Here is a 111092-nt window from a genome sequence, read left to right as displayed (position 1 = left end):
AGGATGTCAGAGCAGAACATTGGAATTTGAGGGAAAATGTAATTTATCATCTTGATAGCGCGCTATACATTATTATCCATCCTGTAAGAAAAAGAAACATTGCTTACCAATGTATGGAAACGACAGAAAGGATGTTAATGTTCCAGGACCCACACACATGTATCCACTGCTTGGCTTTTTCCCCAAACTGTGGGATTTCCCTGGACCGTAGCCCGGTCGAGGTCTGGTCCAGCGATTAGACCAGACCAGAGAACAGATCTGCGTAAATCATGTCCCCTGCCTTGCCTCTAGACACCTGGCCGACATCTTAACCCTGACTGGCTGCAACTACCGAGCTGTAAGTACAGTACACCATGTACAATGCCTATAAAAAGTATTCACCCCCTTGGATGTTTCACCTTTTGTTGCTTTTATACATGAAATCATAGTAAATATAATTTGGCTTTTTGACAAGATTTTGGAAAAAAACTCCTTAATATCAAAGTGAAAACAGATTTCGACAAAATAATGTCAATTAATAAAAAAAAATAAAAGGTAAAGTAGATGATTGTATAAATATTCACCCCCTTCAGGTTAGTATTTAGTAGATGCACCTTTGGCTGCAATCACAGCACTGAGTCTGTGTGGATATGTCTCAATCAGGCTGGCACATCTTGACACTGCAATTTTTCTCCATTCTTCCTTGCAAAACAGCTCAAGCTCTGTCAGGTTGCTCGGGGATCGGGAGTGAACAGCTCTTTTCAAGTCCAGCCACAAATTCTCGATTGTACTGAGATCTGGGCTTTGACTTGGCCACTCCAGAACATTCACCTTGTTGTCTTTGAACCATTTCTGTGTAGCTTTTGCTGTATGCTTGGGGTCGTTGTCTTGCTGGAAAATAACTATTTTCCCAAGTCGTAGTTCTCTTGCAGACTTAGTCAGATTATCCTCCAGGATTTGGTGATATTGTTTTGTATTCATGTTCCCCTCTACCTTTACAAGCCTTCCAGGGCCTGCTGCTGAGAAGCATCCCCAGAGCATGATTTCTTAATTATGGATTTAACTGAACTCTGTGGGATGTCCATTGAGTTGGAAATCTTTTTATAGCCATCTCCTGACTTATACTTTTCAATTATGTTTTCTCTGAGTTGCTTTGAGTGTTGCAATTGTAGTAGGAATACTGATGAACCAGAGACTGGACCTCCCAGATTCAGGTGTTTTTCTACTACAATCACTTGACACACATCAACTGCACTCAGGTGATCTCCATTTCACTAATTGTGACACTGCTGGCATCAACTAGCTGGACCTCTGTTGAATTAGGTCAGGCACTTTAAAGGGGATGAATATTTATGCAAACACTTATTTGACACTATATATTTGTAATTAATTGACATTAGTTTGTAAAAAATCTGTTTTCACTTTGACATGAAAGAAGCTTTTTTTGGGTCAAAAAAGCCAAATTATATGGACCATGATTTCATGTATAAAAGCAACAAAAGAGGAAAACATCCATGGGGGTGAGTACTTTTTATAGGCATTGTATGTATGTCTGGAGCTGACTCCTCCCCTGTGAACGAGGAGGTCAGACCCCTCCCTCCCTCATGTCTTAGAGTTATGTAAGTGTCTCTTGTGCTGTGGAGACCATGGCTGAAGGTCACCATCCATTTGGAGTATCTAACTTGTACTGTGTATCCTATTGACTACATAAACACTTTGCGTACAGAATATCCAGAACAGTTGCTCGTACAGTGCTTGTACATTACATACATTACAATCACACAGTTGAGTTGGTTGTCTACACCTCCAGCCAACAGTGTTATGTGATTCTTTTTTGCCTTATTTTAAGAGTGGGTGTGATAAGCTTCATGGCAGTCCATTTCTTAATTGTTTCTGTGCCATTCACTTGGTGGAAGACCATATATTGCCTGTTTGATGAGGCTTGTCACTGCTGTAATCAGTGCAGTAGAGGGAAGATTCATCTGTTGGACAATGGTGTTGACAGTCTGTGATCCTCTCGCAGCAACAACCTGACACATCAAATTGCAAGCCAAAGAACCATGTCTAATGGGATTTGAGTTATCAGAGAATAGTGATTTTCCGGCCTGCTTTTGTACACCCGCTGTTGTGTCTTTTATAAATACACACCTTTAAGGGAAGTGATAAGCATACCCCTCCTCCTCCACTCACACATAACTTGCAGCCAAGATATAAGAACAGATCAAAAACATATTTATGTTTCGGATGCTAGACGTTTGGAAGATTTCTAACTAATTTCAATGAAGATTCTGGCACCAGCAAAAGTTTTCATTTTCAACCTGCTCCTGTGGATTGTCAACCTTAACATTCCCTCCAATGGTTTAGATGTTGCATTTTAACCTGGTAGGGGATAAAAGTGGTATATCCAGAGGCAAGCACATTTATTTCTTGATTATCCCAGTCTTAAGTGCCGAGAACGTCCTCATCTTAGACACTTCAAATTGCAATGAGTTTGAACAAAGAGGGACAATTACTGTGATAGACATGAGTTCTGCTCTTCATATTGCACTACCTGCCAACCTGATGTGATTCCCTCAGTGTCAGACACTCATGGAGATCAGTGCTCCCTCAATCTCTCAATGTGTTTTTTACGATCGACTCATTCCTATCCTCAACCAGACCATGCCTTTGTCACCTGATTTGGCATTCTTCACACCTCCTGATACCCATATGAAGTTGTAGTGTTTCTGCTCTCCCATGACACTCCTCTCCTGCTCTCTTTTCTTTCATTAGACTCATAGATTATCAGTCCATCATTATAACACACTAAGTCCATTCTTCCTCGTTTTTGAGTGGGTGGATCAAGAAATCCAAACTTTGGGGAGAGACTTGATGTGGGCATGAGGGAAGGCAGGAGGCAGTGGCCGTCTATGGAGATACTGAGCCTCACTGGGGATCACAATGAAATTTGGTCATTCCCTGGAGCCAGTTCAATAAACAATTGTAAAGAAACGCTACAGTCTGGGCCTCTTTCCCTACTGCCACTGCTGTGCCCTCACGCCTCTAATGAAAATTCTCAAGAGGGATCCTGCTGAGACTGTTCAAAAGACAATGGATCCCATGCATACCTCGTCCAATTACTCTCCATTTCACATTGTGAGGGTCTCACCAGTTCTCTTCTGATCTCTGCCAAGTTTTTTTTTTTCTGAAGGGGGCTTTGGCGGTGGGTGTTGGGGCTGAGCAAATTACAAATTAGTCTTTGTTATCATACATTGTATTACAATTGGCTCAGTTTCAGGATTTCCTTTTTTGGTGTGATTTAAGCAACAAACTCATTATCGTAACATTCCTCTAGAAATGAACAAACCTACTCTGCAGTTGTCATGGTAACGGTGTCTCTCAGTTCATCCAGTCCTTCAACTCATCTCAGTCCTTTCATGTAATTCTCGTGAAGAGATGAAGAAGTGCCTACATATCCACTATCAGTCTCTCCTACCAGATCCTGTTACCAGTGTGGACTAATGAGTCATGAGAAGCCCTTGTTTGTGCTCTGATGGTGAATGAAAGGCTGTCTCAGTTCATTTAGCATTGGCCTCACTAATTGAACATTCAACTGACATATAGTGGTGGATTCTCCACCTAGACATCTGGTTTATGAATCTATCTGCTGACTTGGCTGACAACACTAAGTAGCCAGGCTTTTCATGCACTTTACCTCACCAACATTAGCAGCCAATACAGCATTTCAGTAGATATTGAATAACATGTTTAAAACTGTATCTCTAATACTGTTTGATCAAAATTTTACAAACTGCTAGCATAGCATATTTGGAATGTAATGTATTTCGCAATATTCCTGTGACACGAAGAATAATGCATGCATCAATCTACAAATTGTACAGTCTTTAAGTATACAAGATTGTTACCTATTTTTAACCATGTTATTTAAAGATGGAAATTAATAATGAACCAAGTTAATTTCCACAGTCTACTATTAGTGAATCATTAATGGAAATATAGAATAACATTCAACAGCTGTACAAAGAAAACTGGAAACTTTGACTTGTGTAAAAGGGTATATTAACATATCCTTTCACACAGATGTGGGACCATTCTGAAGCTAATCGGGTTATGTTAATCCATCCCTTCAACAGTATATCTGAATGCTAAATGAAGGTTTAATTCAGATATGTGGCTTTGAAACTCTCCAATCTTCAGGATTAGAGGACTTTCAAGAATCCTTGACAAAAAGACGTTTTGAGCACATACTGTACCCAAAAATGGATTTTTAGTTTAGTTGTTCAAAGGAATTTTATGGAAAAAGCACTGAAACCAGAGATAAATCACATTCAAACCCCTGAGAGGGATATACGGTTGGTTGACTTTTCAGGCACATGAATGCATTTAAAGTAGTGAAGCAGCATGGTTATGTTTTGCTGTTGGACAAAGGTGACCAATGCTGGAGCTGAAAGGAGATACTATCTATTTGAAAGAGACTGATGTGAAGTTTACCTCTCCTGGAGAGTCTGAGAGTAAGAACTCGGACTGCTATCCCCCAGGACACTCTATAGACGTGTGTATAGCATTCAGCTCAGAACAGGCAGCCTATTGATCTTAGCTATCATGACTCATTCCATAATGTTGCGGCTACACAGGGGCACATGCTTGCTCACCAAGACAGCTAGATTACAGACTGGGAAGGAGAAAAATCTGGAGAGCTAAAAATACATTTAAGTGGAATGACATTCAACGTCTGCTCAAAACCCTCAATAAAGAAGCATTTCTCTCTGTTTGCTACCACAAAAAATATTCAAATCAGTAGACACACAATCAGTTCAGATGCATTCAGTGTTCAGGCAGGCATTTTCATTTAAATAGAGTGATACACAGTACAGTATAGTACATTTCACTTTTGTCTACTGTACATGATGGTAGATGCAATTTAGTAGAGGTACAATCAAGCAACAAAATATAATAATTTCTGCTGTTGATAATATTTGGACTAGCTCTGTTGAACAGTTTCAACAGAGCTAGTTTTATGTTTCTCATGCCACGTTTACACATAGCCGGGTATTTACAGAAACACAATGCACAAATGTATTTCGTGATTCACAAATGTAACGCGATTCACAAATAAATGACCCCATTACATTACTACAAACATAGGACGCTCACATGACGTGATGCCTTTTTAGTCACATACTGTGACGTTTGAGAACCTAAAACTCAGTTTAACCTAGTGCACACGCCAACACAAAAACGTAGTTTTCAGAAATCTCCACTTTGGCCGGAGTTTTTAGAAATGATCGTTTTCCGTGATAAAACCTCAGTTTTCGTGTAAATGAAAGGCCAAACCACATGAAAATATATGCGTTTTTCCTCCGTGTAAACGGGGCCTCAGACCCTGTTAAGTATCCCTGGCAAAAACCTCAGAAAATATAACACTGTTAAGAGACAGAACATGTGTCTCTCACTTCCTATTCTTTATCACAGTTCAAATAGGTTGAAAAAGGAACACATAAGAATAGATAGTCACACATAAATAGAGTGCCAGGTGAGACTCAAGCCAATAAATGTCTCCTGGGAACTGGGGCCTCAGGATTACTGGGTTTGAAATCACACTGCATGAATGGAAACAACAGTATATTTACAACGCCTCCAAACAACCACAAGGCAACTTACTTCATCCATTCCATGGAGCATTGCACCGGATGAAGTTGGAAGAAAAAGATACTGCAAACGGTGGATCAGCAACATTTAGAATGCATACATTAGTAAGAGTAAGCAGGGCTGGACGGAGGCTGGGAGGAAGGCAAGAAGGCAGGCAGTCAGGCAGGGGAGCCTGGGGGATATTTCTCCCATAGCTCTGCTGGCTTCAAACAGCCTTTGGGTTTGAACGGAGAGTTCTGTTTTGCCTGCTCCTGTGGAGGAAACTTGAGGATGAAGGCTCCCCCAGGGCCACCACACTTCCTCCTGGAGTTTACCTCGAGTTTGATGGGTGAACTCTTGTTTGCTCTCTCTAGCAGGTGGGCAGCTAATGAGGAAACCATCTGAAAACAGAGGTGGAGAGAGAAACACACAGAAAAAGTTAGACGTCTGTGTGTGTGTTGCAGATGGAGAGGGGAAAGGCTGTGTATGTGCAAGAGAAAATAGGTGTGCATGAAATATAGAGAAGAGATTGTGACAAGAAAGAGGTCTGGTCAATAGGCACATCCTGAATTATAAGTCAGTTGAAGAAGGATAATGTTTTTGATATTCCTTGGGTCCTCCTTTTCTTACCATGTGGCCATTTGCATACATTTTTCAGTAGCATAAGATCAGACATCCATGAGAGAAAACATCAAAAGTATTGTTCCAAGCATCTGATATGTTTATAATCATACTTCAGAAGCAGACGCTGCCAGTGACTTCATTGGAAAAGATGGTTCCTTTAAAATCACAGAGGCACCATTGAATATAAAACACACTTACTGTATGTGGATGATGTCACTGCACTCATTGGAATTCATTTATAATCTGGAAGGTGGCCAACACACCGTTTGTATAGTCTGGCTTGACAGGAAATTGACCACTTCATCACCTAACCTTAAAAACACAACTCATTAATCAAAAGCATTCCTACTGCCTACAGTGCCTACCACAGTGGGAGATGGGTAGCATAACAGTAAGGTAATTACACTGAGTGCTAAAACAGATTAAATGAGGAATTTGACACCATTATCTTATTTTCTACAAGTTGACTTCCCGTATGGGTTCAGTAAGAGCCAAAGCACCTGTGTTTGAATTACATGCAGTAATTGTTTCAAGACAGGTCATGCAGAACAGCCCACCTCTGTATTTGATAGACTCCAGAACTTCCTTGTAATCTGTTTACAAGAGGATCATGCATAGTAGAAACTAAAGTGAAGATGGATTGTAGCATGGGTGGTGGTGCTTTGCTGAAGACCTCTGGTTTCTGTGACCGAGGTCATAGCATGTGGCCATCCTATACATGGATCAACACATCTGAGAACTAAAATATTACAGAGCTGTTGACATGCTCAAATTTTTTCTGACTCCGGCTATCCTGGAGGTTTTAGAGCAATGCATTACCTGTTGAAGGATGTAACAAAACTTTTGGCCAGATGAATTACCGTATTTTTCGGAAATAAAACCACATACCATTTTTCTTGTGGTGGTGCGGTTTATATTTCGAAGCGGCCTATAGAAAGTTTTTTATAACAAAACAACAGTAGAAACACTTTTTTCGTGAATGCTATTCAACCAGACCCCCACCCCTCGGCTTGAGGCAACGGCCCCGGTGGATGTAGGTGGTATTGCATTTCCGATTAGGTACCCGGCTCGTTCGGTCGTTTTTATTCTATTAACTCCAGTCAACATTTCCAAAACTATCTCCCCCAATAATTTTAGTTCGATTCTGAAACCTGAATCGAACAAAATCGCGGTCCATTTCAGGCTTTCTGTGTCTACTGTATATAAGTCTATGTATTTAACCCATAGACTTATATACAGTAGACACAGCCAGTAGACACACACTCAAATCTGATCAAGAAACATGTGAACTTTACGAAAAATGCTATTAGTACTGTATTGTATTTCTTTCACTTGTTTTTTTTTAGAAATATAGGCCTATTCTAGATGGAACATATGTTCCACATACGACTCAGACTCACCACATATACGTTGTTTAGAACTCACGCGTCTAAAGGTAAATATTAGTTAATTCCCGGGCAATAGAAAACATACATTACGCACTTAGCCTACTTACTTTCGTTTTCTAAGTGTGTTACACAGAGGCATGCTGTACTGCCTATACTTGAGCATTGCTTGGTATCATTGTTCCCATATCAAGTGCGGCATATATTCCAGTGCGGTTTATACTCAGATTTACAAACACAAAGCTCCCATTCTGATGGGGTGTGGTTTATAGAAAATGCGGCTTATTTTCCGAAAAATACGGTAGTCATTATAACATTTGATTTAGTTGTCTCTCCATTGTACAAATGAGAGAGGAATCAAAAAATGATTTAGGGGTCAGTGAGCATTTCTTGTAATTGGAATGATTGAGAGCAGTCATGAATTATGCAAAACACTGCAAATACACATTGGTTGTCAAACTGGTGAGGTATGAGAGAGGTGGACAAAAAGGAAAATGTGCGAACGCACAATATTCAATCATAAATGGGCTTGTTTCATGCCTCACTGCTCTTTCTCTATCTTCCACACAGCACTGAGAAGTGAAAATATATCTATATCTTTGTCGCTTTGAGACACATAATTAAATTACTCGTTTCATTTCATTGCCTGTATATAGAAAAGCAAAGTGCTCAATATCTATGAATGAAAATGAAATTCCTGGTGGCAATAAAGCCACCAAGGCAATGTCTATCACAGTCACAAATGCCAATAATGTTATTTGAACTCTTATTATTTGAGCAAATTCAATCAATTCTGAACTCCTATTGGCTACAGATAAACACATTTAACCCAATCCAAGGCTCCTCATTCATTTGAATGAGTTTTAGAAATGACACTGCAAGCATCTGTCACTTCTTATTTCTCCTCTCCCTCCTGCTGCCCTGTCCAACAATGAGCAATGTGCTGCATGGTACAATTTTCTACTCCAGGCAATTGGATCTGATATGGAAGCCAATTGCTATAGCAATCACATGCAATGCAGGATTGTGCCGTAGCATAGTAGTTTCAACAGTTCCCATACATAAGTGAGTTTTCACAAGGGGGTGCTTCTTTCCTGCACACGCCACACCTCCAGGGCTTGTGTTGGCCCTGGCAACCAAATATTTAATCTAGTGATGGATATAATAGTTTGAGCTTCCCATTGGATGGATGCTTTATGAGTTTAGGATGGCCACATTCGAACAAAGACTGAAATCTTGGCTGGGGGAGGTGGGTGGACGCAGAGAGAACAGGAACCCCTGGCGGTAATACAAGCTGGCCCTCTTCAGATAAACCCCCCCTCCCTCTGGATTTCACTGATAGTGCTTTATTAGAATATGGGTGGGTGGAGGACTTTTGATGAAAATACTGAATAGCATAAACAGACAGGATTGTGGAGCAGATTAAAGTTATTTGAAAACAAGCTAATATAAATATAATGTATTTGCTACCAATACGTGAAAAGGACAACATCGACATAAAATGTATTATATTGCAACATTGTCATTATCAAATGGCAGGGTCACTCTGTCTCATGGTGGATTATTGTTTTGGTACTTTGTGTATTTCCTTTACAAATAGCTTGCTCTGGAGGAGATTTATTTTTCATGGATTTCCAAAAGGTCTACGCAAGAAGCACAACTGTTTACATAGATAGTAATGCTTCAATATGTATGAAGCAACAGGGTGTCAAAAAAACCTAACCCTATATAAATAAACTCAATTGAAGTTTTCAAGGTCAACTTGAAGTTGTCAGGTTGTTCACATCCCTGATATTAAGACACTGGCTGAAATATTAAACTCTTTTTTATGGAGGAATAATGGTGTGTCAAAAATATGTGAATAAACCAAATATTTAGGCCACAATGTGTTTAGGGGTAAAAGTCATGGCCAAAACTATTGGCAGTAACATAAATGTTGTGTTTCGCAAAGTTTGCTGCTTCAAGTGTTCGGGGAGTCTGGTGGCTGAGCGGTTAGGGAAGCGGGCTAGTAATCAGAAGGTTGCCAGTTCGATTCCCGGCCGTGTCAAATGACGTTGTGTCCTTGGGCAAGGCACTTCACCCTGCTTGCCTCGGGGGGAATGTCCCTGTACTTACTGTAAGTCGCTCTGGATAACAGCGTCTGCTAAATGACTAAATGTAAAATGTAAATGTAAATGTAAGTGTTGTGGTGTTGATTCACATTGTTTCAAGATTAATGTGCAGAGTGATCAGATGCATTTTAAATACAAGCTTTATTGACAAAAAATCCCCACTTTATCACAAAACCCCACATTTCACTGTTCACTAACATAATTTCACTAATCATATCATCAGCACATGTAAATGTGTGAACTAATATTAGACAGGTGAAATCATAATCATTCTGATTGGATTATAAGAGCATACTGATTATAATAAAAGGAGGGACTCTTTACATATATTGAAAGTTTCTGCCAATAAAATCCTAAAATATATGAAATGCCATTGTCTTCCAGTGTACCATAGAAACCTGTGAAAAAAATATCTACAAATACTGAAGCAGCCAATTTTGCAAAACACAAATTGTTGTCACTGCCTATACTTTTGGCGAAGACTGTATGTGTAAGAAAGGGTTTTATTCCCCATGAAAGTTCGCACAGACAAGGAATTTACTTTGGCAGGAAGGTGCATACATTCAACATATAGGAATCTTAAATAAGTGGTGTATAAGTCTAACTATACTAAAGGTACAAAGTCTAACTAAGGGGCAAAAGTATGTACAAATTTAGAATAAAATATAAAATAGCTATAATATACAATATAAAAATACAAATAGGGCAAATATGGCAAGGTGTCATTGTGCAGATAAAGTGTTAAAGTCAGTGTGAGCCCTTGGCCTTGTTGAAGAGGCCAGCAGCGGATGGGAAGAAACTTTTTGTGGCGTGAGGTTTTGGTCCTGATGGACCGCAGCCTGCTGCCGGAGGGGAGTGGCTGAAACTGATAACTGGATTCTGAATGGTAGGACACCCCATGTTGATGATCATAATAATTAAAATGGATAATATGGATTAATCCCTGGATTAATCCATATATCCCATCTTGGGATCAATGATGACTAATGGCATTATATAGACCACAATTTCCCCATCTACTCTTTCCAAGACAGACATCAAACTTTGTAATGAATATACTGAAACAGCAAACTAAAAAAAATATGTCATTGTCAATACTTTTGGCCATGACTAGTTTTAAGGAGATATTGAATGTGTGGGTGTCTTTAATGGGGGCCATGTCTTTCACACATCATAAACTCAGACAAACATTTCAGGACACAACATTATTTAACCAGCACATAAACACACTGTTGAGAAAGTTATCTCTCTCACTTACTTTCACCCTCTAGATATTTAATGTGCATAGTGGGTCATTTGTTTCAACAAATGACCATCTGCTGTGCCAGATTGTGATATTACACTCATTGACATAGAGTACCTGTGCAGTGACTGCTGTGACAGTCTGTGCCTAGATATTTCCCCTAGTGGGGACGAACTCCCACATATTGCACAAGTTGACGCTGGTGGGTGATTCATTAATTAGTCTACCATGAACAGAGCAGAAGTTTGCATGACGTTTTAAATTATGATAGAGATTAAATGAATTAATTGAACCTGTATGGACCCACAGCTCTCTCTGTCTCTGTCTCTCTCTGTCTCTCTCTCCCTGCTGTGTGGTAGTGTAACAGAGAGTATGAGCGCCTGTGGAACATGACCGTGTCTTTTGGTCAAGTGCTGAACCGCTGGTGTGTGGTTGAACTTTTTAATGTGACACACGATAGACGCTATCCTCTTGCCACCACGCCCATAGATTGCCCAGGGTTTGTAGACAACCAGATTTGGATTTCAAAGGCTACAGACACATAAAAGAGTTCAGTCGTTTGTCAAATATGGCTACTTCAGATCAGAAAAGCTTCACAGCCAAAGCAGGTTATGAGTCATGAAATGGGATGAGGTGGGTTGGGTGGGTGGGGGAATGTGTATGTCTTTGAAGGTAAAGCACTGTTTAAAAAAAATATCGTCATCAACATGGGGTGTCCTACCATTCAGAATAAATGTAAAGGTTCCTATTCTGGAATAAGGGAATTATCGTACCATAGTGGTAATATGGAGTTTAATTCCATCACGTTGCAAAATCTTAACATGCTTACACAATATACTAAATACTGCAGTATACGAGAAATCCCAACAGTATCCCAACACAGTTCCCCAACACATTTTACAGTAAAGACTGAAGGACATCTGTCATTCAGCTGAAAAAGAATGTAGAATGTAGGTCAGTCTGTTTCTCCAGCAGTGGCCTCCACCAGCAAGCTCTGATTAAAGCTCCTGCCTATTCATTACACTGTTTAGAGACAGTTATAATCGACAGATTATTCTCTTCTTCCTTGATTATGTAGGATGGTGCCTCCAAGGTGATGTGGGCCATGTAATTTAATAGCAAACACCGACAGGAAGTGTGGCCTATGCTACAGCACACAGTAGGAACAGCAGAGATTGGATGACCCAACTGCCAGTCAATCAAGTGGGTGTTGATGTGAGCCCACCATGAAACATCCAGACAGATGGCCATAGCTTTGAGAATGCACCCCCACCCCACCCACCACCCGGACATGCTCCCTGGGTAAGAGACTATAAGCTTCTTAGATTATTTCATGCCACTCACTAATTTGGTTCTCCTCATCAAAGCAATATTCCTCTTTTTTTCCATGTACAACGATATTGTCTAAGAAAATACTTTCAGAGACTTCTGATCTGACATGTCTGAGGTAATGTTTCTTAAAAAAAAGGATACAACCTTTGATCATCATGTCTTTTATAAAAAATGCTTAAATGCCTGCTAATGAGTTTCCCTATAAATCCGAGTGTGTGCTTAAGACAATAGCATGTCAGGGGGATAAGTGATGGGTCTATTTTGGATCAGGGCTCCGACCCCCGAGACCAAGGGAGGCAGTCAGGCAGTGAAGGAGAGGAGGAGACTGAGTCTGAGCAGGTGTCTCTGGTGACATCTGTCTCAGTTCACTGGGGAACCACAGTCACCCTGCAGCCACTCTCTGACTGCCACTGAAGTGCTCTGTCTCCATATAGACTAAGGTACACTTTCTAATTTCTTCTTTGCTACATTGAACTGAATTGAACACACATCCCAAAGTGTGTTTTGTGATTTTCTGTATTACATGTAAAAAAATGTGTGTTGGTGTTTAGGAAATGCCAGGAAATTGTGTGATCTAAACAAACTATAAAAAAACATTTTATGGGGGTAGATTCCCCATTACATTTTATACATGTAAATTTATTTATTCATAAGCAACTACATCCAAGAATATCAAGAGAGTTTAGCCCAGTTATCCCCCCCAAATTTTGGGGGATTCAGACACATGTAATATTGATGTGTTCATATTCGTTCATCAACCCAATTTCCTCTAGAATATAATCAGACTGACAGGACAAAACCACAAGGCTGTTTGTTCAGACATACTATTGATTCAAGTCTGTGTTCGACTGACCCATGCGCATTTATAAAGGGTTTGTATGGAAATAATTTAAGATTCACATAGAATCTATGTAGCCATGGTTTCCGTTCTCATGGCTTATCAGATTAGACAATCTCTTGTTAGTTACCGTTTGCGCTCAGCGCATCGGCTTTGGTTGGAGATACAACACTTATTTTGTGTATTTTCTGTAATCAGTCATTGATCTGAAGTGGCTTGCAGCGTGCTTATCAAACAATGGATCAAAATATGAGCTAATATGACAGAGTGGTGATAGGGATGGATAGGGGGGATGACAACTTGAATGAGATTTATAGTGAATTGAGGGGTAGGGGGTTTACAGGAGTTCCTCATAGAAATTCAGAGCATGCCCTCGAGTGATATTGAATCCCAGTCCGTGCATGTCCTGTAAATCTAGGGCAACAAAAAGACTAGTGGCCTTATCAGTTTAATCTGGGTGGTTTCAGAGGCCCGGTCACAGAGGCGAGGCTCATGGTAAGTCACTTTAGTATTCCATGTCAAGAGACTGTCTAGGGCCGCCATTTGGTTTTTATTGAAAATGCTTTTCTGAAAGGTCACTCAGACCATAGTTCTTCCAGATGTACTTTAAGTGCCGGTGAGTTTTAATGAGTGCAGTGCACACTATAGACATATTAATGACTTATTGCCAGGCTGATTTGTGCTCTCTCTCATACATGGTTTGCTCTTTTTTTGTTTGGGTTTGGCGAAATGTTATTCTGCTCACAATGTTGGTCTTTTTAACTGACAAACAGCCATTGCTTATCTTTCAGCGATGGACAGGAGACTTTAAAACTTAAATGTCAGGACGTGAAATTGATCCTAGGCCATGGTCGTTTAGTATGTTTTGTGTGTTTTGGCAGCTTTAGGTGTCTCTCGGGTTGTGAGTTACCGTTTTGTGTCTGGGGCAGGAGGCAGGCTGGAGAGCATGTGGCCCCTCTGTTCTGAGGGAGGGTCCAAAGCTTATTTTGGGCCAGGAGCAGGACTCTAGGGTGTAGCTGATCTGGCCTTAGCCTGTCTGGGGAGGGGATTAGAGGGCGAGGGTTGAGGTGAGGGTTTTGTAGACAGGCAAACAAGGGCTTTATTGACACTACTAATTTCCTTAACATTTACCAACATGTCTAACCAATTTATGGAGCTCTGCCACACATTCTACACAGTTCTTGAGAGTGGAGAAGCTCTCTGTGTTAGACCAGTGGACAACCTGGTTACAGTAGGAAACTACATGAGAAAACATGAACAGATGAGATAGCCAGATAGCAAAAAAGGGCTGGGATTGCATGTGACAACCTTCTTCTGATCTTCTTATCTTGGTTTTAGCTCAAAATGTTACTGTTGGACAGTAAGTGCTTCTTTGGGATTATACACATTCTGTAACACACATTTATCATGGCTTCAGGAAAAGGAGGAACTAATCCTCAATCCAACCCTCATAGTCATCCTATTGTTTCCAATAAATGCATGGTATTGACAGAAATGTTTCTGTACATATTACATTTCCATTCCATTGCAACAGTACAGCAGATTTTATTGGTATTATTTCCTAATCAGAGTTCAGAGAGCAAATCACTATATTTACATAAAGATGCTAAACATGGGGAAATATGAAATGTAAAGCTATAATGGGGGGTGAATAAAGCAGTGAGGGGAGATTAAGAAATGTGCAAGGTTGGAGGATGGTGTACTCTCTCTCTCTGTCTTTCTCTCCGTCACACACACACACACATAAACCAAAGCATGTTTTTAGCTTTTCAGTGGAACACTGACTGAAGACAATAGTAATCAATCAATCAAATTTTATTTAAAGAGTCTATTTCATACCAGGAGGCAACACAATGCACTTTAAAGTGATGGCATTGCTTAATGAAGTTGACCATGTTGGCATACTGTATCATGGCATTTTACTTACCATCTATATGCAAGTATGCCATTGAAAAACAAATGTTATACCTCCTGAGTTGTTCTTAAATCTTCTCTTCTCCATATATTTATACAATTATTTTCAGAGCTCAATGATCAGAATTGTGTGAAGGGAAAGAAAGATTAACTGCATTTCTGCTCATGAAATTTGTTCTTGCATCAGTAAGACATTTGAAAGTTACCATGGAAATCCATGAATGAGGCATGTAGAAGTAACTTGCAGTGAACCCAAGAGCTAAGAGATTAACTGTACAAAATGTACGTCTCTCTAATGGGCAGTCATTACGTTGTTGAGGGTTAATGAATAGTGGCTCTTGTTCTTTTTACAGGCGTCACATTTTGAAAGTTTAATGGCGTAGTGTAGAAGGTCATATTTTCAGTGTCTTTGTTTCACTCTTCACTTAAAGTCAACATATCGGTTGGTCCAAGGTCCATTATAGTAAGTATTCTTAATCATACTCCATTCAGTCTCAAAAGCATTTATAAGATGTTAGAAGCTTTGCTGGTACTGACTGTGTGAGGTTGTCCAGACTTTAAAATAATTTTGCATTGGAAGAAACCTTCTCACCCCTGAATGTGTCAAAAGTCTCATTGGGATCCTTGATTGACAGTCCGATGAGCCTGTCTGATGTTATGGCTCCTATGGCTTCTCCTAAGTTTGGCCCTTGCTAGACTGCTGCAGGCTATTTTCTGAAAGTTGATCCTAATATAATAGCTCTAACTGGGAGAGAGAATAATCACACCGACACACAGGAAAGTGGTGTTCATTGTGAGTATGAATGGAACATATCAGGTTAAAATATCTTGACAACAAATGGGGAACTGTGGGTAGCTATTCCACAACTTTATCATCATGGCTAGATCATGTAGTCCTTACTCAAACACATCTGAAGATTGACAAATTGATACATTGTATTTTTTCTCAAAACATGCCCTTATACTTTTGTTGACTCGTTGGGTGAGCATTCATGAACAACCGCAATGTTCCCCTGACTAGAATATCATTATATTTTACCTTTCCTCATATGGCAATCATGTTAAAGTCTCAGATACTGGTTTAAGTGCTAAGTGCAGTCGTGAGGCTTTCTTAATTTCTCCTGGTCCACTTGAATAGTCTGGAGATGAGCGATGAGAAAACCATCTCTCAAACCTCCTTTCATCACTGATGTAAGACTAGTGAAAACAATCATTTTGTCCTCATGTCTTTAGTCCATCAATGGAGGAAACAGAAGCTGAAGGAAAGAGAGAGAGAGAAAGTGAAGGAGAGGAGAAGGAAGAGAGCGAGAAAGTAAGGGAGGGAGAAATAGAGAGAGAGAGGATGAAGGTAAAAGAGTTTGGTCAGACCAGCCTCTCATGACACATGGTGGCTATCTAATCATGCCAAATTCAAATGACCTGGCTTCTTGGCACAGACTTCTGGCACGGAGTCCACTCATTTGGCACTCCCCCCTCTTCCTCTGGGCTCCTCTAAAGACCCACCAAGAGGGGGCTTCAGCTTGCGACAGTCAAGTGCTGTTGGCAACCAATTAATGAGGGGGTGTGGGATCAAAACACCTTGCACAGTGCTTTTCAATGTCTCCAGTTTCCATAGGCTCAAGCGAGGGGTTTGTGTCAAAGGGGAACAGGTATGGCCCCTTAGAGCTCAATTAAGTCTTTGTGTTGTTTTTTTTAATCAGCTGGTAGCTTTGTGACCCACCGACCACCTAAATGTGTTGTTTTTCCTTCTCGTCTCGCCCGCCAGTTGGGTTTCTGAACCTGAGCCTATTGGACAGACCTATTTTGCCCTGGGAGAGGGCGGCACTCTGCCACTGAATCGTCTGCCAGTAGAGTTTCCCCCTTGCCAGCTCCTTTTCATCCCTCAGAACAAACGCCTGCATTATTCAGTCTGCCATCTCGCTCTAAAGCGGGTGTCCTATCATCACGCCAGCCTGCCGGGCTACAGTCTACCAATATGTTTACCAGAAGGCAGCATATTAAGCAATTTATACATACCCTTTTGTTAAACAGTATGGAAATTTGAACCATCGGCATGGCCAAAGTTCCTATACAAGTTACATTATGTCCAAACAGCAGCTAATAGTAAGTAACTTCTTGATGGGACAGTTGATGATTCTTATTCAGTAATTCTAGTCCCGCTACTGAGGAGTTGAAGTATGCTTACAAGCTAGCGAATAGCCACCATGGTGCAGCCAAGCCTCAGTTGATAAAAGCCAGTCCGCACCGGAAGATTGAATGTGTTTATATGGAAGCACAGTACACTCGCTTTAAGTGGCTGCTGCCTCGTTATTCTCTCTTCCCTTGTTTAATGGACAAGGGATGGTGTTGGGAGGTCAGACAGTCTGCCCTGCCAGGACCCAGCAGGCTTGCAAAGTATGTTTGCTTAGTGCCATTACTGCAACCATGGTTGAATCCCATCAGCCACTGTGGTAATGGCTGGTAAGTGTCCTTGTTTGAGGTACAATCAGAGAACTGCACATCGGCCCTGCTCTGGAGGCCAAATAAGATTTAGTCTGAGTTGTGCTGAACTAACGACTCACTCATCCGGTCTGCTTCCACTCTCCTGGCAAACTCAGCTGATGATGTCATTACCTTTTCTGAAAATATCCTAAAATCACTTTAAGTGCTAATTGATGCGTCAGCTTTTAACCTTAGCTGTGAAACGAGTTACAGGTTTAGAATGTAGTCTTTCACACAGACTTCTGTCAATTTACGATTGTTTTCAACCACAGGCACATCTACTCAAATGTAATCTTATCATCCCCTGAGAACAAAACCTGGAGTTAATGACCTGAACAACAGAACATACCCTAGCTGGCTGCATGCATATGGTACGGTTTTACTGCTGCCATCATTCATCCGCACGGTCCATGACCTTGTTGAACTAATCGGGAGACCTCAAAAGCTACCCTGCTGCTATGCGTGGTGAAATATTCTTAGGTTCCAGTCTGATCTATGTCTGGAAGGAGGAAGGCCACAGGTTATTGACCCTGGACTTCTATTGGGTCCCTCTGTTCTTCCTTGACAAATCTGTCACACTGTTAATGGAGGCGTGATAGTAAATCGATGGGACCCCGCATAGCTCCTGTAGTCCATCAGGTTACTGTAGTATAAACTGTAAACCGTAATTGACTGCACAGGGTCCTCTAAGTGTATTTTTTGGCAGTGAGTGTCCTGTTTAAAGATTTGCCTAAAGGAAGATAGTATGTCTCCACTGTGTGCTAAGTATCAATTTCAAAGACAGCCTGCCCGTTGCACTGCACCGTTAATTTAGAGGTATCATCTGACACCCCCCCCCCACACACACACTTCATTGTTAACACTGAAGATGACAGAGAGAGGTAGAAGAAAACATTTTCCTTCTGATAAACCAACACCAGATTGTAAAAGGTATCAGGGTATTGAAGAAGAACTAGGAAGAGGACTTTCCATTTGTAAGGAGTTTTACATGCCAGATTAATGTTTTTTGTTATACCTGTGCTGGTTTAGCATCCATTTCCAACCCCATTCAGTGTACGGTTAACTCTAACTGCGATCACTGCCATACCTGGGGGTGAACACTGCATTGACACAATGGTTCACAAATCTGCACGATAGTCTACAAATACATCATTTACCATTCCAGGTTCTAAGAGAAAACATGTGTACTAATTGAGGAGATCATGGGAGTCCTTGAGGAGTCACGCATCTCTCACTGAACAGGGGAACATGAACCGAGAGAGGAGAAGAACAGTTAAAAAAAATTAACAAAAAAGGAAAATAGGTTAGTACACATACAAATACAGTGTATTTTCTTAATTTATGTTACTTTTTATACTCTGGCGGTCCATTAAAACACACATGGACATTTACACTGAGAAGTTTACTTGATCTCATGCACACGGACTGTCCAACACCCACACTCAACCGTGCTCAAAGTGTTTATTGGATTTTGTCAAATAAATGGCTACTGCAGTGCTGATACCATAATGGCTTTGGAGAGCCAATAACTTGATGTGTCCACAGACGCTCAGACAGGCAGTATATTAGAGGCAGGCGACGGTCTAGGGGGGGATCTCCCAGTATAAATGTGTCTGAGCCCTGGGATGTAGGAGAGATAGGCTGGTTCTCCATCACCGTTTGAGTCCCTCTGAAGGCAAGGAAGGGGAAGAGATAGTGGAGAGGTGTGTGTATGTATGTGTCGGTCTATGTGTGTGTGAGAGGGCTGGTGAAGGGGAGCGAAAAAGGATCATATTTCAGGGTTTTGCAGGTTGGTTTTGTGCAAACTTTTTTTTTGCTAACTACATTTATTGACACAAAGATATTGAGGCAATGTGGACATTTAAGCCATTTTGTATTGCATTTCTTATTCCATTTCACCCTATATAAAGACTTGTATTCTACACATTCTACAGCAGACGCTCTTAACCAGAGCGACTTACAGTATGTACAGGGACATTCCCCCCGAGGCAAGTAGGGTGAAGTGCCTTGCCCAAGGACAAAACGTCATTTGACACAGCCGGGAATCGAACTGGCAACCTTCAGATTACTAGCCCGATTCCCTAACCGCTCAGCCACCTGACTCCTGAAATGTAACACATTTCAAGTCGTTTGGTATTATGGTTCATGAGGAGAATGGTTTTGAAGGTTGTACCAAATTTGGACAGTACAGCAAAATCCATCATGGCGGACCTTATGGGTCGAGGCTTTTTTGTTCCCCATGAGAAATAAGGCATGTATACAAATTTTCAGGCATTTTGGAGAAATGGGGAGCAGGAGAAATCACGTAGACTTTGGGCGTGGCTTATAGCGCCACCTATGGGTGTACGTGGGCCACTAGCTGTCTGGGAGTAGTGAGTGACCTGTTGTATCATTGGGCCAAATTTGAAAAAAATCAGGTTGAGGACTTTTTGAGCTATTGAGCCATGTCATGGAGAAGAGGAAAAATAAGAATACTAACAAAAACAATCGGTTTCCTCCTACCGGAGGAACCGTAATTATTTGTCTTTATTTCAGTGCCAAAAAGGATTCGGTCGGTTCTGAGTGCACGTCCACGGTGTGTAACATTAGCGAAGTAAGGGCTGAGAATGTTGCTAAAATAATTGTGTGACGGGAAACGGTAAGGTTAACTTAGATATTCATCAGGGAATTAAAGCACATTGAATCGCAGTCTTTAAATCCCCTCCCGGCGTATAACTAAGCAAATTAAATTTTGTTTGAGATTGGTCGGCTGGACCAGGAAAGGACAATCCCATGTCTGCCAACTGTATCAGGCTCAGAAAGTGGGAGGGGATAGCTAGAAATGCAGAGTTTGTCATGGAAAACCTGCTAGCGAGCAGGTTAAGTTCACAGAGTAAGTTACCATGGACACTGACCAAAAGTTACCTCTCTTTCTGGAACGGAAAACCCGGAGTATGCCTCTTTTCAGGGTTAACCAACTCAAAGTTTTCACTAAACCCGCTACCTAGAATACCCCCAGGTCTGTTCCTCTTTTTTGGACCTAGAGTGAGACACTAAGTTCTTTGTGTCATAACCCGCTGGGTAGCTCACATTTGAAGTAAAGAACGGAAATCAAAACAAGTAACCCACCATCCCCACTCATTCAGCCCTGATACTCTCCCAGCATGTCAATGTATAGCCCTTTTCTAATGGACTTTACAGGCGTCCCCAGCCAGCGAGGCAATGAGGTTACAGAGCTGCAGTGCTTGTCAATCACACAACAAGAACTGCAGTGATCTCAATACCTCCTGGGCTTTTTGAAGCTGAAGAAAGGAGTGCCCTTTTCCTCATCCCTACCTTGAAAAGCTTTTTATTTCTTTAAAAATGAAGAAAATATAAATGGACTTAAATGAGTCCAGCATTTTTTACATAACGGGATGAATATGTTTTTGTTTTTTGCATGGCCTAAGTTTTGATGCATGGTGAAATAATTCCAGCCTTCCAGATTCTTTGAATGATAAATGACTGGGCTGTTTATCACGTATCATTAGGGTTAATGTTTTGATTCAGGAAAGTTATAGTGTATCTCAATGGGGCTTATACTTTGTTCACTAGAAGTATCATTTTTCAACCTGGACTGTTATCTCTACAGGGTGAGGTCACTCTGTTCAATCCCAATGTCCATCACAGGCCAAACAAAACCTGTTTGATTTTGATATCGCCCCCTCTGTGCTCCAAACCTACTGAATTTTGCTGTCTGGCTTTAAAGTCCTGATTCAATTTGCAGGTCTGCAGAAAACGGTGTGTGTGTATATTGTGTGTGTGCTTTTAAGGAAGACAAAGAGATGGTAACTGAGAAAGAGAAAAAGAGAAAGAGAGATTCTTGGTTTCATTCCCATCTGAATCTCTCTCGTAAATCCCCCATGCTACTGCTGAGCATGCACCCCTCCAGCCCACAAGTCTTCACTTCCTTCACAATCCTTGTTTTAGTGACTTTCTGGTAAGAGTCACCCAGTCTTGTTAGGCCAGTGTATGACAGTACAGTTTATTGTTGTTGGATGCTCCGGTTGGGAGCACAAGTGATATATTTAACTTCATTTACAGCATTTTGTGCCTGGCTTGTAAAATTGCTTTGGGTCAGAGTGGAAGTTCTGAGGTCCCAGTCTCGATGCTCTAAAGTGGCTTATAACACATGCTGAGACAATATCTTGTTTGTTTAAATAAAAATAAACATCCTTTGATCTTTGCTTCAGTCCAAGTTCAGCTGTTATCTGTATAAACTCTCTACGTAAAGACAACATTCGGAGTTGGTGTTTGAAAAACACAGCTTTTGTATGTCAAGTAAAGGAGAGGGCGTTGTGTATAAACCATACCTCTCCGATTTTTACCTTCTCAAGCTTGACTTGACTCAATACTCTTTGATATTATTGTTCAAGCCTAGGAAATGTACCTACATAAAGCATGCAGACTCCATGCCCATTGATAACATAATAACATTATCAACCTTCAGACTTACAGTAGTGGATTCATTTGACAGGTTGTGTGGTCTTGATAAAAATTGTTATGTATCTCATTATGTTCTCATTTTTAAATCATAACAAGATTCTGTAAAAGTCTCTATTGAATATCTGTAGACAGTACTGTATGCTGACAATCATTCAGCTCCACTCAAACAAATGTTTCAACTCAGTGGCGCAAGTGAGGATAGCATTTGAAAGACTGGGTGAACTGAGCTTACAATGCCATCAATTATGTAACACCACTACCCATGAAATAATATCTATTTGACATGAGACATTCTGTTGTCATACCCTCAACTTGCCCTTGGAACCCTGTCAGGATTGCAAAAAGTTTCATCTTTATTTTCTTAGTTGCTCAATATCAAGAAATAACAGACAGTCATACACCAGCGATACGGTATGGTTTTGAGGTTATGACTTCATTCTTGACAGAATTTCTTTTAATTAACAAGTGTTATGTGGATATTGAAATAATAACAATGATGTGTCAAATTGAAAGATCCATCCATCCATCCATCATCTTCCGCTTGTCCGGGGGTCGGGTCGCGGGGGCAGCAACCTAAGCAGGGAGGCCCAGACTTTCCTCTCCCCGGCCACTTCCACCAGCTCTTCCTGGGGGACCCCGAGGCGTTCCCAGGCCAGCCGAGAGACATAGTCCCTCCAGCGTGTCCTGGGTCTTCCCCGGGGCCTCTTCCCAGTGGGACGTGCCCAGAACACCTCACCAGGGAGGCGTCCAGGAGGCATCCTTATCAGATGCCCGAGCCACCTCAACTGGCCCCTCTCGACGCGGAGGAGCAGCGGTTCTACTCTGAGCCCCTCCCGGATGACCGAGCTTCTCACCCTATCTCTAAGGGAGAGCCCGGACACCCTGCGGAGAAAACTCATTTCGGCCACTTGTATTCGCGATCTCGTTCTTTCGGTCACTACCCACAGTTCGTGACCATAGGTGAGGGTAGGAACGTAGATCGACTGGTAAATAGAGAGCTTCGCCTTTCGACTCAGCTCCTTCTTCACCACAACGGACCGATGCAGAGCCCGCATCACTGCGGACGCCGCACCGATCCGCCTGTCGATCTCGCGCTCCATCCTTCCCTCACTCGTGAACAAGACCCCGAGATACTTGAACTCCTCCGCTTGGGACAAGATCTCCTCCCCGACCCGGAGATTGCCCTCCACCTTTTTCCGGTCGATAACCATGGCCTCAGATTTGGAGGTGCTGATTCCCATCCCAGCCGCTTCGCATTCGGTTGCGAACTGCTCCAGTGAGAGCTGGAGGTCACGGCCCGATGAAGCCAACAGGACCACATCATCCGCAAAAAGCAGCGACCCGATCCTGAGGTCCCCAAACCGGACCCCCTCAACGCCCTGGCTGCGCCTAGAAATTCTGTCCATATAAGTTATGAACAGAATCGGTGACAAAGGGCAGCCCTGGCGGAGTCCAACCCTCACCGGGAACAAGTTCGACTTACTACCGGCAATGCGGACCAAACTCTGGCACTGGTCGTACAGGGACTGAACAGCCCCGATCAGGGAGTCCGGTACCCCGTACTCCCGGAGCACCCCCCACATGAGCCCCCGAGGGACACGGTCGAACGCCTTTTCCAAATCCACAAAACATGTGTAGACTGGTTGGGCGAACTCCCATGCACCCTACAGAACCCTGCCGAGGGTATAGAGCTGGTCCACAGTTCCACGGCCAGGACGAAAACCACATTGCTCCTCTTGAATCCAAGGTTCGACAATCCGACGGACCCTCCTCTCCAGCACCCCTGAATAGACTTTCCCAGGGAGGCTGAGGAGTGTGATCCCCTAAAGTTGGAGCACACCCTCCGGTCCCCCTTTTTAAAGAGGGGAACCACCACCCCGGTCTGCCAGTCCAGAGGCACTGTCCCTGATGTCCACGCGATGTTGCAGAGTCATGCCAACCAAGACAGCCCTACAACATCCAGAGCCTTAAGGAACTCCGGGCGGACCTCATCCTCCCCAGGGGCCTTGCCACCGCGGAGCTTTTCAACCACCTCGGCGACCTCAGCCCCAGAGATAGAAGGGCCCCCCCCAATGTCCCCAGACTCTGCCTCCACGTCGGAACGCGTGTTGGTGGGATTAAGGAGGTCTTCAAAGTATTCCTTCCACCGATCCAGGACGTCCCCCATCGAGGTCAACAGCGCGCCATCCCCACCATATACAGCGTTGACAGTGCACTGCTTCCCCCTCCTGAGTCGCCGGATGGTGGTCCAGAACCTTTTCGAAGCTGTTCGGAAGTCATTCTCCATGGCCTCGCCGAACTCCTCCCACGCCCGGGTTTTTGCCTCCGCGACCGCCAAAGCCGCATTCCGCTTGGCCTGCCGGTACACATCAGCTGCCTCTGGAGTCCTACCAGCCAACAAAGTCCGATAGGCCTCCTTCTTCAGCTTGACGGCTTCCCTCACCTCCGGCATCCACCACCGAGTCCAAGGGTTACCGCCGCGACATGCACCGACCGCCTTGCGTCCGCAGCTCCGGTCAGCCGCCTCAACAATGGAGGCCCGGAACATGGCCCATTCGGACTCAATGTCCCCGGCCTCCCCCGAGACATGGTCGAAGCTCTCCCGGAGGTGGGAGTTGAAGCTCCTTCTGACAGGGGATTCTGCCAGCCGTTCCCAGCAGACCCTCACATTACGTTTGGGCCTGCCAGGCCTGACCGGCGTCTTCCCCCACCATCGTAGCCAACTCACCACCAGGTGGTGATCAGTTGACAGCTCCGCCCCTGTCCTCACCCGAGTGTCCAAGACATTCGGCCTCAGATCCGACGACATGACTACAAAGTCTATCATCGAACTGAGACCTCGGGTGTCCTGGTGCCAAGTGCACATATGGACACCCTTATGCTTGAACATGGTGTTCGTTATGGACAAGCCGTGTCTAGCACAGAAGTCCAACAACAAAACACCGCTCGGGTTCAGATTGGGGGGGCCGTTCCTCCCAATCACGCCCCTCCAGGTCTCACTGTCATTGCCCACATGAGCATTGAAGTCCCCCAGGAGGACGAGGGAATCTCCGGGAGGAGCGCTTTCCAGCACCCCTCCCAGAGACTCCAAAAAGGGTGGGTACTCTGCACTGCCATTTGGTGCATAAGCACAAACAACAGTGAGGACCCGTCCCCCCACCTGAAGGCGGAGGGAGGCTACCCTCTCGTCCACTGGGGTGAACCCCAACGTACAGGCGCCGAACCGAGGGGAAACAAGTATTCCCACCCCAGCTCGACGCCTCTCACCGAGGGCAACTCCAGAGTGGAAGAGAGTCCAGCCCCTCTCAAGGAGACTGGTTCCGGAGCCGATGCTGTGCGTCGAGGCGAGGCCGACTATATCTAGCCGGCTCCTTTCCCGCCAGCGAGGTGACGTTCCACGTCCCTAGAGCTAGCTTCTGCAGCCGAGGATCGGACCGCCAAGGCCCCCGCCTTCGGCCGCCGCCCGTCTCGCACTGCACCCGACCCCCATGACCCCTCCTGCGGATGGTGAGCCCACTGGAAGGGGGTCCCACGTTGTCTCTTCGGGCTGTGCCCGACCGGGCCCCATGGGAAAAGGCCCGGCCACCAGGCGCTCGCCATCGAGCCCCACCCCCGGGCCTGGCTCCAGGGGGGGGCCCCGGTGACCCGCTTCCGGGCAGGGGCAACTGAGAACCATTGTTAGTTTTCTTCATGGTAGTTTTTTGAGCCACGCTTTGTCTGATCCTTCGCCTGGAACCTGTTTGCCTTGGGTGACCCTACCAGGGGCATAAAGCCCCCGACAACATAGCTTCCAGGATCATTAGGACATGCAAACCCCTCCACCGCGGTAAGGTGGTGACTCAGGGAGGGGAAAAATTGAAAGATAACAAAACGAATACATGACTGTACCATTAACAATGGTTGACATGATGTTCAAAAAATCATGAATACGATTATTATAAAAGATACATTATTGGTCAAGCATAAAAATAACATGAGGTCCCACTAATAGCAAACCGGATGCTTATCACTTGATAAGATAACATTCATACTCTATAAAATCCCAGAAAAGAAACACATTCCAGGTCTTTCTATTGTGTCTTTATGACCAGTCGTTTGCTTTCTTCCAATAGACCTTCACATTTGGCAGAATAAACCCTTGGTATCTGGAGGTGGCTATATATTTCCCACTGTGCAGACTCCCCACTGCAGTAAATTGTCAGATTGGTCAGACAAGGTTGTAACCCTTTGCCAGCTGCCTTGGTCCCTGAGGACTTCTCAGGTTGTTCAGAATGTGTGTGGGTCAGTGGGGTGTAACTTGTACACTTCTGGATTCGTTTTACAGTCTGGCAAGCTTTGAACAGCACACAATACTAAACTGTATTTGTGTGCTTTGACTGTGCACCCAACTTATAAAGGGGAAAGGTGTGACTTGTCATAACTCTCTCTGTAATGTACCTTTCACCTTTTACAGCTAACTAGATATCTTGTCTTTTGGTCTGTGTAAGATCTTACTTGATCATTCCCAAACACAAGACAAAAGGAATTCAGTCAACTTCTGAATTTTAGGTTTCTCAGTTTTTATGATGTGACTGTTAACCTGTTGCAATACAGATAAGGAATCCTCTTTTTCTTTTCAGATGACATTTTCAGATGAGAGTTGGGGATGAGTTACTGGCCTGCACTAGTCTATGGAATGGCTTGGCTTGATTCATTTGAAGAAGTGCTTGAAGTAAGGAGCCATACTTCCTCTGGTGCTCTCCCACCAGGCTCTTTGCTCTTGCACAGAAGCTGCCTCTGTAATTATAGCCTTCTGGGTTGCAGGGTTGCTGGTCCAGCTCTCTCTCTCTATCTCTCTCTTTTTCTCTGTCTCTCTCTCTGTGTATTTCTCTCTTTCTCTTCCTCTCTCTGTCGCTCTCTCTTTCTCTCTCTCTGTTTCTCACTCTTTCTTACCTCCTCTCTGTTTCTCTCTCTCTATGTCTCTGTCTTTCTCTCTGTATCTATGTCTCTCTTCTCTCTACCACTTTCTCTCTCTCGCTGTCTCTCTGTCACTCTCTCTGTCTCTCAGTCTCTGTTGCTCTCTTCCTCTCTCTCGCATTGTTGGTCTCCTTTCTGTCTGTCTCACTCTCTCTCTCCCTTTCTCTCTCCCTTTCTCTCTCTCTCTCCCTTTCTCTCTCTCTGTTTCACTCTCTCTCCAGCAAGTCCTGCAAACATACGTTCCAAAATAACCGAAATGTGAAGGGAACCAAGCAACCAGACACCAGATTGGATGAGGGGATGTTTACAGAAGACATGCCTTTGAACACCTGGTTGATGTCTTGTCTAAGACAGCCCAAACATGTACAGCAACTCTGTACTTGTGTCATTATATCAAGGTGTCTTTTGTAAAACTACAGGAATAAGGTGACACTGGTGTTACATCATATTTCTGACTGTATTTAAAGACTGATTTACACATAAAGACATTATTAAATGTCTACACCAAAGTGACAATTTCAACAGCATCTTCTCTATGCTATCTATGTAGTATTTGGTGTCACAGAGCTGACAGGAGATGTTGCACTATTTTATCAGTGGGCTTGAGGATACCTGGATGACTTATATGTTGAATTATGCAACATTACAGTGTTGTTTAGCTGATGAGTGAGATCCACAGTTGAGATGATACTGTTGTTGCACTTGTCTTGATAATGAAGAACCATTCCTTGTCATGAACCACTGTAATACTGTAGAACTTCTGCTGCACTCACTGTATGCATTATGGGGTAAATTTGGATTTTGCATCATTGCGTAGTTATCATTATGAGCACCAATGTATATATTCAGGGCATTAGTGGTTTCTTTATAATGGAGTTTGAATTCGAGCAGAACAACATGTCATACTCAATGAGTAACTCAGCACACAAAAAAATCTTAACCTTTATAGCAATATTCAGTGTACGTAACTGAACACATACAATGCACTTTAAAAGATACACACATGGTTTCAATCGCTTTCTTGTGTTCTGATTGGGTTTCATTAGAATTCATGTACCCTGTATTATTTTAGCAGTGCGGGAAGGCTTTGGGGTAAATTATACGTAATGAGCATTTTCTGTTGAATGGTCCGAACTTACATTAAGTGAGCCCAGCAGGACTCCAAATTGTTTTTCTTTTTGTGCAGCAAGCAATTTGGGTTGTGGATATAAAGACCACAGACTGCACACCTCAGGAGATTCCCAGAATCCCACTGGAGTTTGAATTGCTGGTTTATCATTAATAAACACTTAGGATTCCCCCTCTCTCTCTCCCTCCCTCCACTCTCTCCCTCCCTCCACTGTCAGAGGTGAATCATTAGGTGTCTTTATTGTGGTTGGATGTGCCACTGGGCTGCCTTGAGGGTGGCAAGAGAGAGAGAGAGAGAGAAAGAGAGAGAGCAACAAAGAGACAGAGAGAGGAAGAAAGACAGAGAGAGATAGAGAGAGAGAGATAGAGAGAAAAAGCTCCAAAATGTATTGTTTTGTTAAGCTATTGGACCCAACATTTTGTGAGATGCTTAAATGAAAATGATAATTTCCTCCCGGTAGCAATGGGTCTCATTCACCAAATGTTTTTAAGAACAAACCTTCAACCCCACTTACGCAGTTTTCATGAAGATTCTGGCATTCACCAATGTTTTGTTATTTGGGATTTGTTCTTGGGTAAGAACAGAATTTACGCACACTCAAGAGCACTCTTACACAAATTGTTTACATCATATTTAGTATATTTAGCTGACGCTACTAAATATGACGTGTCGTTTTCGCTAACTTCTTGCAGCAGTACCTCCACTTCAGAATTACTAATGTTTTTCTTTCTTTTGGAGTTGAGGCCTCCACCGTCTTTACCATGTCGTTTCGACATTTTTCTGAGTGTGCACACGGTCCTGCCATCTCATGCCCTTTCATGGGAATTAACGGGGCTTTACCTTGGCTAAATAGGAGCAACGGGGCACAAGCTTTCAATTTACGACATATTGGGATTCATCATTCTAAGACCATACCTGCGAACAATTCTGCTGTTTAGGAACACGTCATGAATCACACGTTGACTTTTCTTAGGAACTTTCTTAAGAACAAATGTCAGAAATAACTTAGGAAAATATTGGTGAAAGAGGCCCATTGTTCCAAGGGAGAGGAGAACTGATAAAAGAGACAAACCATGGAACATATTGTCACTGCTACAGTGACTACAAGACTTCTGTGGCAATTGAGCCCTTTTTCATTTGCTGCAGTGAGGTCTCCAGTGACCAAGCAAACGTGGATCAGGAAAATCAATTGGCGAGTAATAAGAATGCGAATTGAAACTGTGGGGTCAAAGTGTTGGTGGCCCGGGGGAAAAGTAACACAGCTGGTAACTTGCCCAACTAGGCCATCAACACCCGCACAATCCCAGTGCCGAATGAACTATTAGTGCTTCTGGAGACAAGACATTGTAATAGTCCAATAATGTCAATAAATATTTTAGTATTGGTAATAGAAATAGAAATGCCATGAGTTTTTCAAGTGGAATCATTATACCCACAGCCAGAGCATTAACAATGCCAGACACAATGGAGGCATAGACATAAAAAATTAAAAGTGGTGCAAACAGGAAGATATACTATTCCAAACAGAAGCCTATGTTTTCCTTTGTCATCGACTATGGTGTAACATGTTACCATGTGATAGTATATCTTCCTGCCTCCAAATCCCTAACATGAGTTGTTACGGCATATTTCTGGTATAGGTTGCTTTTGGGCCTGGTCTTCAGATGGCCTCCCTTGCTGACCACACATACTGACATTTGACCCTCTATCCATCAGGGCATCCGTGATGCTGTGATGGATGGTTGTTTTCTTGGCGGTGTGGGTGTTCAGAGCTCCTCTCTGTTGATAGCTCACAGATGATTTATAGTAGTCAATGGCCGCCATTACACAAGGAAGTGCTGGGGATTCTTGACTAAGACTTTCCCTCCATCCTGTTCTACTTCTCTTTACGATAGTAGCAGCAGTGTCCAAGGCAAAATGGAGAGAGAATGAGAGACAGAGGCCAAACCACTTTCTGAGAAAAATATTATCAGCCTCAATTTCCTCTCAGCCCTTTGACCCTCAAATTTCTGTCCTGAATATATAAATAGGTCATGTCTAGATTTATAGGAAGAGCCTATTTCATTTAAAGTTCTCCCTCCATCCTTCAAAAGCATCACATTTACGGTAATGAAATAGTCACCCCCCTCCTCCCTTTGAGTCTCACCCAGATACCAACAAATGAAGAATTAAATGATCAGACACTAGCAATTCGACAGACACATGGAGAATGACTGATACTCATGTTACCCTTAGTGGACAGAGTGTTGGGTACATCTCTTCAACATGGTCTGCATGTTACATTTGTGGACCACCCACAGCTTATCAGACCAGTCCCAAGGTGGACATCAATCATGTGCTGTGCTAGGCTGGGCAGTGGTGCCCCTATCTGGAGACTGATGCTGGGCCTGACATTGGATATATTGGGAGATGGATATACTTTGACAATAGTCTTTATTCAGACAGCACAGCTCTCTTCACCGATGGTCATCACCTGTCACTGAGCCCCTTCATTTGATGTCCATAGGTCACGGTCAGCCAACGCCCTGTAGGCTGTCATCATCCTGAATGATTACAGCTGGCCTTACTGTGGGTCATTATACATGTTTAACAAACAGCAATTGGATGTCACTTTCCAGGTCATGACGTTCTTCACGTTGAAATGTTAATGAAGCGTTGTAATGTAATGGGGCGTTCATTTGTTTCACAGTTTGTACAATGTTGCTTCTCACACATGTTTGGCTCTGTGTGTTATACATGTGCTTGTGTGTGTGTGTGTGTGTGTGTACGGGAATAGGAGCTGATGAGCCTTATTGGCAGTTCTGAGGCGTGACTTGTCCTCTGTTTAGCACCCTGCTGGATTACTGACACAGGGGAATGGGGCTACGGAGCTGAAAGGAAGTGTTGATAAGACGCAGACAAGAAAGAGCGAATGGGGGTGGGGGACTTGGATGGGGGAGGACACAAAGAGAGGGCTTTGGTGCAAAAATAAAATATCAGTTCTGAAGAAGACAGGACGAAAAGAGAAGAAGCTAGCAGAGAGAGCTCAATTCAAATGCCGACAGAGAAGGTGACATTTAAAGATATCTCCAATCCATATCTCCTATAAAAGGAAAGGTATCACGTATATAAAGGACACATGCAATTTTGCTTCAAAGTAATTAGTAGAGAACATATGGCTTCGATGTGATATCATTTATTTTTAACCGATTTCCAATCATTTCTGAACAAGAACATTCAAAACATAATATTGAGAACATTACCATGGCCTATTAGCATATTAACGAATCTCCACTCTCTTCAATTCCCAGATCACTTTACTTTTAGCCAGCAGGCTTGCCAATTCTTCACCTGTCGGCATCGACATTCATGATATGAATGAGGTATGGCTGAGGTATGAATATGGCTGAGGTATGAATACAAAACAAGTAAGACACACTATGTGAGAACAGAAAAGTGAGGAACTCAGCTGTTTCAGTTAGACTCATCTCCTTCCCGTCAAGCTCTAACATGATGCTTTATATGATTCCGACCTCCCTATTCCATTGGCTACCATGACCCAAACTAAGCTTGTTTGTCCCCCCAATAGACCCTTGATCTGCCTTTTGTTCTTCCCAACACCTCCCATTCATGTTCCCGTTGGAGGGCAGACAAAGGAGTCAAAGAGGGAGCTGAACCCATGGCCCAGACAGACTGGGGAATAGGGGCCATAAAGGACTCGGGTTGGTGTGTTTCAATGGGACTGTGGTGGGGATTCCTTAAACCCGGGAAATTCTCTGTTTGGACCCCACCCATCCCAGCCAATGTCTGTCTAGGCAGGATGCTTGAATTGCATTGTCACACTACTGTAAAACGTAATTTTACCATGTCCTTTAGTTTTTATTTATTGCCTTATCTGTAATAACAATGTTAGGACTGCATTTTGGTCTTATGGTCATATGAAGGATGGCTGTGAATATGGAACAATATAAATTGGTCAATCATTTCATCAAAACATTTGTATTCTGTGTAGTATAGCCTGATTGGAAAGCCTGCAGACAGAAGCCATGCTGTCAGAAGGATTTCCAGGCTTAGTCCTCCGTGATGCTTTGTGGCGCAAACTACATCCCATATATCTCCATCAGCTTGTGGTATACGTTAATCTACACTGGAATAAACCCTGACAAATACTGTGGCAGTCTATCTCTTCCTAACTGTGCAGTGTGGCATTAATAAATCAACAGTTGAGCTATAAGATGTACTGCGTGAACTGCCATGCTGTTCCTCAGGCGGCTGTGACGAGCTTAGAGCTGAGCTTGTGGAGATATGGAGAAGGTCTCCATAGACGTTATTAGAACATAGTACGATATGAGCTGATGGTGTAGACGTACAGTACATCATCCACACGGCCTTGGGATGTTGCATTGGTTCATTTCACACTGGAAATGCAGACAGGATAAATGAAGGTGTTCTTGCCAGAGTTTTTATGCTCTCCTTGTTCAGTAACAAACCGAACACTATGTTTACTGTCAAGAGTTTAGTTACTATGAAGTCTCAACACAGGTTGACAAGTTGAGTTGACAGTTACTGCTTCAACCACAGAGAACACATTACTGTGGTGAAAGTCGAATACCATAGAAACTCAACTTTTAAAATGTGTACACACACTGTACATACACTTTTACTCATGTTCATTGTACAGCAACAGTGTTTTAATGCAGAGCAACCAATTCCTTGATTGGCTCTCTTAAAGTACTTCAAACCAATCCGAGGTTAGGACTTGTACACAGTTTCTGGAGTGGCAACATGCGGTATAGCCTTCCTCAGTCCGTCCATTCAGGTTCCCCAATAAAAATAATTCAGCAACCCTATCTTTGCTTCCTAGAATCCCTCATTCACGGCCGAGTCCGTTGTAGGAACCCAGTCAGGCGGAAATGGTTTGCTTGTTTTTACATGTTACACTGTGTTACACTATCTGATCAAAATGACAGTTCTCTCTACAGTCAGAGCTTGCGCAAGAAGGTGGAACGTAAGGGAGATACCCTTTCCAAAACTTGTAAGGGCGTAATAGTTTGTGAAAGACCCAGAGAAACACAAAAATCCGACGAGGCAAAATCCCGGACAATTTTGGAATCCCTGTCGGACGCATTTTTTAGGTCTCGAAAAGAGGACATGTCCGGGTAAAAGAGGACGTCTGGTCACCCTAGTTTATGTTTGAACTCTCCTTCCCCACATGATCCATAACAAAGGAAATTATGTTAGGGTTAGGGTTATTATGTTTAACCCTTCCTATCACAAATAAACACTGGTGTGATGGGGTGTAACAACTATCAGATTTTTTATTTCACACCCTTATGTATAATGCCAATGTGTCATTCATACATGTCTTCTGAGCCCTGAGATACAGCAGAGGTGTGGTGACCACAGCTGACAATGGGAACAAGGCTCCAACTGTAACAACACAAACGGTGTGGGGGACCTCGCTTTAATACAGGTCACAGGTCAGGAGCAGCTGTAAAGTGGAAAGGTCCTCTCATTGTGTTGATACGTTTTACAAGCTTTTTTTTTTCAAGGCTGGACACAGTAGAAATGTGTGTGGTCCAAATAATTACTCTGCAGTGGGAAAGAATGGCTTGCAAGAAGGAAAACAATTATGGATGATCGTTTGTACCAGAGCTATGTGTTGTCATTTGTTTCCCTTACTGAATTTGAATTATTGTGAGGTTGTCTTTCTACAGTACCTAGGCTGAATCAATCTTTCTGCGCTCAGATTTGTTAATTGCGAAAGAGACAGAATTCCATGCCTTGCTCTCCCGGATCTCTTTGCATGCCTCTGTCTCATCCAACATATTTACTGAGCCGTGTCTCTCCTCGCTGTTATGAATTATGAATCACTCCTAATAGGCTCTCTTACCCTTGTTTAACTTACAGTAGCGACAGGCTTATTTTTGCTGATGGCTGATTTTACTGGCATTACACCCCCGACATTACACTTACAGGGCAGCGTCCATCGCTGTGTTATTGTCTCATTACTTCATCGTGCAACATGGGTTCCTGTTCACTGAGCCTGGATCTCTACAGACCGTGATCTTTCCCTGTGACCCTCCCTGAGAGTTTAACCCTTGTGGTCCCGGCTAGCACCTGCATAATGGATGAAGCAGAGACATTGGGAGGGAAGGGACTGACAGCATAGGGCCATTATTACCTGGGACTACATTTTTAATGAGATAAACAGGTCTCTTCAGGTCAACTGCAGCCTCGTACACCCTCAGAGGGTGGTGTGTGTGTGTGTGTCCATGTGGGTATGTGTGTGTGTGTCCGCCCCATCCGTTGCCTTATTGCTGCCCGCTCTGATACAGAGAATTGCTGCAGGGGCTCCGTCTTATAATTAGGTCTCACTGTCATTGACAGAAAGTGTCTCACTTCCCACAGAGTCCTTCTCCTCGCCTATAAGTTGAAAGCCACCAATTATATGGTGGCATGAAGACCTTATTAAATGTGCTCGAGGCAACCTTTGCCTCAGTTTTCCTTGGTCTCACCAGATTAAGTTTTCTGTCGAAGTGCATTATACAAAATCTAGTGCATCTGCAAGTGAGAAGCAACAGGGCATTATTGATTGCTTTCTGTTATGCTGCTTGGAAATGGCAGGGATTATTGAATAACCCAATTTGTTTGTGTTGTACTAAGTTGCTTAATAGCACCCATGAAGTGAAACAGTACTGGTTCTGTAGTTTCTTAGGTTGTCTTTAGTTGTGTGCAATGCTGTAGCATTTAGATCCGTTTTATACCCTTTCTACTTGATATATTCATGAAATGAATACATTGTAGCTTTGCATTTCACATTTAAATGTCAGTGGATAAATGTGAACAACTGTGCTAATGAAAATAAAATAGGTTCCCTCCAGCAAGTTTCTGGGTTCTGAAGGTATGAAATTGGATGACAGGGAAGGATGCTCACATAGATGTCAGCGGGGAAATCAGACCTGCTCCATGCTTATTTTTTCGAGAGTCTGTAGATGGTGGAAAGATTCACAAACAGGGAGAGTGTTCTCCCACAGCAATTCCCCCGTCCGTGAATCCCTGCGATGCCTTGGAGGAGAGAAAGAGAGTGACAGGAAGGTGAGAAGAGGAACAGATGGAGAGGCGCGCTATGTGTTCCCGTGGTCGCGAGGACTCTGACGCTCTCTGCATGTACAGACATACTCATTTAAAACAGGTGCTATACTTAGACATGCGGCTGTGCTGTACAGCTTCAACACAAATGACAAATGACAAGTCTCAATACAACAAAAAATATGTCAATTTCTTATTATCCCACCCAGAAATGTATAGAATTACCTTATTCCCAAGGGAACAGCAGGAAAATGAATTTAGGGCCCAGAGTCATTGAATATGCTCTATTACCCCATAGTGGTGATACATATGTGCCATTGTGTTCTATATGGGATTAGGAGGGATCTTTTCTGCCTGACTGGTCACTGCTTCTCAATAACAAGGCGAGGATCATTTCCCCCGCTGAGAAAGCTGCTCTCAGCCCGGCAGTCTCTCCTCGCCACACACCACTGCCTCCTGCATGGAGCCAGGCTGACACAAGCAATGCTTATTGCCCGCGAGTGGCTGCGCTTTGGAAAGAAGGACAATACCAAGGAAGTCTCGGTCACCCAAGACAAAAATAAATACGATTTGAATTTGTTTATGTTTGCAATGCATGTCAATCAACGGGATTGTACAATGGCAGGGCTTATCTCCATTTCATGACACATCAAGCAGGAAACTGATGTGGGCTGATTTATTCGTCAAAGGCTTCTTGAACATCCCCCTGGGAAGGTCCTCGGCACCAACACCATCAGCACCAGCTTCTTTGTAGCCCCTCTATTAGTCTACGGGGTCACACTCTGATTTAATGAGTGTCACTCCATCCTCTATGTTGCTGGCTCTTCTGGAACATCTTTGAAGCACATATTGGAAGTCCCCTGCTACCCTGCTTTCCTATGTAGATTGGAGTGTGTGTGTATGTGTAGTGGGGGAGGGGGGGGTCCTGAAAGCCGCATGGAGCTGTGTTTTTCAATTTTATTTTTCTCTGTTCCTGTGTTTACTTGAGGTGAGGTGGATATTTAGTCTGTGCTTGGTTTGTAATTGAAGCCAGCATCCTCCGAGTCTTGCTCTACCTGGAGCCTGAATGATGAGCCAGCGTGTAGAGAGCCTTAGCTACAGGGGACAGTAGGTAGCCTAAACACACTAATCAAGGAGCTGTGTACTCGCAGACAATTGGAGATAAACTGGGTGAAGGTAGTTATTGAGGGGGCAAGTCAAGTATTGGCAAGGAGAACTCCCCCCTACCCGTATTCATGGTAATTATCACCACCAACATCAGGACCGTCAGCATTATTGTTATTGTGACTGTTGTCGTCAGAAGAGGAGGTAGCCTATAAACCCCCAATGTCAAAAATAGTATGTTAATGTTCCTTCCATTGGCTGTTCCACTTTGTGGCTAATGGTCCTCCCCCCTCTTGCTTATATCCATCCCCCTTCTTTATTCTGTCTCTCTCTCTCTTTTTTGTGTGAGTGGGAGCCAGCCTTGAGGAATCCTGTTTCAAGTCCTTAGTTTCCAGTCAGAGAGGAGGGGTATATTTAAAAGCGGTAGGTGGGAGTGGGGTCTGACCGCAGTGTCTACTGTTTAAGAGAAAGGGAATTCTCCCTCCCCTCTCTCTTTCACTCCGTCTCTCCTGGTTGTGACTCGCTCTCTCTCCCCTCGCTGGCTACAGCATCAGCAGGCTCTCGAGGTGGATAGAATAGACAGACTGAGAGGAGACCAGTGAGAAAAGATGACTGAGCTGTCACTGCTATAGAAGGCTAACACACAGACTCACAAGAACAGTTGTTGAGACAGGTTGATTTGAAGCAGTCTCTCCCAGAGTTTGAGGGCTTGATTCAACTAGCAGAGAATATTTCTTCAGTGGAGGTTGTAGTGAATTCTGTCAAAGGTAAGCTCCTGTCTCTCCTTACCTGTGTGCTATATTAGGATGCTCTCTGAATTGGACTACAAAGACGTGTTGAAAGGTATAGCATGTCTGCTATTTGTCAGTATTGCAATACTATTATTACATCTCCATGCTTAATTCAATTCCAAATTGACATTCCTCAAAGAAGTGTTGAGTTTAGTCAGAATTCATGGATTTTAATTTGTCTTACTCCTAAATATACATTGAGGGAACATTTCTTCACTGACATCTTATTAAAAATATTGGTATGGTGGTAGAAATAATGCAAAAGAAATGGGACTTATTTGTGTCCATCTTTAACAAGCTTAAACTTCAGTTAGTGCCTGAATCTTGCAAACATGCTCAGACATGCCAATGCGAATTTTTGTTGCACACATTTGCAAATGTATTATTTGCCACCTGAGAAAACTTGACCTGAAAACATTCATTGCCAGATTGAGTCAACTGTGTGATCCAATAAGCAGAGAAACTTCTAAATAATTCTGCCCGACTTGTGGCTTGTGTTGAGTTACGGGCAGCCGGGGGTAGGGGAGTGGTGATAGTCTGTGTGTACTGCCTGTCTGAGTGTGTCCACCCTTCTCCTATTTCTCCCCGGCTACTGTGTGTGTGCCAGCAGACAGCAGGCTTCTGTAGCCTGGGAGATGGACAGCTGCTCTGCATTAGCGATCTGTTCTCCACTCTCTGCCCTTCCTTCTCTATCGGCTCCTCTCACTGTACGCTGTCGAAGCTGGCGGCTCCACTGACACAGGGCTCACCCCCCCCTCCCTGAGAGCCATGTGCTGACTGTTCAGCCTGGCATGAGGTTCTCATACATTTCCTCCACCAGAGGACTAAATTGTAAGGAGCTTACTTGACAGGGGTTTTGGTAATAGCGTCCCACACAGAGAGCACACCTCCTTGAATAAGAGGTGTGTGTAAGTGAGTTTGGGTTGGGGACACCACCCAACCAAACCGGAGGGGTAGCAGGAAGTGTGTGTGTGTGTGTGTGAATGTGGGGGTTACAAGAGAAGGAGACCCACAGGATACCAGGGCTTCTTCTGTTGGATGGTAGTTCATCATAGGGACATGTACTGTAGTCACAATGTAAATTTACATTTAATACCTGTGGATAACAGTTTGAACTGTAAACTTGAAGAATATTTTATGCTGTGTTGACTTATGTAGATTGTTTGCTAAATTTAACTTTTACCTACCCATCTTTTTTGTCATGCATTTTTTTAAATATTGTTACATTTTTTGATCAGTTGACATTAGTTAAGATTATTATGATGTTTTCATGACAATTGTTTGTGTTGTTTGCTCAGGCTTTGCAAGTAAAGGTTTTATTGTGCTATTGCGAAATGCAGGATAGCCATTGACACTGACACCCTGTGCTTGAATGAGTGGGAAATGGGCCTTTGTTTAGACAGCTGTTTGTCTCCCTCATCTCGTGCCTGGTGTGTGTGGAGAGTAACTGCATTCAGCCCCACTTAGCTCCTGGGTTTCTAGCTGAGGGAATAGGATCTGTGGTGTTCTGTAATGACCCAAGGAGGTGTCTCTGGACATGCTAGTACAGACATGAGGCAGGTGAGGAGTTGAGCTGGAGTGTATTTCCCAAGGAACTCTGGATGGTCAGTGCTGTCTCTAATGAGTTGTCATCTGCAATTCAAGCCACCCATACCCATACCCCGCCCCCGCCCCACCCTCTCTCTCACCCTGCCCACTCACTTTCATTCGTCTCTTATTAAAGTATGTCGGAAAATGTCATGTTCCGAGGTCCTAACACTGGATTCACTTATTGGCAATTCCACCTTAAATTGTACAGTACAGGCATGTGTTTATTAGAGTTATATAGAGGTTGTAAACAATCCGCCGAGCATATCCAACAACTCGCTGGCATAGTCACCTGTCTGCCAGATGGTTTCACAAAGAGCTTTGTGCAAACCATCGGAGTACCTGATAGTGAGCCACAATATACAAAGCACAAACGCTCTGGTGCTGAGTGTAAGGAACATGTTGTTTGCTTGTGGTAGGTGGTTCAAGCTTTCCACATGCCTAGCCACCACTTGTAAGGAATACCACATTTCTCTTTGGGGGATGTAGGCTGGCGTACATGTCAGAGTTGCAACCCAGTACATTGACCTCAAATGATTGTGCTTTCATTTATACTTTGATTTGGTGCTCTGTCAAGTTAGAAAGAAAAGCCTTTCCGCTTGTCATTTCTTCCGACTGGCCTCTGATGAGACAAAAAGATCCTGGCAGATTAGTCATCAACAGAGAACAAAGGTTCCCTCAATAGAGTCCAATGTCTTTAAGTGCTGGAGTCCCAGATGGTTTCTAATGTTCCTCTGATGTCAATGTGCGGGAGAGAGCAGCGAGGCACTGGACTCAATGTTCCAGCTTCCATTGTGCAAACCAGGGCCTCCATCGGTAGAGTCAAGAAGATCAACACATGTGACAGACTCTGCTCTGACATTATGTTTTCAACAACATGCCCCATCTCATTAGAATACGTATGCCTTGGACAAGACAGGCCTATTGAAAGAGGTAGTTATTTAGATTGGTGAAAATGGAAACCGGGGAAGCCCAATAAACAGCAGACCTCAGGGGTTGGGGTCATTAAGCTCATACAAGTGTCTGAATGTATGCCACTCCCAGTTTGGACACGGGACACACTTTGGGCTTTCATCACAGACAAAGACAAACAGATGTCCACATATCTAGCCAACATGCCTGCCTCTGTTTCCGGGTGGGGACGGGGGACGACGACGACACTTCCCTTCCCTAAATGAACCTATTTTGATTATTCTGTTACAAGTGGAAATATACACTTGTCTGTCATCAACTGTCCTTGTCTAAACCCTTTAAGTCCTAAATGTGCTCTTTGCCTCATCATCTAGTCATTGCCAGTACATTTGGTCCATTCAAAGGACTGTATTCACAGTGCATTATGTAAGGAAGAAACTAGTACCAAGGACAGAGAAAACACAAGTGTTCAAATTTACTGCTCCAGTCTAGCAGCAGCACAGGCTCTCTCCACACCACATACTTATGAGGCACTCCCCAGGAAAGGAAACTTTCTGTCCACTGTTGATTGATTGTTTCCTGTCCTACGCAAACAGGAAAATCCAAACTGTCCCTGTCTAACACAGTACAGGAAGTACTAATCATTGAATCAGAAGGACGCTAAAAAAATATTCCAGGGTCTTGCTGGGTAGCTGAGGAATCCCAGTATCCAACCCAAACCCCTCATATATCTGTTTTTGATGCCACTTTAGATGACACACTTTAACCAATTGAGTTTACAAAATATCACTTGAGGTTATCTGATATGCTAAATGAACTGGCTCCAGTCATGTTGTATCACTGCAATGGAAATGCTGGTTATCTCCTCTTGCAGTTGACTACCTGAGATGGAAGGTGTTAGTTACTCTGTAAGTCTATCCCCATCTGTCTTCAAGGTTGGCCTCAATGGCTTTGTGACAGCATTACGACATGGCTGGTCAGGTAGGATACGAGGAGATTTTTTTGTAATAGCAGGGCAGTTTAAAAGCCAAGCTAAGGGAAGTATGTTGCATGTGTAGCATTGTTACGAGTGTCTGGAGAAATCCTAGGTTGGTTGTGTTGTAAAGACAACAGATGAGGCTCTATTCTCATTGCCCACACAGAGGTTGGACTGAAAAACTGGATTGAAGGTCATTGGCCCTCAATATGTAAAAGAGACCTCATAAACAAAAGACCAACAACCAATAGACTGGCATCACTTCTCTCGGTCTGGATTATTCTAAAAAAGCAGCGAAAACTGTAACACAGTGGGGGCTGCAGAGGCCCTAAAGAAAATTGATGGGCTCCATGACAAGACACGAGAAAAAATCTTGAGGCAATACAATTGAATTGAGATTTAGGCGTTGAAACCTTGCAATTCCCAGCCGTGTGCATAGATGGCCTCATTCTTTGTCTTCCTATCTTGGTGTCAGAGTTGGAAAATTGTTTTCAGTAAAATAAATGTTGGTATCAGTAAAAAAAAACGGGAGCTCTAAATAACCCTTGTGGTCCCTTCAGTGGGATTCTGTTCACCCTTGGCACAGTGCATCCAGATAAGTGTTTCTGCTGCTATCACAGACACCCACCCCCATTTTGCCTTATCAGACACGAACACACCAATCCCCACCACTCCCCGCTATCTGTGCCATCAGATCCATCAGGGTCACAGAGCACAGACACACAGATAAAAAATTTAAAAAATGACGGCAAGCCTTTTTATCCGTCAAAAACAGCCCATATTCCCATTTCATTTCCATTTAGCAAGTCAAATGATGTTTGTGCCATGAAGGAAAAAGATTCCAGATAAGCTATGCCAAGAGGGTTGTAATCAAATTAATGATACACATAATTGATGTAATGGCCTCCATCTGCTTTTCACCAAGTTCTAAGCAATTAATTTAGTTAAGGATTCTACACTTTAAAGTTCCTCAAAGTTCATTTAAATTGAATTTTATTTAGCTTCTCTAATCATAATTGTTGCAAAAACTGTTCCCTGTTTGAGAAAGTACTGTTGACTTAACTGTCATGCCGCGTTATTAAAACAGAGGCTGAGCCCCTGGTCCCTCTCTCTGTCATTTACCGGCCTTTGGTCCACACCAAAGAAATAGTATGTTTAATATGACTAGTCATACAAATTTGTAGTCCCTTTATGGAACCCAAGCCTTTCACAGCTGACTGCTCTTTGAAGTGATGCAACCCAGGCAAAATAAAAGAGCTCTGCTAGGCTAGTGCGGACTGATAAAGCTTGTGCTGGTGCAATAGTGTGCTACAACGTCAGGTCAGGGGAAGTGTAGTACTTGATCCCGCCCCTCTTGGTTCTTCTGTCTGTCAATTGGGTTCACATGAAAAGATGATATTCCATTAATTGATTTCTCGTCTGTTTGGATATCCAATTCTAAATCCTGGTACAGCTATTCTTCAATTTTGTCGCTGTTTTCTCCGAGTAACACTGTGCAATAGCCGCATAGCTCACAAATGGCAGACAGAGAGGGTAGGCTAGGTGATAACTCAGAAAGCCGTTCTGAAGACCATGAACAACCGAAGAATCGATCCCAGCGTCTCGCGGTCGATTCACGTTAAGAGTAATGCTGGAAATCCATTTTTGTGTTTGATGATAATAACTCACAACCAGTGCTGTCCTCAGCAACATTCTGTCTCTCTGATGATAACCTTGGTGTGGATTGAAATAAATCAATACTTATCTGCTTCTGAACAGCGTATAAGTAGACCTTACGCGGATTTGATTATGATTTATGTCTACATCAACTGATTTCCAAATGACCCACCTTGTTGTGGACTTTCTCAATAAAAGATTTTAGAGATTGCTACAGAGGGCCCTTAATTGATCATTCTCAGTATTGCACTGTACTTTACTATGTGGGGCCCCAGTATGGCAGTTTGCTGTAGTTGCACATTAGGCTTTGATGGAATGGTATTTCCTGGTCATTTACTTTGGTGTACTATGACAATAACTGTCATAGCATTTGTATGGTGTCTCTCAAGGTGAAAAGGCCCCCAGACAATAACTGTTCATTCAGTCCTCACGAGTGACCCAGATTAAGACTGTACGCCGAAGAAGGGTATCAAGTTTTTGTCATGGATGACCTACAAAGCTAGGCAAGCTTGATAATTCTTCAGAAATGAAAAGAAAGCAAGCATTCCCTTGTCCCTGTTTAACATACAGTCTTGGGACTTGAGTTGTAAGTCATTGAATATTTACAGATTTTACACATCAAGTGGGGCAGACTGATCCATTATTCATTTTGTTTGTTGTTGTGTTATCTTTACAAATGTTGTGGTGGGCTTAGGTCATGATGTATTTCAGTTCTGTCTATCTTCGGTTTATGATCATGGTTTGCATTAAGTCATACAACACATGCGGTTGTTGCCCAAAGTTACCTCTCCTTTTAAGCATGCTTGACATCCCTCACCAAACTGGCTGCAGTGACAGCTTTGCTAAAATGCATGGTGAGCAGTTGTCTTTGCAGTGATTTATCTTTGGCTCACCATATGGCAGAGTATTAGTATAGGTCGACTACAGTGATGATTATGTTGCATGAGGCTGAGGTTTGAGGGAAATCCTAGCATTTGCACGTAGTATGACATCTGAAAGGCAGAAAGCCTTCTCTTCAATCACAAAGTGCTCTTCCAGAACTATGTGAAAGCAAATCTTACATCTGAAAAATGACAGAAAAGGAAGAAAGGAAAAGCCCACTGATAAATGGATTTTGCATTTACCATCAAACAATAGATTGGAATGAGAAACAGGATCACCATTGAGTGATATAACACCATTAGGGCACAGTTATTTGCATGCCAAACTCAAATGGTATATTGTAGCCTATGGGTGCCCTGATTTCTTTCTTAGCTTGATCCTCTTGGTGCTGCTTTGTGTTAAATGAGTACATTCACTTGACTTACACAACATGGTAGTAAAAAACGGCACAAAGGGAATATCTTATCGTACTGTGGTTGCCGATACCATGTTTTTGTCATACATTAATGGAAGAACCAGTGAGGTGTGGAAGGCTGACTTGTACACAGACACTTGGGGAAGGTGTCTATTCTCTACTGCATGTAACATCGCTGTTTTCTTTCCAATGTAAATAAGATGCATGCTTATTAATGTTTTGCACATGGTCAGCCTACCTACCAGTTTTATATTAATGTTCCATGGACAAGTAACCTACAGTAGATGTGTCAATGCGTGCATTCATGCAGTTTACCATTATTCATGTTTTCATTATTAAATGTCATAATACACTTTTGAGCCCCCAAACAATGTCTCTATATTTTAGTTTGTAAATTACTCATTTTATTCTATTATACAAACTTGACATAAAACAATTGACTTTGTATTATGATTAAGATTGTCATTTGTAATTTTATTCTGTATTTAAAATTAAATCTTTTGAAAACGTTTCCAGCTCTGCCCAGTGTGAGCTAAAAATATGTTTATGGTTGCCTCAAGCACTCATGCAATGCAGGGATAATTTAGATCACTTCCACTAAATCTGTGTGCCAGCAGGTTTCCCCTGGTATAATTCTCCTCACACTGGCCACATCGCAGCCAACCGGCTTTGTTGCAGTCTGAGAAACTAACAATAGAGTCTAAACAAGTAAGAGAATTAGAAAGCAGCAGCAGCAGTCAACTTGTGTCAAGTCCACCTGAGTGTGCCAGCAACCAGCTGCATAGCTACGGGGGTGTCCTGACGGAAATCCAAAAACCAGAGGCTTTATTCCAGGTTTCTCATGCTAAAAAAAGTAGCTAAACTGGGTAAACGTATTCTTGTTATGGCACCGTGTACTAGTACAATACTAGTTGCTGTGTAAAAGTATGTTTTACATTTCGTCTTGTTTTGCTTCTTTTCACTTCCTTTGAGTGTTTTTTTTTCTCTTGTGCCACAGATTTGCTCAATGCTCACACAAAGACAAGTCTGCTCATTCAGGGTTGTCTCCCTCCAAGGTCCTTGTGGAGAGCAGCCAGCCTCTGAAGTGCGAAAGCCAACCATCCGCCCATAACTAAAACCCTAGCTGTAACTCAAAGCAATTTTCTGGCTATTTTGTTGATTCAATCCCTGGTTTGCCATGCTCAGGCACAGCAGAGTGTGTGTGTGAGGTGTGTGTGGGGAGGTAGCATTCTCGCACCCCTGAGGGGCCAGATCTTAGCGTTCCCATCAGGCAGGCTACATTAGCGCTCTTACAGTGTGTCCATCACAGAAGCGCTCATCCTTGTCTGTCTAATCAGGGAGCTGGGAGCTGGGGCTCGTGAAGCCGTGAGATCCCTCAGACTGGAGCTCATCTGTCAGCCTGGCTAATCACGCGTCTGCCCAGGTTCAGGAGACTGAGCTGTTCCTCACAGGAAATTACCTGCTTGTGACCTCTCTGACAGTGGCAGTCCTCCCCCCTGCTATCTCTCCAGGAGGAGCGCATTGGAGATTGATGATTTGCTGTTGGCCGTTAGTACATTCTATGTCACTTTTTGAACTGTATTCATCACCCCAAGAAAATGAACTGTCCTATTGAATCTTCAATTTTATACTGTATGTTTAGATATGTCATATTATGGAAACAGATAGTGTAGTTTATGTTGACATTTACCAGTATTCTTTTGCAGTTGGAATTTGGTTTTAACCATATGGAAAATTTAATCTTGTCTGCTTCAGTGCAACTCTGAAATGTGTTTTGATTGTTGCAAAGGTGTGGGACGCAAATGATATGGTGTCAGCATTTTGCCAAGGTGCTGTGCTGTCGCTGTGACTTTTTTAAAGAAGGGAAGTCATTTATTAAGTTTTAAAACTTTGTGTTGCCAATTACAGTTCCTCTTATATTTAGCTTATTTCATTTAAGTGACCGAATCTTTCTTGCTACAGAGTCCAGAACACATTTAACACCGTACATTGCCCTCTTGCACACAGAAGGGGGCATACTTCCACCAACCTCTATATATTTTATGTTAAAACAAGATCAAAGGGTAGGGAAAGCATAAAGTTTTACAGTTGCCTCCAACCACAATTCAATCTCAGCACATTCTCCGGCAGGCTGTTACTCTTAAAAGAAAAAGAAACAATGTGTCTCAGGGGCCTTGCGAAACAGCACGGTAACTTCTCCTGTGGAAAGAATCATGTTGCCTAACTGAAACTGAGTGGCTGCCTGGAGAGCGGTCAGAGAACGCTGATCTGCTGCTTTGTGAGTAGTGGGAATTCTTCACCCCGTGCTAGCAAGAACCCTGCAGATGGTGTCTCCCTCGCAAGTATTAATCTGTCAGTTTAGGTTGTGGTCTGGTTTGTCGGAAGGGGAGGGCATCCCCCCATGCAGGTGTTGCCTGCTGTTCATGGCAGCTTGTCATGAGAAACATGGTCAGAGAATAAGCTGTAGTGCTCAAGGTCACCCCTTCCGCCTCCGTTGTAATTGCCAGTGTTGGCCTGTTCCTTTGAGAAATAGTGAAAAGAATGTCCCCAATGTCATCCACTAAGTGTGTGTCGACTCCACTGTGAACAGAGGGGCTGAAATGGGACAGCAACAGGGTAATGTATTGGAGGTGGACTTTTGTTAAGGGCAACTGTGGAAGGTTAATTGCTTTTAGTGGGATACTATGACATTTCACTGCACCCACATGGTCCCTAGTGGATGAGCCTGTGTTGATGGATCCATACTGTCAAGGGCAACCCAAAAAAGTCCTCAATGAGACAGTTGAGTGTAATAGATGCTCTTGTTCCAGGTGGATTTGTTCGATTAATACCTACTAAATACTCATTTTGTTTCTCATTTGAAGTACGTATATCTATTATTGATTAACTCATTTATTTTTGCAGACATGAAGGTTACGCTCTTTTCCATTCCCATTATGCTTTGTATCATTTTAGGACACAAGGGCATCGGCTCTATCCCACAGAGAGACAACTTCCTCCCTCGGTGCTGAGAGAAGCTAGCCCAGTGACAGGCTTCCACCATGGGGATGAAAAGCCTTCTCCTAGGCTATGCGACCGTGTCGATCCTTCTCCACTTCTCTGGTGCCGGCCTGGTGAAGAAGGTCATCCGCCACCGAAGAGAGACCCTGATGCCCCCCACCTCGGAGAATGTCACCCTCCCCAACCCTGACCAACCGGTGGTCTTCAACCACGTCTACAACATCAACGTTCCCTCCACCCCCCTCTGCTCCGTGGACCTGGACTCCCCAGGAGCCACAGAAATTAAGCCCCACAACAAGGTCCCCCAGTCGGACCTGCAGCACATGGAGCACACGGTGGACGGGGAGAACCAGATTGTCTTCACCCACCGCATCAACATCCCCAAGCAGGCCTGTGGCTGCGATAACCAGCTACCAGATCTGAAGGATCTCCTCAACAGGATGGAGATGCTGGAGGCGGAGGTGTCCAGTCTGAGGGATCAGTGTTCTGGTGGGGCGGGCTGCTGTGGAGCTCAAGTCACAGGTATGCCCATCGCCATGGTTTTAGAACCCATTGACTGGGCATTATTAAAAGGCACATAACATTACATCCTCAACCAACTGTCCATCAAAAGTCAGGAATGAAACCTGTTTCCCTTGCACCATACATGTACAGTATATATTCATTCACCAACTGAAAGTTGCCTGCAGACACCCTGCTCAACAGGTTCAATACTCAGTTTAAAGATGATTGTGTTGTTTACCTCATTGCTTTCTCAGGTGAGGTGGCCACCAAGCCCTACTGTAATGGCCGTGGGAACTACAGCGCTGAGACCTGCAGCTGTGTGTGTGAGCCTGGCTGGAAGGGGCCCAACTGCTCCGAGCCCGAGTGCCCCAATGACTGCCAGGACCAGGGCCGCTGTGTGGACGGCAGGTGTGTCTGCTTTGAGGGCTTTGCCGGTGATGACTGCAGTGTAGAGCTGTGCCCGGTGGACTGTGGGGAGAACGGCGAGTGCATCGACGGTGCCTGCCTGTGTGAGGAGGGCTTCGTTGGCGAGGACTGCTCCCAGACCAACTGCCTGAACAACTGCCTGGGCCGTGGGCGCTGTGTGGACGGCGAGTGCATCTGCGACGAGCCTTGGACGGGCTTCGACTGCTCTGAGCTCATCTGCCCCAACGACTGCTACGATCGTGGGCGATGCATCAATGGTACCTGTTACTGCGATGAGGGGTTCACCGGTGAAGATTGCGGTGAGCTCACCTGCCCGAGCAACTGCAACAACCGTGGGGTCTGCGTCAATGGCCAGTGTGCATGTAATTTAGGTTACAGCGGAGAGGACTGCTCCAAGCTCACTTGCCCCGCTGACTGCAGTGAGAGAGGACATTGCTTCAACGGAAGGTGCATCTGCGACCCGGGCTTCGAGGGTGAGGATTGCTCTATCCTGTCCTGCCCTGACAACTGCAATGACAGAGGCAAGTGTGTCAATGGCGAGTGTATCTGCGAAGCTGGTTACCAAGGGGACGACTGCGGCGAGCTCTCCTGCCCCAACAACTGCTTGAACCGTGGGCGGTGTATCAATGGCCGTTGCATGTGTGACAAGGGCTTTGCCGGAGATGACTGCAGCATCAAGACCTGTCCCAAAGACTGCATGGGGCGTGGAGAGTGCGTGGACGGCAAATGTGTGTGCTTCCTCGGTTTCACAGGCAAGGACTGCGGAGAGCTGACCTGTCCTAACAACTGCCTGAATCGAGGCCGCTGTGTGAACGGACAGTGCGTGTGCAGCAAGGGGTTCACTGGGGAGGACTGCAGTGAGAAGACTTGCCCCAACAACTGTCTGGATCGAGGCTACTGCGTGGATGGGAAGTGTGTGTGCTTCGAAGGCTTCACAGGCCTCGACTGTTCGGAGCTCACCTGTCCGGGAGACTGCCAGGACCAAGGTCGCTGTGAGAACGGAGTGTGTGTTTGTGATGAGGGCTTCATTGGGGAAGACTGCTCTGAGGGTAAGATAGCACTTGCATCATATGGGCTCTCAGAGAACAGCTTTTTTATGTTGTTTGTTTGTTTTGGAATTGCAAGATTGCAAGATTATTTCCTTGATGGTTAACTGTCAATGTATTTGGCCACAAAGTATTAGTATTTAAATGAATGAATAATGTAATTATTGTAATATGGGTGTTACATTTTGACTGATGTTTTGACATTTTCCATGGTTGTTGGCCTTGGTAGATTGATGGCATGGTTTAGTTTATGATATTCCTTTCCGCAATGTAACTTAGATCACATATATGGAAATGTGGCTTGGCAAATGCTCATGGAAATTTGACATTGCGGTAAGTAATATTTCTACATGAATAGGACATGTCTTCTCCATTTGAAGTGGGTCATCATTTTTATCCTGATACAGTTTAGGGTTAATTTGTTTCAATAAATCTTCAATACAACCAGGCAAATTGCATCAGCAATGTTATATATTTGCTAGAGGCCCACAGTGCATGGCTCTCTAACTTACCTTGTTGTCTGTAGTCTCTCCACCTAAGGACCTGACAGTGGTGGAGGTCACTTCAGAGACGGTGGACCTCTCCTGGGTCAATGAGATGACGGTGACCGAGTATCTGGTCACCTATGTGCCCACCGCCCCTGGGGGTCTGGAGCTGGATCTGCGGGTGCCAGGAGACCAGAAGATTGCCACCATCCGAGAGCTAGAGCCTGGTATAGAGTACCTGATAAGCGTCTATGCCATCCTCAAGAACAAGAAGAGTGTGCCCGTCAGTGCCAGAGTGGCAACACGTAAGTCCCTCCCTGACATCACAACTGTCCTACATCACAGCTGACCTACATCTGGAAATTACCTTCAAGGATAATACTTATAAAACTATATACAAAAAAATAAAGATATTTAATACATTTAGTTTATAAAACTTGTTGTTAACCGGTGGTGGGACTCATGTCTCTGAATTATGTTAATTTAATCAAGCAATCAAAGTGGGTATTTTATGTAGCAAGCGTTCCTATGTTATTATTATGTTACTCTTGATTTACAGAACCCATGGTTGGATCTTGCTAGCTGTGAGCGTGTTGCTGGGGTTAAGTAAACGCAGCACCAAACCTGTTTTATTTTTTGTTCATATCCCCTTCAGATCTCCCTGAGCCTGAAGGTCTCAAGTTCAAGTCTGTGAGGGACACTTCTGTGGAGGTACAGTGGGACCCCCTGAACATCCACTTTGATGGCTGGAACCTCATCTTCAGAAACACCGTAAGTCAGCTACCCCCGTTGAGCACCCCCACCACCCCTCTCTTCCCACAAGCCCCAGTTTGTTGTTAATATATCTTTATATATTCCACGAGGATGTTGAGATCCCCAGACGAAAGCCTATCATTATCCACATTCTCCTGTGGTAGAAACCATTACACCCCATGGCAAACCCCCTACCCCTCCAAGCTCCAGTAATTGCCCAATGTGTCTATGTGAGACTGGGTCTATCCTGTGGAAAATAACTTTTAGGCAAACCAGTGTGCCAAGACTGTTGTCTCAAAGTCAGCTAAAACGCTTCTGTTGACAGCTCTGGTGACCATGTGGCAGCACAGAACGCAAAAAAAAATTCATGCTTTGTTTTCTTTTGCAAGAACTTATGTAAACTATAAGAAAATAGTACCTCTGAGACATGAAAAGCAACAGCTCATTAAAGTCAGTCTCCACTCAGTACTGTACATTATTGCAGGGCCAGACTGTGTAGGGAATAATGACTGGTTCTTTCTGGTGCTGCTAGAAAGAGGAGAACGGGGAAATTATGAACTCTCTGGGTTGGCCCGAGACCACCTTCGAGCAGTCGGGCTTGGGGCCTGGTCAGGAGTACGAGGTCAAACTGGAGGTGGTGAAAAACAAGACTCGAGGACCACCAGCAAAAAAGAACGTTGTTACAAGTGAGTTTCTCTTTATAAAGTGATTTATTGTCAGCGACTGTTAAATTGCAGCTTTGGTGATGTGTTGATGCATGTTGAGCAGAGCCTGGCACTACAGTGTATGGGCCTGTGATATGTCATGCCTAAATGATGGATCTGAGAATAAGCACGTAATTTGAATTTCATAATTCAATCAGTATTTGAAGTTACCCATTTGATATGTGATCCTCATCTATGCTGGCTACACACAATTAAACCAGTAAATTAAGGCAATATATCAAAATATGGTAAAAACCTGCCGACATCAATCCTTATCCTTACATTCATAGCACATTCAAATGAAAATAATCCTAAAAACCCTCTTTTGCTTTTCTGACCGCCTGAGATTCACAGAGAATAATGCAGACATTAAGACACAGCTTGGAGCCAGCGATCACAGTTAAACACAAAACACATTTTCACCTTGATGTCAGGCATAAATTCAACCCCCCCACCACCTTCTGGATATCCACTCCACAGCTTTCCTCTATCTAAGAACTGCTCATGTGCTCACTTTGAGTGATTAGTTCATTACAGTTAAGTTTCGTGCTGTAGCTATAGCTCTGATTTAGCAGAGGTAGTAAAATGTCACTGCGATTCCCTTTAGTGGGTTTACAGTTATGAGGGAATCATATCTCCATCAGGCTGCTATAAAGCCTATTGGTCTGTATCGCTGTGAAGTACTTGAGGTTTGGGATCAATATAAGACTTGGCTTAAGGAGTTGAAACTCAACCTCACCTACGATTTTGGCCACTTTCCCCGACGTTGCTATTTTTAGATTACTCAAGGGTAGGTTAAAACAAGGCACCAACCCATTCAAATTGCTGAGAGTGTACTTTCTGTATAAGGTGAGGTGGAACATTCCAGACTAGAAATTGGAGCTGAACAGTTTTACCTTTCGATCAAGTGAGATTTCTGTTTTAACAAATCTGAACACAGCAATTTCAAGACGTCGAGCAATGTTCATATCTTCCCCTCCGTGCAATGCCATGTCCAGTGCTCTGTGTTTATTTATGGTTTTAAAATTGCCCACACGTTGCCAGAGTAAACTGGAGTATGAAAGGAAAAGCCTTTAGCTAACTCACATCCCTCATATACGTCCACTTTCGTGGAGTGCCTGGGAAACATGGTGAGGACAGACACAGTATATGCATGGTGAGGACAGACACATTATTGTACCGGAGCTCTTGAACATATCCAAATCTGTATCAGATGGCTACTCTGTACAGTGTTGAACACAACGGATCTAGAACACACACATACACACACTCATGCTCCACTCAGACCCACGGAAGCCAGCCTCTCAGGAGACAATCACAACACCAGAACATTATACTGCCAGGCCACATTGGAGACAAATCTATGTTAAGCTGAAACGCAGATTCTCCTTTTTTATCTGCCTTTTGCAGAGATTTAACTTTCCCCTAAAGTTGCTTGCGTGTGACAAATCAATTTACCTTGTAGAAAAGTGCCTTTCATGGTTAAGGAGTCTTACAGTAATCCACAATTACACATATAACCTCATGAATACAAGAATATCTGCCTTTCACTTGTAGTAGCTGCGAGGTACAGTGAAGCACAATCAAAATACAGTCTTCATTGGCCTTCTTGACCTTTCTCTGTGTACATCTTTTCTGTTTAGTGATCGATGGCCCCAACTCAGTGGATGTGCGCGACGTCACTGACACCACTGCACTGATCACCTGGTTCCACCCGGTGGCCCAGGTGGATGGGGTGAGCGTTTCTTTCGGTCCCAGTAGCGACCGTGCAGACAGGGACACAGTGGAGCTGTCCTCCTCTGAAACCCAGCACCACCTGGGCCGTCTGCACCCAGACACGGAGTATGAGGTGTCGCTGATGGCACGCAGGGGGGAGATGACCAGCGTGCCCGTGTACGAGACATTCCTCACAGGTGAGGCAGAGGACATGCTTCTTTCACACCGTTGAAACACATCAAAGATGTTTCTGGTGTCTTCGAAAGAACATTGTGTACACACCATTCAGGATGGCTTGATTGATTTAATGTAGAATCCATACAATTGATCTGATGCTGATGCTTTGCTGTTATCCATTAAGCGATGTAACCATTGAAAACCAATTTTGATTTCCAATAAAATACAACCTAATGATTTCCTTCAATCTAAATGCTTTGACCATCCTGCCATATTTATTAGACCTGGTCAACAAGCTGTACTGAGAGCGTGTTGGGTGCTCTGCTGGGGGTGGGGACCACACAGTCTGTGACTGTAAGCCGGTGGCGGTGTATTTATGAGGGGAGAGTCTCCCTGCTGATGTGCTGCGTGTCTGGACGATTTCCAGACCTGGACGCCCCCAGGGACCTGCAGGCTACGGAGCTGACTGACGAGAGCATCACGCTGGAGTGGAGGAACAGCCTGGCCAGAGTAGACAATTACCGCATCAAGTACGGCCCTCTGTCTGGGGGAGACCACGGAGAGCTGATCTTCCCCTCTGGACCCCGAGACACCAGCCAGGCCAAGATCACAGGTGAGAACCCCTGAGAGAAATGATGGAGGTGATGTTCTAGCGATTAGCCAAACATTAGCATGACATCTGTGCAGAATCGTTTTGTGTGGCTTCAGTCATTTGTTAATTCCCTCTCACTCTACAAAGGCAATGCACCCTAATTAGTATTATACTTATGTGTGTTTTGAGTTTACATTTGCTCTGAAATTTAAAGTTGAACTGCTTGCCATATATTACTTATAAAGGAGCTACTTTGTCTGTGATTAGGGGGAAGTAAATGAAAAGGATTATCCCTGTGCCAACTTTGTGGTGTCTTCCAAAATATTTAAATTCAATGCTCATATTTAGAAAAAGGTGCTTCATTGTTTTTTTGTGTGACAAAACATTATGCCTGACCACAAAGCCCCACTTTATTGGAAACAACCCCAGGGGTATTTTTTTCTCCCATTAATTCCCTAAATGGAAATAACACTGCTGCTTGTTTCAGTGTGTATTCCTCAAACAAGAAAAGCAGAGCTTTTCTCATTCTCCTGTGCTTTTCCCATTATGTGGTCCTGCTTTGAATCAGACACATTTCTCGAAATCATGTGCCACTGCATGGAAGGATTAGACTCCCTGAGAAAAAATGGTTTCTAAATGGGTAATAGTGTCTTTGTCTGGCCCCATTCTTTGTCCTTGTGAGGCCCATCCCCTGTAAATACGGCAGTGTGTCTATTCAGCTAATGTCCCCCTCTGCTCTGCACACACCTCAGCAGTTTTTTCACACACTTATTATCTGTAATTGCCTTCACGCTTGTGATTTTATTTATAATGAGTTTCCTCTGCATTAGGTGTAATTTCATGCTGCAAGACTCCTGTGTGGTGACCTCTGTGGGAGTTAATAAAGGAATCAAAGGCATTTGGACCCGGAGCCAGAGTAATTGTCCAGGCTAAAGGGATCTCAACATCTCTGTGCATCCCCACAAATGTTGTTTCTATGCAACGTTGAGGCCCCATAGATCCATCAATGCAAGTTCCAAATTAAGGCTCCACAATGAAGTGTCTTCACAATTATGCCTCATTCTATCATGCAATTAAGACCTACAAGAGTCTCTCTGACTCTCTCTTGTCGCTGAAGCTTCCAACAGCCGAACGATTCTCCGCGCAACTCAAAAACTCAGACATGGTCACTGATTAGCACCCATGTGGGGTCACACTGCAGAATCTTGGCTTGCGTGCAGATACCTCTTAGGATAGTAGAGTAAGAGTCTGAGGTACAGGGTAGTACAACAAGTGTTCCTTGTGTTGTGAAGGTCTACGACCTGGAACAGAGTATGGAATGGGTGTGACCGCAGTGAAAGAGGAGCGTGAGAGCCTACCCACAACCACCAATGCAGTGACAGGTAAGACTGTTTCATTACTGTATTCTGTTTAACTTGTTAAACATCTATTTATGCTAATTGTGCTCCATATTCCAATATAAACTAGTAATAGGAAATAGTATCCAAAACGTCTGTCTGTGCTATTGCATCCCAATACTGATGTACCTGACCACTCCCCTAGCGCTGGATGCTCCTAAGGACCTGACAGCAACGGACGTGACAGAGACAACCATGACCCTGACCTGGAAGAGACCCCAGGCTAAGATTGATATCTACCGGCTAGTGTACGTGTCTGTTGATGGGCGCAAGGCCGAGGCGGTGGTCCAGGGGGGCAGTGTGACACACACCTTGCGGAATCTGAGCCCTGGCATGCTGTATACCATCACCATCAGGGCAGAGAGAGGCCGCAGACAGAGCGCCTCCACCACCATCTCGTCCCCCACAGGTCAGTCAGGAAGGGACATGTTGTGTCTCAAACCTTTGATTACAGGTCTGATAAGTATGAAAAACCCCGCTTTTATAAATTAAACATGAGATGTTTCCAGTGTTCATCGTACGTGAGAGCGTGAGATTGTACATGAGAGAGTCCTTTCAGCCTCTTCCCAAAGTGAATTTAACATTTTTTTTTTAGTTTTTTGTGCTGGTTAGCTTAGAGAGTTTCCTCATCAACCATTGGTGGATTTAGCTCTGCAACCATGTGGCCAGACCGAGGGAATGAATTGAATTCATTGTTAGCCTCCCCTTAACTCTCTCTATATGTTTTTTCTTCCAGTTTTTCATTTAAGGCATGCTGGTTCATTTTACTCTGCTGTATTGAAACAAGGAAAGACAAATAAGATGATTGTGATTTTTTTTTTCTTGTGGTCGGGGTTCTTCCAAACCAAACATTTCTGAAGAATATCTTTCAGTTATGTAACGGGTGCCCATTACGTGCATGGCTATGGTCAGAATCGATATGGCATGAACCTGCTATAGTTCAGAACAACTGATCTTTTGTTTGGAAAGTTGCAGAATGTCTATGTGTGTTTGCATGATTGTGTGCCTGTGTGCATGTGCCCGTGCGTGCGCTAGAGCATGTGTGTCCATACATGTGTGAGCTCAATACAAAGCTCATTCATGTGATAATTGTTGGTGTGCGCCCACTCCCCTCTGGTTTTGTGTGATTTGACCACGATGAACTGTGGGCCTGTCAGATAAAAGGCCACATGCTGGGACCCCTGTTACGACATTGTCTCCGAAATCTCCACTCGTCTAATCCACAGCCACCGAATCTCGAAGCTTTATCATCTCCAGACACGATGTGCAAACACAGCACTGGCACGTTTGCTGGGATTTAAAAGGATTGTGGAAGGGGGGTAGAGGGTAGGGCGGAGGGGGGGGGGCTGAAGGTCCCAGAGCCCCCTTCAGGTCTGGGCTTCATTTGTGTTGACAATCTTCAGGCGTTGAAAGGATTACAAGAATATGAGTTCAAGTGTTCGTGAGACCCACTGGAGAGTGCAAAGGGAAATACTACATCCTTGCAGAACAAGTCTGGATTGCTAAATTGATGAACCATGTTCAAGTACGGATTTTTGACAGCAAGCCTTCAAGTAATTCCATGGCACATTATGCACCCCCCAGCCTGACGTGTTGACAATGTGTTGAAACAGGAAAGACAAAACAAATTGGATTATCATAATTTAGGCTAATCAGGAGATTGACAGACTGGTTGAGTCTGGCCTTTGTGTAAACGGAAGGCCTGTGGAAACAAATGAAAAGTCTTTGAATGATAATATCTTAAGCACTAGTCAAAGGAGTCAATAACCAGATTTGAAAGATATCACATGGAGATGCATATCAGTTTGGCTTTGTCCATTTGCTTTACTGCTGTAAAAACAAGAACCAACCCTCTCTGTTTTGATATGCCTCACACCACCACACAAACTGAAAACAAAATTGTGTAACCCAAAGTCAAAAATTATGTTATTTTGAATGAATACATTTACGTTGTGTTTGAATTAACATATACATCGTGACAAATCACAAATCCCATTTTGGAACATGGAACACAATGCCTATCAAGTATAAAATGTAGGACTGCATGGGCCTGAGATGACTTTAGAAGGACACAAAATCAATTAAGTCATCATCACCACACTAACCTAGATCTATCCCCATCAGAATGTGTGGAGACCAGATCTAAGACCAATATCCAGCTGTTTATAAAAAGTGAAACCATGGTATAGTTATTGCATACAAACTCAACCTAAACTAAACATGATTGGCCTTTTATGGTTCATCAGTCATAAACAAATTACTGAAATATGGTGCACAAACACTTCTTAAACCCCATTTATTTCCTCTGGGCTGATGCACCCAGTGCCCTAAGTTCATTACACGCACACACACACACACACACTCCCATTTCAGCTTTCATGAGCAGCAGTGAGGCTTGTCCCAGGAAAGGTCATCCACCTCATCCTCATTGTCTTCCATTCTATTTACCCTTCATCTCTCCATTTTCCGTCCCACTCCACTGTGAGGCGTAAAGGGAGATAATGGCAGCCTTGACGTGCCCTATCTGCCTCTCAGAATCCCTGAATGCTGACACCTCACAATGGGCCTCCAATTATAGGGTGCACGGAACTGCATGGCTTCTCTGCGGCTTTTGAAGTGGACTGTGTACTTCTGCTCAGGTAGACTACACCGAACCTTCAAAAAATTGATGGCTCGTTCAGAACCATTAATTTGAAAGCTGCTTTAAGGAGGTGTCTGAGTCAGTCAGGTGCATGCAGACTGCAGCTCTGTCCCCCAGTATGGAGCTACTGTGTAGCCCACCTCGAGCTAATGAGCGTGTTTGTTCGTTGCGGTCTTTTGTAATAGAAATGTATGGATAGTATTTCTCCAGACAGTCATAATCTTCTTTCTGAGTCACAGTGAAGTGTTTGAAACACAAATGAAATATGATCAATGTAAACACATTAACTCCTTTTCCCCAGGGAAATATCTTCTCCTCTAGGTTCATGGATGTTTTCCTCTGGTCGTTCATTTCTACTAAAACTGTTTTTTTTTTGGTGTTCAGTTTTAACTCTCTACTGTTGTGTCAGATTATGGAGGACCAGTCTTGGAAAAAGACCATGTATCATTGCCATCACTATCCCTCAGTGTTTGTGCACAATATGGATTCATTTAACATTCTGCTAATGTGTTTGCCATCTAGAGGAGAAGAAACCCGAAGTGTACAATATTCACATTTCCGACGTGTCGTGGGACAGTTTCCTCGTGTCCTGGCAGGCCGAGGAGGGGGCTTTTGAGGGCTTTGTGGTAGAGCTCATTGATGCAGAAGCAGGGGCCGAATGGCAGAACCATACCTTGTCTGCCAATGCCCGCAGTTTGGGCATCGAAGGCCTCACCCCCAGCACCTGGTACAAGGCCAGTCTGTATGGGGCTTACAGGGGAGGCCTTCTAGAGCCCATGTCTGCAGAAACCATCACAGGTATCCCACACTCTTGGAGCCCCGAACTATTGTCTTATCCTCTCTTCCTCTCTGCTCTTTCTTACTCTACCTGTTCCTTGCCGTGGTGGGGGTAATTTCAACCGTGTCTCTACACGCTGTACACATCACCATACAGTAGCCATATATTACTGAGCCATGTTCAAACCAGCAGCAACTTTTCTTTTAGCCTTAGAAGATCTTACCTGTCTTAGTTAATTGCTATACAGCCTCTGTGAGTGATTTCAATGACAAAAAGAGCCACGTGATTTACCTACAAACTGTACGTCCTACTTACCCATTGTGGAAGCCAAATGCAGTCCCACCCAGACCAATCCCATTCATTTCCTCTGAGAGCCGTGGATCGGCTTTCCATCCTGTCAGTACTTGTCATGACTCCAGCTCCACCTGGACCTTTCTCTGATCATTCAACACCCATCTTGTAATCTGGCTTGTAAACTAAAGCCAAACAGGTGCACTCTTTTATCCACCCAAGGCGCCAATCATAGTCATTATCAATGCTTTACATTCTGGGAATTATAATGTGTTGACAGAAAAATTAAGCTTTACACAGGGTGTCTCTCATTAGGTTCTTCTGAATTAAAATGTTTCTTTTTATTTAATGTATTTTTTAGTCAATTAAAATATGGATAGTAGAATATATACAGTAGGTTCAATAAGTGTGGAGTTTGACAGCAACACATTCACACTGCCAATGTGAGACGTTGGCCATTTTTGTCAGTAGTGTTTTACAACCACCTGTTTTGGCATCTTAGGGTGTCAGCAAACCCAGGTTCTGCATTACTCACTACAGTAATACCTGTAATTCTAGGCCAGTTAGTGCCTCGATAACACCCATTCTCCCTATACTCTCTCAAACTCACTCACTCTCTCACACACACACACACATTCACACACACACACACACACACACGCATACATACACACACACACCTCCACACACCCTATATTTTAGTTATTTGTCCTTTGTCTTTGTCTTGTCATGTCAGACAAGAATGTATTCTTCTTTTTTTGTTTTATCCTGTCAAAGATTCATAGATAGCATTTGAAAAACTGTGATCGCATATACATCTGTGATAACATCTCACATTCAGTACAACATCATAACTTTCCTTCTGAAGATAAACTGACTGAGAAAACGTGTGCGATTGATTGAGTGGGAAAAAAAGCCTGGGGCTCTTTTCTTACTTTCTGTGAGGGCTCTTTTCTGTATGCATGCCCATTTCCTCAGCCCTCAACTGCTTCTCATTCTCATGCTGGCATTGCTACTCAGGCCTGGCTTTGGGATGCCAGGGGCTTGCTGGGGCCCCAATGCAGAATATGGCATACACTCAAGTCCATTGTCTGCATGCTAATGGCTAAGGGGCTAAGGAGGCCAGCTCCACATTTACATTAGGACCACTCAGTCCATAAAACACTATAAATTATCCATACAAGCACTACATGTAAGGGATGCAAAAAATAATACTTCTGTTCCTCCCTACTTAATGAGGCCTGGAGTACCTAGGTATTGTCAAGTCAGTTGCCTAGTAAATGGATCGGGTGAGCTTTAAAAAAAACACACACACAAAAAACAACAACGGTAAGGCGAAATGGTAAAAGTCTTACAGTCTTGTAAAGCCAGATGGAGCCTCTTAGACATTGAAAAGGTTAGCTCCGTTTTAATGTAGATCAACACAAGCTGTTCCTGCTCCAAGTTATTGAAGACCCCATCGCCTTAGACTGGAAGACAGGAATTGTTACTGCTTTCGGGCAGACCCCCATTCAGCAAGGTTAGCTGGCGCCTCATACCTCTTCAAATAACAGGCACCCCTTTGTGAGTGTGGATAGTGTTCCCTGAAGTCTGGCTCTGTGGAGGGGCGGGGAGAGAGAGAAGGGGGTGTCAGTGGCTAGAATACGCCAGCTACCTCGAAGGCCCCCATCCCTGCTATCCCTCCCTTGCTAACAGTCCAGCCAGAGCAACCTGCCTGGGTAATGAAGAGTGACAGCTCCCCTGACAGTCTTTCCTGCCACCCCAAATCCCCAAATAAAAGAACTTCGCCCAAGTTCAGAACCTTTTGACCTTTTTCCACGTTGGGTGTAGTGTTTTAATTTGTTTTGTCTTTAGGCTTACTCCGGCTGTGCTGAAAGAGCCCACTAATAGGGTACATCTCTTTATCAGCTACTTTTAAAAGCACTCTAGTCCATCTCTTCTTCTGCATGGATGTTCTCCATTAAGTGTGTGTAGCTAATTGGCTGCCATGTGGTGCGCGAGGAGTTCAGACACATCCTCTGCAGCAGTGCACTTCCTCCAGCAGCTGTAGGCTCCTGCTGTCTGAAACTATCCTCCTCCTCTTCTTCCTCCCCAGCCATTATTAGCTGCTGGTAATGACTGCATAACATGGGCAGCTTTAACAGGAACATCACATGTACCATGCACACAGACTCATCCCTGCACTCTGCAATTGAATCAATTAAGAGACTCTCAGTTGAAGTCAACATGATCTATATTAAATCCAGTTACATAACTGCCATTGGTATACTAAAAGCTCAAGGCTCATGATGAATTTGCTCTGGTTGGCATTGGTTATAAGTGATAAATGAATACTCTTTAATGTTATGAACGGTTTACTTCTATTTAACATCCACACAAGCAATTTTTAGCTGACACATTCAACAGCCCAAATTTCCCAGTGTGAGGATCAAAAAGTGTTATCTATCAGCTGTGCAACATTACTAACATATATATATACCATTTCTTGAAACTAATCTCTTTCCTTAGAATGAGTTATTGAGTCGTTCGTCTTGTTTGATAGGGCTTGACATACTCTAGTGGTCTCCTCCATGTCTTCTGTAATCTTGATCAAAATCTTCCAAGTGCTCTTGAGCTCCACAGAGCAGGAAAACCATATGTTCCCCTGTCACCCAGAGGCTGAACCAGAGGTGGAAGAACTTCTAGTCTCCGACATCACACCAGAGAGCTTTAGGCTGACCTGGGCTGCAGAAGAAGATGTCTTTGATACATTTGTCCTCATGGTCCGGGACTCAGCCAACCTCGCTCAAGTACAGGAGGTTGTCATAGCGGGCGAGGAGAGAAGCACGGTTATTACCGAGCTCTCTGAGGATACCGAATACCAAGTTGAGATCTCTGGGCTCATTTTGGAACGACGCTCCAAAACTGTGTCGGAGTTGGCAAGAACAGGTATATGGTATTGCAGTTGGGTAATGTCTCACAGGCCACCGTGGCCTATCTGGTTAAAACCAGACATTTTTATGAATTACTTCAATTTTGTAGATCTGTGTTGTGTTTTCTACTTTTTCAAAGTGTTAACAGCATGAAATTTGTGTCAGTCTTCTAACTACCAACGATTATCTGCAACATTGCAGCTCTTGTTGTTCACTAACCCAATAACCACATTGTGACGATATTGTCTAAGGCACTGAAGGCAGCCATCTGGTCAAATCAAAAGGATTATCTTTCGGAATTAAGTTTAATTAAGCCCTTTAAATGGAGGGTCCCTGGTTTGTCATGAATGTGATTAAGAACCACCCTGCTTGCCTTGCGTGCCTCTTGTCAGCAGATGTGCGTGATCTCTCCTCCTCTCTCTCTCTCTCTCTCTCTCTCTCTCTCTCTCTCTCGCCTCTCTCTCCCCCTCTTCTCTCCCTCCCTCTCCGTCGGGGTATGTGTCTCATCATGGTCCTGTCTTCTCTGTGTCCTGTCATTGTCCCGTGTGTCAGCCCTCCTGAATGGCTCCAGTGGATACAGTCAGCAAGCCATCTCATCTAAAACCAACGCCAGTATCTGACAACACGCTTTCTCTGTCTGCATAAACAAACACTCAGATTGGGATGGTAATGCCCTTCAAGGCTGTCCAGAGAGAGCCGCTCAGGAGATTTATTCAACTCTTCATTTTGTTATTTTCCCAGTTTGTCGCTATCCGGTGCTCACCTATTCAATGTTGTCTTTGGCTATCCAGCCCTTGAGTGTCTCTCTTCTTTTCAAAAGCGAGACTTGTCTGCCTGTGAAATTAATTGGTGTCTGTGGCCGCCCCCCTGTTTTCCCCCCAGGGGGGGTATGGCTTTACTCTTGGGTTCGATGGCGCATGTTTCACTTTTGTGTGCCTGGAATGGGGGCAAGTTAATCTCCCTGGGTCTGTCACGCAAGATACTGTGGCTCAGTGTTGGTGACAGTCGACGGAGGTCCTGGACTCCTCCAGACTTTTAGTTTCAGCCTGTCTCCCTCTTCATTCTCTAACCAAATGGGTTTTGTTGATGTCACTAAAATAACATTTGTCCATTCTTGTCCAATTCATGTTTTGCCTGATGGTCTTTAAAAAAGCTTCACATTGATGCTCGTTTAAAGAAGAAAAAAAGTATTTTGCATAAGTAACTTTAGCATATTATTGTATTCTGTGTCTTACTTCCTGATAAAGCTTCAATCACAGATTCTCTACCTGTTTGTTGTCAACTGTATCTGTTTGCTATTCTGTGCCAGGCCTTGGCTCTCCAAAGGGCATCCGTTTCTCGGATGTCACTGATACCTCTGCCACAGTTCACTGGACAGTGCCCAGAGCCCGAGTAGACAACTACCGTGTCACCTATGTGCCCATTCAGGGAGGTGAGTGCCAGTCATTTCCTAGACCGGCTGGTTATTCCACCAGAACACTGATTTATTACAAATTAATATGTTTTATTTTCATATAGGTAGATATCTTCTGGGTAAATCTGTTCAACGCAATGCTAGTTCACTTTGCTAGTCTCAGTCTGCCCCCTGGTGGCAAAAGTGCAGAACTCGATGTAAAGTCCAGGGTGAAAGTGATCCCTGCATTTAGTCTGCAGATTACTTCAACTGATTCAAAACATTAATTGTGATATTCTGATCAAACTGAATGTGACATCACATGTGTATTTTTTATTGTGTGTGTGTTTGTTCAGGAAGTCCAAAGACTCTGACGGTGGATGGAGCCGATTCCCAGACAGTCCTGCCCAACCTGATCCCAGGTGTCACGTACCAGGTCACCGTCATTGCTGTCAAGGGTCAAAAGGAGAGCCAGCCAGCCTCAGACAGTGTCACCACAGGTGAGACTGCGAGTCTCACACCAACACACAACACGCACCCTATTATCTTATCTTGTATCTCATGACTGTGACAATGAGCTTAGTTTCCAATCATTCAACGTTTACCATGCTGGCTATTGAGGCTGATTGTTCAGAGGTTTAACGCCTGTGCAAGTATGGATGCTTTTGCCTCTTTACAACAGCATTCAACAGTCATGATTGTCGGATGCTGTTTGACGTGGTTCTGTTTTACAGCTCTGGACAAGCCTCGTGGCCTGACGGCAGTCAACATCACAGACAGTGAGGCTCTGCTTCTATGGCAACCTGCCATTGCTACTGTAGATGGCTACGTCATCTCCTACAGCGCAGACACTGGTAAGGTTACAAGACACACACATCCACCCCCCCCCCCCCCCACACACACACACACTGTAAAACCTGATAAGTTGAAGGTGCAGTTTACTCAATTGATCCAGTTCTTCAACTCGCAAAGTTGTAGGCAATACATTTTATCAAACCAGTTGAATAAACTTAACTCATCATATTTGACAGTGCGGGAACATTCAAGCATTCAAATGGATCCGTACACACATACAAATACATCCATGCATGGGATAGTGACACAGACTTACACACAGAGGAATGAGTGGCAGCTCTTCCATCTGGTTTGACTGAACGCGATGAAGGATTATAAGAGGGAAGACATTATGTATAACATTGCGTGTGTTCACGTTCACTCCATGTTTTTCGAGGGTGGGGGTAAATCTGCTGTGAGTAAGTCTACAGATTGATGTAATCTGCTTATCTTGAGCATGCTGATCTATGCCTGCTGTGTGTGTCTGTGTGTGTGTGTGTCTGTGTATGTGTGTGCTTGCATTTTGCAGGGGCCCCAGTGATGGAGAGAGTGTCGGGCAACATTGTGGAGTTTGAGATGAGCTCCCTCACCCCTGCCACACACTACACAGTCAGGGTATATGCAGTCAGGGATGCTGCCAAGAGTGCTGCTACCACAACTGAGTTCACCACTGGTGAGTGTGGGCTGGTGTCAACATTAACAAGAACGCTCACTCAGCATAAGAAAGATGCTAGTATCAAATAAAAAAACACATTCATAATTCAATGTGATAATACATTATTATGAAATAATGCCTAACTACTAAAGACAATTCAACCCCAACTCTCAAAAGCCCTTGTTGGTGTATCTTCTCTGCTGGCTGCCTCCTGACCTCCCTCTGACCCCCGTCTGCTTGCTCTGCTCCAGATGTGGACGCCCCCCAGGACCTGGCAGCCAGCAACGTCCAGACGGAGAGCGCCATGCTGAGCTGGAGGGCCCCACGGGCCGACATCACAGGCTACATCCTCAGCTTTGAGTCCGTCGACGGCACTGTCAGGGTGAGAGTGTCAGAGGGGTCAGGGGTTGACCGTGAAGGGGTAGAGGAGGAATCAAGGTCCGAATATACAGTAGAATGGTATTGTTGGGATCTTCCACTTGTTTTTCGACCAGTATGTACTGCTGAATCTGCAGCAGACACACATTTTGAAGAGTTCAACCCCAGGAGTGTTTGTATGGCTCCATCTCATAAGAGTAAATAAACACTTAACGATCAAAATGGACACTGTTGTTAAATTAACACTTTCAAAAACATGTTTCAGTATTTTTGTACATTTGTTTAATATTTTTTATTTCCTGTATTGACCGATTTATTTATCGATGTATTTTGTATATTCTTACTGACCTGTCTAGAAAGTGTTACTGCCATTTTAACAGTGCATTTTCTACTTTACTCCTCTTTACTCAATCCTACTCTACTCTACTTTCCTTTACTCTACTCTGCTAGGAGGTGGTCTTGAGCCCAACAGCCACCTCGTACAACATGGCCCAGCTGCACGCCTCCACCGAGTACACAGTTCGCCTGCAGGCCATCGCCGGGCCCAAGAGGAGCCGCCTCGTCAGCACTGTGTTCACCACCAGTGAGTCCAGCAGAGCCCAGTCCTCCTATCAACCCCCTACTGGGACGATCTCTACTCATCTCCTCTTAGTCAAGCAGATGCTGTTGCTCCTTAACTAATCCTGTGTGTGTTTGCGTGCATGTTTGTTTTTGTTTGTTTTTGTGTGTGCGCGCGCGTGTGTTTGCCCGTAGTTGGTGTGCTGTACAGACACCCCAGGGACTGCTCCCAGGCCTTGCTGAATGGGGACACTGTCTCAGGTCTGTACACTATCTACCTGGGAGGAGATGAGGGCCAGCCCATACAGGTCTACTGTGACATGACCACCGATGGAGGTGGATGGATAGTAAGTCAGTTGCTAATGTCAAGAGCTAAACTTCCAAAGCTCTTTGGTATATAATTTTCATAACGGTAATAGTTCTGAATTGACATTTGTAATGAATGACTAACATAGTTTACTTTGCCAGGTGTTTGTGAGGCGTCAGAGTGGAAAACTTGAGTTTTTCCGTAACTGGAAGAACTACACTTCAGGCTTCGGCGACATGAATGACGAATTCTGGCTTGGTAAATTCTGACAAATATTCCAAAACGTGCAAATATCAGAGAAAACAGTTTCTCCACATGCAGAAACTGTTTATTCAATCCCAGAATGGTGCTTCTGCCCCAACTGTACTTTATGAATGACTACAGTACATTTACTAGAACATTTTAGTCATTGTTTACACGTTTAACAATTTGCCACAATTTATGTCCAGGTCTGTCCAACCTGCACAAGATTACAGCAGGTGGTCAATATGAGTTGCGTGTGGATCTCAGGGACAAGGGAGAGCTGGCGTACGCCCAGTATGACAAGTTCTCCATCTCTGAACCCCGCACACGCTACAAGGTGCACGTTGGAGGCTACAGTGGTACTGCTGGTAAGCCCGGTTCCCCAGCATTGTACAGTGAACACAGCAAGGTTCAAAAGTGGAGTAAAAAAGTTTGCTTCCAGTTGTTAATTGAATTATGGAAATGCTTGTTGACAATTTCAAGCATTTAGTATCTGTAAGTAAAGTATCTCTTTCTCTTTACCCTCTCGATGCTTCTCTCTGTCTACCCCTGCAGGTGATTCTATGACGTACCACCATGGCCGTCCGTTCTCAACCTATGACCATGATAATGACATCGCTGTTACCAACTGTGCCCTGTCCTACAAGGGTGCCTTCTGGTATAAGAACTGTCATCGCGTCAATCTTATGGGACGATATGGAGACAATAGTCACAGCAAGGTAAGTTCAAATAAAAATCCTATACAAGCACTGCTGCATGCATATTAAGACTTGAGAGCGATATTTAAAAAAACTACGATCCTTGAACATTTATGAATTTTGGTTACTATGTATTGATTTTATTCTGTAATAACTTTTCTTATTCCCAGGGTGTGAACTGGTTCCACTGGAAAGGCCATGAGCATTCAATTGAGTTTGCCGAGATGAAAATCAGGCCGTCCAACTTCAGAAACTTTGAGGGAAGGAGGAAACGATCATGAACCACCTGGTCCTGTCCACTTCACCCCTCCCTCCCACCTCCATGACCCCCACCTATGTCCTCTGCCCCTGCTGAATCCACCCCCACACCCTGCAGCTACCAAAGTCACTGCCAAGGGCCCTGTCTTCTCTACCTACACCCCTCCACCTGCTCACTCACTGATAAAAGCACAAATACACTACAAAAACTAAATGCTAAACTACAAACCCCACAGTCCCGCTCCTTCCTGGTTGTGTGCAGTAGAAGTACTGTCTATGCCAAATCTGATGTGGATACATGGACTTAAATGCCACAAACCGAGCCCACACATGGATTCAACATACACCAAAGACAGTTTGTCCCATCCGGCCACAGTCATCCATAGGGTCATTGCAGAGAGGGCACGCTGTTTACATGTAGTCTTGTCTAGTGTCAGGGCCTCTTCACTAATACAAGTAACCTCTAAACTGGATTATACAAATGATTTTCTTTAAAGGAATACTTTGCTTTGAGCACACACAATCATTTTAATTCAAATATACTAGTATAAAAGAAAATGATATTTTCCTCTTCAGCATCCTCTTATTCAGACGTATATGTTATGTGAAGAGTCTCTAGTGTCATTTATTTGCCCTTGTGCGACATCCTCATTCCATCTCCCCTCTTTCCTTCTCACTGTTTCACCTCCTAGTCCCTATAGCAGATCAAAAATGTCATCTGACATTATATATGGGCATGAACAAAATACACATTAGGGAAATCATTTGCTGCATTCTGTGCACACAATTATGAAGTTTCCATGGATTGTGTGGGCCCTGAAGGCACTGTGCAATTGTCTCACACATGTACTGTGTACCTGGGCTACTTTAAAGTTACCATGCATTTAGACCCAGGACAGATAGGAAAAAAGTTACTTTTCTTCTTTGTTTGACTTCCTTTAGAAATTCCAAGGCAGGACCTATTATTCAATATATTAAGAAATGGATGCTTACATTTTTGCAAAATGTGAATACATATATGGAAAGTCAGAATGGAATATTGATTTAAGTTCAATGAAAACAAGTGATGGATGTTCAAGATTTTCCATTCTTGTTGACATACAGTAGTTATGTTTTGTTAACCCTCGTGCTGCCTTCGGGTCACATGACCCAAAGGTTCACAACGAACCATCGTTGTGTTTACCCAATTTCACCCAATACAAAAACAAATAAAAATAATTTTCTTTTAACCATTGCAATGTGAGGGGTCTGAGACAGCCCGACAGTTAAAAGAAAATGCTTCACTTTGTTTTTGTATGAGGTAAATTTGTCGCAATACGACAGTGGGTCACAATGACTGATGGGTCAGAATGACCCGAAGATAACACAAGGGTTAAGAAACACTTTGGGCAGACCAAAAGTAGAGAAGTTGTTTGTCCTCCCACTCCATCTGTTTAGACAGAAGACTAAACCACTGACCCCTATGGAATACCTGTGTAAATTAATGATTTTTGGTTTGTTTTCGATTATTTGTGTATGTTTATAACTGCGTGAACTACAGGTGTTTCTCTGTAACCGGTATTACAATAAAAACAAATTTGTTAAAATTGCGGTTTACAATGTCATATTTTATGCTGTAAAATCCTGGCCTTAATTTTGTTTTTCTTTACGTGTGTTGTAGGATAATGAGGTACGCTACGGGGGAGACCGGGGCTGCTTGTCACACATTTTACTCTCGCCAGTATTTCTCAGCACCAGTAAACTATAGAAGCCGAATTTCATTATTGGTCCAAAGCTTAAGGTCTTGGGTGTGAATTAATATAACTTTTATCGACATATGTTGATAAAAAAGTGAGAAAGTGGGGGTGGGGTTGGTTGTCACTGTCAATGTCAACAAGAAATTGTTTTTTTCTTAACCTAGAGATACCAAACAATTACAAATGTTCTTAAAACAAGATGTAATGTGTCAACCAATACAGTTTCTGCCATATTTGTTTAAATCCCCTTGTGTTTATTACATGCTTATTTATCCACAGAAAGAGGCAGGCATAGAAATATTAAGGCTTTCAATAAAGCAAAACATAATAAAAATATACATAATACAATAAATCCATCCATCCATCATCTTCCGCTTGTCCGGGGGTCGGGTCGCGGGGGCAGCAACCTAAGCAGGGAGGCCCAGACTTTCCTCTCCCTGGCCACTTCCACCAGCTCTTCCTGGGGGACCCCGAGGCGTTCCCAGGCCAGCCGAGAGACATAGTCCCTCCAGCGTGTCCTGGGTCTTCCCCGGGGCCTCTTCCCAGTAATACAATAAAAAACATGTTAAATGTTAACAAACATTTCTGTTTCTTATATACTATTGTAATAATTGGACCAATACGCTGTTCCTATTGGTCCAGAAGACGTTCTCAAAAGTTAATAAATCCGTTTATATACCTCCTGAAAGTTCGCAGAGGTAAATAAACGTTTTTACGGACCTAGCAACAAGCGGTTGCCTTGGAGATGTAGCCATTGACCTTAACAACGTGGCATCTGCTCGGCAACAAAGTAGCCTAAATTGCCTAAAAAACCCCTAAAACAACCAAATATGTTTTTTGCACAGGTCCGCAAACGCCCCACAATCGCTTCCCGTTTTATAGAAGTATCTGAAGCAGACAGAAGACAAATTGATGTTGTTGATGTTGCCTTGGAGATGTAGTGACGTCACCAGTGCAAGTGCGAGTCAGGTGGCTGAGCGGTGAGGGAGTCGGGCTAGTAATCCGAAGGTTGCCAGTTCGATTCCCGGTCATGCCAACTGACGTTGTGTCCTTGGGCAAGACACTTCACCCTACTTGCCTCGGGGGAATGTCCCTGTACTTACTGTAAGTCGCTCTGGATAAGAGCGTCTGCTAAATGACTAAATGTAAATGTAAGTGCAGCTGATAGCTCTGACAAATGGCATCTGCTCCAGATTCAACGTGTTTGATTTGTGATCTTCCCACGTATTGTTGTAGTATATAAGAAACCAAATGTTTACTCCTCGACAGGTCAGCAAACGCTTTGTTTTCGATTTTTTTTAACAAATTACAAACAAAAGTTTACAAAGGCGAGTGCAGACCTGTCGAGGAGTAAACATTTGCTGTATATTTAAACTGTGACAACCAACCCCCATACCCAGTGGCGCCTTAATGCACGGGCTTACCTGGGCTTAAGCCCGGGGCCTCGACCAATCAGGGGCCTCTTAATAATAATACAAAATAATAATGATGATAAACGTCCGTATTCGCGGTGTAATTACTCTGCTCTACAGTGGCATCTGGTGGTGTATGTGGAGGCAGGGGAGGCCCCCCCTCCCCCTTATCTAAACAAAATGTAACAAAAACTAGAGAGGGTACAATTTGTAGGATGTGCTTGCTTGCGTCGGTTGCAGATGGGTCCATTTAATATGAAACAAGCTGAACCCCCTTTGAGACAAGCTATTCTAACAACGTTGTCACCGGCAGTATTTTTCAGATGGAATCGCGATTCAAACGGTACCATCTGCTAACTGAAAATATGCCCTCAAACGCGACTTTTTGGTCTCAGTCTAGAGCCCTGCGTGGAGAAGTTGAATTGTGCTACGAGCAAGCTAGCCTAGCTGCTGTTGCTAGCCAAACTTCACTGAGGGGATTGTTTGAATGCACCAGAAATTAAAAACGTTTCTTTTGACATAAAGTTTAGGCTGTGGCATTGAATACAGCAACACACAACACAAGCTTGAGTTTAAATACATAATTTATTGTGACATTACTTACTGTACATGCAAGTCTAGAATAGGGGTTATGCGGAGCGCCCAGCGTTCGAACCGGAAAACAGATGTAATCGTTTCCGCTTCTAATTTCCGTACACATCTGCAGCGCTTGGTGATGCAAAGAACTTATATTGACAGAGAAGTTCAAGCATTTTATAAATTATATTACTCTCTACATTAGGCTAAGTGTGACAGGTAAGAATAAAGTGATGAGTTTATATAACGTTATAATAGCCTAACGTTAGACCGTTTCCCAGGAGGTACGCTAGCTTTACAGTACACATTACAACGTTAGCCTACAGTATACACAAATAAGTTATCAATGAAATATATGAATTCAGCAAATTAATTTAAGAAGCTCATTTTAATTTACTGTCATATCCATATAAATCATTATTCTGGTTTCTATGGCTAGGACCTGCAGTTCCTAGAAGGAATTAAGTTCACTAGCCTACTACTAGACAAAAAAAAAAACGTTAAAGTTAGCAGGTGCATAATCCTTTGTCGATTACGCTACCGACAAAATTTACCTGTCAGGGTCTTTGGGAAAGTGATGAAAGGCATAAATACTGTCACATTGGTAGTTGTTGCAGTTGATTGCCGAACACTGCGTTTTTTGAGTCCACTTGGACTTCGTTGTCATATTGTGTCTCTTTCTGTGTAACTGTTATAACTAGCTATGTAACTTTGTTACTATTAGTCCAGGCAAAGTAGCGTTTTACAACAGACTAATTGTAAAACATTTTTTTTTCAGCTTAGATCATTTCTATGAGGTGTCCAGAACAACATACTAAAAGTCCTAAGAAATCCTAGTTGAGGAAATATGTTAAATTCTCATCAATACGAGTGCCAATAAGGCCAGGCAACATTACACCCCAATGGGGCTATTTTTTTCCTTTACTCCTATCAAAATGAAACTTTACACAATGAAACTACCCATGACAAGTACAACATTTTGCATTACAAGTTTCTTTAAAAATGAATGTTAATATGCAAATGAGCTATACACTAATCGAATATGCCCAAAATACACCCAAATAGGCTTAATTTTTTCCTTTACTCCTACCACAATAAAACTTAACATAGAAAAAGTATAAATGAAAAGTTTATTTTGAAAGTAATTTGAATATGCACATGAGCTCCACACTTATTGAATATGCTCTAATTTGAATAGGCAGAAACACCATTCATATGACAAATACATCGGCCCAATCTTCATCCAATCATCCTTCTGCCAATGACCTGATGGTCATTATTGGCATAAATCTCCCATCCACAACATGCCAACCCCAGTCTTTTGGTCCATACGTTCACTTCCCCCATTCCACTCCATCATTTGGTAAAAGACCCGAAGACTATGGAACTTTGCAGCTGTTGACGTTGGAGGGATAGTTACATTTATGCATTTAGCAGACGCTTTTATCCAAAGCGACTTCCAAGAGAGAGCTTTACAAAAGTGCATAGGTCACTGATCATAACAACGACACATCTGTCAGTGACATTGTTGGGAGATCCAGGAGTGGAGCGGGTAAAAAATGCAGCCATTGTTGTTGCGTTGACAGAGACCGGAAGTGAACCTGGTGGCTGAGACCGTGGAGCGGAAGTACGTGGCATATAGCCAATTTCCATACTGACAACATGAATGAGCTCAGACAGAGGGCACACATTTGATTAGTACTATTTTACACAGCGCCCCCTAGTGTGGCTGTAATGAGCTCTGTGACAACCAACCCGTGTGACAACCAGCCCCAGTCTCCCCCACTTCCAAGAAGAAGAAAAACAAGAATGTAGTTTACAATTGCCCAGAGGTGGGACCAAGTCATTTTTTTGCAAGTCCCAAGTAAGTCTCAAGTCTTTGCCCTCAAGTCCCGAGTCAAGTCCAAAGTCAAGACTGACAAGTCTCAAGTCAAGTCCAAGTCCTGCAGTTTGAGTTTCGAGTCCTTTCGAGTCCTTTTGATCACAGAGTAATAATATATTTACACAGATCATGTATGCTTTTAAAATCTGTATTTATTTATTATAAGTACAAGTATAACTTGTATAAGTGCAATTGAAATTGCAGAAAAAAAATTGTGCTGACATTGCACTATTAACCAGTCATTTTTAACATTTAACTCATATTTTGAAAGAATATTCTTCATTTTAAACCACTCCTTTACAGAATGAACACATTTGAAAAAACAAGTGCAACTGTAATTATTTGTACAAAAGTGCTAACATTGTATTTTGCATTTTAACTAGTTCCACAGCAGTTTCTGTCCTGTATTTATCTCATCTCATTTATCTCACCTCACATTGTCTCTGTGTGTGTGTACATGTGAGAAACGTAACAAATACATGAACATAACAATGAACAGGGTTGTGCTTTTTATATGTCAGGGCCCTATGCTGCATTGCATTTGCAAAAGACCAAATTGGCCAAAAGTCTGTCAGTCATTTGTGCACGATGTCAGAAAATCCCTTATAGCCACAAATGAATTGTATTGAAACTACTCTTTATTACTCATATTATTAATATCAATCTTAACATTGTGTTAATATGAATTGTATTGTGTGTGTGTGTGGTAAACATCACGTTAGAGTTGCTGCTGTAGCAGATTACAGCAGTGGTCATGTATTGTAAAACTTATTTCGGGATTTGTGAAGTTGGGTTGTATGAGGGACTACCGTTCTTTGTGCAACTTCAAATGTCGAACGAAGTTGGAAGTTGTTGCGTCTCCGTCTGAAATCTTCGACCCGCATGTTTTGCAGACTGCACTTCATTTTTTGTTGACCACCTCGTAGTTTTTATACCAGAACGAAACTATCTTTGGTATCATTTTTTCCCTAACTGGCGCGTTGTTTGACAGTTGCTCTTCATTGGTTGACCTGCAGTTTGATTGGATGGATGCTGTCGCTTCAAAACAACGGATCTAATTTGATTGGATGTTGTGCCGACAGCACGTACACACACACACACACACACACACACACAGAGACGCACACATACACAATGAAAGATACAGAGCGTTCCTTAATAACATACTTTTTAATATTTGGGTTTTGGGGAAAGGAGCAAGTCTTATCAAGTCAAAAGGCTCAAGTCCAAGTGAAGTCACGAGTCATTGATGTTTAAGTGCAAGTCGAGTTGCAAGTCTCTTTACATTTTGTCAAGTCGAGTCTAAAGTCATCAAAGTCATGTGACTCGAGTCCACACCTCTGCAATTGCCGACGGCAAAACTAACATATTTGAGTATCGGCGGTATTGTTTGCAATTTATCAGTAGGCCTATATTCAATATAATTAAATACATGTCCTTTTTATGAACACACAATATTCCTTCGCCTTTTTTTATTATACCTTGTGTGTATTGCACAATGTTTCTTCTTGTTGTTTTGCGGAAGTAATAACTCGTTCGACCTGTTAGCGTGTAATTGTCACATGGATACTGCGGTAGTACTATATCTAGCTTATATTGTCAGTTTTCTCGGTTTCTCCGCGTCAAAACTATTCGGACAATGCAAGAAAAAAGATTATATTGAAGTAACCACTCAAGATTTTGAATTTATATATAATATATTGAAATGAATGACTCTTTAAGGTTAGTGAAGTTTCTCATCGTTGCAGTAGTCCTCACCTTCTCTGGAAAGATATTGTTGAGCAAAGTCACTCCTTCCAGAAGACGTGACTCCACAACACTTAATCCCATATCGCAGGAGCTTTACCGGGTAATATCTCCAGAAACGTATCACTATGTGTTCAACCAGTCTCATGTATGCGTGGAAAGAAGCCCCTTCCTGGTGCTAATTGTTCCTGTAGCACCAGGAGACAGGGATTCAAGGGATGCTATTAGAAAAACATGGGGATCAAAGAATTTGATACCAAACATGGATATTCTCACTATGTTTTTCCTTGGTATGCCCAAGGAAGGCCTCAGGTCCAACATTCAGGCGAGCCTGAGGAAGGAAAGCCAGGATCATGCAGACATAATTCAAATGGATTTCCTAGACAGCTACCAGAACCTGACCATCAAAACCATGATGGTCATGAACTGGCTGGCCACACACTGTCAGACAGCCTCATACGCCATGAAGGTTGATACAGACATATTTGTCAATGTGTTCTACCTTGTCAATCACATGCTGCGGGACTCTCCTAGACATGAATTCATCACAGGGTCAGTCATTACTGATGGCCGCCCTCGGAGAAATAAGAAGAGTAAGTGGTATCTATCAGAGGATATCTACCCAGAGGATACATTCCCTCCTTATGTCTCTGGTGCTGGCTATGTCTTCTCCATGGACCTGGCCAGGAAGATATCCTGGGCTTCCAGGTTTGTTAAGATGATCCCCTTGGAGGATGTCTATGTGGGTTTGTGTCTACGTGTGGCTGGTGTGCGACTCGTGTACTCTCAAAGCTACTTGACCCTGAAGAACCTGTTTGAAATCCGTCGTTTGGAATATAATAGGTGCACCTATGCCACACGTGTCATTGTCACTGGCTTTAAGCCACAGGAATTGCTTCACATTTGGCATGACTTTCATAAAGGGCACCTCACCTGCTGATGTTGAATCCATAAGTAGTCTTGAATTGAGAAAAACACTTGCGTAATGCCTTCATGATGTACAAGAATGTTTACAGTAGCAAGACTATATTCTTTTGCTATTTTCCTATTGCCTTTAATAATATTTGCACCATAAGCTGAATGGAAAATTTACATTTAATAAGATACTTAAAATAAGCAGAGTAAATCATGAATTATAAACTACCTCTTAATTACACATTACTTTGATATCAGATTCAGAAAAGCACGCGTTTTGTTTTCTTGTTCATTTGTAGCTTGGCAAGTCATTATATAGGCTACTGTATGTTTAGATCAAGCATGCTTTCATGGTGTAGTTACACTTGATAAACAGCTGATGGCATAATATAACCACTCATTCCTGTAACTGTATGTGACAAGTAAGAGAACTGAGCATGGCAAAAGACTGCTGTCAGAATCAACTTCTCTTGTCTGGCTGGATGTCAAAATCATACTCAGGTCTGGACATAGCCATTGAGGGTTTATTTAGCACTTTTTAAGTAACTCATGAAATGTTTGTTGTGCTATGTACAGTGTGTGTGTGTGTGTTAGGAGGATTGGGGGGGGGGGGTCCTTTGATGCTCTGTAATTGCAGGGTGTCTGTCTGAAAGCTTCTCTCACAGCAATCTAAGTACCAGTGAGTGAGGTCAGAAATTGGCTGGTGATTCATGAACACTAGACACCTCGGTCTCAACAGATGGCTGACACTCAGACTGTGAGACCAGCCATAGCTGACAGAGTGAATGAGAGAAGTACAAGTCTTTATGATGACTTGTTTTCTTGTGTGAGAACCCCCACCCCTCATTGTTATATTTCTTGTGTCCTCTGTTGTATCCTTTTTCCCACACTATGAGTGGGAGTTTTGTGCTCATTACTTGTTTTTGAGTCTGCATAAATTAGGCAATATTCATCCCTCCCATCCCTGGGCCGTACGATGCCAGTTTGATCTCACAATGAAATGTTGTAGCCTATTTATTCTCGAGTTGCAGTAACTGTTTTGTTTCAAGACCTTGAAACAACAAAACCATGTTCATGTCTGGGTGTTGATGTTTTGAATAAAGAACAGGTCGTACTTCTGAGTCTCCGTTGCCAATAACTAAGGTGCATAAAAAGCACGACAGAGTTGCAATAACTGCTTTGTTTCAACTTGAAACAACAAAACTATGTTCATATTCAAATTACATACCAGGATTAGGCTACAATTAAACGGCAATGTAATTGCAATGTAATTGCAACTTTTTACTAATTGTAAAGCAAGCAATGGGCGGCTTGTTTTTGTGGAGTGGGTGGAGCTGAGCAATCTCAATCGACGTAACGAAGTTGGTTCCTAAGACAACCCATCAAACATGTATTTCATCAAGATGTGTTTTCGCTCCAATCCATCCATCGCACGAAGTGACTGAGTAATCAATCGTGTGGCAAGCGCATTGACGATAGAAAGCGGAACTATCAAGGCTTCACTGAAAGCAACACCTCTGCAATGCACCCAGACCAATGCGGTACGAAAATTGCGAAGTAGAATAATAAATTAAAACACGTTCCTACCCCCGCTTATCTTTATTGAAGAAGCCGGCGGTCGTTTTATTAATGTAAGTAGCTATTTGTTTATGTTTGTAAACACAGTTAGTGCTAGTTTAACGATTCTGTTTTTATTTACATTTTAGTTTACAAAACCATCCCAGAAATGTTCATACATCGAAGGTATTCGGGGATAAAAACGCAGTACAGTAGGCCTAATTACTTATTTAGGACTAACCTTGACATTTATACAACAGCTTAGTGGTGGTGGGTTGGATGGATAATGAAATGCAACAGGTGAATGTTCAATGGAAACCACACATTCTTTTTATTTTTATTTGAAGTTACGTAGTTTCACTTTAATGGTCTTTCTGTTAACAGAACCTATGTTAACCAGGTATTTACAGTGACTATCTGTAGGCAATATGTAGTTGACCGTGTCTATGTGCATAAATACAGACTGTTTAAGTTGTGTACATCTGTCTCAAGTCTAAATGTTGCATGAAAGCTAAGCCTTACTGTTGTAATTCAGTGTTGCATTCCATAGTATGTGCTTGAGTGCTTATCGTTGCATGTGTATGTGGTTTTCCTCAGCTTCTGGATAAAGATATTAATCGCTGCCCAGCTCATTTGGGTACTGTCTGCTGGCGGACTGTATATCCCACTTCTCTCAAGATGCATATGAATAGCTTACTAAATCAATGGAGTAAGTATTGTAAACTCATATAATCGAATTTCTCCTCAGTGTTAATCTCGCAATGTTGCAACTCAAGACAGCAGGTCACAGTGTGACAGGGAGAGAGTGATACACTAAACAGAGAGCAGTCTACTAACATTTTAATTTTGTGTGGTGTGATATTGACCAATGTTTGCTGTACGCTATCAAATATTGCTTCTGTGTAGTTGGTCATTGTGATGTTTGATGTGTCTCATATACCAAAAGTAAGTGTGTCTAACAGTGCATTGTATCAAATTAGAAACTCCTAATGTCAGCATTCTGCCTCTCAAAACGTATTCAGGGGTGTCGAGTCAGGGAAGTGTCTTGTTACCCATTGTCTGTAGTCTGGGGGCCATCTCTCTGTCTGGACAGATTCCAGATATTTCAAGTATTCAATATAACACAAAAATGGATCCTCATAAATAGGCATTCTCTGCTCTGTGAGAATTCCTGGTTGTGGGTAAATGCCTACTAGCTAAGTTGCTGTGTACAGAATCTGTTTGCCTTTCTTACTCTCTGCCAGCCATCTGTGTTAGCTACCCACATCTCGGACCAGAGGATAAACACGTGGTCTGATTCATGTGGAGGTTGAGTCTGTGGGAGTAAGTGCAGTAGAGTGAAGGGAGAGAGGCATAGAGGGAAAAAGGGATGGAGGGAGAGATGCAGCGGCATGGAAGGCCTGATAAATCCCCCTCCTTCAGGTTATTGATGATGATGTGATGAGAAGATTGGAGTTTGCCTCCTAAGGATCTGGACTACAGTCATCGGTCAACATTGAAGCCAATATGACCCTTTTTATCTGTAGTTACTCGTCATTGTGTGAGGTATTTTGTTTAGTTTTTTTCACTGAGTGTGCATATTTATCTAAACTATTTCTATGAGGTTTCTGGTGTTTTCCTCTCAGTGGCTCTCTAATATGCCATTCCTTCCTCGGTTTAGCGATGACTTACAAAGATCCTTCCATATTGCTAGTGTACAATCCAGTTATTAATTGTTCTGCTGGAAATGTCAGCTCTGGCATAACATAGCTTTCTTAGATTAATTAATATTTGTTATCATCAATAATGTGTAACTGATTCAAACATTAATTCTTATTTTGGAGTTAACAGCTATTCTTATTCTCCATTACTGAATGTTAATCCTGTTAGCTTTAGTAGAGACCAATGTTTACCTTGGCCAAAAGTCTATCACAGTGGTACTGTGATAAACCTGACCAAACAAACACTGACTGGACGTTTTGCCATGGCACTGGACTTGTGGTGAGAAGTTGGAGAGGGACAGAGCTCTATTGTGTTCCCTTGACATTCTGCGTGACCTCCACACTGCACCATCCAGCCCACTCCTATCCTACAAGCGCTGTGTTGTTCTCAAAAGTCATTATGCTTGCGGAAAGCCTTTAGTGCACAATTGATCTGTGATGAGGAAAGCTCCACTCTGCCAGCATTTCCACCACGGCTGCAGTACAGTATGTTGTGGTCCTGAATTCAGGGCCGTTTGTCAGGAAGTAACACAGTAAACAACATTTTCAGTCCCTCATTTGTCATTTCACAAAAAGCTTTCGAAGGGAATCTGATAACTTTTACTGCAATAGCTTATTTACATACAATAGTTTGTTAACTTCTAACATGTTGAATTTATGAACACATGGTTCATACTTCAGAGAATTCATTCTCTTCTGAGCCAATATCCATGGTCTTATTGAGCTTGATATCACATTTAACTGTCTGCAGGTATTATACACCCTGACTGCCTACTCTTGTGCCAGTTCAGTGATTGTCAGCCTCAGGAAGGTGGTTGGGTTACAGTTTGACAATGTGGGTGATGACAGGTATGAGGCTGATCTGTTAATGATCCCTGAATTATTTATTGGATCTAAGTGAATAATCCCCCCACCCCGTGTCTCTTTTTATTGGGTCATTCCACTGTAGCTTAGAGTTATACTGTACTATCTATCACATCTATCACATTCCTCAGTTTTTTCTTACCCCGTTTGGTTGTGCATGCTCTCTTTACCTTGACGATGGAGTCAACTCTATATGACATTTCTGCACTTGTTTCATTGCAATCAATATATTGTAGAAGTCTGTGGGGAAGCGCCAATGCTGTAAAAATTCAAACTAAAAGGATTAAAGTGCAATAGTACTTTCATTATTAATTTAATGTTTAAGTTGAATTCATGTTTTACTTCTTAGTTAATTGTTTGCAATATTGACATTTACATTTAGTCATTTAGCAGACGCTCTTATCCAGAGCGAATTACAGTAAGTACAGGGACATTCCCCCGAGGCAATTAGGGTGAAGTGCCTTGGCCAAGGACACAATGTAATTTTGCACGGCCAGAATCGAACCAGAAACCTTCTGATTAATAGCCTGATTCCCTAACCGCTCAGCCATCTGACTCCCCTATTTGTAGCATGCCGAATGTGAATTGTATCTCCCACATTCTAAAGAAAACAACTCATTATCAAGTGTACATGACTGCATGTGAAAGCTGCAGTTCAGTCCACATATTCATCCGAAATTTGTGTTTTTTCTCTCACGTATCCTGTACAGTATTTCAAGCTTGTTTGGATTTCACAGAACTGTTCTGCAGGTATAATTTGTCTAAAGTTCTCATATTGTACAGTCCGCATTCTGTACACATTCAGGGAGTGCAGACTGATCAATGGCAGGCTGGCCACAAACCTAGGCTGGTTCCTGTCGTAGGCTGCCACTTCTGTGATGGGTTTGATAGTGGGTGAATTTACAGTAGGAGTCCAGTCCAGGGCTATTTCTAGAATCCTTGCCTCCTGTTGCGTAACCATGTTGGAGGTTGGTTGAGTAACAACGTTGTATGTGATTTTGAAGCATCCCTAGAAATTATAGTTTAATGTACTACTTTGAAGTGATCTTATTTCAATTCACTATATAACTTTCACTTTCTTCCTCCCTCTCTTGAAACAACTCACGTTACATAGTTGAGCCCTGCCTTAATTAGGACTTTCCAGCCACAAACTACTGGCTTGGAAAGACCTAAAATAATCAACCTACAGAACCACAGCCAAACATGCTCCACAGATGGCCTTTAGAATGCCACTCTGTCCACTCACACTCTGTGGACACACAGCCAGTCAAACACACGCACCCACACACACTTAAATGTGCACGACACATACACCCCCCCCCCAGCAGGGGGAACTTCTACAGACCCACACTTATTTGAGGTCTGGACCTGGATGTCCCAGTCTTATTGATCAAGGGTACGCCCACACAACATGATCTCTCCATGCAGTTCCTGTGGTGGTCAGGAAACTGCCAACGCGTACAGAATCAGGGCTCCTGTGGTTATGCGGCCTCTGTCTGCCCTGTGTCTGAGGATCCATAAGGCAATTAACACTTCAGCAGTCATCTGTGAAGACATGTTTAGTGCTGAGCTTAATGCACAGAGCTGTATCGCAAAATAACTGGAGTATCTGGTAGTTTTAAGTGAGATGGATTATATTGACGTGGCTGCTCACCACATCCTCATTTCCTATGTCTGAGGTAACTGCAGATGTAATGTGCTACGGTAGTTTTCATCGACTCGAGTGGCCTAATGCGAGGCATAAAAGGAAGTAACTGCTGTCTCAACACCTTTTATCTTTTTGAGAGTGAACATTTGAGGTGACTTTGCAAGCACAGTCTGCTGTGCGACTAGTGTTGGTTGCGTGCCGTTGCACAGTAAAGTCTTTGTGTGTTAGTGGGCCTGTGTCATCCTGCGGACCTCACCCTCTGACGGGATTACATCTTCATTGGCATATGCCTGAGAAGTCTTTGGTTCTGGCGCCTGTGTGTGTCTTAAACCACATGTAACACACATCCTAGAAACACCTCTTTCCCGTCTGCCCAGAGCTAACATCACATAGAAATCTGAAGGACTTCTCCTGTGGGTATTTGGAAGAAAATCACTCTGTGGTATAGTCTCACCCTACTGTGAGATGATTGGACTGTTGAGGTCTCATAACTTACATTCCTTATCAATGGATCACTGACGTCAGAGTGGTTCTTGGAAATAACTCAACATTCAGATAGAGTTCTGATTCACTACGAAGTGTGAATCAGAACAGGCCTTTTGACAGGAAGTTTCAAAACCTCATCTTGTGTTTCTAACCTCTTTGTGGACTGTGTCGAAAAATCTAAAGTTCTCTTCCACAGTGCAAAATGTAATGCCCAGTTGGCACAGTTAGAAGGCATACTTTTGTGGGGAAAAAAATTATTTGTTTGTAAATTGAATCTATCAGTAAATTCAGATAAATACTTATTTTTATGAATTTTGACCACAGAAATACATGTTCCGTCAATGTTGTATCAGAGTAGTCAGAGACTAACTCACCGTAAGAGATGGAGAGGTGGAGAAAGAGAGAAGAGAGAGTGGCAAAAAGAGCCAGAAACAGACAGATAGATAGACAGACAGAGATTTAAGGCAGTACTGTAAGCGTTTTTTTCTCTGTTCCAGAGCTGGGAGGTTCAGAACAGCTGAAAGTCCAGTTATTGTTTAGTCTGTGGCTGAAAAGACAATGTCAGCGTATGAAGCCTGTCCCATCATGAATACTAGGCTTGATCGACAAAGCTCTGCCAATTGTGTCAGCATGTCAGTCAGTGCACTGCTGTCATTGTCAGTGTCAGGACTGTTTTCCTGGAAAACAAATACAGTCAAACAGCAAAGGGCCCATAAAGTAGGTCATATCAACACACTTTTAAGTGATACATTTTTCCAGTCAAGCCAAGGCACATGTTAAACCAGGCTTGTGCGTCTTTAGCGTTCTCTCTTTGGTTGTATTAGGCAGCCTCATGTGTACAGGTGTTTGAGTCACAGCTACGGAAACATTCATAATGGGTGTTTTTTTTGGCCACCAACTTCCTGTTTTGGTCTTGACTCAATTTCCGTGGGTGACAAACTCCCCATCATTTGAGTTTTTTTCATACACACTTAAAAACACACTGAGTTATGAACATAATGATATAGCACCTGTATAATTTGTTGTGATTCGTTCATTCTCTGGGAGAATTGTTTCTGATTGATCATCAGAAGATCACATTTGACTTTCAAATGTTTCACCATGCAGTAAGCCTACACCATATCTGAATAATGTTCTTTCTCATTGAAGTTAGCCTTCTTGACATCTTCATTATTCCCCTGGAAAAAGAGCAGGGCACTTGACCACTCTTGAGTGCTTCTCTCCTACAGTTGACTAGCCCTCCATCCCTTTCTCCTCCCTCTATTTTACGGTTCTGTTATCCGATCCTTTTGTTTCACTCGATAAAAATAAGCATTTTCTCTATATCCAGCTAATGAATGTGCAACAAAAATAAGGCCCTTGTACAATTTAGCTCGAATCCAATCACGCCCAACTGTATTTTAGTAAATGGAAATTGGCTGGAATTCATAACCTTCCAGGTAGTGAGAGTTTTTTGTTGCATTTGCTTGGTGTTGTTGCTTACTTGGGTCAGTGTTTGTCGTAGCGGACATTTCCAGGATGTGCGACGTGGACTTGTCCTCGGAGCCCACCAGCCCCACACTCCACAGCGAATCCTCCGACAAATACTACCATGTGGACCGTTGGCAGAAGCTACGCACCGCCGTACGCAAGCTGGAGTTCTGGGAGAACTTCACCCACGAGTTGATCGGGAGTGGCTTTTTCTCCAAAGTCTACAAGGTACGTGTGCCTGTACTAGCCACCTGTGTTGACCAGGGTCTACGTGCGTTTTCGCCTTAATGCGTGCCTTGTGTTTGCTCTAATTGGAAACATTTTGCAGTTCCCTGATTAGCTTCTAGACAGCATGGATGCCTGAGCATGCAAAGTGATGGGGGTGCACAACCATACCCCGCTGTTCCTCTTATGTAACTCAGCCAATATGTAGCTGTACTGAACAAAGCAAGAGGAACACCAAAATGGCAGGCAATTAGGCTCTGCTCCTTATGAAATGTATCAGAAACTGCCGGTGGGGGGTAGAAAGACAGATGGGATGATTGTAGATTTATTGTTTCCAGATTTGTTGAGAACAAGGCAGACCTTTTAATGTGTTTGAAGGGGTGCTGTCTTCTGAACCGTGTGATTGTTAGAAATGGCAAAGAGAGGGCTTGTGGTTACAGAAAAAAATAAAATAATTGGTGACTGTCTGTCTGCCTCCCTGTGACTCTGTCTGTCATCCATTGGTCAGGTGATTCACAGCACCACTCGTAAGGTCATGGTGGTGAAGATCTATAAGAATGACGTGGACCAGGACAGCATCGTACGAGAGATCAGTCTGCTGCAGAAACTCTCCCATCCCAACATAGTCAGGTACTGTACCCACTCATCACTGCAGTGCTCACTCCCCTCCCCCTCACATATCCTTGTTATCCATTCTCTCATTACTCTAAGGCTGAGTGTCACCCTGCCCCAACCTCTCATATGCTAAAATATGGAGTTGCTAGACAGTCTCTACTTGATGGGTCTCACACCTCGTGCAACTTACTGTTGCATTGCTAGTCATATGTTGATAAGTAAGGGTTAAGATGTGGTCTTATTTGTTGTTCTATAGATTATTATCTATAAAGGGAATTGTGACGCATTGTTCTCTAGATTCTTGATCTCCTGACGGCTTTTCCTCAACTCTGGGTTTTCCTACTCCTTCGTCTTGCTCACCTCTTACTCTTTCTCTCTCTGATTTACAATAATCAAGGTAGAGTAGGTGAGAGTTAAAACCTTCATTTTGTAACATGTTTGCCTTGTAATTTATTTAATTAATTTGCAATGTTATTAAATATCTATTTTATTTGACTTACTTTAACATTCTTGCTCTGAATTAACCCATAGAGTCAAACAACTGCAATTCCATCATGTTTGGTTAATATTAATACACTGTTCAGTTTACCCCTCTTCTTTTAAACCTAGGGGAATAGTTTTGGTTGTTTTACCAATATTAAACCCCTACAATACTGTAAAACGTTCATCTAGTTTGCATACAAATCCCTAATGCAAATGTAACAGATACTGGTTTAGCTATTTTGATGGATTATCATAAAATAAGCATGAACATTCGTCAGCGTTTTAGATTTGCGCTTTTTGAAGGAATAAAGTCAATTGAATGTTTTGAAAGTTAGCTGCGGGCTACATTCACACGCTTTTTCCCAACTGTCATTTTGGCCTTGGTAACGTGGTAACATAAGGTGCGAAGGGATCGTGTTTATCCAAGCAATCTCGTTTTAGCCTTTTCACAAGGTTGTTCTGAATCTGAGCGCTTATCACACAGCACACCATATCTGCTGAGCTCAGTGGTGTGAGGAGTCTCGGATGAAAGTTATCTGAGTCCAGGAGCCAGCTGGATATGAGTGGGCCTTACTCAAACACTGATTACAGCATGCGTCTATGTGTGTTTGTGGAGGCCTGTGTTCCAAGGCTTCAGCGTCAGAGCACTGTAAAGGAGACAATGACGTTTGAATTGTTGAAGGCATTGGTCATAACTTTCAGGTCACAATAAGTGTTTGTATGCCAAGCCCAACTAAAATATATGATATGGTCCTTGAAATCATGTGTCAGATACGTGAGAAAGTCATGGAGTGTTTCTCTCTATTGCATTCATCGCTTATCATCATTGTACTGTATATTGTTTGGGGCCAAAATAATGATTTTTTTTCTAACTGTAGGTATTTGGGAATCTGTGTCAAAGAAGACAAACTCTACCCAATTTTAGAGGTGAGTGTGTTGGTCTGTTCAGTATGCAAGGATGGCTATAGAAACAACTTATTTACTTAAATCCAGTGTGTGTGTTTATAATAAGGTACCATTCCAGGTTCTTAACCACCTAGTGTGTCTTTCAGTATGTAAGTGGAGGCTGTCTGGAAGAGCTGCTGGCCAGGAAGGATGTGTCCCTCTGTTGGAAGGAGAAGGTGGACCTGGCTTGTGACATCACTAGAGGAATGATCTACCTGCACTATAAGAACATCTACCACAGAGACCTCAACTCCAAGGTACAATAAAAAACTTCTACCAAGAATGTTCTGACCTTTACCTTAGGACCATCTGTAAGGTGTGTCCTTAACTCTGATTACTTTAATTTGTCATGTCGGTGTTGCCAGGTCTCATGTTCTGTGATATAATCCACAATATACTTGCAATATTGTTTTTTAAGATTAATAATGTGACATATATTAGCTGAATGAATTAGGAGACTGTATTTCAGGTAAACCGAGTCAGACTCTCTCCTTTATGGAGTGGGCTGTGTGGATGATTTGTCACTTTGCCGGTTGCCAGGTTCTACAGAAGTGGCAGACTGAACTGCAGGGGGATGAAGCAACTGGGCCCACCCTTTGTCATGCTAATGCACTCCCACTTTGAGAGATGCTATTCCATACATGACACACACTTACTCAGACAGTATCAATTGCGCGTCGTCTGAGAAAGAAGGGTCCATAAGTAGTGGACCATTACCCCTTCTTGCCCTCCCCCTTCAAACACACACACACTCAGACACACACATACACTCACACACACACTTCTTGACCAGGGGAATACAGATGGAGTTGCTGACATTGGTCCATGCTGACATTTCAACACGTCACCCAGAGAGACGATCCATCAGACTGTCCTCTCAATTGTGGCATTTTCCCTGAAATAATGCAAATTCAACACTGTCTATCCTTGTAGAATCCTCAGTCATTAGGCTTGACAAAAGGTTGCACATCTATTCACAGCTTCCCACAACAGTTAAATAGTGATTGTGCTTCCAGTGAATATTGTCAGGATGGATTGCAAGGGTATACACGCATTGGTCAAGCAGACCTCCTCATGTGGAAACTGTTTCAGTGCTGAAAAAGGGAACTTAAATTCCCTAGAAATTAGTCCGGAGCCAAGACGTAGGCATCCAACAAAACAACTATTGATTGATTTCTGGAACCTGTAATGCTAATCCAATTAGTGATGCAGTTGGAATCATGAGGCCATGAAGAACACAACCTGTGACGTGTTTCTAATAGATACTCTAATCTAAGTGTACTCAATTAGAATGAGTATGCTGCATTACCAACGTATCTTTCTAGTTCAACCTACAAGGAACTAATTAAGTCTATAATTCTTTTTTGGGGAACATACAGTATGCCTGCTGCTCTGTTTATTCGTATCACCCTTTTCTCTGAAACTGTTGCTTTCCTTGGCTCAGAAGTCAGGGCATGTGCTAAATTTAGTGGTCAAGTCTGGGACTTGATAGATCCCTGGAGGGTCTAGCCTAATCACAGGCTACTGAATGGAAATATGGAGAGAGGGAGAGAGAGGGGCCTGCTGCTTCTCAAGGCTTCTAATGGGATCCAGATGCTACAACATCAGTCAGGGCCCTCTGCCTGCTTCCACTAATCAGCAGATCTAGCTCCTGCAGTACACCCTGGCCTGGACTGCTTGTCTCCCTGTTGGTCTGTCTCCATAACTCTCTCTAACTATCCGCCTACCTTTCTGTCTGTTTGTCTGTCTACCTATTCTGTATGTCTGACAGTCTGTCTGTCTTTCTGTCTGTCTGACAGTCTCTATGTCTGCCTGCCTGCCTGCCTGCCTGTCCGTCTGCCTGTCTCTGTCTGTCCCTCTGCCTGCCTGCCTGCCTATACATCCATATATGTTCGTATGCTTGCATTTACAGGTACAGAATGTATTGTAGTCTGTCTGTCCACACGTATGTATATAAATGTATGCCACACTGTAGCTCTGCCTGTTTGCTTGCCTGCCTTTCTGTCTATGTCTCCTCCTGGCCACCCACCCACTCTGGTTTATATAACTTCAGTACCTAGCATCCCCCAGCAAAGCCCTCCCACTCTCCATCCACCGACTGCTGTTCTTTTCACCTACTGCGTTCTGCCATGACTACTCCCTCTCAGGGCCTTGCTAGCTTTGTTAATTCCAGACAGCAAGATTAAGTACTCTGTGTTGTCAATTATCAGAGGCCCAGACTAGTGAATAATTTTGCATAGCAGAGATCCTATTAAATGAGGTTGTCATAATAAATCGACTTGATCTGACGGATACACAGTATATTATATCCTAGTTAAAGGTTTAAAATACAGAGCTGTGCCTCTGCTGTATGTGTCTATGAGACATATATTTTCTTCAGTGTCAGTTCAGTTTTTTTCTCTGATCAGTAAAGGAGAGAGAAAAGTACTATAGCTACCAAGGGGACATTTACCAGGTGCAATGAATTGTCTGCGCTGAATTATTCTCTGAAACTGTTGTTCTGTTGTGTAGAATGCCTTTTAAAGGATCCTTACAAACACAGTAATTGTCACTGTATTGCACTGCCCTCTGCTGGCATAAACTAGTCATCCTTTCTAGACATAAATTGGACTGGGTGAAATGTACAGCCGCAGTTCAAGGTATTTTATAGGATGGAGGCATTCGTGTCAAAGTCTTGAATGATTTTGGAATAATGTGGTGGAAGTCAAACAACTGAGTTGATCTTGGTTGCTGTGTTCCTCAGAACTGTCTCATTCGAGTGACGGCCCGTGGCCGAGAGGCCCTGGTGACTGATTTTGGACTGGCAAGGGAGGTGGTAGAACTTCCTGTCAAAGACCCAGAAAGGAAGCTATCCCTTGTTGGCTCCGCCTTCTGGATGGCCCCTGAGATGCTGCGTGGAGAACCGTACGACCGCAAGGTAACCATGGCACCCAGTTCATATCAGGAGACGACAGTGTCATGTAGACAGGTGGATGACTGCATATGGGACTTCATAATTAAATCGAACCTGACTGAAACACTGATTTGTCTTCATGTGGACTTCCTGTTTAACACCAGGTTGACGTTTTCTCTTTTGGGATTGTTCTGTGTGAGATACTGGCGAGGATTCCTGCAGACCCAGAGATTCTTCCAAGAACTCAGGTAGACCTCCACTGAACTTCATGGCTTACTAGCCTGGCAAAATGAAACTATATAAACACAAACATGCATGTATACTATACACAGGCTATACACTATACACTACACACACACTTAGAGAAAGAAATGCGTTTTGAAAGATCTACACTATTGCTGTTCTGTTTGTATATTATGGATTTGCATAGTGTAAATAAGCCACCTGTATAGTTAAAACTGAGCTCATGTGTCTGTCTGTCGGCCTGTGTGTGTGTTTGTTCACGGGATGTGTTATCAGGATTATGGGCTGGACGTGAGTGCATTCAGGGAGCTGGTGAAAGGTTGCCCTCAGCGTGTGTTAGAACTGGCATCCAGCTGCTGCTTGGTGAGTATGTCTATACTGACCGCAACAGAGAGGTGTGTAAATGTGTGTAAACATAGCATGCCGTGAAATGGAAGATCGCAAAACAACTGGTGCCTGCCCTTTTTCCCCCCTGGTTCAGATGGAGGCCTTTAGGAGACCTGCCTTCACAGAGCTGTTGGATGAACTGGGGGAAATCGCTGAGACACTGGAACAACCCCCACATTCAGAGCTGACCACTGGGTGATCCAAAATATGATCGATGGATCAACTGAGCTCTGAACTGTATATAGACAGCTGCCCATCAACAGGGGCTACAAAAAACGACCAGAGACACCTACAGGACTGTCCTGTACCAGCAGGGACAGTGACGATTCTGCACTGTGTGCTCGGATGGAGGAGGAGTAAAATGCACAACTTTCACATAGACTGCTGGATAGACGGACCAAGGTAGTGGTTCATCGTAAAGAGGGAGATGTTGGATTCTACAGTGTTTTATCATGGGAGTGGTCGTCTCAACCTCTCACACACATACCTTTCCCGACCAGTTCACACACATGGTGCACAGTTAAAAAATGTTTGTTACGTAGTCTACTTGCTTTAGCTTAGGAATGCACAGAAATTATATTAATTGTATTTTCTTATTTAAACTTTATTTAATCTAACATATTGCTTGTCCACTGCTTTGTGATATTGGAGACCAGGCATTGTGTTTAATCTGATGATGCAGACATTTCTGTTGATGTATTTCCTGCTACTTTTGTCGTCTTGTCCTGTCTTGTTTTGTTTCACGCTACCCAGACAGGCCGCAGAGACAAGTCATGTTCACCGGCCAGGTCCCAGTCTTTTAAATATAGTCTATGAAATTGCTTCGGTCAGTTTGCGGATTTGGGGAATAGGCCTGTTTCTTGTTCAAAGCTTCAGCGGGACTCAACAAACGGTTGGCCAATCACAACCACAGCCATGGAGCTACTAAGAAAAAGAAGGTCAAAGTTTGCTTGCACTTCCAATTTATTGCATAACTGTTGTCAATTGAGGCACAGGCAGATATTCTGGTTTTATCTTTATGCTTTTAGACTTGAAACTTTTGTAAATTTGTACAGTGGGTATTGTTACATTGGTTTATACTATTGACAGTCGTTCACACTTTGATGCTTTAACCATGATTGTGATAACTATATTATTATTAGCTTATGGCTTAGCTTTCAAGGGTATCTTTTTATTTCATCTTCATTGTCCACTGGATCATTGAAATATCATTCCGATTGTCCTTGTTTGAACTTTTTGTACTTTTATGTTATGAAATTAAGAACATTTGTATGGAAAATAGAAATATGCCTACACAAATAAAGTTATATTTGAAGAAAGGACAGTGAATTTTCTTTACAGATTAAATGTGCAATAGATATAATTTATTTTGTACAAAATATTTTTTTTTATTTTCTATAAACATGTTGTGTAAGTTAATGAGACCCTCTGAGAGTTGTTTAGCAACACAGACTTTTCAGTGCCAGTGAAATGTCAAGTTATAATTTTGAAGCATGCCGCTACTTTCCAGCCAATTATGTTCCAGCAATCCTGTTCCAGTTTATTGCCTTCAGCAAGGCAAGCTTTCCTTGATGGCTTTGTGAAACCGCTGTCAATCAAACTCAAGCTGGAAGAAAGCGAGGGTGTTCAAACTAGAATTGGTGGCGCTGTTTCTCATATTTGAATCTATTTTCTATCGTTACTTTTTGCACAGAAGAACACGACACAGATCATGTCTTACATCATCAGTGAGTATGTGAGCAGGTTGTTCTTTCATGTCTGGTTACCTGGCAACTCGTTCCCTTGTCAGGTGCGCTTGACCATGCTAATTTAATTTCACAGTATCTGCATGTTCTTTTGAAGCTTGAGTTATTGGCATAATCACTATGGGGAAAGTGGGACTGAGTATGGAGGCATAATGTCCCCTTGAACTGTTACCTAATAGAGCTTGATAACGTTTTTCACCCTTGTGTGTGCTGATTGGACAGGTGTGTGTGAGTGTGCCCGTTTCTGTGCGGATCTGTGTAAGATTGTATGTGTGTGCACACAGTTGTGTGTGTGCCGGTGTGTGGGAACTTTATGAGGTCATACCGCTGGGTGTCAGGGTCATACAGCTGTGCTGTGACACCCCGGCGTCATGGTGATGGATGTCCCTACCCTTCCCTCAGTCTCAGCCGGACCCTGTCCCTGGTTGACATGAGCCAACACAGCACTGCATTAAACCATCATGAAAGATTCAGCAGGTCCATTAAGTGTTTGCGCATTGGCTCTTAGTTTGAGCATCTGTCTCCCTATTAGAATAACAAATAGCATGATGAATTATGGAAACTGTGGCCCCCTCAATGGTGGGGTTTTTGTTCGATGGGCTTTTGTTCCTTCCCCCAAATCACCCCCTCGAGATCAAGGCTTTTAGTGGCAGGCTCTGAGCTGGCCTTGGGCTCTCACTGGTGAGTATGTATTATGCTTCTTCATGGTGTTAACATGGGCAATTACATTGTGTGATTACCCACTGCACTGGAACATGGTGCTCCTTCTGTACGGTTGGCATCAACGCTACTAAAACTTTCCATTTAAGAAGTGCATCGTGCCTCCCTTTTTATGCTATTCATAGATTAGTGTTCTATGCGGAACATGCCATATGCTTTGGTTTTCCTGGAAGTCTCACAAAGTCAAAGTGGTGTAAGGAGGGATTGAGTAACTGAGTTACATTACTGAGAACAAGCATTGACAAAAGTTGTCCAGTAGATGGCAGTGAGTTCTAAACATAAAACAGTCCATTCAATCCATGCCTCCAGCATCCCCCTCCATAACACTGTAATTGGAATGAGTCATACCTAAGCACTATCTAGGGGCCCATTGCAATTACCAATACCAGTTGATTTTATACATTATCAGCTTAATAGTTGCATACAAAGAAACCTCAACACACGGAAGGCTTTATTCGATTATTGTCTAGATCAACATGCCTTCTTCTGCTTCACAGCATCAGCTGTAACCCAATGTGGGATCATAATGATGTCATTTTGTGTTTTGCAGAAGTGGCTCTCTGTGATGTAGCTAGGACTGGGTTAGGTCAGCACAGCTACCTAACGTTTTCACAGCACAAGCCCAGGCAGGTTTGCTGGGTTGAATAATTAGGATAATTCCAAGCAGTAGCTCCCTCAGATTTGCTGAACACAAAGGAGACTGGAGCCATGAGCAGCACCCATTGTGTATGTGTTATAGTTAGGTAAGAACACAGCTTGATTCTCAAGCCTTGTTATTAGGCTTACCCAGCAACGTGATTAAGACAAACTGTGCAGATGAACTGTAATGAGTTGCTGGGCTTCTGGGTAAGACCACGGAGATCTATCTTCCACCAGACAGCCTACACTCACTGAACCAATACAAGAGTTATGTCAATGATTTAACTGTGTGTGTGTGTGTGTGTGTGTGTGTGTGTGTGTGTGTGTGTGTGTGTGTGTGTGTGTGTGTGTGTGTGTGTGTGTGTGTGTGTGTGTGTGTGTGTGAATGTGTTACATGCGTGTGAAAGAGAACATTGGAGCATTGCAATGTAGAACCTTTACCTGATGCTTTACACATTTATTTTTCATTCCGCAAACCATTGCTGATCATCAGTCTTTCCTTTAGCTGCAGGTGTCAATAAGTTTAATGTTGTGTGTAGAGTGTAAAATGGTTCACGTTGATTTCATCCCTGGCTGCATATGCGGTGTTCAGGCTGACCTTCAGTTGTGCTCCCCCACCCCTCCACACACACACACACACACACACACACACACACACACACACACCATCCATTCCCCTGTGCCTAGCCAAGGTACTGGGTACTGGGTTCCAGTATGGACTAGGCTTGGCTGCTCCACATGCCAGCACATGAAACCAAGTGATTGATGAAAAAGATTGCAAATGTCAATCCCCAGGCATGGAAACGCCTGACCAGCCTCAAGACAAAGGTTCAGTCTTCATGGCCTCAATTCACGTTTAGAGCTCACTATGGACTTGAATGACCTGTGTGGTTCAGACCAGAAAGATGATAGTGAAATAGTGCGTCAAAGTGTTATGGAAGCTTCCACCATTAAAGATCAATATAACAAGGGTACCAGGAGTGGTTGGTATTTTAGGTTCAAGGTACATGCCAGTGTGTGCTGGACATTTCAGTTATCTCAGTCGATGAGTGTGTGAGTGTCTGTGAGTGAATACTGTGTACTGTATGTGTGGTGTAGTACTGAAATAGGACAAGCAGGGACACGGCTGAGGGAGATTGGTTGAGTCAAGGTGACCTGACATCTGGTGATAATCCAAGAATCAATCCTTGAGGATAGCTGATATGGGGATGAACAGAAATATCTGTCCCAGTTAAAAGCCATCTATTCATTTGCCCTCCATGTGATGTGATTTTGAACTTATTTACATTAAAAACGAGTCCTTCCAAGTCTAGGAGTCCACCTTCACGCAATCAACGTAAATGGATAGTTTCCAATCTAGGTTAACAACCTAAAACAACGTTTTCAGAGAACTGGGAATCACTAGGGAATGTTTTATTGAGCCCCTCAGCAGGTCAGTCATTCAATTAATGGCAACTGGGCCCCCAGACAACCACTGCCATTCATTTGTCTCCCACAGACAACCCCCTGGAGGGGGGAGAGGGGATGAATGCAGTGTCTGTCTGGGATGGAGCTATGGTGATGGTTGCAGGCAGATCCATAAAAATCTTCAGAGTGCAGGGGGGCAGATTCCGGCCCGGTGCATCCCAGCATGCCCCAGCCTAGACCCTGTGGTGCTGGAGGTCAAGCTGTGTGTGTGGGGGAGGAGGGGTGGGCTGAGGGGGGTTGATGGGTTGGATGGTCTCCACCCCCCTCCCCAGCCTCGTCCTTGCCCGGCCCATCTCTCGCTTTATGTAGTTGTAAATGAGGTTGTACATTATCGCTGTTTTCGGTAATTGAAGTGGACTGCTGACAGGGGATTTACTGCAGTGCCAATAGCGAGCGTTTGGAGATAGATCAGAGCTGGCGTGGCTCCGGCAGCTTGTGCTGGCGTCGCTGACAGAGCCGTTTGTTATCGGATGACCAGTGGCGAAATCCATTCAGACTCAAGCAGAGGGAGTTGGATGTAAAACGTGAGCAAACAGTGATAAACAACCACCAGGGAAGTATTTTGGGTCACTGCATAGGGGACGTGTGTGTGCGTGTGTGAGAGAAGAGAGAGAGAGAGAGAGAGAGAGAGAGAGAGAGAGAGAGAGAGAGAGAGAGAGAGAGAGAGAGAGAGAGCCAGATCAAGAGTGAAGGGGGGAAGAGAGACAAAGAGAAAGACAAGGGAAAAGGGAGTAAAGTTGAGACATACGGAGAATAAAGACGTCGTACATATTCACAAAGTCTACTTCGCTCAGCTTGACATCATTGTGATGGTCATTATTCTCTTATCAACATCATCTCCATCTGCATGGGGAGGATGAATTGTTATTGTTTTGGTGCAAGGTGATGTGTTCCAGCTCATTGAAGAGAGCATAGTTGCTCTAGGAAGGAGGAGATGGTAATGGCAGTAATTACTGCTCTGGTTTAAGGAAAGTGTGTCAGGTCCCATTCAGGTAAGGTCGGGAAAAGGACACAGAAGTGGATCAGAAGTCAGAAACCAAAATACTAAGTGTACAGAGCACACACACTCCTCTATTTTCAGTGAGGAGGAATATCAAATGAACCTTTTAGATTTGAGAAAGGGTTAGGACAGGATGTAAAACCGCTGGAGATCATGTTTGAGTCAAAGCCAAAGCACAATAATCATGGGACAATTTTTTTTTTTTACGCTCCACGGCTCATTCGACAATGATCCACAGCAATTATCGCAAATGTGAAATTGCTTTCAATTAACCCTCACCCTAACTCTAAATCTGTTTTTAAATTAGACCAGATACAGTTTTCATTCTTGTCATCATTATTTGATATTTGTACATATTAGTTAATCCACACTGAGATCAATCCAAACTTTACCACAACCAATGGAGTGGACACAGAGCCTTAACTGGTGGACTGAAGGGTTAACACAGACAAACAGAAGTAAACACCGTCACAGTAAATAAAGATGGGGTGCCAGGGTGTTGAAAATTGATGACATCGAAGATTCAGCCAGATGAAAAAAAAGAGTAATACGAAACCAGGGCTATGAAAGTGTAATGAGAGTATGGAGGGGTGGTGGGAGTTGAGGGAAGAGGGAAAGAGAACAATGCATGGATGATAGATGCTGGTCGGGCAGAACAGAGGCGTATGTTCTTAGAGAGAGCAAGGTAGGGGAGGGGGTTGGGAGGGTGAAGACCGAGAAGGAGGGAAATTAATGGCAGTAAAGTTTGAAATAATGTGTGTGTGTGTGTTTTTGTGCAGTGGTGTAATGTAGGTCAGACAGTTCTTCTTTGCCTTAGTGGATTTTAATCATTATTGAATAATGAATATACAGTAAACAACGAATCTTAGCCCCTTTGTTATGCTGAACAGAATTTTTTTCCAGACAGCAGCCTTGAGACTTTGTAATGTCTCATTGTGAAGCGGGTCACTGGCAGCACTGGTATACGTTCTTGTACTCATCTGTTAGCCAGACAAATTTGCAAATGCAAGTTTTTCTGAAACTTCTCAATCATTTCCTTTTTGATTTCCAATGGGCGTAAACAGTTGTTATTGGCCCGACCAGATTCTGGTCGGATGGAAATCTATTTGATTGGGATGTGCCACAGCCAGAGCAAATAAAACACGAGTTTGAAGTTTCTGGGCTACTCAGCTTCACCAGATCACTAGTTAATTATTGCTTGTTGTATGTTACTTGCCATTCTGTGCATGACTTAGGGTCTTATTAGACTAAGGTATAATTTGTATTTGGCATGTTTCATTGATGCATTGCTGTATATAATTTGTGTTTAACTGTAATTTGTGTAAAACAGATTTTGATAACCCGGGCGTGGGAGGAGTTCGGCGAGGCCATGGAGAATGACTTCCGAAAAGGTTCTGGACCACCATCCGGCGACTCAGGAGGGGGAAGCAGTGCACTGTCAACGCTGTATATGGTGGGGATGGTGCGCTGCTGACCTCGATGGGGGACGTCCTGGATCGGTGGAAGGAATACTTTGAAGACCTCCTTAATCCCACCAACACGCGTTCCGACGTGGAGGCAGAGTCTGGGGACATTGGGGGGGGGGGGGGGGCCTTCTATCTCTGGGGCTGAGGTCGCCGAGGTGGTTGAAAAGCTCCGCGGTGGCAAGGCCCCTGGGGTGGATGAGGTCCACCCGGAGTTCCTTAAGGCTCTGGATGTTGTAGGGCTGTCTTGGTTGACACGACTCTGCAACATCGCGTGGACATCGGGGACAGTGCCTCTGGACTGGCAGACCGGGGTGGTGGTTCCCCTCTTTAAAAAGGGGGACCGGAGGGTGTGCTCCAACTTTATGGGGATCACACTCCTCAGCCTCCCTTGGAAAGTCTATTCAGGGGTGCTGGAGAGGAGGGTCCGTCAGATTGTCGAACCTCGGATTCAGGAGGAGCAATGTGGTTTTCGTCCTGGCCGTGGAACTGTGGACCAGCTCTATACCCTCGGCAGGGTTCTGGAGGGTGCATGGGAGTTCGCCCAACCACAAACACATGTTTTGTGGATTTGGAAAAGGCGTTCGACCGTGTTCCTCGGGGGCTCATGTGGGGGGTGCTCCGGGAGTACGGGGTACCGGACTCCCTGATCGGGGCTGTTTGGTCCCTGTACGACTGGTGCCAGAGTTTGGTCCGCATTTCCGGTAGTAAGTCAAACTTGTTCCCGGTGAGGGTTGGACTCCGCCAGGGCTGCCCTTTGTCACCGATTCTGTTCATAACTTATATGGACAGAATTTCTAGGCGCAGCCAGGGCGTTGAGGAGGCCGGTTTGGTGACCTCAGGATCGGGTCGTTGCTTTTTGCGGATGATGTGGTCCTGTTGGCTTCATCGGGCCGTGACCTCCAGCTCTCACTGGAGCGGTTCACAACCGAATGCGGAGCGGCTGGGATGGGAATCAGCACCTCCAAATCTGAGGCCATGGTTATCGACCGGAAAAAGGTGGAGTGCAATCTCCGGGTCGGGGAGGAGATCTTGTCCCAAGCGGAGGAGTTCAAGTATCACTGGGTCTTGTTCACGAGTGAGGGAAGGATGGAGTGCGAGATCGACAGGCGGATCGGTGCGGCGTCCGCAGTGATGCGGGCTCTGCATCGGTCCGTCGTGGTGAAGAAGGAGCTGAGTCGAAAGGCGAAGCTCTCTATTTACCAGTCGATCTACGATCCTACCCTCACCTATGGTCACGAACTGTGGGTAGTGACCGAAAGTACGAGATCGCGAATACAAGCGGCCAAAATGAGTTTTCTCCGCAGGGTGTCCGGGCTCTCCCTTAGAGATAGGGTGAGAAGCTCGGTCATCCGGGAGGGGCTCAGAGTAGAACCGCTACTCCTCCGCGTCGAGAGGGGCCAGTTGAGGTGGCTCGGGCATCTGATAAGGATGCCTCCTGGACACCTCCCTGGTGAGGTGTTCTGGGCACGTCCCACTGGGAAGAGGCCCCGGGGAAGACCCAGGACACGCTGGAGGGACTATGTCTCTCGGCTGACCCCCGGACAAGCGGAAAATGATGGATGGATTTTGATAATGTAATTCTCCAATTTCCCTCAGGGATGAATAGAATAAGTTATCTACTGTTTCTATCTGCCTACAATGCTTCTCTTAATTCCATGTTGGTGGTAGATTGAAGACTTTAGTCTTACACAAAAAAGGAGATGGGCAGAGAATGCAAAGAGAGGCATAGAGAGAAAGACAGAGAGAGAGAAAAGGGAGATTATTTGATGGAAAAGCCATATGAATCACCATTTTCGCATGACTCAAGGCATCCCTCGCATGCTATTAGACTTTGCCACAGCAAAACATGGTACACTTGCTCTCTGGATCTGCAGGGAAACTTGTACCTTACGCCTGAACTTTTCAACTTTGTGATTCTCAAGGAGATCATTGTAACTTTTAAGGAACCTTAAGAATTTCAAAAACACCAGAGACTTCTTAGAGACGTACAAAGTTCAAAATCTAAGATTATTTACATGGGTTCCTTTACAATAGCACGTTATAGAACGTTCTAAGAACGCTCTAGAAAGCTCTTAGAACGCTCCTAAGAAGCTCATAGCGTTAAGAGCTTCTTAATGAATCTGGGAAACCCGGCCAAGGACGTTTGGCTGGCTACAGGCCTGAGGTTTGAGCAAAGCTCCGCACAGAATAAGACCAGAAAAGGCTGGGGGTACAGGAGAGAACACCTTCTAAGATCTATTACCTCCTTGGGACTCCTGTCTGTCTGCAGTGTTGGGGGGAGAGAGAATGGCCGGGTTTCCCAGATTCGTTAAGGAGCTCCTTAAGAGCGTTCTAAGAACGCTCTAGAACGCTCTTAGAACGCTCCTAAGAAGCTCTTAGCGTTAAGAGCTTCTTAACGAATCTGGGAAACCCGGCCAATGTGTGTACAAGGCTGGCACATTGTCCCTGATTGCCTGATATCAGCACTAGCTAGGGTTGTCTCTGCTTGGACATTTCTATGAGAACCCTGTATCAATAACAACAAAATAACAACCATGAGAGATCTGACACATTAAAAACATTTCACACAAAAGACACGTTTGGATGATTTGCTTTTTTGGTGGGCATACTGAGTGTGTTCTGGCTGGGTGTACTGGGTGTGTACTGGGTGGGTGTACTGGGTGGGTGTACTGGGTTGATGCTTGGTGGGTGTACTGGGTGTGTGTGCAGTGAGTCCGGTGTAAAAGGGTTGCTCTGTTACTCTGCAGCTCAATCTTGCACAGTTCTGCACCGTAATCAGAAGAGACAGCCAACACCAGCAGACTGGCGCTCAAGCGGCAATGAAAATAAACCTGAGAGCTGAGAGAAATGACATGGTGTTCTAGCACGCACACACACACACACACAATCATACACTGCCCAGACCACCTCTGTCATATCCTGTGCAGGCAGCTGTTGTAGGAACAACAAAGAAGGAGAGGGGCGGGTGGAGAAGATGGGGCCAGGGAAGAAGGGGTTGAGAACAGAAATACAGAGACAACAGGAAAGACAGAGGGAACACGAAGAGAAAGATGGAGCCGGGTACAAATATACGAGGGCAGGGGGAGAGAGAGAAGCTGGTAAAGAGAGAGACACACATGAGGAGAAGCCCCATGGCGAGCCACTCAGCGCTCACCAAGTTGCTCAGGGTTGGAGTTACAGACGAAGACAGGAGGAAAACAAACAGCACTCACTCAACTCAGCCAGGTGGCATTTCAGCCCAAATAATCCTTACATAACACAACCCTTTGACCTTTTTGTTCAGGCACTCAGGAACAAGTGACTCATGCGTTTGACAAATCCACTTGCCCATTGTATTCTGTGACTCATCCAGTCTGGCTGCGAGTCTGGGGATACATTTTTTGAACCTGACAGGCATGAAATACACGTGGAATACCAAATTCACAACTGCAATTTACACAGCTCCGTGGATTGTGAACAACGAATGCTGTTTGCAAATGTGGCCACTTGACATTTAGCTCGATTTGTTCATTACAGTGAGAGTTAGATGTGTGTAGAGGCCTCCTCCCTGTCTCTCCACACTCCCCGGCCTCTCCGTGTGAGCGCCTCGCTCCCCAGCTGGTGGTGGGGAAGCCGATGCGAGGTTACCCACTTCACACAGCTCTGCCTTCGCCAGCCACCTCAGCACGCCTTCCTCTCCTCCTCTCATCCCACTGAGCTTGTTCTCTCGTCTCTCTCTCTCTCTCTCTCTCTCTCTCTCTCTCTCTCTCTATTCACTGTCTTTCACGTTCCCTCTCTGCTTGCTCTCTCCTCCCAAGGCAATTAAAAACACTTTGAGGAAGTGGATGCAATGTATAAACGAAGGTGTGAAACAGTGAATGAGCTCAGCTAGAACAACCAGGGGTTGAAGAGGTTTCGCTTCCATGGACTACACACTACAGATGAATGGACAACTCATTCTAGATGACAAAAACAGTTCTGTCATTTAATTATTAGTTATAAGGATACAAATAAATACATTGTATACAATACCCGGCTCCAACCACAAACCCTCGAAGCTCTAGATTTAAATGTAGTCAGTCGACAGCCTAGAGCCGAACCTAACCCTAAAATAAATGTAACTATTCTTTGTTTCAGTAGTATCCAATGTGTTGCATCAGCCATGGGCAGATGTCAAGGACATGCTAAGGTAGGAGAGAGCATCCAGCAGAGTTTACTTGACATTGTGAGAAAAGAAACCACAAGTCAACGCAACTCAAAGTTAAAACGTTACATTCAGCACAAAGGGATGCAGGAAGGTGTGTTGGCTCCGCTGTCTGTCCCCTCTCCTCCGACTCACCATATCCCCTGTTTTCCTCTCCTCCCTTGGACCTGTTGGTAGGGTGACCAGAAGAATGACCCTGAAAAGGAGGACACTTGGGTCCAAAAAGGAGGACAAAGGTTCAAAAAGGAGGACAATCCCAAAAAGTTGTTGACCGGGAGGGATTGGGCCATTAGTATGAAATTAAGACAATAACATTAATCATTTTAGTAAGTCAACAGGCTAAACTGCAGTCTGAACTCCTGTAAGAGTGGTGATGTTTCACAGCAAGTAATAATTTGGTCAGCTCAGCAGCGGTTGTTTTATCATCCGCTGTTGTTGTGTTCGGAGCAAAAAATGATGTTAACCCTTGTGTTATCTTCGGGTCATTCTGACCCATCAGTCATTGTGACCCACCGTCGTATTGCGACAGATTTACTGCATACAAAGACAAAGTGAAGCATTTTCTTTTAACAGCTAGGCTGTCTCAGACCCCCCACATTGCAAAGGTTAAAAGAAAATTATTTTAATTTGTTTTTGTATTGGGTAAAATTGGGTAAACACAACGATGGTTCATTATGAACCTTTGGGTCATGTGACCCGAAGGCAGCACGAGGGTTAAAGATCCTGTAAAGTGGAATTGAAAATGAGTTTTAAGTTCATCACACCACAGAAGAATGTGTTGTTAACTACCCATCCAAATTCGAATGAAAAAACCCCACCGACAAGTATGTTTAATTGGGTGTGCTCAAGCCTTCGGCGAGAGCACAACCTTTGTTCTCTCACATATATATTTGTGAGAATGCTGTTAAGCATTCTCACTATTGCTTTTCAACTTCTCAGTTCTTCCGCCGTTTTTTGGCCTTTAACTCGTTCTGCATACTTTCACCGATTCCTACAATTTAGGTATCAAAACGTTCAGCTCCTTCAGGAGATGATGGCTATGACTTTTGGTATTTCTCACTTTTATACTTTTTAAGACATTAAGGTTTTTGTGCAAATTATTCTCCCATTAAAAGTAATGGTAAATCCTTTCAAATCATTAAAAAGCTTCCTCCTCTTTCAAACGTAACTACTTCAGCTTACTTTCAGCTAGAGACACCATTCAACCTTTAAAATGTTCACAAGACATTCAGCTATTCCCAAATGATTCAGCTTTTTCAAATGTTCAGCCAATTTTGAATTATGACAGTTTGAAATACATTAAAATGTTTGCTCCTTCTTGATTTTTATGAATGAGCAGCAAGCAGAGTGGCACACTCTGCTGGCTGCTCTTTTTCTGATATTCAACTAATTTGTCAAACAAATTCCTCTAACGTTCATATAGTTTAACTTACAGAAACAAGTTATACCTTAAAATGTAGGAAAAAGTGTCCTCTTTCAGCCAATGTAACTACTAAAGAGCTCACATTTACAGATTTTCAGCTATGAGCCTTGAAGCGAGAGCAGCCTTTCAAATTCTCTCACTAACTTCAATGGAGAGGTGAGTAAAATCAGTCAGAGAAAGCAAGAAGGAACAAGATTTTGAAACTGCCGATAGAGTCGTATTTCTGACCGCACAGACATATAAAGGACATCTCTGGTTTCGGCAGAGTCTTGGGTCTCGGAAAATATCCTTAAATTTTGGATTGGACGTATAGTTTTGCGTCTAGGTCAACTTGTTTGAGGTGTGGATGCTATGTAAATGTTCGTTTTTCTCTCTGCCTAGCTCGTTAGCTATCACAGCTGCGCCATCACCGTGGCAACCAAACAAACAAGCACCAGGAAAGCAAAAGGAACACGTTTTTGAAACTGCAGGTAGAGTCGTATTTCTGACTGCACAGACATATAAAGAATATCTCTGGTTTCGGCAGAGTCTTGGGTCTCGGAAAATATCCTTATATTTTGGATTGGACGTACAGTTTTGCGTCTAGGTTATCTTGTTTGAGGTGTGGATTCTAGCTACATTTCTCTTATTCTCTGCCCTCAGCGCGTTAGCAATCATAGCTGCTCCATCGCCGTGGCAACCAAACAAACACGCACCAGGAAAGCAGAAGGAACACGTTTTTGAAACTGCAGGTAGAGTCGTATTTCTGACTACACATACATATAAAGAATATCTCTGGTTTCGGCAGAGTCTTGGGTCTCGGAAAATATCATTAGATTTTGGATTGGACGTACAGTTTTGTGTCTAGGTTATCTTGTTTGAGGTGTGGATTCTAGCTACATTTCTCTTATTCTGTGCCCTCACCGCGTTAGCAATCATAGCTGCACCATCACCGTAACGACAGACACGCACCACTCAGTCTCTCACACAGGTGATTGGTACGTTTACTTGACCATGAGAAACACGATTACTAGCAATTGTCGGTTTATGCCAATAATACGATTACTCCGTTTACATGTGTAATTAGTTATGCGATTACTCAATAAACACGTCTACATGATTCTTTTTTATTAATCGTTGTATGCTCCACGGACAAAACTTGCACCATCATCCTTCTGCAACAAAGTGTCGCCGTGTCTTCCTGTATCGGCCCTACTGCTGTATGTTTCATTCCATCAACACATTGAATCCAACTAAGAAAGCCGAGTAAACGCATAGGCTACATCTGCTACTGCTAATACTATCCCAACTATAATTTAATCTGTTAAAACGATAATATTCTTGTTACGACTAGCTAGCCTACTTCTTCTTCTGTTTAACAGTTCAGCTTTCAGCTTCTCCCACATTGTAGGCTATTTTAGCTCTTAGCTTTGTTAAGATGATGCAGTTCAGCTTCCACACTGCCTCTTTTGTGTGACTCACACATTTTTGAAATTCATTTCATCTTGCGGGTATTTTCTCATTTCTCACTTTTATACTTTTTAAAATATTAAGGTTTTTGTGCAAATTATTCTCCCTTTAAAAGTAATGGTAAATCCTTTCAAATCATTGTTGGAATGCTGCTCCAGTCCCTTTCAAAAATACCTTTCGGTTGCTTTGAAGCTTCAGCTTATAACTTTCTACTAAATTTTCACTATTTTCAGCTTTTTTAGCATGGTCAGCTATCCCCATTCAGGTTTTCAGCATTCTCACTGCTGTTTCGCAGGAACAGCCATTTCTAGTTATTGTGAGAATGCTGTTAAGCATTCTCACTATTGCTTTTCAACTTCTCAGTTCTTCCGCCGTTTTTTGGCCTTTAACTCGTTCTGCATACTTTAACCGATTCCTACAACTTTTGTATCAAAACGTTCAGCTCCTTCAGGAGATGATGGCTATGACTTTTGGTATTTCTCACTTTTATACTTTTTAAGACATTAAGGTTTTTGTGCAAATTATTCTCCCATTAAAAGTAATGGTAAATCCTTTCAAATCATTAAAAAGCTTCCTCCTCTTTCAAACGTAACTACTTCAGCATACTTTCAGCTAGAGACACCATTCAACCTTTAAAATGTTCACAAGACATTCAGCTATTCCCAAATGATTCAGCTTTTTCAAATGTTCAGCCAATTTTGAATTATGACAGTTTGAAATACATTAAAATGTTTGCTCCTTCTTGATTTTTATGAACGAGCAGCAAGCAGAGTGGCACACTCTGCTTGCTGCTCTTTTTCTGATATTCAACTAATTTGTCAAACAAATTCCTCTAACGTTCATATAGTTTAACTTACAGAAACAAGTTATACCTTAAAATGTAGGAAAAATTGTCCTCTTTCAGCCAATGTAACTACTAAAGAGCTCACATTTACAGATTTTCAGCTATGAGCCTTGAAGCGAGAGCAGCCTTTCAAATTCTCTCACTAACTTCAATGGAGAGGTGAGTAAAATCAGTCAGAGAAAGCAAGAAGGAACAAGATTTTGAAACTGCCGATAGAGTCGTATTTCTGACCGCACAGACATATAAAGGACATCTCTGGTTTCGGCAGAGTCTTGGCTCTCGGAAAATATCCTTATATTTTGGATTGGACGTATAGTTTTGCGTCTAGGTCAACTTGTTTGAGGTGTGGATGCTAGGTAAATGTTCGTTTTTCTCTCTGCCTAGCTCGTTAGCTATCACAGCTGCGCCATCACCGTGGCAACCAAACAAACAAGCACCAGGAAAGCAAAAGGAACACGTTTTTGAAACTGCAGGTAGAGTCGTATTTCTGACTGCACAGACATATAAAGAATATCTCTGGTTTCGGCAGAGTCTTGGGTCTCGGAAAATATCCTCATATTTTGGATTGGATGTACAGTTTTGCGTCTAGGTTATCTTGTTTGAGGTGTGGATTCTAGCTACATTTCTCTTATTCTCTGCCCTCAGCGCGTTAGCAATCATAGCTGCACCATCACTGTAACAGACACGCACCACTCAGTCTCTCACACAGGTGATTGGTACGTTTACTTGACCATGAGAAACACGATTACTAGCAATTGTCGGTTTATGCCAATAATACGATTACTCCGTTTACATGTGTAATTAGTTATGCGATTACTCAATAAACGCGTCTACATGATTCTTTTTTATTAATCGTTGTATGCTCCACGGACAAAACTTGCACCATCATCCTTCTGCAACAAAGTGTCGCCGTGTCTTCCTGTATCGGCCCTACTGCTGTATGTTTCATTCCATCAACACATTGAATCCAACTAAGAAAGCCGAGTAAACGCATAGGCTACATCTGCTACTGCTAATACTATCCCAACTATAATTTAATCTGTTAAAACGATAATATTCTTGTTACGACTAGCTAGCCTACTTCTTCTTCTGTTTAACAGTTCAGCTTTCAGCTTCTCCCACATTGTAGGCTATTTTATCTCTTAGCTTTGTTAAGATGATGCAGTTCAGCTTCCACACTGCCTCTTTTGTGTGACTCACACATTTTTGAAATTCATTTCAGCTTGCGGGTATTTTCTCATTTCTCACTTTTATACTTTTTAAAATATTAAGGTTTTTGTGCAAATTATTCTCCCTTTAAAAGTAATGGTAAATCCTTTCAAATCATTGTTGGAATGCTGCTCCAGCCCCTTTCAAAAATACCTTTCGGTTGCTTTGAAGCTTCAGCTTATAACTTTCTACTAAATTTTCACTATTTTCAGCTTTTTTAGCATGGTCAGCTATCCCCATTCAGGTTTTCAGCATTCTCACTGCTGTTTCGCAGGAACAGCCTTTTCTAGTATTATTTATTGTTTATTTTCGCCCCCCTAAAACTCAGTCAATATTTGGCCTACATACACAACGGCGGTGTCAAAAGGTTCGTCTTGGTAGCGATTGCGTTGCTTCTATTGGAATTTACGTTCCGTTGCATGGTTTGGGCTTAAGTTAAGTTTTTGTGGCGAAAAGTGAAGCTAACGGTGGCTAATTTGCTAGCCACAGTCACTGACGTTACTAACGTCACTACGTCACTAACGTCACGAAAACACGCGTGACTACCTGTAGCAGAACATTCGTTTCGGATCTATTAACTTGGGGGATAGCTAGGCTAACTATAGCTTTACTGCAAGGCAGCTGCAGGAACGCCACAAGCAAAGAGGCCAGGGTGATAACTATTTACTCATTGGGTGTGCTCAAGCCTTCGGCGAGAGCACAACCTTTGTTCTCTCACATATATATTATTATTTTTTATTATTTTTTTTATTTTTGCCCCCCTAAAACTCAGTCAATATTTGGCCTACATAGACAACGTAGGTGTCAAAAGTTTCGTCTTGGTAGCGATTGAGTTGCTTGTATTGGAATTTACGTTCCGTTGCATGGTTGGGCTTAAGTTAAGTTTTTGTGGCGAAAAGTGAAGCTAACGGTGGCTAATTTGCTAGCCACAGTCACTGACGTTACTAACGTCACTACGTCACTAACGTCACGAAAACACGCGTGACTACCTTTGGCAGAACATTCGTTTCGCATCTGTTAACTTGGGGGATAGCTAGGCTAACTATAGCTTTACTGCAAGGCAGCTGCAGAAACGCCACAAGCAAAGAGGCCAGGGTGATAACTATTTACTCATTTTACTTTGTGATATGACACACAATTGTGATGTGTAATGTACAGTATAAGCTGATATTATTAAGGAAGTACATCTACTTTCGGAAACAGTAGTCTACTATTTCACTGAAGTATTAGCATCATGACATTAGCCTGTGTTGCCCGGGCAACACATACTACAGTGGTCTATGATGTAGCTTTATCTGTTTTCAATCGTTAAAATAAACATTCCTCACATATACATTTTCGTTGTAGGATTTATTATGACATTAGATTACAAGTAAACGATTTGTGAGTGAAATTATCATAACCTGTGGTTTCAATCCAGTGTATCACTGCAACGCTGTAGCCTACGCGAGACACTACAAAAACATCTACACAGCTTTAAGAAGTCAAACGGCGACAGAACATGTTCGGCACTCCCCTTACTTAAATCAAAAGTCTATCTAACTACTAACCTGAACTTCATTGCCACAGCCTAAACTTTGTCAATCTGTTCATGAAAATAATTAATTTCAGCCTAAACCGTACAACGGAACGTTAAATCCAATTCAACCAACGCAATCGCTACCGAGACGAACACAGCAGTAGTCTAGTACTGTACCGTAGTAGTACAATTTACCGGGGCAGCTTCTCCACACAGGGCTATATCGCATTTTGCGTTGTTACTGACAATGATCGCTACCAGTGAGCTTTTTATGAATGAGCGATTTTCCACTAAATAAATGTCAAGCTTATTTACGTTTTTGGGGGCATATTTTCAGTTAGCAGATGGTACTGTTTGAATCGCGATTCCATCTTCTACTGCCGGTAACGTCGTAGAATAATCTTCAAAGGGGGTTCTTTATTAATGAATGAATGCAATATGAGTAGGCTAAATGCCTGAAAATATCAAGAGAAGGGAAAACTTAAAAGGACGTTTAAGTCATAGAGATTAGGTCAATTTTTACACCGGTCTGCCAAATTTATTCGTTTTGATTCAGCTATGAGGCTGCCTCTTGCAGGGGAAATGAGAAGACATCATATTTAATTCTACACTTCACTCGTATTTTCAGTTGTAAATGAGCAGCACAAAAAAAATGATTTTAAATCTATGTAATCTTTATAAATAATAAGTATGCATTTTAATATAAAATATACAGATATATCAGTTGTAAAAATGTCATTCAAAAACGGACCCCTGTGCAACCGAAGCAAGCAAGCACACCCTACAATTTCCCCAGAAATTGTACCCTCTCTAGTTTTACTTTGTGATATGACACACAATTGTGATGTGTAATGTACAATATAAGCTGATATTATTAAGGAAGTACATCTACTTTCGGAAACAGTAGTCTACTATTTCACTGAAATATTAGCATCATGACATTAGCCTGTGTTGCCCGGCCAACACATACTACAGTGGTCTATGATGTATCTGTTTTCAATCTTAAAATAAACATTCCTCACATATACATTTTCGTTGTAGGATTTATTATGACATTAGATTACAAGTAAACGATTTGTGGGTGAAATTATCATTACCTGTGGTTTCAATCCAGTGTATCACTGCAACGCTGTAGCCTACGCGAGACACTACAAAAACATTTACACAGCTGTAGGAAGTCAAACGGCAACAGAACATGTTCGGCACTCCCCTTACTTAAATCAAAAGTCTATCTAACTACTAACCTGAACTTCATTGCCACAGCCTAAACTTTGTCAATCTGTTCATGAAAATAATTAATTTCAGCCTAAACCGTACAACGGAACGTTAAATCCAATTCAACCAACGCAATCGCTACCAAGACGAACACAGCAGTAGTCTAGTCTGTACTACTACTGTACCGTAGTAGTACAATTTACCGGGGCAGCTTCTCCACACAGGGCTATATCGCATTTTGCGTTGTTACTGACAATGATCGCTACCAGTGAGATTTTTACGAATGAGCGATTTTCCACTAAATAAATGTCAAGCTTATTTACGTTTTGGGGGGCATATTTTCAGTTAGCAGATGGTACTGTTTGAATCGCGATTCCATCTTCTACTGCCGGGTAACGTCGTAGAATAATCTTCAAAGGGGGTTCTTTATTAATGAATGAATGCAATGAGTAGGCTAAATGCATGAAAATATCACGAGAAGGGAAAAACTTAAAAGGACGTTTAAGTCATAGAGATTAGGTCAATTTGTACACCGGTCTGCCAAATGTATTCGTTTTGATTCAACGATGAGGCTGCCTCTTGCCTCTTGGGGAAATGAGAAGACATCCATTTCATTCTACACTTCACTCGTATTTTCAGTTGTAAATGAGCAGCAAAAAAAAATGCTTTTAAATCTATGTCATCTTTATAAATAATAAGTATGCATTTTTATATAAAATACAGAAATATCAGTTGTAAAAATGTCATTAAAAAACGGACCCCTGTCCAACCGACGCAAGCAAGCACACCCTACAATTTCCCCAGAAATTGTACCCTCTCTAGTTAGGCTTTGAAATTGTGAGAAAATCAGAGGTCTTCACTGCTTGAGAGTGGGGGGGCGTGTCACCTGAAAGAGCTGAATCTCCGCCCCCTCGAATTTAATGAATTTAGCAACAACAGCAACACTAGCTAAATCAATTGCAGATATCAGAACAGACCTACAAGCAGTGTCTGAGTGTTTTATGTATTAATTACTTACCAGCTGAGTAACAGAATGCAACCGTCTGTGATCTGACATAGATAGGTCAGTGATCGGTCATTTTTTGGCTCCGCTATATCAATGCGACAGAGCTTACAGAAGGCATGATATTGATCTTTGCTGCACTTAGTAGCAGTGGAGTTCTGAACTCCAGGTAGGTTTGAAGGGGATCTTTCGTTTTGGCATCTGAAAGCCTACTAAACATTGGCACTGAAGCCAACGCGAGTGGTAAATTGCGACGGTGGGCAGGAAGGGTCAAAAAGGAGGACAAAAGGGTGAAAAGGAGGACACGCAACAGCGGTCCAGACAAAGGGCTTGAAAACCGGACTGTCTACGAAATATGGACGTCTGGTCACCCTACCTGTTGGTCCGGAAACTGACATTACTGTATTTTTCGGAAATAAAGCCGCGGTCTATACCCCGATTTTACATTTTTCTTGTGGTGGTGAGGGTTATATTTCGAAGCGGCTTTTAGAACGGTTTTATAACAAAACAGGCTTCAAAATGTACTAATGAGAAGGCTAACAAGTAACACTAGCATGGTAGTAGCATTGCTACGAGTATTATGCTAGCTAACTGTTTCTGTATGCTAGCGTTCTGTTTTGGTATACCAAAACAGGGTTGCATCAGAGATCAGAGAAGATGTTGTAGGTTATCAACACTGCATAAGCACTATGGGTAATCAGCATTAGGCATAATTCCTCACAGCAATTAATGCCTAATAGGGCCATGCCAGTCAGACAGAGGGTTCGTACTGAACAGAGTACCTCTCAGTACAGGCTGGTATTAGTCCAGTCCTATTGCTCTGAGTCAGTCTCCTCTCTCAGGTCACAGTTACATTAGCCTGTCTACTGTGCCACCATGGAGTTATTAGCATGCTAATGTCTGTAGAGGTGGGCAAGAGTAGGGCGCCCCTCTCCTGGGTAATCAAGATGGATGCCCAGATGAGCATGGAAATAGAACTTGTTAGTGGGCAGCCCATTGAGCTTGTGAGTGTGTATTCATATGTGTGCATGTGTCACATCACATGAGCTCTCTTTGGTAACATGTTTTAAAATTGTGTTTATAGATATATATAATCCAGTCACTGTTGATCGTGCTGTCACTCCAATCAGCAGAGGAGAGCAGACTGATGCAGTGTTACTGATGGAGGAGAGAGCATCACAGTGTGAGGCTGAAGGAAAGCTGGTGCCAGCGATGCAGCCAACGAAAAGCTCTCCGGTTTGCCTGTGCGCTGTTGGCACCTTAGGACCACACCCACCCTCCCACCTTAGGCTTACCCCCAGCCCCGCCCTGCACACTCCCCCTGGCCCATCAGGACCCCACCCTCCCACCAGCCATGCCCCAATCCCTCCCCCAGTCCCTCTCCGCACCTCCATCTTTCACTCCCTCCGTCCCTCTCTCTAGCCCGACCCCCTCCCAGTCCAGACTGCTACACAGTGTCTGTTGATTGATCCCACTGTATGATGATGCGTGTCTGGGGTTCATCCCAATTAACCTTCACATGTCAGGTGAAGGAGGGGCAGGCTGGGGGAGGGGAATGGAGGGGAGGGGGATGGTGGGTCTGCTGACAAGTCCAACAGCCCTTCCTCAGCATGTCGGGAGGGTGACCTTCTGACGAAGCCCAAGAAAGACGGCCGAACTGACACACTAGCCCTGAAGAAAGGTCAATTCAGCCAACATGATTCTGTACTGATCTTGTTTGGGTGAAAGGCTACAGAGGAGCATTAACATTGTACAACATGTGGGATTGGAGGGAAGCATGCATTTTGAAGAACTGCTTTCACGAGCCCTGATGTGAGCCTGTGTGATGGATGCAGAGGAATGCCAGGGTAGTGGATGAGTCTCAGTTTTAACCTTCAGATGCACTTTATTCAAATCAATGACGAGAACCTTGGCAAAGCATCAATGCCAGTGCATACTTTTTAATGTACCTATTTCTGTGAAGATTACTTCCCAAGGAAACAGCTGAACAAGCAGTAAACATGTAAAGAATTTCTAAATGCTGTGAATAACATCTGTAATTTGTAACTACACATATGAGTTGGTATATCTGGTGATGGGTACTATCAGTACAGTAATAAAACTATTCAAACTGTTATGACGGTAGTTTATCCAACCATGCACAGTGCATTTTTTGGGTGTGCTGTCCCAAAAACAGGCCCTGTACTGTACGCATTGGCAGGAAACGATATAGTGAGCACAGGACTATAGTGTACAGGAATAACACCTTGTCACAGCGAGCCACTCCTGAGCCCAACTGCAGTGGTTCTCAAACTTTGGGGTAAAACTAACCCACAGGGGAGGGGTGCGGGAGATAAAGAAAGAGTTAAATTGCTAGAGAATGCAGTGTGGGTTATAATAGGAAAGGGGTCGGGGGGCTGACATGCTTTTCCATTTTCAAAGTGGTGCCTGACTTTATGAAGCACTGATGCGACGGTAGCTGTGCATGGATCAGAAAAAAAGTAAACAACAACAAAAAAGTCTAAATAAAACACGAGAGAAGAATTCTGAGGCTATAGGTTCAAGAATGATAGCTGGGTCTTAACAGGAAACTTGAAGTCTCCTCTGGCCTTGGAAAAGGGCTGTCCAGTGTGACGTGAGGGGTCATGATGACCCCAGTAAAGTGGGAGAGAGGTTCTGCGGTGCCCTTGGTGGCAGGCAGGCTGTGCAGGCAGCAGCGGGGTTGCGGAGTGCACAATCTGTCTCTCAAAGGTGTGTCAGCCTGTCAGATGGGGTTGGGTCCCAGATTGATCACCTAGGCTCAAGTACTTTCTTACCAACGTGTAAATGTCTGACGGACCCACCTTGTAAAGGTTCCCGTAAAATATCTCCTGCCCACCACTCTGAGAAATGTCATGGCTGATGGGAATACTGCAGCATCTTCATGCTAATGATGTCTCTTTGACTCAATATTTTGTTTATCAAAAAAATCTCTGGGGACCTTTACATCATGTCCCCAAAAAGCCACAACACCAATTGAACACACAAGCTCTGAGGGATTTGTCACGTAGATCAACCCAGTGGCCTTTGGGGAATGTTAACTTTGGGGCCAAAGACAGGGGAAAGAGTGGCCCAGATTCACTGGTCACGTGTAATAGCCTTCTCTCTGTCTTTGTCTCTCTCCCTCCCAAACCTCCCTCCCTCCTCCCCCCTCTCTTTTTCTTTCCCTTTCTTTGCTAATGAAA

At 43.2% G+C, this 111092-nt stretch overlaps 3 protein-coding genes across 5 annotated transcripts; all 3 read left to right on the top strand.

The window, feature by feature from the left end:
* The first annotated feature begins 36751 nt into the window (after positions 1 to 36751).
* Positions 36752 to 67810, top strand: tncb (tenascin Cb). The gene is made up of 23 exons (XM_062454271.1): positions 36752 to 37026; positions 46434 to 47000; positions 47237 to 48457; positions 48981 to 49244; positions 49595 to 49710; positions 50225 to 50378; positions 52040 to 52309; positions 52717 to 52902; positions 54174 to 54263; positions 54424 to 54687; positions 57442 to 57717; positions 60644 to 60916; positions 62210 to 62332; positions 62650 to 62793; positions 63028 to 63147; positions 63657 to 63800; positions 64034 to 64164; positions 64611 to 64743; positions 64914 to 65065; positions 65187 to 65283; positions 65475 to 65636; positions 65824 to 65987; positions 66137 to 67810. Exons 2-23 carry the CDS (start codon positions 46520 to 46522, stop codon positions 66245 to 66247), a joined length of 5076 nt encoding a protein of 1691 aa, XP_062310255.1. The 5' UTR covers positions 36752 to 37026; positions 46434 to 46519; the 3' UTR covers positions 66248 to 67810.
* A 5422-nt stretch (positions 67811 to 73232) lies between these two features.
* On the top strand, positions 73233 to 75612 carry b3galt8 (beta-1,3-galactosyltransferase 8). Its single transcript, XM_062454864.1, has one exon. It carries the CDS (start codon positions 73536 to 73538, stop codon positions 74514 to 74516), a length of 981 nt encoding a protein of 326 aa, XP_062310848.1. The 5' UTR covers positions 73233 to 73535; the 3' UTR covers positions 74517 to 75612.
* A 234-nt stretch (positions 75613 to 75846) lies between these two features.
* zgc:162952 (PKc_LIMK_like_unk domain-containing protein) lies at positions 75847 to 89320 on the top strand. Of its 3 annotated transcripts, none has more exons than XM_062454682.1 (10): positions 75847 to 76032; positions 76646 to 76757; positions 82251 to 82444; positions 82950 to 83071; positions 84418 to 84466; positions 84592 to 84741; positions 87228 to 87401; positions 87542 to 87625; positions 87897 to 87983; positions 88102 to 89320. In XM_062454682.1, the coding sequence occupies exons 2-10, from the start codon at positions 76727 to 76729 to the stop codon at positions 88204 to 88206; spliced, it is 996 nt and encodes a 331-aa protein (XP_062310666.1). In that variant the 5' UTR covers positions 75847 to 76032; positions 76646 to 76726; the 3' UTR covers positions 88207 to 89320. The 3 variants fall into 3 exon arrangements, with proteins under 3 accessions (XP_062310666.1, XP_062310665.1, XP_062310667.1); XM_062454681.1 differs by having other exon boundaries at positions 75847 to 76122; XM_062454683.1 differs by lacking the exons at positions 75847 to 76032; positions 76646 to 76757 and having other exon boundaries at positions 82239 to 82444.
* The last annotated feature ends 21772 nt before the right edge of the window (positions 89321 to 111092 follow it).

This window comes from Osmerus eperlanus, chromosome 28 (assembly GCF_963692335.1).
Source record: "Osmerus eperlanus chromosome 28, fOsmEpe2.1, whole genome shotgun sequence".
Classification (NCBI taxonomy): Eukaryota; Metazoa; Chordata; class Actinopteri; order Osmeriformes; family Osmeridae; genus Osmerus; species Osmerus eperlanus.
Note: the sequence above shows the minus strand (reverse complement) of the source record. Positions and strands in the feature narration are given on the sequence as shown.

What these genes read in the sequence shown, in the direction of transcription:
- tncb (XM_062454271.1), top strand. Translation starts at nt 46,520, where the DNA reads ATGGGGATGAAAAGCCTTCTCCTAGGCTATGCGACCGTGTCGATCCTT. An exon ending in ACCTCATCTTCAGAAACACC is followed by an intron (nt 49,711 to 50,224) that starts GTAAGTCAGCTA and finishes TGGTGCTGCTAG; the next exon opens with AAAGAGGAGAACGGGGAAAT. An exon ending in CAGCACTGTGTTCACCACCA is followed by an intron (nt 64,744 to 64,913) that starts GTGAGTCCAGCA and finishes GTTTGCCCGTAG; the next exon opens with TTGGTGTGCTGTACAGACAC.
- b3galt8 (XM_062454864.1), top strand. Translation starts at nt 73,536, where the DNA reads ATGAATGACTCTTTAAGGTTAGTGAAGTTTCTCATCGTTGCAGTAGTC.
- zgc:162952 (XM_062454682.1), top strand. Translation starts at nt 76,727, where the DNA reads ATGCATATGAATAGCTTACTAAATCAATGGA. An exon ending in AACTCTACCCAATTTTAGAG is followed by an intron (nt 84,467 to 84,591) that starts GTGAGTGTGTTG and finishes TGTGTCTTTCAG; the next exon opens with TATGTAAGTGGAGGCTGTCT. An exon ending in ACAGAGACCTCAACTCCAAG is followed by an intron (nt 84,742 to 87,227) that starts GTACAATAAAAA and finishes TGTGTTCCTCAG; the next exon opens with AACTGTCTCATTCGAGTGAC.